A 122,159-nucleotide genomic window follows, 5' to 3' on the forward strand; every position below is an offset into this window, starting at 1 on the left:
CTGGCTCTCCTGGAACTTGCTTTGTAGATCAAGCTGGCCTCAAACTCACAGAGATATGCCTGCCTCTGCTTTCCAAGTGCTGGGTCTTTTTCTCTCTTAAAGAGCACCAGCAGAGCTTGCAATTTTGCTGAGTTTGAAAGTGCACCCAGACTGCCTGTGTGGGTTCTGCTCTGAAGGTCTTGTACCGGATAGTTCACCAACTCTAACTGGACAACACTGCCCTCTTCTGTTCAAACTCCATCAGGGATTCGGATAGGTACTGCCTGTTTTGTTTGTTTGTTTGTTTTTTGTCTCGTTTTCTCCTCTTTGTTTCAAAATGATGGCCAGGTAGTCTTGGTGGATGGGGTGTGTGTATTCTTTGTTTGTTTGGTTTATTTTAAAAAGCACGACTGTTAAGCATGAGTAAACCTCACTTTTCACACTGAAACCATCCTAATTGATGTCTGTTTTACACATACAGTGCTTTTCCATCCAAATGTGAGAGGTGACATGCACCAGCGCTTGTTCTTACAAGTTTAAAACATTACAATGATTTACAGGAGGGAGGTGTGTGTGTGTGGGGGGGAGAGGATGTTCATGCTTTGAAAGTGGATAGAACCAAAAAGACAAACTCTGTCCCTTTTCACACCTGACTCAAGGTTTCACCAAGTCAACCTTCAGTTATCCCAAAGTGACACATACCCACTGTAAGACACTCATTTGGAGCTAACGAAACCTCCAGCATAACACATACTGGATTTTTTTTTTTTTAAATGTTTGAATGTTCTGCCTGCATGTATGCCTGCACACCAGAAGAGGGCACCAGATCCCATTATAGATGGTTGCGAGCCACTACACGGATGCTGGAAATTGAACTCAGGACCTCTGGAAGAGCAGCCAGTGCTCTTAACTGCTGAGCCATCTCTCCAACTCCTCCCCCCTTTTAAAGAGCAATGTGGGTTCATAGAAAAGTTAACCGGAATTCAGAGTTTCGATGTACAAGTTATTCCTTGTAGTCTTCACTGTCAAAATCCTTCCCAAAGTGGCCCCTTCATTTTGGATCTATGATGGAGCCTCACTACATATCAACACTCAAGAGAGTGCAGTGTATGGGTTTAGTCCTGGTGGTGTACAGTCTACGGATTTTGACAAATGTCAGGGGTGTGTATCTTGATAATATAATTAGTATCAGAAAGTATTATCCCTAACACTCCCCTTATTACCTATTCATTCTTCCTTAGCCAATCCCCTGTCATAACAGTTATGAGTTAGAGTTATGAATGAAGCTGAAACCAGTGCCGGAGTGTAGGGGTGTGTGTGTGTGTGTGTGTGTGTGTGTGTGTGTGTGTGTGTGTGTGTGTGTACTGCAGCTTCCCACTCATCTTTGTGAGTGCCAAGGATCCTGACTGCAGCCTCACAGGATAACAGTATGGTTAGTATTGTAATAAATGCCAAACTGTGCCCCCAAGTCACTATAGGGGCTCTCTCTATGTCACCATTTTTGAAGTTCTTGTGTCTTCTAAGGCAGTTAGAGGCTCTGCCTTCAACCTCTAAGACTACATGTCTAACGTGGCTATAGGGAAGAAGTGGCCCAGAAACATACCAACACTTAGTTGTTGTTGGTTTTTTTTTTTTTTTTTTTTTTTTTTTTGGTTTTGGGGAGGGGTTCGAGACAGAGTTTCTCTGTGTAGTTTTAGAGCCTGTCCTGGAACTCACTCTGTAGACCAGGCTGGTCTCGAACTTACAGAGACCCTCCTTACCTCCGCCTCCCAAGTGCTGCGATCAAAAGGCGTGCGCCACCACCGCCCGGCTTACAGTTGGTTTTTATAAAGAAAGTGCTTGCACCCAAGCCACACCCACACCCTGTGGCCATTAATCTGAGGGTTAAATGTAGGTGGTACACAGAGCAGGGACTGTACTAGGGCCGGAGGGGCGAAGCCCCCACACGTGATCCTAGAATCTTCTGGTGTGGGGGGAGGGGCTGGCCTTGGTCACCTGGCAGACAGTGCCCCGCCTCTGTGACGTGGGTAGCCGTCCCCAGGGGTGCCCCTCTCCACCGGGGTGGCCGGAGACCGCCCCGCGGCCGGTTGGTGTCCCGCGATGGGGCAGCCGCGAGAAGCTAGCCGGGCCACGCGGGCCCCTGTCCCCGGCCACCCGCCACCATGCCCTGGTGGAGTAACTTCTGCTGTAAGTAGCGACCCCCACCCCCACCCCCACCCCCACCCCCACCCCCGGGAAGTAAGTAGCGCTGGGAAAGGCGACCCCTCCAGATGGTGGGTGAGGGTCACAGCAGGGCAGGACAGAGCAAGCGCATTGCTTTCCAACCCTGAGCTCCCTGCCCTTGAAGTGGACTTAGCCTTGGAGAGCGGGGCGAGCCAAGCCTCCACGAAGGTCATTTGCTGCACATGCTAAACCCTCCTCAGTCTAACCGGGAGATGAGAGCATCACAGATTTTTTTTTTTTTTTTGGGAGGGGGGTCGAGACACGGTGTCCCTGTGTAGCTTTGCACCTTTCCTGGAGCTCGCTCTGTAGTCCAGGCTGGCCTCGAACTCACAGAGATCCGCCTGCCTGTGCCTCCTGAGTGCTGGGATTAAAGGCGTGCACCACCACCGCCAGGCAGCATCATAGATTTTTAACACGGGGCAATACTTAGAGAGCAGATATCACTTGCCAGACAGAGGGCACAGTCTTCATTCAATGCCCTAGCTTGGAAAAGGGACAGAAGTGGCTGTCGAAGGGGGGATAGAAAATAATCCAAGACTGGAGAAGTCATTGTACCCCTTCCTTCCCAGTCTGGAGAGGGCAAGCACAGAGCGTGGAGGGAGGCGGATGGAGTCTGTTTGCGTGGGCTGCTGCATCGCTGTGTCCGCTCGCGGCCAAGAAACAGAGTCCAGGCATCGCCGAGGGTTCAAGCGCATGACGTGGGGGCAGGATGTAGGCTGTGTAAACGCGCGTGTGCGCCACCGGGGTGCGCGAGGACAGTTCTGGATCCTGCTGGAACCTGATTTAAACGGCCTTGGGGCCTGGTAGTTGCGAAGAATAAGCCCAAGGCCCCCGGGCCACCAGATGTTTGATAGCTTGGCTATGCAGTAGAGGCCGAATTTTTTGGAAGTAGAACCTCCCTGTAAGTTCTGTACAGATTGGGGTCCGGGTTGAGGCAGGAGGCAAGTGGAGGCCGAGACCCACAAAACTGTGAGTGTCCAACATTGCAGGCAAATGGGGGGGGGGGGCGGGTAAGAAATGGATGCCATGCTGATGAGCTACGGTGGTCGTATCCGGAAGATTGTTCTGACAATAGGGTCTAAGATTTTACCTACAAGGGTATTGTAGACTAGTTAAGACTTGCACTTACCTGTTGCTTAGCCGTTCTTTATCTGTCAGGAAGCTGTTTGGAAGGCAGCTGTGCTCACCACTGTACCACCAACGCAATGTCCTGCCTGGCTCCAGAGTGAGTTCCAGGAAAGGCTCCAAAGCTACACAGAGAAACCCTGTCTCAAACAAGCAAACAAACAAACAAACAAACAAAAACATACACAAAAAAGAAGCTGTTTGGTCCTGCTAGTTTTCTGGTGGTATCTGTTTTGTTATCCCTTGGGTCAACTCTAAAACATTCCAGTGGAGAATTAAAAGGGCGAAAGGGATGAGGCCAGGAGGCTCTGTGATTAAAAACACTTGTTCTTGAGGAAGACCTGTGTTCAGTTTCCAGCACCCATGTGGTGGCTCACGACCATCCCCCTCTCTCCTGACCTTCCGGGAGTCGTGGACATGTGTCCATAACAGGCAGGCAAAATATTCATACAGGTAAAAACTAAAAAACCCAGAGGAGGCAGTGGGTGAGTGAGTCTTGGGCTTGTGGCAGGAGACTCAATTTAGGGCTGGCGAGATGGCTCAGAGGTCCAGAGTATCAGCAGCTCTTCTAGAGGTCCTGAGTTCAATTCCCAGCAACCACATGGTGGCTCACAGCCATCTGTGATGAGATATAGTGCCCTCTTCCTGTGTGCAGAAATATATGCAGACAGAGCACTATATACATAATAAATACACAAATCTTAAAAAAAAAAAAAAAAAAGATACTCAGTTTATACTTTTACTGATTACTGGTAAAATTTGTTAGTTTGTCATTGATTGGATCCCCCCACCACCACCACCACCCACACGTGCACGTAATACAGTCCACAAGTCCACAATAAAACCTCCCCCTTCAAAAAATAAAAGAAGATCACATCTATTCTTGTATTAGAATATTTTTGAACATTGGGCAAGAGGGCTTGCTTAGTCCAGGGTTCAATCCTTGGCACCTCATTAACGGGCTTAGTGGTGCATTTCTGTAACCCCAGTCAGAAGTTCAAGGTTATCCTAAGATCTCCACCTTGTGTGTGTGTGTGTGGGGGGGACTGGAGAGATGGCTCAGAGGTTAAGAGCACTGCCTGCTCTTCCAGAGGCCCTGAGTTCAACTCCCAGCAACCACATGGTGGCTCACAACCATCTCTAGGGGGATCTAATGCCCTCTTTGGGCATAAAGTTGTACATGCAGATAAAGCACTCATACATAAATAAATAATAAAATCTTAAAAAAAAAAATCTCCAGCTGGATGCCAGCCTGGGTTATGTGAAACCTTGTCTCAAATGAATCAAAGGGAAGAAAAGAAATAGTTGATGGAAATGCTCCAAGCACCCAGTGGGAACTTAACCCAATTTCCTTATTTCAAATGTTTTTAAAAATCGAAGGCTTGCGCCACCACCACCACCTAGCTAACTTTATATTTTCACTAAGGAAATAATAATTGTGTGTATTTCTGGAGTATGGTACTGTTTCATCAAGGTTCAGTTTTTGTCCCCCTCCCCTTTTTTCATGTTTCTTATTTTTTTTATAAACAGTTTTATTTATTTATTTACTTTTTATGATTTATTTAGTTATTACATATACAGTGCTCTGTCTGCATGTATGCCTGCAGGCCAGAAGAGGGCACCAGATCTCATTACAGACGGTTGTGAGCCACCATGTGGTTGCTGGGAATTGAACTCAGGACCTCTGGAAGAGCAGCGAGTGCTCTTAACCTCTGAGCCATCTCTCCAGCCCCTCTTTTTCATGTTTTAAGTGGTAAACAGGAATTTATTTGGCACATAGTTCTGGAGGCTAAGAACTCCAAGATCTTGGCTCCATGTACAAATTATGTATTCAGTCAAGCTAATTAACATAACTATTATGTTACTGTGTTATTGTAACAGCACTAAAAATCTTTTTTAGCAATTTTGAAATATGCATGTATTAACTATGATCCCCTTGTACTGCCACGGGCCACTGGAGCTTGTCATAGATAGTAGACAAAACTATTCCAGTTCCCCAGCACCCTCGTCCCTTATCATTAGTCCTAAATGTGGAACACAGGGCCTTTGCATACTACCACTGGGCTGCATCCCAAGCCTTGATATTATGTTGAGTCTTACTATGTAGCCCACACTGGCACTGAACTTCCAATCCACCTACCCTTGCCTCCCAAGTAGCTAAATTTTGTGCCAGTTTTAACTGACCTTTTTAATCTATTAGATAAAGAAGTACGTGTCATGTAGAGGAAATTAGACTCAGGCAAACAAAGCTATAAAACATGTTACATACCTAATCCTTCCCCGTGATGATGATATATGAAAGACAGGACAGGGGATTTAGGCTAAAATGAAGTTATTTGTTTGATCAAGAGAAGTCTGCACTCTTAGCAGAAATAAACCCCAACTAATCTGAAGTCATTCTCACTGCCCGCCCCCCAAGACCCCAAAATATCCTTTCAGTGGCTCTTCCCACTGAGTGTCTGTCTGATTAGAAGCAGGGGAGCGGGATCTCTGGTTGCTATGTTCCTAATTCTCCCAGTTACTGCAGTTACCCACCCACCCCCAGCTTCATTACATCGTGTTGTCTTGCTTTTTACACTCAATGATTTTTTTTAATGCCAACTTAAAAACAAAGAAAACATGAGCATCTATAGTGTACCACACTTTCTCCCTCTTCTCCAACCGTTTGAAGCTTCTTTCTTCCTTTTTTCTTCTTTCTTTCTTTCTTTCTTTCTTTCTTTCTTTCTTTCTTTCTTTCTTTCTTTCTTTTTTTCTTTTTTTCAAGACAGGGCTCCACTGTGTAGTCCTGGCTGTTCTGGAATTCACTCTGTAAACCAGGCTGGCCTCGAACTCACAGAGATCCACCTACCTCTGCCTCCCGAGTACTGTCCTGGAACTCATTATGTAGACTAGGCTAGCCTGGAACTCACAGAAATCTACCTGCTTCTGCCTCCCCCAAGTGCTAGAGGTCTCACCACATAGCCCTCAAGCTTGCAATCCTTTCCACCTTAGTTTCCCAAATAACAAACCTCCTAGTCCCCTAGACCTTTTTATTTGGTTTGGAACTCAAACTCCATAGCCTGGAGTGTGCTAGGCAAGTGTACTACCACAGAGCTACATTCCCTGCCTAACTTAATAATGCATTATTTATATATTGTGATTGTCTTAGGGGTTTCTATTGCTGAGATGAAACAATATGACCAGAAAGCAAATTGGGGAGGAAAGGGCTTATTTGGCTTACACTTCCATATCACTGTTCATCATCATAGGATATCAGGGCAGGAACTCAAACAGAGCAGGATCCTGGAGGCAGGAGCTGGTGCAGAGGCCATGGAGGGGTACTGCTTCCTGGCTTGCTCATCATGGCTTTCTCAGCCTGCTTTCTTATAGAACCCAGGGCCACCATCCCAGGGACGGCCCCACCCACAATAGACTGAGCCCTCCCCGTCACTAATTAATCACTTAATCTTAATCACTAATTAAGAAAATGCCCTACAGCCAGATCTTATGGAAGCATTTTCTTCTCTGAGATGAATATGTTATGTCAAGTTGACCTCAAATTAGCCAGCACAAGCCTGGCAGTAGTGGCGCACGCCTTTAATCCCAGCACTCGGGAGGCAGAGCCAGGTGGATCTCTGAGTTCGAGGCCAGCCTCATCTACAGAGCAAGCTCCAGGCAGGACAGGCACCAAAGCTACACAGAGAATCCTTGTCTCAAAGGGGAAAAAAATTAGCCAGCACAGTGATATAACCCCCAAATTATTTTTTTTAGGTTTATTATTTTATGTGAGTGTTTTACCTGCATATATGTATGTGTACCCTATACCATGCCAGGGGCCTGAGGAGATCAGGTCTCTTGGAGCTGGAGTTACAGGTGGTTGTGAGCCATCATGTAGGTGCTGGGACCCGAACCTGTTACTCTGCAAGAGTAACAGCACTCTTAACCCCAGAGCCATCTTTCCAGCCCCACTCCTTCTAAAATTCTAAAGAGAGACATAAGCATGGTGGCACATGCTTGTCATTCCAGCACCTGGCGGCAGAGTCGGGAGAACAGACATTCAAGGTCATTCTTGGCTACATAGTAAATTCAAGGCCAGCCTGGGCTAAGTGAGGTCTATCTGCAAAGTAGCTAAGGAACTAAAGAGAATGACTTCATGGATCAAACTGGAAAGTTTTGTCTGTTTATCAACTTTTTTTCCTCTATAAGACATATTTCTTGAGGCTAGTGTAGTGCGCCCACCACAAAAGCATGGGGACCTGAGTTCCGTTCCCAGAACCCTCAGAAAAAACCAAGGAAGTGGAAGCAGGAGGAGTCTCGGAATTTGCTAGCCATCTAGTCTAGACAAGTTGGTGGCCTCCTGGTGCCGTGAGAGACCGTCAGATGGATCCGAGGGCAAAGGTGCTTATGTCGTGTGAGGAACTGAGTTCAACCACTGGAACTCACATGGTAGGAATAGAGGGCCATCTCCCGCCTCTTCTGACCTCCAAATGTGCTTTGAGGCAGGACCTCCACAACCAACACCAAGTAAACACATGAAAAATAAATAAAATGAGAGACTGAGGAAGACCTCAGTACCATCCCGCAGGCAGGCACATAGACATGTACACAGGTAACACCACATGCACATACATGCACAGGTAACACCACATGCACATACATTGTCTTTCGGCTGTGTTTTGTTTGGCGATGGCGTCTCCCTATGAAGCCCCTAGCTGGCTTTGAACTCACTCTCCAGGCCACACTGGCCTTGAACTCATACGTACCTGCTGCTTCTGCCTCCCAGGTGCTGGGATTAAAGTCACGTGTCACCATGCCGAGCCTGACTTTCTTTTTGATTAACTTTTATTTTGTGTGCACTGGTGATTTGTCCGCATGTATGTCTGTGTGAGGGTGTCTGACCCACTGGAACTGGAGTGACAGACACTTGTGAGCTGCTATCTTGACCACTTAGCCGTTTCTCCAGCCCCACCTTCCACCCCCTTTTTGAAATAGTACTCCTTGGTCCCCATGTATTGGGTTTTGTTTGTTTTTGTATTACTGCTCACATATTGGGGTGTTTGTTTGCCTTTTTTTTTTTTTTAAAGATTTATTTATTTATTATGTATACAGCATGTATGTCTGCAGGCCAGAAGAGGGCACCAGATCTCACTACAGATGGTTGTGAGCCACCATGTGGTTGCTGGGAATTGAACTCAACACCTCTGGAACAGCAGTCAGTGCTCTTCACCTCTGAGCCATCTCTCCAGCCCGTTCATTTGCTTTTTGAGATTTCTTTTTACTTCTATGCCTGTGCACAACGTGGGTTCTGTGCCCACAGAGGCCAGAAGAGGGAGTCACACCCAGCTACCGTGTGGTTGCTTGGAATAGAGTTCAGGTCCCCCACAAAAACTGCTAGTGTTGTTAACCACTGAGCCATCTCTCCAGCCCATGTAACTAATTTCTTGATAACCGAGGAAGGGCAAAGAGCAAGTGTGGAGAACCTTTGAAGTTTTGATGGCCCTTTGAAAAGAGCAGCCATTGCCCATGTGTTAAACATTTGCAATACCCACACAGTCTCGACACTACCTCAGTATTAATGAGAGTTCCCCTCTCCTTTCTCTTTTGTTAAATAGTTGGACAGAGAGAGTCAGAAGATGTGAGAGAAAAAGACCGAGCTAAAGACATGGCCGCCAACTCCGCAGTTGTTGAAGACATCACAAAGGACGGGCAGGAGGAAGCACCTGAGATCATCGAACAGATCCCTGCTCCAGAAAGCAACGCGGAGGAGATGGCCCAGCCCGCTGAGTCCCAGGCTAATGATGTCGGCTTTAAGAAGGTATTTAAGTTTGTTGGCTTTAAATTCACCGTGAAAAAGGATAAAAATGAGAAGTCTGATACTGTCCAGCTACTCACTGTCAAAAAGGATGAAGGGGAAGGGCCGGAAGCCACAGTTGGAGCGGGTGACCACCAGGAGCCCGCCGCGGAGACCGGAGAGTCAGCGTCCAAAGAAAGCGAGCTGAAGCAGTCCATAGAGAAGCCGGAAGGCGCCCCGAAGCAAGCACAGAGCAGCACAGAAGAAATTCCCCTCCAGGCTGAATCTGGCCAAGTGACCGAGGAAGAAGCCAAGGATGAAGGAGAAGAGAAACGTGAGAAAGAACCCACGAAGTCCGCAGAGTCTCCAACCAGCCCGGCCAGCGGCGAGACAACCTCTTCCTTCAAGAAATTCTTCACTCACGGTTGGGCCGGCTGGCGCAAAAAGACCAGCTTCAAGAAGCCAAAGGAGGATGAGCTGGAAGCGTCCGAGAAGAAAAAGGAGCAAGAGGCAGAAAAAGTCAACGAAGAAGGAAAAGAAAAGACAGAAGAAAGTCCTTCTGAGCAAGCCCCAGCCGCCTCCGAGCAGCAGGAGCCCGCCGAAGGCATGAACGAGGCCAGGTTGTCCGCAGACTATGAGAAGGTGGAGCTGCCCTTGGAAGATCAGGTCGGTGGCCTGGAGGGATCATCAGAGGAGAAGTGTGCCCCGTTGGCCACGGAAGTGTTTGATGAGAAAATAGAAGCCCACCAAGAAGTGGTTGCAGAAGTCCACGTGAGCACCGTGAGCACCGTAGAGAAGACGGCAGAGGAGCAGGAAGTGGGGGAGGAGACCAAAGGGGACGTGGAAGAAACGGGAGAATCCCTGTCCCCTGGAAAACCAGCGGAGACCAAGGAGGATCCCCAGGAGGCCCAGGCTGCAGAGGAGCTGGTGAAGAGCAAAGAAGTGTGTGTCTCTGGAGGTGACCATACGCAGCTGACGGATCTAAGTCCCGACGAGAAGATGATGCCCAAGCACCCGGAAGGCATTGTCAGTGAGGCGGAGATGCTGTCCTCTCAGGAGAGGATGAAGGTCCAGGGGAGCCCTCTGAAGAAGCTCTTCAGTAGCTCGGGCTTGAAGAAGCTCTCTGGGAAGAAGCAGAAGGGAAAACGACGGGGCGGGGGAGATGAAGAGCCGGGAGAGCCACAGGTTCAAACCGAGTCCCCGGAGAGCGCGGATGAGCAGAAGGGAGACAGCTCAGCATCCTCCCCAGAAGAGCCCGAGGAGATCACGTCCCTGGAGAGGGGGCTGTCGGAAGCACGCCAGGAAGGGGAAGCCGAGGAGGGAGCTACTTCTGATGGCGAGAAAAAAAGGGAAGGGATCACCCCCTGGGCATCATTCAAAAAGATGGTGACACCCAAGAAACGGGTCCGAAGACCTTCCGAGAGCGACAAGGAAGAAGACGCGGACAAGGGCAAGAGCGCCACGCTGTCGTCCACGGAGAGCACCATGTCAGAAATGCAAGAAGAAGCCAAAACGGTTGGAGACGAGCAGAAGCCCGAAGAACCGAAGCGCAAGGTGGATACTTCCGTGTCTTGGGAGGCGTTGATTTGCGTGGGATCCTCCAAGAAGAGAGCTAGGAAGGCATCCTCTTCGGATGACGAAGGAGGGCCGAGAACATCGGGAGAGGATGGCCACAGAGCGGAGGACGCCGTCGTCAAAGAAGCTGGAACAACAGAAGCCGCCCCTGCCGGCACCCAGGAACCAGATCAGGCGCAGGGAAGTTCCTCACCCGAGCCAGCCGGAAGCCCTTCTGAAGGGGAAGGTGTCTCCACCTGGGAGTCGTTTAAAAGATTGGTCACTCCAAGAAAAAAATCCAAGTCAAAGATGGAAGAGAAAGCCGAAGAGTCCGGTATAGAGCCGTTGGCTTCAGATGTCGAACCGAGTAAAGAAGAATCTTGGGTTTCCATCAAGAAATTTATTCCCGGACGACGGAAGAAGAGGGCAGACGGGAAGCAAGAACAAGCCGCCGCTGAAGAGGCGGGCCCGACGGAAATCAATGAAGATGACCCGGATGTTCCAGCTGTTGTGCCTCTGTCCGAGTACGATGCTGTAGAAAGGGAGAAGCTGGAAGTGCAGCAAGCTCAGGAGAGGGAGGAGAGACCCCAGCTTCAGGGGCCTGTGTATGTGTCGGAGGAGCTTAGTAAGACCCTGGTTCACACCGTGAACGTGGCTGTCATTGACGGGACCCGGGCCGTCACCACTGCCGAAGAGCGGTCCCCTTCCTGGATCTCCGCTTCCGTGACAGAGCCTCTTGAACTTGCCCGAGACGAAGCCACGGTGTCCACCGTGGAGGTCATTGCAAAAGACACCCCAGCGGTCGCCCCGACCCTGCCAGAGGGCAGAGATGCCCAGGACGACACAGTGACCAGCGAGGTGGAAGTCACCTCGGAAGCCGTGACGGCTGCAGAAACCACAGAGGCTCTCCAGGCTGAAGAAGTCACCGAGGCATCAGGGGCCGAGGAGACCACAGACATGGTGTCGGCAGTGTCCCAACTAACCGACTCCCTCGACACCACAGAGGAAGCCACCCCTGTCCAGGAGGTAGAGGGGGGGGTGCCAGATAGAGAAGAGCAGGAGCGGCAGACACAAGCCGTCCTCCAGGCAGTTGCAGAAAAGGTCAAAGGGGAGTCCAAGGCGCCCGCCACCCAGGCTGTTCAGAAAGCAGGAGCGCTGGAGAAGGTAGAGGAGGTAGAAGAGGATTCCGAAGCGCCAGCTGCGGAGAAAGAGAGGGATGCCGTGCTGGAAGAACCCGTGCAGGGAGCTGAAGCTGGGCGTTCTGCACAGAGCCCTGGGATTGTACAGAGCCCTCCAGAGAGCCTCAGAGAAGTTCCCGAAGTCACCGCGGGGTGGAGTTGAAAGAGCGGGTCACCCCGTGCCAGGCTGCAGAGCCCCAGCAGCTGATGGAACAAGCTGGAGCCCCCGACTCATCCGAAACCTTGACAGACAGCGAGACGAACGGAAGCACCCCCCTCGCGGATTCAGACACCCCAGATGTGACACAGCAAGACGAGGCCGTTGAAAGCCAGGACAGTAAAGCCCCTGCCTCGGACAGGCAGTCCCAGGCCACGGAGGTAGAGGCAGCTCCCGCTCAGGAGGAGGGACCTTCGATACCACCTAATTTGCCACCCCAGGAAGGACATGGGGAGAAACCAGGAAGAGATGCTCCAGAAGCCATGCAGCAAGAACTTTCTGTGGGAACAGTGCCCCTTCTGGCAGAGACCGAGGTGGGTCACCAGGCTGGCCACTCGGATGGTGAAAAAGTCAAAGACGAACCGTGTGTTGAAGGACTGGAGGCGTCTGTGCACACCGATGGCACCGAAGGCCAAGAAAAGATTGCCGAGGTCGCACGTGATGGTGAAGGGATGGGGGCGCCGGAAGGTCAAGAAGATGAGAGTCCAGGAGTGCAGGGTCTTAGCCCGGAGGAGAGAGAGACAGGAACTGATGCCGAGAAGGAGAAAATAGAAACAAAGCCAGAGGAAGTGAGTGAAGAACATGAGCAGCCGACGGCCTCTCCTGAGCCGGAAGAAGCCCACCCGCAGCTCATCCAGACAGCTGGCATGTCCGACTCAGAGAGGGGGAAGGCGGCGAGCAGCCTTGACGGGAGCTCTTCTCTCCCAGACCAAGACAAAGCAGGCTGCGCAGAGGTTCAAGTTCAAAGCTCAGAGCCACCAGCTACTCAAACAGCCGGACCTGTGAGCGAGGTTGCCGACACTGTCAAGATTTCAGAAACCGATGAAAGTCCAGAGTGTGCGGGTGCACCCTTCACACCAGCAGAAGAGTCCTCTGAAAAGGGCGACTACTGGACTCTGCAGCATGGAGCGGACACTGTGCCCTTGGGACCCGCGGCTCAGGCAGAGTCGGCCCCGGGAATAACGACGTCACCCGCTCTCGAGGGCACCCTGTGTTCTGACCCGCGAGGAGAGAGAAGCGCATCCCGGGAGCAGAGATCAGATGAAGATGACGACGGGCCGGTCGGTGGTCCTGACGGCAGGGAGAGCGCAGGAAGGGAGGAAGGCCTCGGGGCTGAGTCTGAGCTCCTGCACCTGGAGAGTGAGAGCAGCAAGCTTGTCCAGAACGTCATCCAGACAGCCGTTGACCGGTTCGCCCGTACGGAAACGGCGCCCCAAGCCTGCGCCTCCGGTTTACAGGCAGAGGTTCCCGTGGTGCAGGCTGACAGCCAGGGAGCCCAGCAGATGCTGGGCAACGAAGAGAGCCGCCATCACGTCTCTGCCCAAGATGACGAAACACCGGCGGCTGGGGCCGAAGAGGGCTTTGCCCTTCCTGATATTTCCAAAGGCAGGAGCGAGGCGTCGTCAGAAGAGATCCACGTGTTTGCAGTTGACAGTGCCAGTGTCAAAGACCGGCAGTGTGAGGAGGTAATTGTCCCACTCGAGGCCAAGGGCGATGGAGACGGAGCCAAACCCGCGCCAGCTGATGAGTGTGCCAAATTAGGAGAAAACGTCGAGAAGCTGCCGTCTGAATCCAAAGATCAAAGGGGGCACGCTGCCGATGGCCCCCAGCACCAAAGCTCGGCCCAGGCAGAGGCCAACGCCTCGGGAAATGTAACCAAAGAGTCTCCAGACACCAATGGACCAAAGCTCACAGAGGAGGGAGATGCCTGGGAAGTCGGGGTTCAGGAAGGAAAAATGCCGACCGAGTCGGTCAAAGAGATCAAGCCCCAGACAGAAGAAGACCTACAGGAGCCAGAGGGAGACTTGGAAGAATCCTAAGATGTTGGGTAGGTAAACTTCCTTCTGGAAGGTTGGTTCTCTGCCCCACACTTACACAATTACATGGCAGATAATTGATTTTATACAGAACCTTCTGTTGGAAATAATTGGTAACTACAGTAAGATCTTTTTCTTTCTTTTTTTTTTTTTTTTTTTTGTTTAAGTTTATTTTTATGTGCATTGATGTTTTTCCTGCGAGAGGGTGTCAGATCCTCTAGAACTGGAGTTACAGACAGTTGTGAGCTGCCATGTTGGTGGCAATTGAACCCGGGTCCTCTGGAAGACCACTCAGCGAGTGCTCTTAACCACTGAGCCATCTCTCCAGCCCCCATGTTTTTTGTTTTTGTTTCTCATCAAAATCCCACTAAATCTTACAGATGTCATGGAAACAATAGCTTTGTTTTACTCTTTTTTTTTTTTTTTTTTCTGTTGAGACAGGGTCTCACTATGTAGTCCTGGCTGTCCTAGAACTCACCATGTAGACCAGGCTGGCCTCTGTCCCTCTCCCTCCCATGCTGGGATTAAAGGAGTATGCCACCATACCCAGCTCAGCCAAACTTTTAACATTTTAGTTTTAGGGCCTTGGAGAGGTGCCTTGGTGGTTAAGAATGTGTACCTGCCCTTGAGAGGAAAAGAGTTTGATTCCCAACACCCGTGGCAGGTAATGGGCTTTCTGTACCCCAATAATAGGTTTCTCCACTGCCGCAGTAAACCAGATCAAGCCAATTTAAAAGTAAAAGGTGGAGCTGGAGAGATGGCTCAGAGGTTAAGAGCACTCGCTGTTCTTCCAGCGGTCCTGAGTTCAATTCCCAGCAACCACATGGTGGCTCACAGCCATCTGTAATGAGATCTGGTGCCCTCTTCTGGCATGCAAGCATACTTGGAGGCAGAATGTTGTATATATGATTGATAGATAGATAGATAGATATCTAGATAGATAGATAGATAGATAGATAGATAGATAGATAGATAGATAGATAAAAAGGTATATTTGAGCCAAGCACTCCCGGTGACTCTCTAACCCCCAGAGATGAGGCAAGAGGACAGGGAGAAATCACATGGTGCTTCTAAAGGAGGGGTCTTAAATACCCTGTAGGCACGGGGTGATGACGCTTCTTCCACAAGCTGGGTTTGTGCCCACTTGTAACGCTTTGGGTGGGGGTTGGGGAGCTGGCAGCTTCAGGGGAGGATGCACCACAGAGTGCTGTGCAGAACTGGACTCCCTGTGGCTTTTCTGAGAGGGTGGGGTTTGGAGAGAGAGAACTAATGCCAAGCTGGAGAGTCCCCCCGAACCACAGGCAGCCCACAACCACCTGTAACTCCAGCTCTAAGGCAACTCAACCTTCTCCTGGCCCCCCAGCACCTCCGTGAGCGCAGAGTATACTCACACACAGACACATAGATAAAAATCTTTTTTTCAAAACTAGTTTATAGCTAGTTTATAGCTGTTTGGGAAAGACGTGGACCCCCTTCCCCCCAGCAGCATTGACAAGCATTTTTTGACTTTGCAGTGCACCTGACCCTGGGAGGAGGCATCTCTGCTGGTTAGTCTTGCAGTAGTGGAGCACAATATGGGCCATGCTGTCTTTTGGTTTAGCCCAAGGTAGCCTTGAGCTTGCTATGTAGCTAAGGATGAGAAGGATAACCTTGAATTCCTGATGTTCCACTTTTTTTGTTGTTGTTGTTGTTTTGTTTTGTTTTTCGAGACAGGGTTTCTCTGTGTAGTTTTGGTACCTTTCCTGGAACTCGCTCTGTAGACCAGGCTGGCCTCGAACTCACAGAGATCTGCCTGGCTCTGCCTCCCGAGTGCTGGGATTAAAGGTGTGCGCCGCCACCGCCTGTTTTTTAGAGACGGGGTCTCGCTGTGTAGCCCAGGCTGAACTTGAACTCCGGGTAATTGTTCTATCTTCAGTCTCCCCTGTCAGCAGATTACAGGCATGAGCCACCACATCTGGCTCTGGTAAGATGCATGTCTCTCTGTGTGTGGTCTTGAGGTTGGAATGAATCCTTTTCATGGAGTTCGGTTCCGGTGTCCCAGGCACCCCATTCCCACCGAGCTCTTACGCAGTCCCTCTGTTGTCGGTGAATTGCAGGAGGAAAAGAGATGTTTCATTTCTCCTCTTTCTCCCTCCTGCAGTATACGCATTGTATATTTGCAAGACCGGAATGTGAAGACAAGCCACGGAACAAAACGCTGCTGTCGGGACCTGGAGACCAAGATTGCCTGAGCCCTTGAGATGGGAGCGTGGGCCGCCCAACTGACTTCAACCTTGGAGAGCACCCCTGACAACCCTGAGACTTCACCAGGAGCTAGAGCCAGCTAACATTCCCTTGTTTCAAGACTGCCTTTGAGTTTGCCCTCGATAGTATCCACTTCTGATTTAAGGTCCTACCGTTCCCAACCTGGAAACCAGTGTCGGCAATACCTAGTTCTACTTCTCAAACTGGAGCGACCTCCTTTATGTATTTATATGTATGTTTTATGTAGTCCTCCTCCTGTACCTATTGTATATTTTTTCCTACCGTTTAAGCACATGCCTTTTGTATTATGCAATATATAACGGGTGTGCAGCCATATTGAAGCTTTGAGAAGCTCCAAGCCTCAACCATAGCCTGTGGCAAACAGATAACATTCCTGGGAGGAAGGTACAAGTCTTTTCAAAGTTCACTGAGGCTTAGGTTCGTGGGTTAGTCGTCCTCTGAAAGTGGCCATTTTCCTATGCACAGCAAGCTCAGAAATAAAATGCCATTTTGAAACATCCAGAATGTCCCAATATTACTGTGACGTGTTTCTTTCTAATCCAGTCCAGGTTGGAAAGAAGTCTCCTTAGTGGCAGATTAAGCCCCTTCTCTTAATGACACGGACAGATGAGTGTGCCGAAGGCCGTGAGGTGTTTTCCATCTTATGCAGAAGGAAATCTGTTGTACTTTTTTGATTGTACTCTTATATGCTGGATCGAATTCATACGCAGAACGAAGTGAGTCCCGTTCTTTATAAATGGTATTTTGATAGATACTGGAGTGTGTCTGTGTTATATCTGTGCCCCTTTTAAGAACAATGTTGCATTATGTTCATTTGGATAAATTGCGATTTGACAACTGATTTAAATAAAATATTTGCTTCACTTAGATTCACTGGTTTTCATTAAGTGCTGAGGGGCCTGGGTCCCTTACTTGAATGCTTGGTCCCTAGTTGGTGGGACTTGGGAAGGATAAGAAGATATGCCTCGGTGGAGGTGTGTCACTGAAGGGGTGGACTTCGAGGCTTCAAAACCTTGTGCTGTTCCCAGTTAGCTCTCTGCACTGTGTAAGAATAAAATACTGCCAAGGAGAAGACGGTGGGAGAGAAGCTGGAACTTTGTTACCAGTCACTCCGTGAAGACGACGCCACCTTTCACTGGTTTGGCACATAGAGGAAGCATGATGGAGATGGGTTTTGTTGAAGGAAACCAGTGGAACCAGGTGTTGTGACACATCCCTGTCACCCAGCACTCAGAAGGCTGAGGCAAGAGAATTGAGGAAGTTCCAGACTAGCTAAGAATGACTGAGACTTTATTTTTTTAAAAAAATAGTTTTTTATTTAAAAAAAATTAAGGGTTGGCAAGATGGCTCAGATAGCGTCTTAGCTAAGGCTTTATTGCTGTGAGGAGACAGCATGACCATGGCAGCTCGTATGAAGGAAAACATTTAACGGAGGCTGGCTTACAGTTTCAGAGGGTTCGTCCATTATTGTAATGGCGGCATGCAGGCAGACATGGTGCTGGAGGAGGAGCTGAGAGTTCCACGTCTTGATCCACAGGTGACAGGAGACTGTGCGCCACACTGGGCATAGCTTGAGCGTATATGAGACCTCAAAGCCCGCCCCCACAGTGACACACTTCCTCCACAAGGCCACACCTCCAAACAGTGCCATTCAAACACCAGTCTATGGAGGCCATACCTATTGAAACCATCACAAATAGTAGAGGTACTTGCCTTGCAATTCTGATGAACTAAGTTCTACTATGTGTAGATAGTAACACATGTAAACACAGTTTTGATGTAGTTTCTGGATAGTCAGTGTGGACTTCCCTTGACATACAAACTGTGGTATTTTGAATAAGCATGGCCCACTCTAGGCTCATATATTTGTATGCTTGGTGTTGGTTACGCTGCAGCGTTCGTGGCTGGCTGCTGCCCGCGGCGGCCATGCCAGCGGAGGAGAGTGCTGATCGGAAGAATCACAAGCCATGGTTACCTTTCTAGAGCTTTATTGGGGCGAGGAGGGGTACGGAGAGAGAGAGAAACAGAGAGACGGTGTGGAGGGAAGAGAACGGAAGGAGAGAGTGCGGAAAGGAAGAGAAAGCACAGAGGGCACACCCGCTTTTTAGGCTGGGACGCCGTCATAGGCTGGTGACGTAATTAAGGGCATAATCCTTACACTTGGTCCCTAGTTGGTGGGGCTTGGGAAGGGTAAGGAGATGTGGCTTTGGTGGAGGTGTGTTACTGAGAGGGTAGACTTTGAGGTTTCAAAAACCCATGGCATTCCCAGTCAGCTCTCAGACTTTTGGTTGTGTCTCAAGATGTAAGCTCTCAGCTACTGCCCCACGCCTGCCTACCTGCCTGCTGCTGCGGTCCATGGTCATGGAGTCACCCTCTGAAAACTGTAAGCACCAATGAACTCTTCCATTAAATTGCCTTGGTCACGGTGTCTCTTCACAGCAATAGGAAAGTAACTAAAACACCAACTAATAACCAGACAAGAATTAGAGGGGCTGGAGAGATGGCTCAGAGGTTAAGAGCACACGGGCTGATCTTCCAGAGGTGCAGTGTTCAACCCAACAACCACATGGTGATGGCCCAGAACCATCTATAAGGAGATCTGGTGCCCCCTTCTGGCGTGAAGGTGTACACGCAGGCAGAATACTGTATACATAATAAATCTCAAAAAAAAAAAAAAAATTAGATCCCCTTTCTCCAATTCTGATGGGACATGCCTCTGACCCTAGCATTTCAGGAGCAGGGGCAGGAAAATGTGGGACAGGCTGGACTACCCAGCAAGTTCCAGGTCCGTCTAGTGAGAGCATTTCTCTTGCCCAATCTCACCTCCTGGGGATCCTGGAAATGAGTGTCCCCCAGCACTGCATACTCATGGGAATCTGTCACCTCCTGCCTATTGTCACTGGAATTAGTATAATCTATACCTTTTGTGCCTGAGAAAGTTGAGAGAAGGGACAACACAGGTGTAGGCTAAGGTGACCATAGGATGAGAGACTTGGGAAAGGGAGATGGAAGATTTATAACGGTCCTTTTTTTTTTTTTTTTTTTTTTTTTTTTTTTTTTTAGTATAGTTTTGTTTTGTTTTTTGTTTTTCAAGGCAGGGTTTGTCTGTGTAACAGTCTTGGCTGTCCTGGAACTCACTCTGTAGACCAGGTTGGCCTCCAACTCACAGAGATCTGCCTGCCTCTACCTGCCGAGTGCTGGGATTAAAGGCGTGCACCACCACCGCCCAGCTAAATGGTGACTTTGGGGGATTTAAGTATATATTTTTTCTTTGAAAATTTCATGCATGTATTTCAGTTACATCTACCCACCATTCCCCTGCATACTACCAACACATGCTTCTCCCAACTTCAGGTCATATTCCACCCCCTCCCCTCCCCTCTCCTCTGTTCTACTCTGCTCTCCTTATAACTAAGTCCAGTCAGTACTGCCAGTGTGCGCGTGGGTGTGGGGCTATCCACAAGAGCTTGAGCAACATACCAGCGGCCACACTTCCAAAGAAAAAGGACCCTTTAAAGTTCTCCTCCGAGGCTGGAGAGATGGCTCAGCAGTTAAGAGCACTTACTGTTCTCTCAGCAGACTTATGTGTGGTTCCCAGCACCCACAAAGGGCAACTCACGACCACCTGGAACTCCAGTTCCAAAGGATCCAATGCTCTTTTCTAGACTCTGTGGGTATGGCATGTGTGCTAGTTTGAATGTAATTGGCCCCTGCACTGGCTGGTTTTGTGTGTCAACTTGACACAAGCTAGAGAATTCAGAGGAAGGAGCTTCAGTTGAGGAAACAAAGCCTCCATGAGATCCAGCTGTAAGGCATTTGCTCAATTAGTGATCAATGGGGGAGGACCCCACCCACAGTGGGTGGTGCCATTGTTGGTCCTGGGTTCTATAAGAAGGTGGACTGAGCAAGCCATGAGGAGCAAGCCAGTAAGCAGCACCCCTCCATAGCCTCTGCATCAGCACCTGCCTCCAGGTTCCTGCCCTGTGTGAGTTCCTGTCCTGACTTCCTTCAATGATGAACACTAATGCTGAAGTGTAAGTCAAATAAACCCTTTCCTCCCCAACCTGCCTTTTGGTCATGGTGTTTTGTCACAGCCATAGAAACCCTAACTAAGACACCCCATAAGTTCATAGAGAATGGCACTATTAGGAGGTGTGGCCTTATCGGAGGATGTGTGTCACTATGGGGGCGGGCTTTGAGGTCTCTTTTACTCAAGCTCCCCTCAATGTGACTTTCAGACCATTACCTGTTGCCTGCAAGATGTAGGACTCTCAGCTACTTCACCAGCACCACATCTGCCTGCACATCACGATGATCCCCACCATGATGATAGCTGCACCTCTGAACTGTAAGTGAGCCACACCAACTTTATAGGAGTTGCCCCATGATGTCTCCTCACAGCAACAGAAACCCCAACTAAGACCACATGCAAATGGCGCACAGATATACATACAGGAAACCATCCCTACACATAAACATCTTTTTTGAAAGAATCACTTGGAGAATCGGGCAGGAGAGGTGGCTCAGCAGTTAAGACTGTTTGCTGCTCTTGCAGAGGACCAGGGTTCAGTTCTCATCATCCACATTGGGTGACAACCATCTGGAACTTTCAGAGGAAGTTTTTTAACCCATTATTTCATTAAATATTTATGTAATTTGTTTCTTGAGACAGGGTTTCTCTGTAGTCCTGGTTGTCCTGGAACTCACTCTGTAGACCAGGCTGGCTTCAAACTTGGAGATCTGCCTGCCTCTGCCTCCCAGGTGCTAGGACTAAAGGCCTGCGCACCGCTACCACCCAGCTCTTTTAAATATTTATAGAAAAATTGTGAAGGATGGAAGATTGTGAAGCTTTTTCCAGCAGCGATCTGAATCTGGGTGGTCTCTGATGCTATCTATGCTTTTCTTTGTCTTGAGACTGGCCTGGAACTTGCTGTGTAGATCAGGCTGCCCTCAAGCTCCTAGAGAATCACCTGTTTCTGCCTCCAGAGGGCTGGCGTGTGCCATCACACCTGGTCCTGCTGCTGTTTGATTCCCCCGCTGACCCGTGTAAAGGGTAGGGCAACTTGCTTCTTGGAAACTTTAGTGCATCTATTACTTTGCCTTCTCTCTTTTTCCTCTTCCTCTTCCTCCTCCTCCTTCCCTACCCCTTCTCTTTAAGCAAGGTCCCAGTTTACTGCAGACTAACCTGGAACTCGCGCTGTAGCTCAGGCACAGCCGGAACACATAAGGACCCTCCTACCTCAGCCCCTGAAGTGCCTGGCCTTTGGTTTTGTTTCCTGACAGTTTGACTATCTAGTTCTGGCTGGGCTGTAACTCATGGTAATCCTCCTGTCTCTGCTTCCCAAGCACCGGCATCCCAGGCATGCGCCATTCCTCCCAGCTCTTTGACAACATTCTTGGGGTACAAGCACATCTGAAGTGAGGACAGGAAGTTCAGAACAAGAACCCTAGGGGCTTCCAGATCTTCCCATTCTGAGAAGCCAACAGAAGGGAAGACAGGACGGTCCTTCTCCAGCAGAGATGACCGGGACACCTGTGCTTCTCTGAGTGGGATCAGCATCAGCATCAGCACCATCCGGGGACTTCTTAGAAACTAGCGGGCTCCAGGCTGAGGTGCCATTCAGTTAGTAGGATGCTCGTCCCGTGCTGCATTCCATCGCTAGCACCGCATAACCCGGGTGTGGTGGCATTTGCCTGCAATCCCAGCACTCGGAAGGGGTAGACTGGAGGAATCGGGAGTTTGAGGTCACCCTCAGCTACATACGGAGTATGAGGCCAGCCTGGCTTTACAGGACACCTCCAAAACAACAAAAGAAACTCCTGAGTCCATCCTCTTTTTTTTTTTTTTTTTTTCTCGAGACAGGGTTTCTCTGTGTAGCTTTGCGCCTTACCCGGATCTCACTCTGTAGCCCAGGCTGGCCTCGAACTCAGAGAGATCCACCCAGCTCTGCCTCCCAAGTGCTGGGATTAAAGGTGTGCGCCACCACCGCCTGGTTTCATCCACATCCTTCTAAGAGTAGGGCCAACAATCTTTTGGCTCAAGCCTTCTGGAGAGTTGTGTGACACACAAAGTTGGGGGCCTCTGTGGTAATGTAAAACTTTAAAATACTTTGAAAGGCAGGGCATGGTTGAACATGCTGCACGCCTTTAATCCCAGCACTCGGGAGGCAGAGGCAGGCCGATCTCTGACACAGAAAAACTCTGTTGACAGTCCCATCATATCAGAGACATCACGAACGGGCCCTTAGGAAGGGTCGTCTATAAAACCCAGAGAGAAGAGGGAGAGCTTAAAGAATAAGAGAGCTGTCACAGGTAGAGTGATGGGGGGCGGGGCCCTGAAGAGGAGCCTTTAGAGCAGCGGTTCTCAACCTGTGGGTCGAGACCCATTTAGTAAACCTCCATCTTCAAAAATATTGACATTATGATTCATAACCGCAGCAAAATTGCCTGGTCTACAGTGTGAGATCCAGGACAGCCAGGGCTACACACAAAGGAACCCTGTCTCGAAAAAAACAAACAAGCAAACAAAAAATAAACAACAACAACAAAAAAAAAACACAGTAGCAAAATACAGTTATGGAATAGCAACTAAAATAAATTTATGGTTGGGGGTGATTACAATACGAGGCACTGTATTAAAGGGTCATAGCATTAGGAAGGTTGAGAACCGCGGCTCTAGAGAAATGCCTCTGAGCAAAGGGAAGCATCTGACGGATTTTCTATCCTTTCAGGGGTGGGCAGAGGGAAGTTGGACAGCAGGTAATTCAGTTCAGTATCATCTGTGACAAGGAGCACGGAGGAGCCAGGTACTACGTAGGACCATAAATAAAAAGGTGTGAAAAACCCACAGCACAGCACAGCTTTTTAACGCACAACCCTTCCCAAGGCTGTTTTATTTCCATAGAGATTCAAATATAACTAAAAGGATGGGATGGGATAGCCTCCTCGGTGTTGAGGAATCTAGCTAGCTAGGTTCATCTTGTGCTTGTGTTATTGTTAGGTAGTACCTCCTGATCTCTTTGTAAAGACAGTGGATTGGACATCTACCCGCACGGTCAACCTTAAGCCTGCTCCTGGCATCTTCTGGAGCTCACAGGAGTCTCACACATTCATGACCCAGTGTAATCATAAACTTCTCTACTTCATTGGTGTGAACAATGGCACCACGTTTGGGGGAACTTCCCGAGGTCTATCAGACTGGCGTACATCCAGCTAGAATGACTCAGTTTTTGTTTTTCTGAGACAAGCTTTCTCTATTTAACAGTCCTGGCTGTCCTGGAACTTGCTCTGTAGACCAGGCTGGACTTGAACTCAGAGATCTGCCTGCCTCTGCCTTCTGAGCGCGGGAATTAAAGGCGTGCACCACCACTACCTGGCCTTAAAATGACTCTTGATGCAAGGCTTCCACATGCCCCCTTTCTGTGTTCTTTGGGTAGGCAAATACACAAGAGAAAAATCACATGCCCATTTAATTAAATGTTTATTCAATGAAAGGATGTATAAAAACTTACAAATCTGAAACTCAACTATACATAGAGGAGGAGGATGGGATGTTCAGTTTCTAACATACACGTACGGTATAGCTAGGCACTAGCCCCGCCCCTTGCCCCTCAGACCTCACTTCTGGCTCCTGTTGCATCCTGTGAGACCGTTTTCTTATTGGCTCAAGGAAAGATTAATGAACAACTTTTAATGTTGCTAGGCCAGTGGGGGAAATTCCAGGTGTTAAAAAAACACTGGAGGATAACACATCAAAATCAATTGTTTTTCCTCCAAGAAGAAATTAGATTATTATTATTTTTGTCACCCTGATTTCTCTTTGTTATTTTTGATGCTTTAGTAGATGTCACCAGTGAACTATGGGCATTGCATTTTAACAAGGTGTCTCTACGTAGCCCAGGCTGGCCTCAAACTCCCAATTCTCCTGCGTTCACTCCCCACCCTCCTCCCCTAGCACTGGGGTTATAGGTGGGCACCACCAAACCGGGCAGCATCGACTTTTACACTCATTAAAGCCACACTTTCTGCTCACAGCTTTCCCTGTAAGATGCGTACTTCTATAGTCCCGTCCTGGCAGCGCACACACTGGTTTTACAGGCAGCTGGCTGGATGACACACGCTCACCACTGGCCACTGCTAGGAAATGGCATGTCACTGCTGTTCAGAAAGACTTTCTATAGAACCGTGTTTTAAAGCCGATTTTAAAACAAGCGTGTCGGAAACCAAAACCCGGCATCTTCTTGTTCATCCTGGGAAGAGGCCAGCATCGATCGGGTAAAGCGCTGTGCATCAATTCTCCCGTGTGTAGCAAGTATCCGTGTGTTCGCTCACATACAAACTCACAGCCCGTCAGGTTTGATCCAAAAATGAAGATTGCCATCACATTATTACTCTTTTTGCATTTTGTTAAAGTCGACTTCATAACTAGTGATTTTCCTTAACTGGACATAATCTCAAAGGATACATTCCGAAATCAGACACCTAGAGGGCTAATATTAAAAACATCTGCTTGGGTTTCAAGTTTCCCCACACCTTCTAGATTTGCATAGCAGAGCCCAGCTTTATCTCTAAGACGCGTGCTGTATTTTCTGACTTTGTTTCTTTGAGAAGGAAGACTTATTACCCAGGGACAGTCATAATTTTAGCTTACCAAATTATATTCTAGTTGTTTTATTATATACTCTTAATTATTTCCAAGTAGGTTTTTAAAATAATCTAAAACTTCTCAAAACCTATTTCTTTATGAGTACTACTGACCATTATCCTTCCAATATCCCCTGAATTAAAGTAAATATAGTCCAGGTTTCTAATGCACAAAGCCTTGCGGAGATGGGGCTGGGAGAATAAGGGGCCAGGGAAGGAGTGGGGCCCGTTTGTATCATGCCATGGTGAAACTGTCCCGAATTGGGGTGGGGGTGGGGGTGGGGGTGGGGGTGGGGGAGAAGGTTCTTTGTAAAAATGACAGTTTTTAAAAAGACAAGTAACATTCAGTCTAGTAACACAGTTTCCTGTTCCTTTTTGATGGACGCTAACACGGGATGGTCAGATTCAGTTACTTCCGAGTCCCCACCGCCCAGGAGGACTGACCGGCCCTCGTCCAGGGCGAACACGTCCGAGTTCTGGTTCTGGCAGGAGTGTTTGACCACCTCGTTGGGGGTGGAGAACGTCTTGTCGCAGAGGTTGCACTTGTAGGGCTTATTGGCCTGCACCAGCATGTTGTCCATCTGGCTGCCCTCCTCGAAGGTGCAGAGCTCCAGCGTCTGCTTGTCCACCATGGTGTAGGTGTCGATGCTCTGGTTGAGGCACACGTGGCGCGCGGCCTGGTTGGCCCTGCAGAAGCTCTTGTCGCAGGTGCTGCACTTGAAGGGCTTGCCCGTGTGGATGTACATGTGCTCGCGCCAGTGGCTCTTCTGGATGAACTTGCGGCCGCAGATGGTGCACTCGTACTTGCGCCTCTTCACCTCCCTCTCCTGGTCCGCCTGCTCCAGGTTGTCAATGTCCGCGATGTCCGAGGGCGGCGGTGTCTCCGACTGTTGCTGCCCGTCGATGATGGGGGAGTCAGAGATGTGCTGCAGCTCGCTGTCGCTGATCATCCCCGCCTCGGGCACTTCCAGAGCATCCTTGCCCAGGTCGGCCGCGTTGCTGCAAAGCGACAGGGGCCCACGGCCCTCCCCGGGAGGGCCGGCCGTGAAGGGCACCCCGGTGTGGATCTGCAGGTGCTCGCGCAGGCTGCTGCGCAGCGTGAAGCGCCGGCCGCACAGGTGGCAGGCATAGTACTTGGGGAAGCTCCCGTTCCTCTTCATGATGCTTGGCTTCACGTGGGCGATGGTGAGGGACGACGGCTGCTCGTCCGAGGAGGAGGCCTCCAGGTTGGTCTCCTCCCCAGGAGGAGGGGGCGGGACAGGCGTGGAGACAAGTTCGGGTGACAGTGAGGTCTGCAGGGGGTCGGCGGGAGCCATGTTTGTCCGATTCACCTGTGCCAGGTTGGCAGTCAGCTGCGAGAGCTGCGAGGTCTCGGGCACCGGCTCCTGGTTCATCCTGGGCGCCTGGGGCCGCGGCTCCCGCCCCAGTTTCTCAGGCCCTATGTTCATCTTGGTGGCTTGTCTCAGCTGGTGGTCTGCGATCTGAATGCCGTACAAAGACGAGGCCAGCGGGAAGACTTGCTCGGGATGGGAAAAGGTGCCTTGGCTGGCGAGGCTGGCTTCCTGGATGAGGGGGTACGCGTGCAGGAATTTGATCCCTTGCTCCAAGCGCACGGGGTCGATCAGCTGTGGGGCCATCTTCCCGGTGTACATCAGGTGGAGCAGGTAGCTGAATATGTCAGGCTGTATGTCAGTGGGTTTCAGACGAACACATTCACTGAAAAACAGCAGAAAGCCATGAAGAAACACCAGCCTCTGACGAAATGGAAACAAAGCCTGAAGAACAACTAAGACCCTTGGAAGAACACTTCCGTGGAGTCACTGATCAGGCCTACCCAGCCTCAGTACCGACCCAGTTCAGAGCTCAGCAGCCCGTGGGAGGTAAGCAAAAGAATTTCATCTCCTTAGAAAGCCTCGAGAGCTGTAGGTTGACGCATGCGTGGTTGCTAGCAGAACACCACACAGGAGCAGGGCACTCAAACTGTCGGAGGGACTCGGCTCGCTGAGGGCGCGACCTCTCCAGCAAGGGGACACGGCCACCTCCTCAGTGTCACCAGGTGGCAGTGGAACGCGGTGCCGACAACAGTCTTCACCAATGTCAGCGTCCCAGGGGTCCTGTGGTGGCCTTTACAGCCCTTCTACAACTGCCCACAGTCCTTCCTTTACAGGTGCCAAGGAGGCCCAGGGGCAGCACTCCGCTCACCTCAGGGCTGGTGAGTGGCAGGGCTGGGACGTGAACCTAGGCCTACTTAATTCCAAAGCCCCACGGAGAGCAATAAAACATCTCTCAGATGCTGGGTTTCACTAGTCCCATCTGAGTGGTGGCAAGCCACCCAGTCTACCTTTCAGACTGACATCACAAACAGCACCCTCCCCCACAAACAGCAATAGTGAAGAGGTGGGGACTCTCTTCAGACCATCGCTCCTGAAGTTCTCATGTATGCTGAGTCCAATGAGATACACGTCTCTGTAGTACAGGAGGCATACAGTATCATCCACGGAGTGAGTATATTCTATGCATTTTCAGAAAGAGTTTCCTTGAATGCCTTGGAATTTACAGTAATTTTGATTATATAAACTCTTGACATTAAAGATCTTTTTTGCAGATTTAGCGATTACAATTATGTTCATTGTTTAAATCATTATCTTACCATTCTAAAATTTTTACAGTATACTCAATCTTCTAAATTTACCATTTTATTTTTTTTAAAATAAAAACAGATGGGCTAGGCATGATGTATAATCCCAGCACACAGGAGAATGAGGCAGGAGGATTATCTGAACTTCAAGGCTAGCCTAGCTACAGTGTGAGACACTGTCTAAGGAAGAAGAAGTAGTGAAAGAAAAGAGGAAAAGCTAATGTGGTTTTTAGACGGACTTCTGACAGGACATATATGAATAATTACTGGGCAGGTATCCAGGTGTATTTCATGAAGACTTAAGACTCCATGCACTGGTCACATTTAACTACAAAACACCAAAGTCAAACAGCACAAGGCAGACACAACTGAGCATCCACCTACAGCACAGGAGCGGGAATTCCAGCCTGATAGTGTGTTCTTAAAAAATAAAAAAATAAAAAAAGAGAGAGAGACACAGATTGCTAGATTGTTCATATCTTTAGTCTGTCCCTCTAAGACAAGGTTTTCCTGTGCATCCTATGTAGATCAGGCTAGCCTGGAACCTACAGAGATCCACCTCCTACCTCCTGGTGTTGGAACTAAAAGTGTGTGCCACCCCCCACGGGCATGATCAGGCAGAGACCCAGGGAACTCAGAAACGTAGGGAAATACAGGCGGGGCTTCCTTTCAGCACTCACAAAGGTCTGCCCAGCTGAGCCCCTTCCCACAAGGGCTTTGTAGTTGCTCACTGTGGTTGGACAGGTCACTCACTCTGTTGATTGCTTGGAAGTGGTTACAGAGAGTAAGAAGCCTCTCCAGTTCTAAACCAGTTCCTGATGGCAAGAACAGGACAGAACTGGGGAGTCAACACTCTCCACTTCAACCAGGCCTGGAGGGAGTGCTGGGAATCGGCCCCCCTCCCAGAGGAAGCTGGGAGTCCCTGGGGTGCCCACATATGCTTGCAGTCCCTTCCCTGACGTTCCAGCTACTGAAATCCTGTGCTCCTTTTATTCAGGACTTGTTGGACCGTCCACTCGGCATGACTGTCGCTTCCCCATCTTCTACAATACACACAAGGAACTCCACCTAAGCTTTGAGGGACAGACATCTGCCAGGTCGCTCACTTCTGTGCGGGAGAAGGGCAGGGGAGTGTTAGTACAGCCACAGACACCGCTGCACAGCTGCTCCAAGCAATTCCATGTTCAGTCTCTCCTTCGCTAGGATTTTAGAATAACAGCTTTAAATAATGCTTAACTCATTTATTTTTGAGACAGGGTCTCAGTATATAGACCAGGATGGTCTTGAACTCACAGAGATCCACCTGCCACTGCCTCTGAAGTGCTGGATTAAAGGCACATGCCTCCATACTCAGCAGGTTAATCTTAGCATGAAATTTTATTTTTTCTCTCGGTCTACAGAGAAAAGATAGAGACACCTAGTGGTAACTATAGGACATGAAATGTTCTAAAGCTGAAAAGATCCAGTCATGGGCTTAGTCTGTGGCTATTGGAACAAGTGCCTCTCCAGGAGGCAGGAAGTGCTGGTTAAAAGCAGGCTGGTCTCTGCTCTGTGACAGTGAATTTGAATTCTGCATCTAGGGGTGTACAAGGATAGCCATCAGGTGGGTGCTTTCAGACACAAAGTATAATGTTCAAAAAAAAAAAAAAAAAAAAAAAAAAAGAGCCGGGCGGTGGTGGCGCAGGCCTTTAATCTCAGTGTTTGGGAGGCAGAGCCAGGTGGATCTCTGAGTTCGAGGCCAGCCTGGGCTACAGTGTGAGTTCCAGGACAGGCACCAAAACTACACAGAGAAAACCCTGTCTCGAAAAACAAAAAAAAAAAAAAAAAAAAAAAAAAAAAGGCAAGGCAAAGTGGGCACCTTTCGGTGGGTCCTGCCAAGGCGTGCCACTAAGCAAACATGCCATGCACAACAGAGTTGGTGCAGGAGGTTTCCTGGGGGAGGGGGAGGGCGGCAGTGAAAGAGCGAAAGCCATGTTGGAGTGGGGACGTGAGAGAGGCAGGAGGACAGACAGAACAGGGAAGAGACAAGAGGAAGAAGAGAGGCGAGAGAGCGAGCGAGCGAGCGAGGAGCAGGAGGCAGGAGAGCGAGCTGTGCTGGCGGGCACTTTTAAGGGGTGCGCATGTGCACAGCTGACTGCGGAGGCAGGCTGCTGCCTCGGCAGAAACTGACACAAAGATCACTTCCCTTCCCTAGACATTTCTTTTTCAAGGTCATTCAATTCACTGTGTTGAGATTTTTTTTCCCCCTTGAGACAGAGTTTCTCCGTGTAGCTTTGGTGCCTTTCCTGGAACTCACTCTGTAGCCCAGGCTGGCCTCCAACTCAGAGATCCGCCTGCCTCTGCCTCTGCCTCCTGCATGCTAGGATTAAAGTCGTGTGCCACCACCGCCCAGCTACTGTGTTGAGATTAATGGCTGCAAATAACATCTTTAACATAATGATGTTAAAGGATAAAGGATGTCCAGTATATAAGCCGATTTATTTTCAGGTAGGGTCTTGGCTGGTCTAGACCAGACAACTTCCTCGCCTCAGCCTCCAACTGCTAAGATTACAGGAACGCATCGCTCATGCCTTGCTTGGAAGAAATGTTCTCAGCGCTAGAAGACCGTAGTCTTCCTCACAGCTAAGTCACCTCCTCCTGGCCCCTCTGCTCCTCCCAATGTTTATCAAGTGGCTATTAGAAGCACACACCTCAGACGTACCCCGTCTGTCCCAGGACATCTGTAAAACTCACTGCTCAGCCACTCCCTACGAGTGTGTGGGGGTGGGGTGGGGGGTGAGTGACAGCAATTTACAAGTGGGGGAGGGGTGAGCAGCAGCGTAGAGGAAAGGCTGCTGTAAGCAGCACAACACAGTCATCCTTGAAGCTTTTGTCTACTTAACTAAGAAGAAGGCAGGGATTATCAGGGAGGGGACTGGACACTCAGTCTGGTTCAGGTTAGGGAGCCACAATCAGGCAGGTCAAAGAGAAGATGATGGTGTCCCAGAGATGCTCAGGTGATCAGGGTCAGTCACTCTTTAAGTGAGAGTCTCACTTCCAGGAGCCTGACTAAGGAGCTTAGACACCCGCCTTGCTGAGCACAGGGATCTGCTCAGTTTGCCCTTGCCTGAGTTCTGGTCAAAGGCATGCCTCACCCCGGCAGTCTGTAGGAATATTAATCTGACAGTGATGTGAGAAATGAATAGTTACAAGGTAGGAAAGACAGAGCGCATGGGACATGTATTGAAGAGATACGACCTGGAGAGCGAAACGATATGATCTGAACTAGATCTGAAGCTTGGGCTACTTGAAGACAGAACACAGGCAAGCCAGGGCTCTTCTGGGGGAGAGCCTTTGTTCAGCTCTATCCATGACCAATGAGAAAAACAGAGCGGGGGGGGGGGGGGGGGCAGCCAGGGCAGGGCACTTAGGAACAGGGTTCTGCAGACAGAGAGATGGAGGCTGGAGCTGAAACTTGAAAGTTTCCACCGGAGAAGGCAAAGTCTGAGAAGATGAGCCACCCACCACAGTCAGCATGCAAGGCCAGCAGGGGCCCAGGAGGCCCAAGGAGCAGCGCAGAGGAGAAGAATCAAGGACATTTGGTCACAGGTGAGGACCGCAGGAGAACAGAGGGATGGCAGTGTTCGGGTGGAGAGGTGCCCTTTGGGACGTGACTGCAGCGGAGACAGGAAACCACAGTGCAAATGGACAGGAAGAGTGTGGGATGAGCAGACCCGCAGAGTGCAGGTGGCCCTTTTTAAGAAGGTTCAAGGAACAGAGAACAGGGCTGTATTCCAGGGGCTGGCAAGGTCAAGGAAGGTCTCCTGCCCAGACCAGGCAGGCAGGGAGGGGTGGGGGAGAGAAGAGAAATGAACAGAATAAAATGGAGAGATGGGAGGGAAGGAGGAGTGGAGGGAGGAGGAGAGTGAGGAGGGAGGGTGGGGGAGATTGTTTTCTTTACACACCCAGAGATTTTTCTCTCTAAGAATCTCATTTAGGAGAAATCAAAGGAAAACAAAACAAAACAAAAAAACCAGGAGCGCCAAGACAGATTTTTACATTAGAAAAGAGGGAAATGGAATTTGTGCCCTCCAGCTTCTCATTTGAAACTAAGTATTCAAAGTCAGGTATTCAGGGGCCTGGGCCTGGAGGGCTTACTTACTGATGGGGGCCAGGTTGTAACTGCCATTTAAAGGTGATATTCACACCATAGCAGCTTGGAAGGGGAGGGGCTGCCTGGAGCCAGGTAGGTAGGAGACTCTCAAGTACAAAGGAAAGAATTAATAACCAAGAAAGACAGGGAACAGGGGGCTAACGAGGGAGTGGGGTGGGCACCTAGACCCTAGGGAGAGGCAGAGACCCATGGTCTGGATGAAGGCCAAGAGTGTGCTCGGTGGGAAGAGGGACCCAGAGTCAGGAGGTCTACAGCCATTAGATTATTATCAACCGCTTTAGTTACCTGGTCTGATGGACAAACAACATCTTAAAGTAATTGGAGAATGAAGCAAGAACTGATTTGTGTGCCTTGAAGTACACATCGCCGATGGCAACCGTGCAGTCACACAGGAACCCAAACTCTCGCTGAGCGTTTAACTGCTGCAGTAGAATAAGTCCATGGTTGGTCAAATCCATTTTTTACAAAATCTGCAAAGTAAACAATTTTGTTTTTAAGAAAGGTGTTCCACAAATGAGAACGTGTCCTAACGTCATAGTCATGTTCACAGCTCCCACGTCATCAAGGCTAGCGGGTCAGGCACTGTTCGACATGATACATACATCAACTCATTTCGTCCACAACAATCCTGGGAATAGGACTGGCCAGCACTCAGGTTTTCAGATGATGTCATCTAGGGTAACTCAGAGTGACTTGCTGAGGCTGGGGAATGAACCCGAGTAGTGGACCTCCAGGCATCAGTCCTAGGAAGATACATGTGGACCACCAAGTCCTTTAAAGATCCCCAACACAAACACTATGATTCATGAGAACTGACCAGTCTTCCACCGAGACAGAACCGTTTTAGTGCTGGGAGGAGTCACAGCAAGGCTCCTCCCCACCACAGCCAGAGCCACAAAGGCTTGCATATCCATCAGCAATGGAGCCGGGCCTCCCTTTTGTGGAGGAGGAAATGGATTTTGAGATTTGTAAATAAGAAGGCAGAGGAGTCGAAATTTAAATGTGAATGCACCTACTTCAAATCCTGTGCTTTCTATTATTCAGTCAGCCAACCGCGTCCTTGGGGCCCCATCTGTTTACAGGGAGAAGCTGCTGGAACCTACCAGGTTCATGAAAGCCCTAGGTGGCTTTTCCATAAGCACACCAGGAAAGCTCACCCCAGGGGTCAGCATTGCTTTCTGAGACAGGAGCAAGGCCAAGAAGTGCGCCTTTCCCTCCAGCAGCACCCAGAGTGCGAGGCAGACAACCAAAACAAGACGGAAATGAAAGTCTACAGCCAGGACGAGAGGAAGCGAGAGGAAGTGAACCTGTAACGGAGAGTATCCAGGAATTCATTCAACAGCTTCTATAACTAATAAAGGAATTTAGTAAGGTGTAAAATGTATCAAAAACCAAAACCCCAAATTCTAACTAATTGTACTTCCATATATGAGGAATGAACATAGAAATGAAACACAGAACCATTACAATCCAAATGAAATACACAGGTAAATCTCACAGAATGTGTAGGGGTTACATGCGGAAAAATACATACTGCTGAATCCCAAAGCCTCAGCAAGATTTCTTTCTATAGACAAGACTTTTTGAAAATGTGTGGAAGACAGAAAGAGTAGACTAAGGCTTTGGAAAAGGACGCAAAGGTGGGGAAATGGGTCCCTCCACTCAAGCCCAGATGTAAGCAGCACAGAATTCAAGACTGCTGTCAGAAGAGAGCCTGGGACTGGAGCTCAAACACTGAGAGGAGCAGGGTGGATGCTCCAAGGGCAGCAGAGGCGCAGCAGCAGACAGCCGGACCTCCAGAGACCAGCCTCGCACTTTCAGGCACAAACTAAAACTGCACCACAGGCTGAAGTATAAAGCACACAACTATAAGAATTTTAGAAAAAAAAAAAAAAAAACCACAAAAATCCCAAGGGGTGTGCAAAAGGAGAAAGTGGTATGTCGGACTTGTGAAATTCCAAGCGTTGGCTCCAGGAACAGTCCACTAAGAGGATGGGCAGGCAGCTAAGGACTAGGAGAAAACATCGGAAACTTCCCAACTCCTCAGAGGGTCTGTACTTGCAACGTAAAGGACTCTGAAATCAGTCAACAGTACAAAATAGACTGCAAAGTGAGACAGACTTGAAGAGGTCTCCAAATGGGAAAGACAGATGGTAAGTGGACAGACAGTGGTCAGTATCGCCAGCCCCCAGGGGAACAGACACAGTGTCAGCACACACTCATGGGGGGGTGTGTGTGAGGGCAAAGAGGAACTGGCTTATGCTGCTGGTGAGCTCGTGAGATGGTACAGATGGCCTGGAGACTACATACAACCCAATGGCTGCTTAGATACACTTATTCCAATAAATAAAAATGCACGTTTACCCAAAACTGTACATTAATGTCTGTAGTGGTTTGACCAGAAATGACCCAGCTATGGTTTGGTTGTTGAAGTTAGGCTGTGGTAGGCACCACGTAGTCATTGGAAGAGATGAGTGAGCCACTGCCGGCTTTGGTGGCAAATGCACTAATCCCAACCCTTCAAAGGCTGGGATGGGAGAACTGTGAGTGTGAGGCCAGCCTGGGCTACAGTGAGACTTTTCCAGGACGAAAACAAAACAGAACAAAGGAACTATTGTAGACGGAAGATACAAGAGTGAATTATGCTCAGTGAAAGCAGCAACCCACCAAAGTTTTATGCTGTTTGAGTCCTTAATATACCCAGGAAATTTAGAGAAATGGAGAACAGACTTGACGTGGGAAGGTGAAGGGAAGCAGATGATATTGCTCCACAAAGGGAACCTGACGGATACCTGTGGTGACGGAAATGTCCCCAGGGGACGCGTCAAAGTCAGTATTTTAGTGGGGATACAGCCCAGCCCATACAGCGTCACCTAACTGATTGTAAAGGGCATGAAGAACAGCGGCGACAAGGCATTTCTCAACAGAGCAGCCAAAGCTGGTTACATTAGACATGTGGGAGATCTGAGGTGCTGTGTGGCCCAGCTTCGCTGCAGCCCTGCTCTGGATTCATAGCACGAGCTCGCTGCACAGCCGATGGAGCCTTTGGAGGGTTGGGATTAGTGTGTTTGCCACCAAGGCCGGCAGTGACCACGTGGTTCATTCAAAATCTAAAGGGTAGCTTTATAACCACTCCATGTTATAAACTGCTTTTTTTGAGATGCACACGATTTCTGCTTTCACAGAAACACAGTGGTTTAATCAAGGAAAACATGATTTAGAGTGTTTTCCTGCCAGGCAGAGGTGGCGAACACCTTCAATCTCAGCACTCAGGAGGCAGAGGCCGGCAGATTTCTTGAGTTTGAGGCCAGCCTGGTCTACAATGCGAGTTCCAGAAGAGCCAGGGCTGCACAGAGAAACCCTGTCCCAGGAGAAAAAACAAAAATGTCACACTGGAGTAGATGTACTGATCAACTAAAACTTTTTATTTTTGGAGACTAAAACATTTTCTCAGACAGAAAAAAAAAAGACAAAATACCTAGAGCATTCCACAGGGGGTTCACCCGAGACGAGTGTGAGGGGTGGCAGAGGGCCCTAGGGTCTCAAAAGAGCAGTTTTGGGTGCCCTGCCCAAGGGACAGAAGGGCCTTCTCTCTGCTGCACCCCCTCTCCTCCCCAGGGTACCCACATTATTCCATGAAGCTGAACTGACACAAATGACACCCACCCTGTGGGTGTAAGGCCACCCCTCCTTTAGAGGAAGGCCTGTTCTTCTTCCCACCACAGCCAGCCCCTGCCATCTGCGAGCCAAAACGGCTTAGCAAGGTCCTGAGAAGCCGCCCTTGGCAGTGAGGACTCAGGAGCCCGTGTGGTGCCTGGTGCCCTCTCAGTGCCCACCCTTCTTCCTCTGGAAATGGCTGGTTGTGTCCCACTCGGCTCCTGTGTCTTCCCCCTCTGGCGCTGCTCTGAAGCCGGTCCACAGCCAGCGTCCTGTGTGTGGTGGGTGTCCCTGTGGGGAGTCAGTCACTTCTGCCCTTAAACTCCAACCTATGTACCACCCACCACCTACAACCCGAACTTGGAGCAAGGCACCACTCTCCATCCACCCTTCAGCCAGCCAGCGCTCTCTCCTCAGCCTCGGCCTTCCCAGCCTCACTCTAGCTCTCTCTTCCCAGTCATTTCTGGTCTCCCTTCCCACTCACCATAGGACAGAGATCCCTCCAGAGGGCAAGCGTGACGGTTCTCGGTCCCTGGGCCACTCACGCCGCACTTGTACTTTGATGCTGATCCAGACTTTCTGACTGCGCACTTACTAAAATATAAACCTGGACATGTGATGGTCCAGAGGCATAAGCTAATCCCAGCCCCCACAAAGATGGGGTTTCCCCATGTATATATGTAGAAAGGACACAACCCCAGGATCCCTGCCAGAGGAGGGACAGGAGGGACACAGAGTCACTCCATCAGTGGGTCTCAACCTGTGAGTCCAGGACCCCTTTGGGGTCGCTTAAGACCCCCAGGAAACATATTTACATTATCATTCATAACTGGCAAAATTACAGCTATAAAGTAGCAAGGAAAATAATCTTATGGTTGGGGTCACCACAACACGAGGAACTGCATTAAAGGTATGGATGCAGCGTTAGGAAGGTCAAGAACCACTGCACTAGATGGAAAGTGATCTTTTCTTCTTTTCATTTTTTTTTCTTTTTTTGAGATAGGGTCTCATGTAACCTAGACTGGTCTTGAACTCTGGATTCTCTGATCTCTACTTTTTTTTTTTTTTTTTTTTTTTTTTAAATACAGGGTTTCTCTATGTAGCTAGTCCTGGTTATCCTGGAACTTGCTTTGTAGACCAGGCTGGCTTCAAACTCACAGAGATCCATCTGCCTCTACCTCCCAAATGCTGAGATTAAAGGTGTGTGCCACTACCTGATAGTCTCTACTTCTTAAGTGATTGGACTATAGGTATGCTATTGGACTATAATTTATCTAATGTAAAAATGCATAACATAATTTTATGACATCAAATGTCTACCTAATTTTTAAATTTTATTTATTTCTCAGACAGGTTCTTATGTAGTCCACACAGCCCTTGAAGCTGTGATATTCACCTAAGTATGGCATTACTGGCATGTGACAATCACACATGATATAAAACTGTCAGTTTGGTGATCTTTACAAAGTGTCTAGCCTGTTCTAAAAATCCAAGCATTATCAAAAATCCTGTTTCATACACCCATTATTTTCACATTTGGGATGCTGAGTCAGGAACATTCTGTAATCAAGGCCGGCTTGGATTGCATAGCAAGATCCTATTTCTTTTTTCTTTTTAACCAATAAAGAGATGTTTATTCTAAAATCTACATATGATCAGAATAAAGAAGACTGCTAGGGTTGGGGATTTAGCTCAGTGGTAGAGCGCATGTAAGGCCCTGGGTTTGGTCCTCAGCTCCAAAAAAAAAAAAAAAAAGACTGCTTGGCTGGGAGGTGGTGGCGCACGCCTTTAATCCCAGCACCCGGGAGGCGGAGGCAGGCAGATCTCTGTGAGTTCAAGGCCAGCCTGGGTGGGCTACCAAGTGAGATCCAGGACAGGCACCAAAACTACACAGAGAAACCCTGTCTCGAAAAACAAAACAACAACAACAACAAAAACAAACAAAAAATAAAAAACTGCTGCTGCTTCTGCTTCTTCTTGCAAGATCCTATTTCTGAAAACAATTAGAGAACCATCTTGTTTCATCTTGGGTCAGTGAGACAAGAAGTTTCACTTGGAAACTTGGGGATGAGCTGCTGAGGAAAGGTAGCCTTTCCCCAGGTCCTTGGTGCTAGGGCTTCTGAGAGAGTGCAGGGCTCCCTGCCCGGGCCCTATTCTTCAAGCTCCACACCGGGCTGCCTCATCTCTGGTCAGCAAGGTCAGGAGGCTGGTGGACCGACAGCTTTGAACCTTTGCTCTGGACCTTTGCAAATGCTTCTTTCAGAGGAGCTGTCCACTGGCACGTGTACTCAAGTCATACTTGTGTGAATTCACACACGTGTGCTCCAGTTCTGCATCCACCTGGTGCTTCCTGAAAGCTTCAGCTAGCTGCCTAGGAGGTTGTCTGGCAGAGGGTTTTCCACTTGCTAAACTACTAACTAGGTGTTCAGACAAGGGGAGAGTACTCAGCTCCAGCCATGCTTTGGCCCCGACTACCCTGAAGATTTGGGAGAAAAATGTAGCTTCTTTTTATCTAAAAAATCCCATCAATTTACTGTGTGCTACATTTTGGAAGATTTTCCTCAATGTAAAAATATCAGGTGAGGTTTCCCCAAGGGTAAGTGGTGGCTAATGCTTTGGAGTTTACTAGCAGCCCAGAGGAATGATAGACTAGGAGACATGATACAAGTGCTTAGGATGCCGCCTGAGGTGCCATGAGGGACTTCAGTTCTGATCTTAGGAACCATAGGAAGGCTCCCAGGGGACACAATGGGATGACTATAAGGTAAAGGGAGGCCTTCCAGTCTCTAGAGTAGAGAAGGGCTGAGGGTGGGGACAGAGAGAGGACAGATTAGAAAGACATCTAGAGGGGTCAAGACCGCAGCATGGTTTGGTGGGGAGAACACGTTGCATTTGAGAGGCCGCTGCATTGGGGCCTCTAGGACGAGATGGACGGGCTATAGAGCTCTGGACATAGTGGTCTGGGCCTAGAACCGGTGATCAATGTCTGAGGTCTTCCAAGAAGCCAGACTACCTGACCTAAGAGCCAGTGCCCTTAAATCATGTCAGTGTGTAGTCATGGCGCTGTATGGGAGGGGTCCAAAGGGCCAAGAGTTGGGCAACTGAAGCCTGTTGCCTTCTGGGTATGTGGTTTATGTTCTGTGTGTGAGCCTGCCTTGCTCTATAGAACATTCCTAAGAGTTCTTACTGATGCTAGTCACAAGGTCAGCAATGAGACCGGGCACTGAAGACCTTTTAGAGAATCCTTAGCCGGCCTTGGGATACCACTCGGGTGGCAGAGTTCTTGCCTAGAATGCACAAAGCTTTGGGTTTGATCCCTAGCATCGCATAAACTGAATGTAGGTAATACATGCCTGTAATTCCAGCACTAGGGAGGTAAAGGATGCTCTGAAGTTCAAGGTCAGTCTCCAATATACAATTCATGGTAAGTTTGGAATCCTGGAGACTTTTTCTCAAAAGCAAAAAAAAAAAAAAAAAAAAACCAAAACACCAAACTCCCAATCACCTGACACAGTGAAACAGAACTTTTAGAAGAAAAAGAAGCTACTTGAGAAAAGTCACTTATTGGGGTCTTCTGGGTTCTGCAGGCACCAGAATACATGTGGTGCACATGAACTTATGAAGTGAACATTCACATTTTAAAAAAGTCATCATTTTTCCTAAATTAGGATAATGAATGGTGAGGAACTGAAGACAAAGAGTACCCCCCCCACCTCCCTTGACAGGGTCTCACTACGGGGGCCCTTGCTGGTCTGGAATTCACTAGGTGGACCAAGCTAGTCTTAAACTTACAGAGATCCACCCACCTTACCTCCTGTGTGCTGGGATTAAAGTGTGCATGCACATCACACCTGGTGGAGACAGTGTTTCTGTCAAAGGATTTTATAGACTATTTTATCTATGTACTTTCTATGTACACAATATTCTCTAAGTGAGTCCAGAGATTGTAAGATAGATTCATGTCAAAAGTAAAAACGAAAACAAACATTTCCCAGAACCAGTTAGAATAATCACTTTCCTCTATTCAATGATCTGGTTTTTATCTTGACCCTGTCTCCCACTTTGACACACTGAAGATCTAGTTGTCAAGTGCACTCGGATTCCCCAGGCAGCGCAGTCTTTGGAGGGGACACACGAGAAGACTGCATAATCATGATGGACTTTGTCAATCTAAGTTCCTCCTTCATTTGAGTATAAAAACTGAGGAACAATAGCTTTTGGGAATAGATGATTCCCTTTCTAAAGATAATAGCTCTTAGAACTCACTAAACACCACTTAGACTTGGAGTTTCAAGGGCCCTAAAAGGGTCCTCTGAAGCCCTCCATTTATTTACGCCAAGAAAAATGAACGCTGTGATGCAAGGGACATCAGTAACTGAAGAAGTATCATTCGGAATCAGATGGGCTCTGTTGAGTAGTTCAGACCACTTACCAGGAGAAAAACTGCCTTTTCAATTAGTACTATTAAAAATTAATGCGGGTGGGTGGGCAGGAACTAAACCTCAATAATGCTGGTCATTTGAATTTCAATATATTTTAGAACTTCAGTGCAGAGGTAGGAAATGCATCTTTTTTCCCCCCCTTTACTGAATCCTCTTCCATAGTAATTACAGAAGGAAAGGCATAAACCATCTAATAGCACTTTCCTACTGGAAAATGCATCATTTGTAAAAGATTTGTCTTCCCCATTATATTTTTCTTACATTTAATTTACATTTAAGTTAGTTTTAATCTGAAGGTGGCAATTCGGAGAAGTCAAGAAGATAGAGACAATTCTAAAAGTTAGGCTACAATCAACTTTAAAGACACAAAGGACCACAGCAGTAAATGTAGAAACTTCATCTCCCAACCAAAGCAGAGCCTGCCTACCTGCCTGCATTTTCACACCACCCACAGGTCTGGTTCAGGTTGACTCGTGGGGCGCCTTGTCAAACTCAGACTTCTCTACTTTAACTGTAATGAATGTCTAAAAGTCAATGCGCTCCAGGACATCTTCACACACATAGGCCACCACCAGAAGTTGCTAATATTTGTTCCCTTACCTCCTTCACCCACCTCTCCCCCCTTCCCTTCCTTGATGGGTCTTTCTCCACACAAACAGTCCCCCTTCTGCTTTCAAGTCACACATTGTGTGTGTGTGTGTACGTGTGTGTGCATCTTTGTGAATGTTTGGGGATACTTTCAAAGGAACTCGGTTCTCTGCTCCCACCATGTGGGTTCCAGGGCTGAGACTAAGATTAGCAGTTCCTTTACTGTGCAGTTTTACTCCTGCACACTTTAAAAAAAAAAAAATCATTATCCAGTGGTCATTTGGAAAATAGTGACTCACTGGATTATGATATTTTCCCAACATTAGCACACTGGAAAGACAATAAGATCAGTATTATTCTGAAAATTGTTTCAACCATACAGAAGCCTGACAGACCTGTGGGCTTCACAAGGACTGTAGATCCTCTGATGCCCACTGTGTATAACCATGCTAGGGATGGAGAGCATCTCGGTCACCAGCCAGTCTGGCCCAGCACTCTCACAAGTATTTTGAGATGGTTCTATATGTTCCCTGGTGCAGACTCAGCACCATGCACATAATTTAAAGGAACAGTACATAGAAATTTTTATTACAGATGTGTGACACCACCATGTTTCGTTTTTGCTTTTTTGCAACAGGGTCACTCTACATAGCCCTGACTTTCCTGTAACTTATTACTATCAGGTTGACTAGGCTGGCCTTGAACTCACAAGAGATCCATCTGTCTCTGGCTCCCAAGAGCTGTGACTAAAGGTGTGCAATGCTAAGCTTGGCAATTTTTTTTTTTTTTTTTGGAAAAATTAAAAAGTTTAAGTACTTAGCCAGATATATTAAAGTCCTTCATGAATTCCTAACTTTGTAGCGTGAACTTTTCCTTTCTTCCTGTTATTTTTGGGAGAGGGTCTTGCTAGTTAGCCCAGGCCAGTCTTGAACTGGCAGCACAACAATCTTCCTGTGTCAGCCTCACCAGCGCTAGAGTTACAGATGTGTGACACCATGTCAGGCTTGAGTTTTCTTGAAGAGTCACAGATATATCTCTCATACACCATACATGTGGTCCTGAACCAGGAAAGAAAAATCCTGTAAGGCTCGAGCTACCGTTTTTTTCTTTTTCTTCTTTTTTCGGTTTTTCCAGACAGGGTTTCTCCATGTAGTTTTGGTGCCTGTCCTGGATCTCACGCTGCAGACCAGGCTGGCCTCGAACTCACAGAGATCTGCCTGGCTCTGTCTCCCAAGTGCTAGGACTAAAGGTGTGTACCACCACGCCCAGCTGCCATTTCTTTTAGGTAAGGGGAGGGTTCTGTGACTATTGATGCTTGCTCTCCTGTTCCTCATGCCCCCCCCCATTTCTCCCAGGTCTCATGTAGTCTAAGCTGACCTCAAATTCTGTTGTTGAGAATGGTGACCTTGAATTCCTGATCCTCAAGCCTCCGATTTGGGAGTGCTGGAATACTAATGTGCCACCGTGCTTGTCACGATTCGATTCTACATCTTAATAATTGTCTTAGCATTGTAAAAATATGGAATCTCATTTAGTGTCAATCTGTAATGCTAGTTTGTAATTTGCTAAGAGGATGTCCTCAATCTAATGCTTAGAAATTGGCAATTCAAATATTCAGTTCCCTGTTAGGGTCTCAGCATCCTGTTCAGAGAATCAAGGAAGACAGATAAGGAAGCAGGAAGTGATGGGTGCCCTTTGGCCATAGACCAGCTGTTCTTCAGCTGTACTTTCCACTACATTCTTCGCCATATTTCTGGTCTAACGTCTTTCATTTCCTACAGGGAAAGGGGATCGGATCTAGGGATGAAGAACCCAGGGACACTGAGAGAAGACAAGAGAAGGCAAGAGTCCCCCACTCTAAAGTTGATTCCAAGCTGTTTCCTTCACTGCCTACCTGGTATAGGAATTCTCAGCCAGGAACCCCGCCAGTGGGTAGTTGAAATCACAGGGTGACAAGGAATAGCTCCTGAGAGGATGCTGGGGTAAAGTGTTTTATAAGGCTGTCTTAGGGAGGAGACACCATGACCACAGCAACCCTTATAAGTGAAAGCATTCAATCATGGGCTTGTTTACAGTTTCAGAGGGTTAGAGCATTGTCAGCATTGTGGGAAGCTTGGTGGCCTGAGGGCAGGTGGTGCCAGAGTAGAGAGCTACATCCTGATCCACAGGCAGTGAGAGCCTGGGCCTGGCCTGGGCTTTTAAAATCTCAAAGCCCTGCCCTGCCCCCACTCGCACTTCCTCCAACAAGGCCACACCTCTTCACCGTTCTAATCCTTTCAAATAGTGCCACTCCCTGGTGACTAAACATTCAAACATACCAACCTATCACAAAGATCTTGTAAAATGAAAAATTTAGAAGTCAGTGTAAAGTTTATAGTCATCTTTAACATAAAAAAAAAACTTGACCAGATTTTGTTCTGAGATTAAGACATGTCTAGCATCAACTCCGCTGGAGTATTTTGGTGGAAGTTTTGCACCCATTTACATATACAATTCTTTGAAGCTTAAAACTGGGCAAGGAGCCCGGCGTGGCGCACACCTTTAATCCCAGCACTCGGGAGACGACAGAGACAGGCGGATCTCTGTGAGTTCGAGGCCAGCCTGGTCTACAGAGCGAGACCCAGGACAGGCACCAAAACTACACAGAGAACCCTGTCTCGAAAAAAACAAACAAACAAAAAACAAACAAATGAAAATAACTATGTAAGGAAGCAGGACAAACATGACAAAGTTTTCTATTACTCACTAGTGCAGTCATCTACTTTATTTTTTTTTTAAATTTTAAATATGATGGTCTCAACAACAGGTCAATTCCTTAGCTACGAAAAACGAAACAAAACAAACAAAAAACCACACATGGAATCCTAAGCTTACTAAATGAGAAACTGAATACCACCTTTAAAAGTTTTAGGGATAAAATTACTTTCTTCTTAAAAAATTATCAAGTTATTGGGAGTGGAGGGTGGCACATGCCTTTTATCCCAGCACTCAGAGGCAGGTGGAGCTGAGTTTGAGGCCTGGTCTATAGAGCAGAATTCCAAGACAGCCAGGGCTACACAGAGAAACCCTGCCTCTAAATAAACAAACACACAAATAAATAAATAGAAGAGAAAAAAAGACATGATCAAGTTTACAAATATCCTGGGCAGTCAGGCAGTGGTGGCACGCCTTTAATCCTGGCACTTGGGAGGCAGAGGAAGGCGGATCTCTGTGAGTTGAGGTCAGCCTGGTCTACAAAGTGAGTTCCAAGACAGCCAGGGCTATATAAAGAAACCCTATTTCAAAACAAAACAACACACACACACACACACACACACACACACACACACACACAACCCAAACAAATATCCTGGGCAAAGTAAAGATGTTACTCTGAATGTCCCTCCTCCCAAATTTAATTTTTTAGTTTGAGAAACCATAGTCATGAGGATAAAATGTCTTCGTTCTAACTTGGTATACTTTCACGCCTCTCAGAATAAGATGTTGGTTGTGCACGCCTTGGTCTGGGTGGTCAGGGTTTATAGTATAGACGCTGTATAGGTATCATCAACCAGGAAGGACACAACAGCCCGTTTAGACACGTCCAGATCAGCCCGGAGTTATGGAGCCAAGTCCATTTCCTTTATGCCGTATTTTACTAAAACAAGACACCGTCAAAATGAGTCGAATCTACGCTCTCACACTAAGTGGATCAAATGCATTGTAGGATGGCGGTGGGAAGGAACAATGCGGACTGGCGGGGAGAGGGGGCCAAAAGCTTGAGTCGCCTCCCCGAGGTCTAATTAGTTCGAGGAGTTGGGGTGGAAGTTCTCGCAGTAAACGGCCTGTCAGACACACGGCGGGGGGTTGGGGGGGGCTTCCACACTCTTCCTGCTGGGCTTCACGAGCTTACTTGCAGGAGAGCCTTTACAATCCACTCCCAGCTAAAAGCAACACAAAGCTTGCCTCCTAGGCAGCTTCTACTTGTGCATGCATCCTGTCCTGAGAAACCATGGTCTGGGGGCTTGCTCCAGTGGGGTACCATGCCTAACCCCTCGGCGGCCCTGCTCAGATAGATAGATAGATGGATTGCTCACAGCGCAGCGCAACGCAGCGCGCGCGGCGTGCAGAAAAAGAAGAGGGCGCGGCTGCCCAAGGCGGCCTGGCCCCGCCCAGGAGGCCTTGGCCCCGCCCCCAGGGGCCGAGGGGAGGGGTGTGTGTGTCTTTGGGGGGCGGGGGAGCAACGCACTCAGGTCCGCGCCGCTCGCTCACCCCGCCCCGTGAGCCCCGCGCGCGCGCGCGCCCCGAGTCCCGCGGCGCCGGACACAATGCCGACGCCGACGCCGCGCTCGCGCTCGCGCTGGCGCAGGCGCGCGCGCGCGGGGGCCGCCCCGGCCGGCGCCACGGCCCCGGGCGCCAGGGCCGGGCGGACGGGAGAGCGGGCGGGGACGGGGGAAGGGAGGAGGGAGGAGGGAGGAGGGAGGAGGAGAGGAGAGGGGGGGAGGGGCGCAGCGCGCGCGAGAGCCGCAGACAGCGCGAGACCCGGGGCCGGAAGCGCGCGTGCGCGCCCCCGCCCGCGAGCGGGGAGGCGGAGCCGGAGCCGTCGCGGCAGCAGCTGTAGGAGCCGCTGCAGCTGGGAGACGCGCCAGAGAGGCCGGGCCTGCTCCGGTCCGACCGGATCCCTCCCCTCCCCCTCCCCTGGCTCCCTCCCTCCCCTCCCCCCCCAAACCCACTTCCGCAGCCCGCGGCCCAGGGCCGCCGAGCCGGCGGCGGCGGCGGCAGCGGCGGCGACCGCGAGCAGGAGGCGACGGCGGAGTACGCACCTGACGGGCCCACCTTGGAGGGGCTCCGGCGCGGGACCGCTCACCGGCCGGCCGCCGCCCCCGCTCCGGACGCCCTTGGCCGCGGCGGGCAGGCAGGGACCGGCGACTGGGACCGGAACGCGGAGCGCCCCTCCCCTTGCGCCCGCCCTCTCGGCTTCCGTCCCCTCCCCTCGCGCGAAGCCCCGGATGGAGCGGCCGGGACTCGCCGCCGCCTGGCTGCCGGGATGGTTTTGTCAGGCGGCCAGAGAGCCCCGGCGCCAGGCGCAGTCGCCGCCTCCCCCACCCCCCACCCCACGATCGCCCGCCCGCCCGTCCGCCCCGCGGGTCCCCCCCGCCCTCCCCTCCTCTCCATCCCTCCCTCCTCCCTCCCCCCAAACTCGCCCCGCCTCCGCCCCGGCGCCCCGCGCGCTCGGGCACGCCGCCTGCCTTTCGCCCGGAGCCTCGGACCGGGAGTCATTCGTCGCCTTTGTTGCCACGGCCGCTGCCGGAACCGTTTGCGAGCTCCGGCGGCTCCCGCCCCTCCCTGCGCCGCCCCGGAGCCCGGGCCGGGGCGGCACGTGGGCCCCGGGACGCGGTGGCGGTGCGCGCTTACCTGTCGCCGGTGCGGCCGCGGCGGGGCGTGAGGGGGAGAGGCAGAGCCGGGCGGCCGAGCCTAACTGTCCCCGCCACCGCCGCCGCCGCCGCCGCCTCTGCCCCGCGTTGTTGCTGCTGCTGCTGCTGTTGCTGCTGCTGCCGCTGCCGCCGCGGTCGGTGTCTCCGGCGCGGCGGCGGGCGGCGGCGGCGGGGCTTTTCCTGTCCGGTTACGTTAAGGTCACATGACCGAGAGAGCGGAGCGACTAGTGCAAAGAGGCTGAGAGCGGCTCCCGCCGGGGGGAGAGGCGGCGAGAGAGCAGTGGCGGCAAGAGCCCCTCCGCCCCCCCCCCGCAGCCGCTCCCCTCCCCCCTGCCCGCCTCCGCCTCCTGCTGCTCTGCCGCCGCCGCCACCGCCGCCGCCGCCGCCTGCAGCTCGGCGCTGCGGCGGCTCCCACCCAGCCTGGGCTCGCGGCTCCAGCCAAAGTTCTGCAAGCCATGTGCAGCCGAGGCGAGAGGAAACTTCTCCGCAGCGGTCGGGCCCCGGGAGGCTGGCGGCCCGACCCCCTTGTTTACAGAGCGCTTAGGTAGGACCAGTCCTGCAGATGCAGGTGGTCATTTCGGGGTGCACAGGGAGATGCATGCCCGTCCTGCTGTCAAGGGATGCCTGACATCTCTTGGCTCTGCCTTGGTACCCGGACTGCTCCGTGTTAGCTTTTCGTCCTAAGATGTGAACTTGAGCGGGCTGCTGTCAGTCACTGATGGTGATGCCACCGGTGGTGGCTGAAAGTCGTGCAGAAGTAGATGTCGCTGTGTGTCCTGTGTGGCGAGGTCGAGGTGCTGCCTCACATAGGCGTCTGTGGGCTAAGATGTTTTTAGGATTGAATGGGGATGGGATGCTTGTTCCCTTATGTTGAGCTTTAGTTTATGACGCTCTGCAGGGTGTTGTGTGTATTTGTGCGGGACACCACTCTGGTTGGCTTTTGGCATCTGAGGATCTGGTGGAGTGGATTCAGAGTTGCCATCCTGTTAGTTGTAACGGGGAGATCCTGAAACATGGTAACATGGTAGGGGAGTTGGAATTCCCTGATGAGCCTTCTTAAGGTTTTTAGTTTACTTCTTATGTTGCCATTTTGCTAGGAGTTCTGTCAAGGAAGTTCGATTTTATCCCTTTTGAAGACTCGAGTTAATGGTTTGTTTTACATATCTTAGATTTTAAGCTTGGCTCCTAAGTAAATGGAGGCAGCAGTTTCCAGATCACACTAGTTTATAGCACAGTAGTACCTGTAAGGACCTCGATGCCAGACCCACTTGGTTTTCACAGAGGCAGACCCCTAGCACAATGCCTGGCACGTTGGCAGTGTTTATCTTGGAAGTCTTGACTTTGATTTAGCAATCCAGTTGTGTGTACAGCTACTGATGACTAATTTCTTTGAAGACAAACTAAGCGTCTGTGTAGCTGGTGTGGCCCCAGAGTGAATAATAGATCCCGTGGATACCTGCCTTGAACTTTCTTAGACTTTGATCAGCTAGATGAACGACTTGTGGAGTCCTTACATGTTTGCCTCCACAAACAAATTCTGACCCTGACCTAGGGCACTATGGGGCCACGGCTTGCCTGGTTCATTGGAGTGATGGGTCTGTTTCCTTTTAGTAAGTGGCTGAAATGCATCTGATTTGTTGTGTAGAGTCATGATTAAGATCCTTAGATTCTTCGTTCTTTTAAATTGTGCTTGTGGAGTCATCTGTTAAGGTGGACTGATCAAAGAACATCCTTGTGTTTTCTGAGACAGAGTCTCAAAAGTTACGCAGCTTTTGGCTTGCCTGGACCTTACCACAATCATCCCTCTTCCCCTGCAATGCTAGGATTATAGGGGTGCACCACATATCGCCTGTCTTTGAGTCTTAAGAATAGTTTGCCAGGACTTGGTATAGTTGTGCAGGAACAAACCAGTGGTAAGCTCTCTATGGTTCCTAAGGCATTTGGTGAGGGCATGTGTCCTTGAGCCTTCAGAAGCTGCTGCCACCAGTGTGCTTAGAAGTTGCTGCTCAAACTAGAGCCTGACTGTTTTGCTGCTAGTTCTCAAGGCACAGGCAGGCCTGCTCGACTTGTGTGGAGTGTGCAGCTTATTTTGGTTTTCGGTCCCCATCAGGGGTTGGTAGGTAGCTTTAGAGGCTGTGTGGGCTCTGCTTTCTCCCAGCTTGTGGTAAGTGGATCCAGCCTTTGTATGGAGAGGCTGGGAGAAACAGCAGCCCTTGCAGAGAAGGGCTAGTGTAGCTCAGGGCAGTGCTAAGGGCACCTGTCACACCTCTGATTCACAGAAGAGACACACCTGTTCACGTTGAATAAGTAGTCAATTTTATTACTGATTAGTTTTGGGACTTTGAAAATAAATCTAGCAAATTGGGAATTCAAAGAAAACAGTGCTGACAATCTGAGTGGATTCACACACACACCCCCCCATGAGTAAATATCCTGTGAAGTTTTGTATTGATGAGAGATTTGGTTTGTGTTCTGAGGTACAGCCATAAAAGTAGGCATTTATTTGTATGTTTTGAAGAAGATAGTTCCAATGTGACATTGACAGTGGACAAAGTAATAGTTCTGAACTTATCCTTTCACCCCCATAGTTTCAGTGAAAGTTGTGAGCTGTGTGTGCTCCGGTTGAAGGTGGAATTTCCTTTAAACATTGGTGAGAAAGTTAACAGGAAGAGCTTGGTCATAAATGTGATCAGAATCCAATGCTCTTTCACTATATATTATGAAGGATGTCCTGTTGAGTAACTTGTTAAATTAGGACAATGGCCTGCTTTTACATGTTGGACTTCAGAGTGTGTGTGGTGATACCATGTCCTCTGGTGTTCTGAGACAGGGTCTTACCATAGTCCTGAATGGCGGAGAACTCATGTGGACCAGGCTGGACTTGAACTCACAGATCCATCTGCCTCCGCCTCCTGAGTGCTAAGATTATAAGGCATTTGCCAGCATGCCTGCCTCATACCCTCTGTTACATAATGAGCTTAACGTGTAAGTAAGACAAGATGTATTTTAGCCCACTGTGTCACGTCCCTGTAATCTCAGCTGTCAGGAGCTTGAGGCAGCAGGATTGCTGTGAGTTTGAGGCCAGTCAGTGTTACAGAGTGAGACCCAATCTTAAAACAAACCCAGCAAACCCCATAAACAAAGCAGAATGAAAACCCAATTTATTTTGAAGACTCGTATTTATTTCATTGGCTGTATCATAAGAGTTTTCATGACTGGTTGTTACTTAGATCACAGTCCCTAGAGATGAATTCCTGTGCTTCAGTGAGCTGCTGTGGTCAAGGACATGCAAATCTGTGAGAATTCACTAACTGATGCTAATGAACGCCTTTTAAAAATGCCGTGTGCATAGGCATGTGGGTGTGTGTTATAGCCCAAGAGTGGAGGTCAGAGGAATACTTTGGGTCCCTCCACATTTACATGGGTTCTGGGGATCAAACTCAAGTCTTTAGGCTTGCACAGCAGACCCTGACCTGCTGAGCCACATTTTAAATTGAGTGTGTGTTGCTTGTATGTGCTCACTGAAGTCTGAGGGGTCACATCCCTGGAGCTGAAGTTAGGTAGTACTTAGCCACTTGCTGTGGGTGCTGGGAACTGAGTTGTCCTTTGCGAGAGCAGCTTATGCTCTTACCTGAGCCATCTTTCCACCCCTTTTGGTTACTTTTTAAGAAGGCTCTCATGTGCCCATGCCATGTTCCCTGGAATTTTGAATTCTCCTGCCTTTATTTTCCCAGTGCCAGAGTTAAAGGTGTATGTACCTGTAAAATTGATTGAACTGTTTTACATTTATTTCATAATCCCAAACAAAGTTGGGCTCACAGTATGAGGAAACACTGGTTTTGTCTTTCTGCTATAGCCAGCCCACCATTAAGACCGTATGTATGTCACATAGTTTTTGTGGGTCACAGGTGTCAGGCAGTGGTGGAGCTGAGAGGCCCTGTGTCAGGGTCTTTCAGGAATTTCAGTCAAGTTACTGTAGCTTCCAGGGTGGTTCACTGCCGGCCAGTAGTGTTGGCCGCAGCCCCCAGTTCTTCATTGGATTGCTAAGTGTCCTTACGGCTGGCATGGATGGCTTCCCCAGAGCAAGCGGTCCCCCACGGTGAAGGAAGGAGCAGCTGTGCACCGGCACTTGTACTGCCTTCTAGAGGCAGTGCCAGCACAGGTCACCTAGTCCGACGATAGGCGGGAAGTAATCTCTCTTCCTCACTGGCCAGTCGGTAGCTGGCTCAGTTGAGCGGTTTTCCAGTTCCTAGAGGAGTTAGGATGGAATCAGACCTCACTAAAGTCCATCTGTGAGTAACTGACTAAGTCAGTTTTTCTTTCCTCTAAGGGCATCTACTTACTCTGCTCAGCCTTAACTGTGAAAGGAGGCTCAGAGAAGTTAAGGAATTATCTGGCCTAAGGCCTGATTCAGTCTTTGAAAACTAATATTTTCCCTGACCTTTATCATGAATAATTTGTTTGCTGATGAGAAAATTGGTAATTGCTTTTTAATCTTTTTTAAGGAAGTTACTGTGTAGATCTGTTGTCTAGTCTTACAGTTTGCAGGCCTCTGATATGTTTAGCTGTGTGTGTGTGTGTGTGTGTGTGTGTGTGTATTTTAAAAGGACTTCTGCATAGTCCTTTTCAGTTATTTATGTGTATGTGTGTTTGCCTGAGTTTATGTGCAGTACATGGGTGTCCCGTGCTTCTGTAGGCCAGAAGGCAGCATTGGATTGGGTGCTGGGACCTTGCACCACTGAGCCATCCCTCCTGTCCCTGGAGATACTAAAGAAGGCTTTATTTTTAATTATATGTGTATGTGTTAGTTACTTTCCTGTTGCTGTGCTACGATACCATGACCAGAACCCACTTAGGAAGTTTATTTTGGTGTATGGTTCCCGAGGTAGAGTCCCTGATGTCAGGAGAGGTGTGGCCACAAGAGGAGAACAGGAGGCTGAGAGGTCGCATCTCAGCCTCACATAGAAGCAGGGAAAAGAGCTGAAGGGGAGGGAGGCTGCAAACTCAAAGTCTGTCCCCATGATTATTTAGCAAGATCTATCTTGAAGGATTCCAAACTTTCCCCAACAGCACCACCAGTATGACCAACTATTGAATTAATAGGCTGTGGGGAACAACACCACAGTATGTGTGTTTGGGTGTGCCATCATGTGCAGGTGCCCTCAGTCTAGAAGAGAGAGATGAAATGTGAAGAAAGCTACAGTATTTTATGCTGTGAAATTATTTATTGGTACTGGGGATTGAATCTAGTGCTGTGTGCGTGCACTGAACTGAGTCCCTAGTCCTTTTACTTTTCATTTTGAGATGGGGTCTTGCTAAATTGCTCAGGTTGGCCTTCAGCTTGGCATGTACAGCCCCAGTCTCAGGTAGCTGGGATTATATTACATGATTTAGGTTACCATCCCAGCTTTATGTGCTGTGAAATTTTCATGGAAACTTTTTTAAAATTATTATTAAATTATTATTATTATTATTATTATTATTATTATTTTGGTTTTTTGAGACAGGGTTTCTCTGTGTAATTTTGCACCTTTCCTGGAACTCAATTTGTAGACCAGGCTGGCCTCGAACTCACAGAGATCCTCTTGCCTCTGCCTCCTGAGTGCAGCTTGCTTGCTTCCTTGCTTCCTTCCTTCCTTCCTTCTTCCTTCTCTCTTCCTTCCTTCCTTCCTTCCCTTCCTTCCCTCCTTCCCTTCCCTTCCCTCCCTTCCTTCCCTTCCTTCCTTCCTTCCCTTCCTTCCTCCCTTCCTTTCATGGAAACTTTTTTTGAGACAGTGTCTGTCTCATCATGTAACTCTTGCTGTCTCTGCCTCCCATGTGCTGAGATTAAAGGAGTGGACCACATGCCATTGGAAATCCTAGACTAGTGTAAATAATAGATAGGACAACATAGGTTATTTTATACTTGTACTATTACAGGTGGAGAATGACAAGCTTTTTTCTTAAAACATTTTGCTTAACACACACCCCCCCTTTTATAATGAGATGGTCTCACTTGGTAGCCTAGGCTAGCCTGGGACTTCCTGTATGGTCTTATCCTTGTTCTGGAGTATTGGGATTGCTGTTATGAACTGTCTTACCTTGCAACCTTTGTGGTTCCTGTTCCCATGTACTAGACCATTGTGATATGGTTCTGGGGGTCTGAGCAGGCATTGGTTGCCAGAGATAACCTTGAACTTTGAACCTGCTGACCCTGCTTCCATCTCCCAGGTGCCTGCGGTACAGGTTGTGCACCACCACCACTCCCAGTTTATAGTGTGCTAGAGATCTAATCCAGGGCTTCCTCTGTGCTGGACAAACACCCCTACCTGTTGGTTACATTGTTGTATATGTTTTTATTGTTTAACCTTTACCCCACTGTAAGCTTGAGTAATTGTGAGCTGCTGGTGCTTATGTGCTCACTTTGTGCAGTGGATTTGTAGTTGAAGGGTTAAGGCTAATGGGCTTGATGATTTTTCTCACTAGCACTGCATGGAAAAGTGATTGTTGTAGAAAGCATCTAGGTACAGGGGTAGATGTGTGTGTGTGTGTGTGTGTGTGTGTGTGTGTGTGTGTGTGTGTGTGAGAGAGAGAGAGAGAGAGAGAGAGAGAGAGAGAGAGAGAGAGAATATCTTTGGCCTGCTCTTAAAGGTACAGTGGGGAGGGACACAATGAGATAATGTAATATACATTTGTTTCCACTCTACAGATGAAGTTGGTATAGAAACTGACTCTGGAGCTTTGGAGAGGAAATGTACAAAAAGTAGTTTTAGTTGGGTGACATCTACCTTGAATTGTTCTTTGATTGGTGGTAAGTTGCCATCATAAATTACTCGTTCTTCTAGAATGTCTATTTCTCTAGATCTGCTTGGTCCAGTCTAGTAACTAAGTCACACCTGGTACAGGTGCCAGCACAGAGAGCAGAGAGCATTTTTACCGCAGTGGAATTCCTCCCGGACGGTGCTGCTGTGACGTCGTGTTCCGCTTACCTGTGTGTGTGTGTGTTACCTGTGTTAGCTGGGAATGGAACAAAGGAGCTGTGGGGGGAGCTGTGGCTGATGCTGATGAACAGCGGAGCCAGTACTGTGTATCGTGGTTGAGAAGATAGGCTTTGGGCTGGGAGGTGACTCGCAGGTAAAGTGCTGTGCAGGCAGGAGGACCACCTCAGAGTTGTAACTGGTGCGTCACACCACGCCAGCCACAATAAAGCGGCGGCGGTGGTCAGATGGCTCAGCACGTAAAGGTGCCCGCTGAGCAGGCCGAGTCCAGTTCCTGGAGCCCAAGTAAAGGTGGGAAAAGATAACTGGCCCCACAAAGTTGTCTCTGACCTCCTCTACACGTATGCTGTTACGTGGCATGCGCGTGCATGCATGCATCCCCCCCATCCCCCACATACAATAGAATGGTGGTGACAGCTCCCAACCTCAGGGACACAGGAAAGATCTGGTCTGGAGTTGTATTACATCTAACACATTGTGTGATCTCTTAACCTTTGTTTTTATTAGGGTTGTGTAAAATAAGTTAGTGCAATGTAGAGGGTTCTTACCTAGCATAGAATCTCAGTAAATGATGGTGTTCATTAATACACTTCTGAAATGGATGACTTCTATGTGAATAACTTCAAATTATACATACAATAAAGTTGATTTTCTTTCCATGTGCAGTCCTGTTAATTTCAGCTCTATATGTATCACTGCCAAGGATTCAGGACAGGTCTATCACATCAAGTCTCCATTGGTTTTCTCTGTTACAGGTTTACCCTCTTCCCACCCCTAACCCTGTTGGCTGTACTGCAGTTTTAAATTTTCCAGCATTTTATGTAAATAGAGTCATAAAAATTGTAGCCATTTCAGAGTACGTGCTTTAATTTGGCTAAAGTGAGATACACATCCAAGTTAGAACTGAATTTAGGGGGGAGAGGTGGGTGGTCTCATTTACCTTAGTCTAGTCTCAAACTTATAACCTTTAACTTTAAAACAAAGATTTATTTTTATTGTGTGTATAAATGTTTCCTTGTATGTATGTACACCCAGAGTGTACTTGTGCCCAGAGGCCAGAAGAGGGTGTCATATTCCCTGGAACTGGAGCTAGAGACTTGTGAGCTGCCTTGTGGGTGCTAGGAACTGAATCTGGGTCCTCTCAAAGAGCAGCAAATGTTAACCCTGGATCCATCTCTCCCGCTTCATTGAGCTTCTGTTAGCTCTGCTTCACTTTTCAAGTGTTGGGACTAAATGCTTATAAAACCTTTATGTAGGCTGGAGAGATGGCTCAGAGGTTAAGAGCACTGGCTGCCCTTCCAGAGGTCCTGAGTTAAAATTCCCAGTGACCACATGGTGGCTCACAACCATCTAAAATGAGATCTGGTGCCCTCTTCTGGCATGCTGACATACATGCAGGCAGAACACTGCATAATAAACCTTAAAAAAAGAAAAAACAAAAACTGCCACACACTGAAGAGTTCAAAAAAAATTTTTTTTAAATTATCTTTCTGAACCTAGAGACTTAACCCAGAGTTGAAAGTCCATTGCTGCTGGCCAAGAGGAAGATAAAGGGAGAGGAGCGGCCCTACACGTGGACAGAGGACCCTGTCCACTCCTCCAGGGTTTTGGCACCAAGATAATAGGTTTTCTGGATCACGATAATAGGTTTTTCTGACACAATAAGTCAGATCAAGCCGAACTGAAAAAGTAAAAATAAAGAAGCTGGGTGGTGTTGCACGCCTTTAATCCCAGCACTCAGGAGGCAGAGGCATCTCTGAGTTTTAGGCTACCCTGGTCTACAGAGTGAGATCCAGGACAGGTTCCAAAGCTACACAGAGAAACCCTGTCTTGAACCGCCCTTCCCCCCCCCCCCCCAATTAAAAGAACAGGTTTATTTGAGCAAAGCAACTTCCAGGTGAGTTCTCCAGCTCCAGAGATGGAGGCAGGAGAAGTCACAAGCACATACTAAAGCAGGGAGGTTATACTGCTTGTAGGCCAGGGGTGATGACATGTCCACCACAAGCTGGGTTTGTGCCCAAGTATGGTCAAAAGCTGGACTGCTTGGGTGGGACTTGGGCTGCTGGCAACTTCAGGGGAGAAGCTACCAATACCCGCCAAGAATGCAGAACTCGGCTTTTTGGTGCCTTCCCTTTGTTCAGAGATTGTGTGAGAGGTCACAGTTTGGAGAGAGACAGGACTGGGGCTTTCAGTGTCAAGCAGGAGTGAGCTGGAGGTGCCAACCAAACAGGTTAATTTATGTGCATGAATGTGTGGCTTGTGTGTATGTATGGGCACCATGTGTGCATGGTGCCCTTCAGGGTCAGAAGAGCATTGGGTGTTTGGATTTGAAGTTGGGTCCTCTGCATGAGCAACAAGTGCTTTTTAACTGCTGGGCTATTTTTCCAATCCTGTAGATTTAAACTGTATGTGTATGAGAGTCTTGCATGCATGTATATATGTGCTGTGGGATGGTCTGTATGCCAAATGCTCTGATTGGCCAATAAATAAAACACCGATTGGCCAGTGGCCAGGCAGGAAGTATAGGAGGGACTAACAGAAGAGAAGAGAGAACAGGAAGGTGGGAGGAGGCACTGCCAGCTGCCACCATGACAAGCAGCATGTGAAGACATAAGCCACGAGCCATGTGGCAAGGTATAGATTTATAGAAATGGATGAATTTAAGATATAAGAACAGATAGCAAGAAGCCTGCCACGGCCATTCAGTTTGTAAGCAATATGAGTCTCTGTGTTACTTGGTTGGGTCTGAGCAGCTGTGGGTTTGGCGGGTGACAGAGATTTGTCCTGACTGTGGGCAAGGCAGGAAAACTCTAGCTACATATATGTGTACCACAAGTGTGCCTGGTGCCCCAAATCAGAACTGGAGTTGTGGATGGTTCTGAACTGATTTGCAGGTGCTGGGAACTTGCAGCAAGTGCTCTTAACTGCTGAGGCATCTCTTTAGGCCCCTGTGGGACCCCCACCCCCCTTTGAGACAGGGTCTGATGGCCCAGGCTGGCCTAGAGTTTACTTTGTAGCCTAGGATAATCTTGAACTATCCCCACTTCCCAAGTGCTGGGATTATAGTGTGGACCACCATGCCCCACTAAAGTACTATTCTAGTTATTCAAGTCCCATTTGACTCAGGATTTTGTTATTTTTTCAAGACGGGGTGTCACTATGTAGCTTTGGCTGTCCTGGAACTCACTGTGTAGACCAGGCTGGCCTCAAACAGATCCAACTGCCTCTGCCTCCAGAGTGCAGGGATTGAAGGTGTATGTCACTAAGCCTGGCAATGACTCAGGTTTTTTTTTTTTTTTTTTCTTGAGACGTTTCTCCGTGTAGCTTTGGCACCTTTACTGGAACTCACTGTAGCCCAGGCTGGCCTGGAACTCACAGAGATCCACCTGGCTCTGCCTCCCGAGTGCTGGGATTAAAGGCTTGCGCCACCACTGCCTGGCTGACTCAAGGGTTTTAAATGATGAAATTTATAAGGAAAATTGCCACGTTTTCAGCTTAGTTGTTTGTCTTGTTTTCTGACTCTTCTGTAGCTCAAGCTTGTCTTCAACTTACGAAGTAGACAGAATGACTTGAGCATCTGCCTCCATCTAAGTGCAGAGATTCCAGGCATTAGGACAGGGCTGTTTGAGGTGGTGCTGTTGCTTGTACTAAGCAAGCACTCTGCACTGCCTTATCCTCAGCCCCACAATCGATGTTTTGACTTTCAAAGTCTCCTTGAGGATGCAGATGCGCTCTAGTCTGATTCTCCTGAGTGAGCTGCAGCTCCCAGTTGGTGGTAACATCCGCTAACTGGCACTGTTGGGAACTCTGGTGTTTGGCAGGTGAGATAAATTAAATGCATTTCATTCATATTTTCCACTTGCAGCTTTTTTGGGGGGTGGTGGTGGTTTTGAGCACCACAGTAAACTGAGAAGAATCTGTACTTCCTCTGGCTGATGTTTTTGTGACAACAGCCCCTGGTGGCAGAAGAGGCAGCAGTTGGGGCTCCATAGCACTGCAGCCCAGCTGTGAGATGAAAGGTAGCTTTCCACCCAGCATCAGTGCCTAAGAGGTCTGAAGATGGGTGGGTCAGTTCTTGCCAAATTTGCACACTCTCGGTCAGAAAGTAGCTGCTCTGGGAAACGTTCACTTTCAGGAAGACCCAGGATGGTGGGTCATGCTATGCAAAGAGGGTCACAAAGGGATTGTTAGAGGATTCTAACAAGCTTAAATGGAAGCCATCAGGTGCCTGATTGTCTTGTGTGCCTAGAAGTAAAGCTCTGGGTGACCAGAACCCAACACACATGGCTTTAGTTCAAGATCAGCCCTGGGGCAGGAGTGGTAGATCTGAATGGGAGCACTTGGCTAATTTTTCTTAGTTTGTGCCCGCTAGAAGCCTTTAGTTGATAAACACCAGCCAGCCCAATATTAAAAACATGGTTACTGTATAAGCAAATACCAAGTCTCTTGTATGGAAGCAAAGTTAAAAGTTTTAAATCTCTTCTGTTCCAAGTTGTTTTAAAATTCAACGGTGACATCTAAGTCTGCAGTCAACTTTGAGTTCCTGTCCCTAAAGCAGATGACTTTTGGTTTCCTCCTGCCTTCAGTGCCAGTAAGCTTTGCAGAGCAGGGGCGGCTCTTAGCTGCGCCATGGTATCTTGGAGTTCAGAGTAATATGTAAGAATTCGGAATACTGCTGAACTGGACGAAGAGTGGCCACTGGAGTAGGTATACAATGCTGTGTGGTTACCAAGTGAAACACCGGGGCAAGGCATGACTACGGAATGGAATACCTTAGTAAGTGTCCACCATGATCCATTGGAAATACAGGAGAACTATTCAATCTGCATTATTCCTTTCTTTGGCTACTGCTTTTGTATTACATTTTCCCCATAAAACTTTATCCAATAAATATTTGTGAAGAAACTGGTTTTGTTTTGTTTTGTGTGACATAATTTTTTCAGAGCTATCAGGCAACATAGTTTTACTAGTGTATTGAAATTGCACTTGTCATCCACTGGAATTTGGTTTTTTAAGATGTATTTATTTATTATGTATGTATACAATGTTCTGCATGCCAGAAGAGGGCATCAGATTTCATGATAGATGGTTGTGAGCCACCATGTGATTGCTGGGAATTGAACTCAGGACCTCTGGAAGAGCAGTCAGTGCTCTCAACCTCTGAGCCATCTCTCCAGCCCCGACATGGCGTCTCTTAACAGAGGTAGTAATCTTAATGGCCTTGGCTCAAAAAGGCTATACTAACCAGTTTGTCCTTTCATGTGGTTTAAGAAGCAGACCAACTAGTGTGGCTGAGATGCTACTGTTTGTGAAGTCATGGCAGGCTCATGACAGCAGGTTTATGAACTCTCCATGCTACCTGCTCCTTGGAAAACTTGGAGTACCCTTGGGTACAGACAGGGATCTCAGCTGGACACAGCTCCTACATCTCTGCAGTGTGCCCGAAAGAAAGCCCAGGTACTCGGCAGTAGTAACAGACATTGCATCAGCAAGTACCAGTGAACTTGTGTTGTCTGGGTACACAGTTAACCAAGGAACAAATGAACATTCCATTCTAGTCCAAAGTAATACTGGGTGAGCACACGTGTGAAAATTGTGATCTTGGTAGACTAGAGCATGCTGAAAAGGCCATGAAGGTAAGCATCTTCCAAGTTTTTTTTTTTTTTTAATTTTATGTGTTTGTGGTGTGGGTAGTGCATTGAGTCATGCACATAATAAAGTGTGTCTGTAGGAAGATTGGCTTTCTTGATGTTATAGGACAAAGGGCTGATTGTTGAGATGCAGTGTGCCTATGAACAGTCAAATTAGGCCACTAAAACTGATGAAACAGTTTCCTTTTGAACTTTCAGGATGTTGACCCAAACATCATATTCATAGTTTTTATTTGGACAACAAAACAAAAGGTCATTATGATTTGTTTTGAGACAGAGTCCTGCTGTGTTACAGTTGGCTTCAAACTTGGGGCAGTCCTCTGCCTCTGCTTTCCAAGTGTTGAGACTGGTGTGCAACACCACAGTCAGCTCCCCTCAGCTGGGTTTCCTGTGCAGTGCAAGGCTGGAAGGCATCTGCCTGCTTCAGCTTTCAGAGTTCTGGGATTACAGGTGTGTGTCCCATGCCCACTGACAGTTGATTTAAAGCATTAAATACCTATTGTGAAGAATTCACCAGAAGTGAATGCTGATTTTTTTTCAGTTGCAGAACTTGAATTATCTCTTCCAGTAATGTTCTTCTCATTTTCACAAGATCAGAAAAACACTCTTCCCAGCTCAAACATTACCTTAGGAGAATAAAGAAGTTAGAGTTACTAATTTCGTGCTGAAACACCTGAATTTCATTCCCTAAGAAAAGAAGGGTTTTTCTGAGGCTCACAAATCCCTGGTGGTTCTACCTGATGTCAAGTTGACAGAACTCACCACCACAGCAGCTAAGGTGACTTCCAAGACTGCTGTGATGAGAAGTGTCCCTGGAAGAAGCACTGCCTTTCTCACATGGCAGGTGATCTGATCTTAGGCTGTGTGTGATAAATTCACAGCTAAACTAGTGAATGGCTCTTTAGTCAGTGCATCTTAACTAGTTATTTGAGACTGTGTCTCCGGACTAGAACTCAGCTGCTGACCTCGATGGTGATGAGGATGACGATCATCCACTCCAGGCGGAGTGCCCTCTTCTCATTCAGGTGATTCCGCATTAGGTCTGTTAGTTCCATGCAGTGTTGAAGTTTTTCATTCATGACCTGCAAGAAAAATTTCAGCATCATGCATTTATTTTTAAAGAACACAAATTTAGATATAGTTTATCAAATTCTTGCTGTTCAGTCCTCAAAGACAACTAGCTATTAGCAAGCGGTGGTTAGTGACTCCATCTACAAAATGGCAGCACAGTTTTGCTTACTGTGTGTGTTTCTGAACGTACATGTGTGCAGGTGCCTGTGGGGGGCCAGAAGGATCAAGAACCACTTGGGCTCATGTTAAGCATTTGTGAACTACATGGGTGCTGGGACCTTAACTCTGGTACTAATTCAGAAAGCACTCAAACCACCAAAGCCATCTCTTCAGCCCTTAGCTATTCTGTAACCTAGTGTGGCCTGTAGTCTTCCACCTCCGAGTTCTGGTGTTCTACAAATCACCACATCTCTCTATGCAGTTCTGGGGACTGAACTTAGGGTTTCATGCTTGATAGGCAAACACCACCAAATTAGTTATAGTCCCTGGTCCTTTTGTATTGCAGTTTCAACTTTTTTTTCTTTTTGGCATACTGATCCTTGTAAGACTGATGGAGCTTTTAAACCTTTTCTTTCTTTCTCTTTCTTTTTTTTTAAGACAGAGTTTCTCTGTGTAGTTTTGGTGCCTGTCCTAGATCTTGTTCTGTAGACCAGGCTGGCCTCGAAATCGCAGAGATCCACCTGCCTCTGCTTCCCGAGTGCTGGGATTAAAGGCATATGCCACCAGCGCCCGGCTTTTTTACTTTTTTTTTTTCATTTTGTGTGCATTGCTGTTTTGCTTATGTGTATGTCTGTGTGATGGTGTCTTCTGAGCTACCGTGTGGGTGCTGGGATTTGAACCTGGGTCCTCTGGAAGAGTAGCCAATGCATTTAACTGCTGAGCCATCTCTCCAGCCCTAAACCTTTTCTTAAAAAAAAAAAAATTTTTATTTTTGTGCATTGGTGTTTCGCCTGCATGTCTATCTGTGTGAAGGTGTTGGATTCCCTGGAACTGGAGTTACAGACATTTGTGAGCTGGCATGTTGGGTGCTGGAAATTGAACCCAGGTACTATGTAAGAGCAGCCAGTGTGAGTGCTCTTAATTGCTGAGCCAACTTTCCAACCCCTGATGGAAGTTTAAAAAATAGGGTTTTCTAGCATTTTGTAGGGGAACTGGAAACTTTATTAAGCACGTGGCACGGACTACTTGGCACAGGGGCCATGCTAATCCCCAAGATTGGAGTTCTACTATGTGAGCTGAAGTGAGCAAAGGTACCTTTCTCCTGAAATGCATAGTGCGTGTAACCTGAAACTCACCACTAGATGGCACCACTACTAGCCGAACTGGCAGAGGCTCTGGGCTATGACACTTTGGACAAACTGGTTGGCGTGGGAGTGTGGATGGGTGTCACACAAAAGAGAATCTGATTTTAAAACCTGGGCAAGAGTACTAGGACTAGGTAGTTACACACCTGTTTAGTACTTTACATTCCTCTGAAAGCTGTAAAGTTGGGGGACACAGTTGGTGCAGGTTTGGCCAGGATGGGCTGGAGTATAGGTGTGGACTGAAACATATGTCATACTCAGGGTCCTTCTATACAGCATTCAACTGCTTTACTAGTGAGGGACAGCACACACAACTTCCCGGATGGTAGGCCCACCTTGTAGTTTCTAACTGGAAATGTCTGGGGCACGTTGTTTGATCTGTCTACTGACTGCTTCATCTTGACCTCTAATGTGTCCATCCTTAAGCTTGCTTCTCTTCAAACTGTGGACAGACCTCCATTTCAGCTGTGACCACAGAACAGAACACGTTCTCCCCCAAAAATTGCTCACAATGAACAAAACAAAACAAAAACCCAAAATAATCTGTGCAGTGTTAAGTCTCCTGGGGACCAGAGAGGTCTCAGCAGTAGTAAGAGTGCTTATTGCTCCTGCAAAGGACAACTTAGGCCTTCCCTGGTATTCATGTCAGGCTGCTTACAACTGCCTGTAACTTCAGTTCTAGGGGTTCTGATACCCTCTTCTGGACTCTGGGGACCTGCATGCATGTATTGCAGGAAGTTCACACAGACTAACATAAAAACATAAATAAATAAATCTTAAGGAACTTCCTTGCAGAGAATGGTGATGAATTACCATTGAATCTCAGTACCTGAGATGTCTTGAGTTCAAGGCCAGCCAGAGCTACTTAGATTCTTTTAAAGATAAGTCTCCTGATTAAAATACGTTTTCTTGGTTCAAAGCTGGATTAACCTAAGCACTTGACACAGGCCAAAGCAGTTTCAAAATCAGGAGACTATAATTCGTTTCCTTTTGAAATCGAATTGCCTGTTTATCTACAAATACAGATGTCATGAGTTTACACACTAGTGGGGAGTAACAGTTGGTTTAGGGGATGCCTAAGAATGTTAGTGTGGAGGGCCTGAGGTCACCGGGGAGACACACGAAGGGAAATGTGGCTAGTGCTTGTGGTGCGGACAGCCCCGAGCTCATGGCTGTTTCCTAATCAAGTTCATTAAGCTTGAGCGGAAACATGCTGGTTCCAAGCAGGAAAGAAGCCTACATCTTGGTGATAGTCATCACATCTCATCCTAACGATTACACTCAAAATCTGCACATGGAGAGAGACCTCAAAAGAGGGAAATTGGAATATTTAAAAATTTCTCACAATAAATACAGCTGCACCCAAAAAAAATACGAGGCTTATTTTCAAATCAATGGAGACAATTTACATAACACACCCATTCTAAGCATCAGATTTTAACAAACATCACCTATGTAACTACATTTCTGCTACCACAGTTCACTTTGAAGTGTGTTACCCCCACCTGCCAACCACCATACTCCCTAGTCTTAAGAGAATCAGTGTTGTACTCTTCTTTTGAGACAGGGTGTCACGTAGCCCAGGCTGGCTTCCAACTCACTGTAGTCAAGGATGACCTTGAATTCCTGATTCCCTCTCCATAAATGCTGGGATTATAGGCAAGCACCACCGCTCCCAGTGTATAGATGATGGACATAGAACTCAGGGTTCATCCATGCATACCAGAAAGTTCTTCACTAACTAACCTATGTCTTCAGCATCTGAAGTAGTTTGTCTTCACCCTGTAGGGTATTTGTCTTTCCAGAATTTATTTTTTTAGGTTTATTTATCTTATGCATATGAATGTGTGCCTGCTGAGTGTCTGTAAATTATTGACAGGTATGTGGTACCATGTAGGTGCTGAATCATTAACTGGTAGTGTGAGGATGATGTAGGTCACCGTTCACAAAGTAGCCTTCTAAAACAAACTTTTCTCAAAACCATTCTGACAGGTGACTTCTAAGATACCATCTAGACGTTTCTGACCTGCTGCTCACTGTCATTACCTCCTCTTGGAGTATGCGTGGGCATCTGACTTGTCTTAAACAGAGCAGTGCAGAAAAGACAGTTACCTAGGACTGGAATTAGGCTGTAAGATACTGCCTCCTGTTTTGCTGACTCTAGGACTCTCTCACCATGTGTGTGATAGATACTCTCACAGAAGCCTCTGTGGCGAGGAACTGAGAGACCTTAGTCCAAAGCCTCGAGGGACTGAATCTAGCAACCACATGAAAAGACAGGAAGTGGATCCAGAGATGCCTGCAGCCTTGAGAGAGGCTCTCACCCATAAAACTAGGAGAAAGAGCTGCTTTAAGCGGCTAGTTTTGGAGAAATTGACCACACAGCAGCGGTTAGCCAATGCTAGCCCTGGAGAGCTTCATTTGCATAGACCTTTAGCATCCCCTCATATCCCTGTCTTCAGCCTGTGCATCAGGAAAGCCAATCTTCCTTCCTGTGTTGTGTCCAGACAACCTGGGCTGTCGGATGTCTCACATCTGTTATCAAACTACACCGAGTCTCCTGGAGCAACTCTGCCAACCCCACTCACCAGTCCTCCCAAGCCAGCTAGGGTGATGTGGCCTGGATGGCTGTCTCTGCCTGAAATTTGGCAAGTATCTCCATCCCTGCATTATAGAAGACGCAAAGGAACTCCAAGATGAGTGACAAATCATGGACACCTTTGATGGGATGATTATGCAAAGGACAAGTGTCTGGGTTGGAGAAACGGATATAGTCTAGAACTGCATAGCAGCCAATGAATTTAGAGGTTTTTTTTTAAAATTATGTAATTTACTTGATGGGACATAGGTGACTGGGAAGTGACTGGAAGTAATATTGTAAAGAGTGTAGACCAGGAACAGCTAAACACACTGTTCTGGGCAACAGAAGAAATGAGGACTTTAGAGGCTGTTTGAGAGAATGAAAGTGGGAAACAAAGGAACTCTGAGGATGGTAAGATGGCTCAGTGGGTAGAGGTGCTTGCTGCTAAGCCTAAGTTCAATCCCCGGCACCCACCCGGTGGAAGGAAAGACCCGGGTCCTAATAGTTGCCCTCTGACTTCCTCATGCGTACCACAGCACCCACACAACCCCTACCTCCCAGAGTAAGTGTAAACCAGTACTGTGCCTGGCCATTAGAAACAGACTCCCCCTCGGCAGAACACAGTGCGTGGTGGCTCTGCTGGTAAGGTGTTTCTAATACAAGCACAAGGACCCGGTTTCAGATCACTAGCACCCACATAAAAAGTCCAGGCACAGGGCCTACAAGATGGCTCAGCAGGTAAAGCCACTTGCCACTAAGCCTGCCCACCCGAGTTCAAACACCAGAACCTAAGTGGTGGAAGGAGAAATCAAGTTTCCTAATCCACAAGCACACTGGCATATATGCACACACAAATAAGTAGACGTAATTAAAAATAAATGGGCACAGAAGCAAATGCCCATAATCCCAGATCTGGGGAGGAGGGAAGAGGAGGATCCTTGAGGCCTCTGCTGGCCAGCAGTCTGAATGAACCAGTGAGGTCCAGTGCGAGAGCCTGTTTGAAGCCTGATGGGGGGTGGGGGGGAGAGAGCTGACTTAACAGTGAGGGGTACTTGCTGCTCTTCCAGGGGATCAGTTCAGAGTGTGGTTCCCAGCAACCACACTGGGAGGCTTCAATCAACTGCCTGTTAGTCTAACTCCAAAGGATCTACAGCCGCCTTCTACACACATGTACTCCTTGAATACACACAGACACATAGATACATATAAATAGCAATCTTTTTTATAAAGGTGGACAGCTGTAGAGGATGGCTGAAGTCACACTTTAGCCTCCACATGTACGTGCACATCTACATGTGTATATACATATGAACACAAGGATATACTACGCACATCACATGTAATACAAAGATAAACATGTTTACTACTTGGAAGGCTGAGGCAGGAGGATTCCCAAGTTCAAGGCCAGCCTGAGCAATGTAGTGAGATTTCCCACCTCAAAAACAAGGAAACATTAAAACAAAGAACATGGGAATCTTAGAACTGAACCTTTGACCCAGAAAGCTGAGAAGTGGAGCCAAATGCTGTGGCTCATGTTTGTGATCCCGGGACTAGGGCTAAGGCAAGAGCATCACTGGGAATTTGAGGCCAGCCTACGCTACAATGTGATACTTTGTATCTAAAAACTCCTCTTATAACAATTTGAGGCCAGCCTGGGCTACAGTGTGATACTTTGTATCTAAAACCACATCTTCTAACCATTATACTCTATACCTTCCTTCAGGTGGTCATGGCTGAAACAGTATCTCTGTAGTTCACACTGCTCTTGAGCTCAAAAGCAATCCTCCTGTCTCAGTCTCCTGAGAAAAAAACTGTAAACCGACTGCAGTGAGGACAAGAGGCGGAAGTGGGAATCTGAGGAGACATGACCAGAAGTCAAACAGTATTTCTCCAAATGCAATTAAACAGACTTGGCTGAAAATTTCAGCAATAAAATTATAGCAGAGAATCTCTGTCTCTTTTGTCTCTCCCGTTTTTCCAGACAGGGTTTCTCTTTGTAGTACTGGCTATCTTTGAACTCAGAGATCCACCTGCCTCCGCCTCCCAAGTGCTGGGATTAAAGGTGTGCGCCACCACTGCTCTGGATGTCTTTTTGTCTCTAAAAAGACATACCTTAACTCTTCGAGTGATGCTGAGAAATTGGCAGGTCTTATCATAAAGCTCCTCCAGGTTTGCTCTGTCCCAGTAGAAGTCAGGAGTCATCAAGAAATCTGAACTCAAGTTTATACGGTGCCTTAAATCAGAAAGTACAGTTTAGCCTTTTATTTATGGTAAAATAAAAACCAGTTCCTATTATATTCCCTATTTTCATGGTGCAATTTGAGAATAGTTTTAAGTGTCCCTCTTCGGAAAATACTTGGATTGAGAAGTGTACCCCCCCCACACACACACACCTGTGCACCCTCTAAAGGAAAGCCAGGAAGAAAAGGTAAGGACGGGTAAACCTTCCTGTTCTGATCCCGGAAGCTCTCCCTTCCCGGCTCTGGGCTCACTGGCCACTTTCGAGATTCCTCTATAACCTTCCAGCCACTGTGCAAACACAAGACAGGCAGCAGCATGCAGTCTCTTCCTTTTCAACAGGGCTGCGCAGGCTAGCCTGGCCAGGAACTGACTATGTAGCTCAGGCTAGCTTGGCTTTGAGTAAGCCTTAGTGTCTAGTGTACTAAGACTTCAAAGGGGTGTGCGCCACACTGGTGCTCTCTTAGTTTCACTCGTATTTTGGTATCAGAAGTGTGAGCTTACTTTAAAAATATTTAATTTAATGGAAATTCATGTTGCATAGTAAAATACAAACAGCTGTTTAACTCTAAGATGTATGTTGGAGAGGAAAGCAGAAACACAGTGGTCAGCTTGGTTAGCCTACCAAACAATGCAAAATCCTTTACTCCTTAATGACAGAGCAGACCTGTGAACACTTTCACAGGACTACCTGTACATTTCTCCGTGAACAGACTTGTGTATATGCACAGGTCAAGACAAATACAAATATTTTTACTATGCAAATGAAATAATACCACATATATAATTTGCAACTTGATTTTTTGTTTTGTTTTTGTATTTCAACAAGATCTCACTGTTACCTTGGCTGATCTGGAACTCACTGCATACACTAGCCTGATCTTATAATCACAAAGACTTGCTTCTGTCCATCTCCACAGCAATGGCATTAAAGGCATGCACCATATCTTGTAATTTTTATTTTTATTTTTTTTCTTTTTTGGTTTTTCGAGACAGGGTTTCTCTGTGTAGCTTTGTGCCTTTCCTGGAACTCACTTGGTAGCCCAGGTTGGCCTCGAACTCACAGAGATCCGCCTGCCTCTGCCTCCCGAGGTAATTTTTTTTTTTAAGACAAGGTCTCAGCCAGGTGTACTAGGCACACCTTTAATCCCAGCGCTTGGGAGGCAAAGGCTGGCGGACCTGAGTTCAAGGCCAGTCTGGTCTACAGAACAAGTTCCAGAACATCTAGGGCTACACAGAGAAGCTCTGTCTTGGAAAAGAATAAAATTAAATAAAGACAAGGTCTCATGTAGTGTACCCTGGCCTCAAACTCCTTGACTAGCTTGAGAATCACCTTGAACTTTTGATTCTCTTATTTCCACGGTTTCCTGCAGTGCTGGGGATCAAAGCCAGGCCTTGTGCGTGCGAGGCGGACACTACCAACTGAGCTACACCTGCAGCCCCATGACTTCACTTCTCACCTAACACCCTTAGCTATGAGTCTTCACACATCACTACATCTCTTTAAAAAAAGATTGATTTTGATTTATGTGCACATGTGTCTGTATGTACATGGAGTAAGTCTCCAGGTTCAGGAAGAAAATTAAAAAAAAAAACAAAACAATTTTGAACTATCGAGAGTGTGTGGCAAAGCATGTAGCAGTCAGAGGACAGCTTTGTGGGTCGCCTGTCTCTCCAGTCCTTTACTTGGGGTTGCCAGGCCTGCTCAACAGCAAGCGAGCCAGCTACCTGCTGGCCCATTACTTCCGTTGTAGTACCAGACACACTTCCACTGTAGAGACGAAAACGGGGGAAGGAAAGTCAGGCTTTTAGAAACTACTCTCAAGTGAAATTCATTTAGTCCAAACTTTTGAGTTTGGGTATTACAATTTATGGGTTCTGCCTGTATTAGCTAGAGAATAGGGGAAAACAATCTCCCCTGCTTCTCAGGGAACACCAGTCTGTTGCTGGATGCTCTCAGGAATGTGAACGAGCATCCCTGCCGTCTGGGAAACACAGGCACTGAAAGCCTGGACCACTCTTCTGCGGGCTGATCTAAGGTGGTGAGGAGACGTCTGAGGAAACTGGATGACTGGCCCAGTGAGACCACCGCAACCAGGCCTGTCACTCCACAAAGATGGGAAATCACCAGTGAGGAGACAGGCTCCTCCTCATCTGGACCACTGTCCAGTGTCAGACTCAGTAAATGAGGGGAAAACTTCCCGGAACAATGACACCCAGTAACTAAGTATACAAAGTCACACTCCGCCTTGTGTGCACTGCCCTGTTTTCCTGGGGGTCGTGACATGTGACATGCTTAATGAAGAGGAGCTTTGCTCTCTGTATTCATCTGATTTCCTGACAGTCCTAATGGAGCCTTCCTGCTTCTCGTGGGGAAGAGTTTTTACTGCTTAGAGTTAAATGGATTGTCTTAAAGGAAATCCTTCATTTACAAGAGGACATTTTACCTGAGGGCAAAGAGCTCACCCATTTTCTGCATAACTTCTTTATGAGACAGTCTGACCTTCTTCCCAGCTTTTAGTGCCTGTTTGTAAGGAAAACAAAAACAGGAAACATAAACAATGGGCCTTTGTCTGTGGGGTCTCCATAGTGGCTCCAATGAACCCCATTCAGAAAATACTAAAAACTGCACCTTTATCGATCAGGTACACTCTTTTTGTTTGTTATTCTACACACATCACAGCAAACATTGACATTTTAGGCAAAGATGACCTGCACAGATTTTGGTACCTTGGGCAGGAAGAACTCTTTTTTTTTTGTGATTATATTTTTTATTTTACAATATCAGTTCATATCAGCATTCTTGTAGTATTCCACTCCTCAGGACAGTGAACTGTGATACTTGGTAGACTCAGTCAGTTTCTAGATAGCATTCCTCCTCCAGTTAGACAGAACTCATCATGACAGATTTATTAGTCTTTCTATGTTCTATTAGAGGTATGTGAGTCTTTGTTATTTATGTTTTTTTTTTTTTTTTTTTTTATTTTTTTTTTCTTTTTTTATATCTTTTTTTTTTTTGATTTTTTTTTTTATTTAGAATACCAATTAGTATCATTGTCTTTCTGGGTTTGGGTTACCTCACTCAGGATGGGGAAGAACTCTTGTAACAGTCAATCCTCCTGACAGACACTGGGGAGCACTGCATGTACATCTTTCTAATAAGTATTAGGTCTGTGTAGCAAGTTCTCAAGGAACACTTCATTTTATCTAAATGAACGATTTAGATAACTGTTGCCCATTGGAATGTCCTAACTCATATCAAGAGTTCAGAATTTTACACTCAGGCTTTCCTTCCCTTCTGCTATAGTCTGGTTCCTAAATGGCCCATATAGGCTGTCCGTCCAAGGCTTCATCATCAGCTTGCGTTATTGGAAAGTGGGTAAAACCTTTAGAGGTGTAGCCTTCTGGGAAGAAGTTAGGCTACTTCTTACATGGCCTTGAAGGGGCTGCTGGGACCCTGGCCCTTTTCCCACCTGGCTGCCGTGAGGTGAGCAGCTTGCCCCACCACGGGCTTCCTGCCACAAGGTGCTGCCTCCCAAGGCCTAAACCAATGCACCCGACCAGCTGCACAAGCTGGGCAAATAAGCCTTTCCTACTAAAACACTGGTTACCCCAGGCTTATGTTTACATAGGAGAAATCCAATTAATGTATCCTTTTCAGTCTTTTCGATGATAAACATTCCTTGTCGCTCATTTTAAAGAGATTTGCTTTTATTTTATGTGTATGAGTGCTTGCCTGCATGTTGGTTTTGGCATCACATGAGTGACTAATACCAGAGAACACGAGAAGTGAGTATTGGATCCCCTGGAACTGGAGTTATAAGCAGTTGTGAGCTGACATGTGAGTGCTGGGAACCAAACCCAGGTCATCTGCAAGTGCTCTTAATCACATACCCATCTCTGCAGCCCAGACCCATCCCCCCCAAGAATAATGAGTCATATTATTCTGTTATAGTAAAGACCTAGGACCCTGTGAATGCTGGACAATCACACCGCCACTGGGCCACACCCAGCACGGTTTGCCTTTCCCTGAGTCACACTGCTAACACTGCACTCACAGCACAGTCATCTCAAGTCTTCAATGTGGGGTTCCTTAGCTGACTTCATCATTGTCTGTGTAACTGAATGTGTTTCCACGACAGTTTCTGCAGCTTTTCTAGTTATCAGTACTTTATAGTCAAATGTGCGTATCATTATGTTGAGCAACTGGTACTCTCCCTGCAAGAAGCCAATTCTTGATAAAAAAAAAAAAAAAAAAAAAAAAAAAAAAAAAAAAAAGCATAGAGCTGATCTAATTACCTCTGGAATGGACTGAATAGACTCAATAAATTTGTCCAGCGTTGCTTCCCAAATAGCCAGCTTCACTGGGAAAAGAAAAGGGAACGTTTCTTTATCATCATGGGCATCTACACAGAATGCAGAATGGCATGGCGCCTCTGATGCCACTTCCTAAGAAGCAGATGTACAGCTGGGCGTGGTGGTGCATACCTGTAACCCCAGCGCTGAGGAGTCGGAGGCCGATTTGGGACATAAAAAAGATGTTTTCACTTTTTAAGTATGACCCAGAGACAAGAAGGGAATGTCACATGACATTGTATTTATTCAATTAATTACTTTATTTATTTAGTTGTTGTTGTTATTATTATTATTATTATTTTTTGAGACAGTTTCTCTGTGTAGCCCTGGCTGTTCTTGAACTCAGAGTGCGGGAGTTACAAGTGTGCACCACCACCACCTGGCTTAGTAATTATTTTTGAGATAGTTCTCACTTTTCGGCCCCAGTCAGCCTAGAACTTGCTATGTAGACCAGGCTGGCCTTGAACTCACAGAGATCCACCTGCCTTTGCCACCTGGGTGCTCAGATTAAAGTTATGTGCCAGTCTGGCCCAACAATGGAATTTTTAATAATCCCAATACAAAAACAACAGAAAAAGCCAAAGTACTAAAACTTCAAAAATAAAGAAGATAAAAATAGTGCTGAATAAAAGAGAGGGAAGTAGACTTCAGCTTTCTGAGTCTGTTGGCAGAACACAGGTTACCTCCTGTTCCAGACTTTTGCTCACATCTCAGGAACCCAGATCACACCTAGCCCCTATAAGTAGTGTTGTAGATGAGGCAGGGGTGAGACTTCCATGGCCTTCCCTATCCTCCTCAGGACTGAGCAAATGAGAGTAACCTGAGAGGCTTTCTACAGGGTACATACTGTCCCCGCAGCCTGATGCACAGCAGGATAAAGGAAACCCTTACGGAGCACCTATGCTTTTACCAGGGGCCGTGATCTCAGTGCTGTGACTCGCTCCCACTCACACAGGGCTGGGCTATCTCTGGATTAGAGGCTACAGAGTACAGCAGTCATGGAGAAGAGAGAGCAAAGGCCGTGCTAGTAATGTGAGTCCGTTTCAGAGAAGTGAAGCTTCATCAATACAGTTCACAAGGCAGGAACAACCAGTGGATGATATGGTTTATACATTTTCAAAGAGAAAAAAGATTAAGGCTGTACTGAGTGTTATGAAAACAATCCAAAATCATAACCCAATTTCCTCCTGCCCCCGTGGTTTTTCAAGACAGGGTTTTTCTGTGCAACCTTGGCTGTCCTGGAACTCAGGTCTGCCTGCCTCCCCAAGTGCTAGGATTAAAGTCTTGCACCCCCCACCACCCAGCTATCATGACCCGATGTTTAATAAAGCTATGTAATATGCCCTCTGCACAAAGCAGAGTCACTGACCTGAGAGGCACAGAGCGTTGGAGAAAGCAAACTTTTCTAGAATGGAGTCATCCATGTCCAGCCCCGAGTTTAGCCTGATCTCCCCTCGGTGCAGCTTGGACTGCCCCCTGCGAAAAGAAGAGGAAAAGTCGTCCCTCGGACTTTAAAAGCAGCCGCACTTCTGAAAAACCCTGTCTTCCTAGACGCCACTCGACAACTGATGGCATTTTATAAATGCTCTCCTACTCTTCGATCTGATTAATTCCATTCCTAGGAACTAACCCACAAAAATAACCGGATAAAGCTTGTGTACCATGAACATTTTTACTGTATTTTGGGGACACAGTGTCACACTATAGCCTATGCTAGTTCAAACTCATGGCAATTCTCCTGTCTCAGCTCCTAAGTGCTGGGGATTACAGGTTTGAGCTACCATACCTAGTCAATAAACTGCTGTTAATTCACCACGTGGGTGCTGGGAACCAAACTTGGTCCTCTGCAAGAGCAGCGAGTGAGTGCTCCTAACCTCTGAGCCATGGCTCCAGCCCCGCAGTACACTTTTTACTGTCAAATGTTCAAAAGACTCAATAGACAGATATACTAGATTAGTCATTCCGCAGAACAAAGGGGCTGATGGCCTGAGCCTGTGGTCACAGCACGGAGGAGCCGGGGAGGCTCCTAGGCCGCTGCTCGCCCACATGTCCTCACCTGAGGATGCCTGTCAGGCCCTCACACCTCTCAAAGTGTCTCCTGGATCACCTCCTGAGCACACATCTGTCATATTCAAACTCAACTGGAAAAACAAAAAAACAAAAAACCATGGATTTACTGGGAAGTAAATCCTGACTGGAATAACCTCATAAACTCATCCTGCTGAGGGTGTGCTCCCATTAATTTAGGTTGATAACGTGAGACTGTAAATACAAATCCTGTTCTTTGCTGTGGGCACTGGCTCTGACCAGTAACTTAAGAATCTCCATACAGTCACAGTGATCTCCTCCAAGCTTCTCGGCGCTCTCCCCGCCCTCTTCACGCATGTGCTGAGACATGCTTACTCTGTTTTCATGTAGTTCAGCTCTTCATTCTCCCAGTGAACCAGAGCCACTTCGTAGGGCTGGGTTTCGTGTCTCTCCAGAACCTGCATCACGTGCTTCACCTAGGAGAGAAGGAGGTCCGTTACACCGACTCCCGACCAGCCACACGGGCTCATCTGCTCACGACAGCTCTCCATACTCTGCATACTTTAGTAGCGTCTTTTCCGAGTCTCAGTAGGAAAAGGCAAGCTCACCGTGACAGTAAACTAACCAAATGGCATGTCCATTATTTTGACATTTGGAAAGTACAGATGAGCATTAAAAAAGAAGAAAAAATTACCATTATCCAGCATCCAAAGAAAATCACTACTAACATTATGGTTTGTTGAGTCTCAAAAAAAAAAAAAAAAAGGAAGGAAACATTGTACAGGCAAATTACTTGTAAAAATTAAAGCAACAGGCAACGGGCCAGACAGATGGCTCAGCGGTTAGAGCCTCTGTTGCAGGAGTCCTGGGTTCAGTCCTCAGCACCCACGTGGTGGCTCACAATGGCCTGCTAATCCATGCCAGGGGATCTGATGCCCTCTCTTCTGACTTCCTCAGGCACCCAGCACTCACACGGTGCACACACATGAACGCAGGCGAAACATCCACACACATAAGATGAATTTTTAAAAAGCTAAAGCAACATAATGGTGTAGACAGTGCTCCCGAGTCCTGATCCCGAGTTAGCCACGACTAAACTAGTGAATAGCCTTTGTCCCTGCAGGGCGAAGGGCAGATCCCACAAGCGTCTACGTGCTTTCTATGCGCCTGTGTGCCATTGTTTTCTATGTGAGTGGGATGACACTCCACATGTGGACATCTTCCCTGCTGTTCTTAAAGGAGGGTGTGCAACTAATTTATCCGCCCCGACTGTCCATCCCTGGGGGTGATCTACTCTCGTCCCTCTCAGGGCACTGTCCCGCGGCACCACCTTCCTGCCGTGAGGTAGTTCTAGAAGAACTGCTGAGAGGCTCTCCGGCAGAGGCCTAGCATGCTCAAGTGTGACTACTGTCAGCCCCGCAAAGAAGGGGTAGGGAAGAGGACACAGGCATTCATGCTTACAGTTCTGCTAAACTGTTCTCCCAAACAGCTTTTCCTTTTTGGATCGAAATATTCATGAGTGCTCATAGAAGCGAGGCCTGTCATCAGCCTTTCCTGTCTTTACAACAGTCGGACAGGTACTTTGGTGCATTTGCTTTGACCCCCGCCCCTTTCCTTCCCTAAGATGTGTGTGGCTCCTTCCTTTCAGTGACCCTGAAAACACACAGAAGGATATGTATGCACTGAGATTATTCATGGTTACCTCTGAGGAGTAGATTTCGGGTGAGAAAGGATTTCAGCAGACAAGGGGTATGGTTTGGGGCAGGCTTATTTTTTTTTCTTTTCTTTTTCTTTTTCTTTCTTTTTTTTCTTTTTTTTGAGACAGGGTTTCTCTGTGTGGCTTTGCGCCTGTCCTGGAACTCGCTTTGGAGACCAGGCTGGCCTCGAACTCACAGAGATCCATCTGCCTCTGCCTCCCGAGTGCTGGGATTAAAGGCGTGCACCACCACCGCCCGGCCGTATTTTTTTTTTTTCTTTAAAGACATGGTTTCATGTAACCAGGAGACTGGCCTCCCATTGTAACCCATCTCCGGCCTTCATTACCCAAGTGCTGTGATTATAAGCATGTGTAACCATGCCCAGATTTTTCTCTTTTCTTTTTGGAGGCAGGTTTTGTGGCTTAGGTACTGTCCTCTATCTCACAATCCTCCTGCCTCCAACGCATGAGTTCTGGGATGACAGATATGTACATGGCTTACAACGTACTTGACCAAGCACCTATAGTACACTGGTTGTACTTGGAGCTACTTTTTTAATTCAACTGTATCATGTGTAGAAAATTTATAAATAATTGAAAGTCATTATATTTTGGAAGATGAAAGTGATGGGATAAACACTGTGTGACGCCCAGAAAAGCAACTGTGGATGACAGCATGTCCCTGCACCCCAGTTTTCAGATTGCTGAGTACGAGTGACAAATTATTCTCAGAAACTAGAGCTCTACATGCTTATGCTGTACCTTACACTGTACTGTACTTACAGTCTTGTCTTTCACATTCCAGAACACAGTAGCTCCTTCCCTGATTCAAAGAACACGAGAGTCAACCTCGGCAAAGGGAGAACACATTCTTTTTAGATTTAGTATTTTACTTTGCCTCCATGTGTGTATGCACTGTGGGGTGCCCGGTGCCCACAGACATGAGGGTGACAGATTCCCTGCAACTGGAGGTGCAGACGGTTGTGAACCACCAAGTTATGTGCTGAGAACTGAACCCGGGTCCTCCACAAGAACAGCAAGTGCTTTTAACTGCTGAGCCACTTCCCTGGCCCTGAGAAAACATTCTTCAGCAACCTACCGAAAGCCATGTTTAGGTCGCCCGTAGAGCAGTGGTTCTCAACCTTCCTAACGCTGCAACCCTTTCATACAGTTCCTCATGTTGCGGTGACCCCCAACCATGAAATTATTTTCATTTCTCCCTCATAATTCGTACTACTGTTATGTATCATAACTACCTGTGTTTTCTGATGATCTTAGGTGACCCCCGTGAAAGGGTTGACCCGAGGGGGTCACAGCCTACAGTTTGAGAACCACTGCTCTAGAGCACACTGAGAATGCAGGGGAAGAAAATATTTGTTGGTTAGTAAGACGGCTGGCTTGAGTATCTGGAGCTACAGACACGAGCCACCATGTGTGAGCCACCTGCAGTTTAGCATTTTTACTGTTCACTCCGCAGCCCAGGCCGCCTCAGCCTCCAGGCTGCCGGGATTATGGCTGTGAACCACCATATCGGGCTTAGTTTACAGTCTTCTGGACGTCCACCCTTCTGTTCCGTCACTTACTTGTCCTGACTATGGGTCATTCCCAGTGCACCTGACCCTCCTTTTCTTGGCTGTAAGGGGACAGCAGGTATTTCACATGGCTGCTAGCCCCACTGTCCTGTCTTTCTACTCTTTAAAAGGCTAAGACTGTGTGAACCCGGGCCCTTCTCTGAGGTATCTGGCATGGCCAAGGCTGGCTAAAATCTCAGCTGAAATGCTATGGAAGGCAAGCGAAGGCCCGCAGGTGTGGAGTGTCACAGGGACGGTGACGGGGCTGCTGTACCCCGCTTGCATATTCAGTGAAAGACAGGTCGGGCAACGATGATTTACTTGTATTAACAATTTTCATTTTAGCTGGGTAGTGGTGGTACACGCCTTTACTCCCAGCACTTGGGAGGCAGAGCCAGGCGGATCTCTGTGAGTTCAAGGCCAGCCTGGTCTACAAAGTGAGTTCCAGGATAGCCAGAGATACACAGAGAAACCCTGTCTCAAAAAAAAAAAAAAAAAAAAAAATGTTTTTCATTTTATAAGTTGCTCTTCCAGGGCTGGAGAGAGTTCAGTTGTTAAGAGAACTTATTGCTCTTCCAGAGGACCCACATTCAATCCTAGCACCCAAACGTCAACTTACAACCAGATGTAACTCTAGTTGCAGGGGATCCAATACCCTCTTCTAGCCTCCTCAGGCAGGCATGCACATGGTATACAGATACATATGGAGGCAAAAACTCATACACACAAAATAAAATAAATACATATTTAAAAAAAAGATGACCTACCAGGAGATTTAACCCCGACAAACTCTCCAAGATGCAGTCAGAATCAGATGGCAGATTCAAATGCACTGGCCCAGGAAGATCCCAGGGGAGGCAGGCCCACCCAAGACTCCAGTCATCTGGGCACAGCCCTCTTCCCAAAGCCATGTCCATCCTGTCTTACCTGAACAGGAATATTGTCCCGGGGTCACCTTCCTTTGCAGCGTTCTCCACACCCATCACCAAAATATTTGCTGCATCTGTGATTGAAAACGTCAGTCAAGGCTGTGTCTCCAGGTGACATAAACTGCCTGCTGAGAGCAGCCTGTAGATGTAATCTGTTCTTAGATCACTTCACAATCCAGAATGCTCCACAGCACAATTATCAACTTCCCACTGAAGACTGAAGAAGGGGTTTAAGATGCGAAAATGGGCTGAGCAGTGGTGGCGCACGCCTCTAGTCCCAGCCTTGGGAGGAAGAGGCAGGCGGATTTCTGAGTTCGAGGCCAGCCTGGGCTACAGAGTGAGATCCAGGACAGCCAGGGCTACAGAGAGAACCAACCAACCAACCAACCAACCACCTAAACCAAAATAGGGGCTCGAGAGACTGCTCAGTGGTAAGGAGCGTTTGCTCTTCTTGCAGAGGACCTGAGTTCTGTTCCCAAAACCCACTCTGGGTGGCTCCTAACCACCTGTAACTTCATTTCCAGGTGCTCAAATGCCCTCTTATGGCACACACATGTGCATGCACACAAAGACACATATATAATAAACATAAATCTTAGAGGGCTGGAGAGGTGGCTCAGAGGTTAAGAGCCCTGCTATTCCTGCAGAGGATCCAGGTTCAGTTCTGAGCACCCACACAGTGGCTCACAGCCAACTGTACCTCAGTTTCAGGGGACCCAGCACCTCTCTGGACTCTGTAGGATACCAGGCATGCACATGATGTACAGACAGACATACAAGCAAAACACCCATACAAATAATGAAAATTTTAAAAAAGTCTTAGAAAACGAAATGAAGGTAAGAAATGTCCCTAGAACATTCTACAACCTGTAATATTGGCAATGTTATCTACAACTGCTCATTCACACTGATTTTTGATTCAGTAGCCAGTAGTCCAGTTAGATGAATATTACAATTTTAGGTTCTATACAACTATGTCAGGAATTAAATGTCTTTCTACAAAGTTAATTTTAAAATGTATAAATTAATGTTATTTCTTTAAATGCCTCTTAAAATTCTTATACTTATTTAGACAAGGTTTCACACACTTCAGGTTGGCTCCAACTCAGTATGGAACTAATGACAACCTTGAACATCTTTCTGGTGTCTCTGCCCCAAACCTCCTGGGGTTGTATGTGCGCAGCAGCACGCTTGGGTTTTAGTGATGCTGGTGATCAAAGCCAGGGCTGTGTGTATGCAAACACTAACAACTGATCTACACCCCCCCACCCCATGAATTTTAAATTAAATTGTGTAAAGTCTGGACAATAGATAATGTACAATGAAAAAGTGTGACAATTTAAAAATTTAGCTAATTTCAAGGTTAGTCATGAAAACTACCATTATAATTACTTATCCATAACATTTTTAATCTTTTAAATACTGTTGAATGTATCAATATTCATCATTATTTGTTTTACATATTAGTATAGTAATAGTTCTTATATGCATATCTTCTATAATGCAAATTTTAAACAATATATCCCAATTAAGACATTGTTACTAATTTGTACAGCTATTTACAATTTCTTCTTTTTTAATCTTTATGTGTTTGAGACCATGTCTTGCCATAACCCAGCGTGGTTTTCCACTCGTCCTCCTCACCCTCTCGAGTGCTGACATGACACGAACAAGTCCCCACACTGGGTTTCTAACATCAGGATCCTCAAAGCTTCAGGATTCCTGGCAGGATTTCGACGGCCACAAAACCCCTAAACAACCGTTTGAAGCGTACTCCCAAGCCCCTGAGAACTGTGTACTAACAGGGCAGTTTACCTGTGTAGCCCAGAGTGCCCTAAAGGACATGGAAAGCCGCAGAGCCACACCAGTGGCAGTCTTCAGCGTCAGTCATGGCTGCCCCCACCAATTTTTCATCTCAGGGGTTCAGGACAGAGCTTTGTTCTCTTTTTTTGGTTTTTGAGACAGGGTTTCTCTGTGTACTCCTGGCTGGCCTTGAACTCAGAGATCCACCTGTCTCTGCCTCCTGAGTGCTGAGTGTGTGTCTCCACCGACCACTGAGCTTTGTTCTTCTCAATCAACTTGTGCCATCAAATACAGTCTGTTCGTACAATAAACTATGAAAACGCATGGCATTTCGACCCCTTATGGGACCAGCGAGTCTTGTTTTTTTGGTTTTTGAGTCATGGTCTCTATGTAGCCCTGGCTGTCCAGAAACTCTACATAGACAGACACTGACCTTGAACTCCCAGAGAGTCGACCTCCTCGGCCTCTTGACTGTAGGATCAATGGTGTCACCGCCACCCCCGGCTGGGGCCAGGTGAATCTGAGTCCTTCCCACCTTCCTAAAATACTAAGTCAGTTTTCTTTCTTATAATTATGTGTTCAACTTTTGCTTTAATCTTGTTAATTTAAAAGTATTAGGCTAATAATTTCTTTTAAAGCCTCTCCCAGGTCCTGTCAATATCATGGCTTTCTAAATAGCTTTAAAAAAATTTTTTTTAAATCAATTATTGTCACTGTTATTTGTGAGGTCCATGTGTGTAAAATATTTTTCACCAAGACATTTTCTCTGGGTAGCCCTGGCTGTCCTTGACTTGCACCGTAGACCAGGTGGGCCTCGAACTCATAGATCTGCCTACCCCTGCCTCACAAGTGCTGGGTTAAGGGCGTGTGCACCCAGCAGTGGCTGGAATAGCTTTCTAATGTGACAGTAAAGCAGCAGTGTGGAGCGGTGGTTTGGCCTGAGTGTTAAAGGATCGGTCCCGGCTCACCATGCTGGGAGGAGGCACTGCAGCTTTTAAAGGGGCGGCCTACTGAGGGAAGACAGCTCATAGGATGTGCACCCTTGAAAAGGACCCTCATCACTGTGTGGAGCAGCTTCCCTGCCACGTGTTCTGTACCAGGACGTGCTGCTCAACACAGACCCTCACACGATGGGGAACGGACTGTGACTGAACTCGCCTGACGGGAGTTCCCATCACCCTTTCCTGTTTGACGTCACAGTTACTGCAGGCATTTAACACAGCAACAGGAAGCTAACACACACATCCTCTCATCTTCTCGAATGGCAGTGAGTCCCTAAAGAGAAGTAAAGCATATTCATTTTAATCCACAAACTCGGCCTGGAGAGATGGCTCAGTGGTTAAGAGCACCGACTGCTCTTCCAGAGGTCCTGAGTTCAATTCCCAGCAACCACATGGTGGCTCACAACCATCTGTAATGAGATCTGGTGCCCTCTTCTGGCCTGCAGGTACACATGCAGGCAGAATACTATATACATAATAAATAAATAAATAAATAAAAATAAATAAATAAATCTTAATCCACAAACTCTCTACAGGTATGTTTAACTGTATCCCTTGACTACAGACCTCTGAGACCACTTTCATAATGCACACCACTGGAAAATGGATGGAGCGGGAACAAATGTACACTCGGACCACCACCACAGGAGAGTCACTTTCTAGCACACAGCATAAACACTCGGTCCTGGGTTAGGGCAGCAGTACCTCTGGGCAGGCTCGTCACTTCCACATAGCCACAGGAGGTCAGCTCTTGCGACAGGCTTCCCAGGTGATACTCATCTGCTGTTGCAAACGCTGTGCACTGCATCAGGTCCTGTTTAGGGAGGAGCAGAGGACTGAGGTCACCAGAGGCCTCAAGCACCTGCAGCGGCAGCAGGATTCCGCGGGGGAACTCTACCCTGCAAACACAGCCCTCCAGAGTGTGCTGCGGAACCTCAGTGGTGCACAAGGAGTTCAGCGAGCACAAAGAGGAATGAGTTACACGGAGGCAAATTTCCGCTCGAGTCAGAAAAGAGCCTGCTTCTGCTAGTCAAAAAAGCCGACAGGGCAACCCTGAAAGTGAAACTCCACTCCCTCCTCTTCCTCCTCTTCTTCTTTTTAAGACAAGATCTCTCTATATAGCCCTGGCCATCTTGGAACTCTATGTAGACCAGGCTGGCCTCCAACTCCAAGATCTTCCTGCCTCTGCTTCACGAGTGCCGGGAGTTAAAGGTGTACGCCACTACACCCAGCTCTAACTGTAGCATTTCTGTAACCCAGGCTGGCCTCAAACTCAGAGATCCGCCTGGCTGTGCCTCTCACATGCTGGGATTACAGGCACGGGGCACCATCGCCGGCTTGTAGCATTTCTAAAATGTGACCTGTCAACACAAATGGAGGGACTCCACAGACTCCCTAGCATCCCTGACCACAGGCAAGACCTGGGCATGCCCGGCGAGGGTGGATGTCTCTAGGTGAGGCGGTCCCTACCTCTTCTGCCTGCTTTGTTTATGTGCGGGGCCTGTCCCCTCTGTGATAAAATGCAATCCGCTCAAAGGATGAGGTGCAGCAAGTTACTCCATCACCATTTCCATGAGAAAATGTACTCTAAGCTTAGATGAAGAATGTCTCAGACATAAGGCGTTACTTAGGCTAAGCCTTTGCTGTAAGCTGTCCTCCCCTATGCTGGCGAGCCTGTTTCCCCGGTCCTTACCCACGCTTCTCTCAGAACACTTGGTTCAGGCTAACGTGGCCTGCCTGGACTCCTGTATGTACAGCTGTGGACTGCTTCTATTAATATACACCTCGCAAGCTTTCTTGCTTTTTCTTTTCTTTTTGTTTTTGGTGACAGCACCAGTTCCAGGACCTATCCTGGAACTAGCTCAGTAGACCAGGTTAGACTCAAACTCAATCCACTTGCCTCTGTTTCCCAAGGCTGGGATTAAGGGTGTGTGTATTACCTCAGAAGTTTTATAAATAGACTCTTTCTGACATCTTGTTTTGGTATTGTTTCACTTAAGCTCACTTAGAAGGGTAAAGAGATTCATGAAGTAGGCTGTCTTTGGTTGTTGTTTTGTTTTTGTTTTTTGGCTTATTAAAGGTAACACTACTTTGTAAGCAGCTTTCATTTTCATACAGTCCTTTCTAGCTTTTCACAGCTTATCTTATTTATTTTAAAGTGTTAGTTAAACTTACCTATGTTGAAGCATAATTCAGGTTTGGGGATGGGAACTTGTTCCTAAATAGGTAACCAAAGCTGTCTAAAGCAGTTACTGGATTAGGCCTCTCACTCACATCTATTTTAAAATGTAAAACAAGACAAACAAATGCCGTCTACTTCAACACGTTTTGTTTCTTTGGCTCTGGAAGCCGCTCGCTCCAGCAGATGGGGCTAGCAATCCTGATCCCTCTTTGGAGGGCCTCACTCCTGCAGCATGACCAGTGTGCAGCGGGATGGTGCTTCTCTTTCACTGACCCTGGGGCAGGGGAAACCTGTAGTCGGCCTTCATCCTTAGCTCCCAGGAGAGCTGAAGCCAGTGCCTTTCCCGGTGACACGGGACACTGGAGCATCACTTGAGTCCCTGCCTTCTTGTTCCTGGCACACATCCCACATCCTCTGCAAATTTTAGCGGGAAAGGAATGCTGTGTTTACTCTACTGAGGTAACTCTTGGGCTCTGGCTGGATTCATGATAGGGACTGGATGCTGGGAACACAAACTCGGACTCGAGGTCTGCAACCTTCAGCTCCACCTCTCTGGAGGAATGAAAAAGGCTGGCGGGTGAGTTAACTCGCAGAGCACCCCAGGGCTCGGGGAGGAGGCCTCTTCTGCTGACACCTCCATCTGTCACAGTCTGGGAAGAGGCATTGTGAGGAGGGAAGCCAAACCAGGACCCAACACAAGCCTTTCATCAAGTCCCGCCACTGCCCAGCGACCATGTCCACCCTTGGCACGGCTCTTCTTTCTTCCCTTTTTTAGAGACAAGGTCTTGCTATTTAGCCTTGGCTGGGAGGGAACCTACTACATATACCAGGCTGGACTTGAACTCAGAGATCTGACTGCCTTAGTCTCCTGAGTGCTGAGATTAAAGTCATGGCCTTGGCTTGTACTTTCTTTTTCTTTTGAAACTGGGTCTCACTACATAGCCCAGGCTGGCCTCAAACTTGATCCTCCTGTCTCAGCCTTCTGAGCCCTGGGGTGCTACCACGCCTGTCAAAGTTTGTCTTTTCAAAATCTGTCAGCAGCTCAGTGAAAACAAGCCCCGTCAAAATGAATCATGCCCCGGGTCCACCCTCTCAAGTCTGAGGACAGACAGACATTCTGGCTGTTCTGTAGATTTAGGAGGCCAACCAAGGTTTGAACACATACATTCTTTTCTTTGTAAACAGGATATTGCTAAAGCGTCCAGGCTGGCCTCTGATGCCTAGGCTCAGATGATCCAGCTGTTCCAGCCTCCTCAGCTGCATCCACTATGGGTATGCGCACCACCATGCACAAAACGCTATAGACATCGAAGACCTCTCTGCCTCTTTTTTTCGATTTAGTACACAGGTAAGTACAAGGCATGGCTGAAGATATCATTCAAGATACAAAGTTAACTAACGCCTCAGCTCTGACCCTAAACTGTTTATAGCTTGGTGGACAATGCCAACTGCATCTGAAAAAAAAAAAAAAAATCCCAGAAACCCCTTAACAGTGACTAAAAATCAAAACAAAGAAATGCTTGTACTTGCAGAGGGTAAAACAGCAAAAGCCATCACTGCTTCCTTCCTGCCTTGCGGCATCCTCTCTCTACCCTTAAGCAGTCACCACAGGCTAGGAACAAACACCTGCTGGTTGGCAGGTGGATCTTTTTAACTTCCGGTGCATTTCTGGTTCAATTTTTTAAAAAAATAAACTAGCAACAACAGCAACGAAAACCAGCTCTTTTCCTCAGTTGTATCCCTGGCTGGCCTGGCTGGAGGCTTCTTTTCTAGTTCTCCCTGGCCTAACTAACCCTCCCACACCATGACTGGGGCCTTTAGTGCCACACTTGATACGGGCAACTAACGGTTGCGCGGTCCTGTTGTTGGTTTGGCTGTGTTAGGCTTCAAAGGTCTAGTACGGCATTCTAAGCTGGCTGCCCAGTTCTCCTACGTTAGCAGGAGGGTATGGTGCAACACATGCGGGTTCAGAGGGCACACAAGGACCGACGCACTCGGGGGTCACAGGACTACTGGGCTTTACCTCATTCACAGATAGGTCTGGAAGGTTGGTCCTGGATGGCTGACGCGTCCGGGATGCCTTCAGGGGCCTCTTGATCTGTGGAAGGTCTTTTGGAACAAGTGTTTCAGTTGATATAGAGTAATGCCTTTTTACTGTTTTTATAAACCACTTAGAACATAACAGATCTGGTTTATGGGTCTCTATCCTGGGAGTCCCAAAGGGGCGCATGGTTGGTAGGTGTGCTTTTCCATCCCGACAATGGACAGCAGTTAATGGAAAGGGTCTGCTTGCGTTTGAGATCATCCGGCTTATTTCCAGGATCTTCGGCTTGTTCAAACTCTCAGCTGGTACACTAGGAAAGAATGAACCTAAATGTCGCTGTATTTTCAGGGTGTTGTGGCATGCTGTATGTTCAGATTCCGTAAGCGGTTTTAAAGGAAGCTGAGAAAGTCTCTTGCACCGACGTGCCTTGGATGATGCACTGTGTAGAGAGGCCAGGGTTTGGAGAAGTCTGGCTGGCATGACCACATCTCAGGCTGAAATCAAAAGAGTTAAAAAGTCAGGTTGGGTTTAAAAAATGTTTATAATACACATATATTTCCTTAGGAAACACATATTTCTGTTAAAGATTTATACAGCATGGGCTAGAGTGACTGCTAAGCAGTTAAGAGCATGTGTTCTTTCTTTTTTAAATGATTTGTTTTATGTGCATTGGTGTTTTGCCTACATGTGTTCTGTGTGAGGGTTGTTAGACTTCTTGGAACTGCAGTTACAGACGGTTGTGAGCCACCATGTGGTTGCTGGGAATGGAACCCAGGTCCTCTGGAAGAGCAGCCAGTGCTCTTAACCGCTGGGCCATCTCTCCAGCCCTGAACATGTGTTCTTTTCTGTTTGTTTTCTGAGACAGGATCTCATAATATGCAGTCCTGACTGGCCTGGAACTCACTATGTAGACCAGACTGGCCTCAGACACATAAAGATCTGCTGGCCTCTGCCTCCTGAGTGCTGGGACTAAAGCCTTGTGCCACCTACACCAGGTCCAGCACTTGGTCTTTCGGAGAACACATACACACATATGTACATATATGGCTAAGGCCAGTTTGGTGGTAGAGTACTTATTTATAATAAATGAAGCCCTGGTTTTCTCAGTCTTGCAAAAGACTCTCTCTCTCTCTCTCTCTCTCTCTCTCTCTCTCTCTCTCTCTCTTTCTCTCTCTAGTCATTATTTGGCCTCTTTCTGGAAGATTATAAAAGTATAAATCGGGGCTGAAGAGATGGCTCAGCGGTTAAGGCCACTGACTGCTCTTCCAGAGGATCTGGGTTCAATTCCCAGCACCCACATGGCAGCTCACAACTGTCTGTAACTCCAGTTCCAGGGGATCTGACACCTTCACACCAATGCACATAAAATAAAGTTAAATAAAAAAAATAAATAAATAACATTATAAATCTACTCTCAATAACAAAGATGTTAAAAGAGAAAAAGTTATGGAAACTTTTCATCATTTTGTATTATCAAATATTTAAAAACAGTTGGTGCATGTCTTTAGTCCCAGTACTTGGGAGGCAGAGGCAGGTGAGTTCAAGGCTAGCCTGCTCTACATAGTTGAGTTCCAAGCCAGTCAAGCGATACATATGGAGACCCTCTCTTAAAAACAAAACCAACCAAAAAAAAAAAAAAACCCAAACAAAACCAACATCCCCAACCCCACATATATGCGCGTGCGCACACACACACACCAATCCATACTTACACATTCCTTTTTTCAACCTTATAATTAAAACATCAACTAGTCAGGAGGCAGAGGCAGGAGGATCTCTGTGAGTTTGAGGCCAGCTTGGTCTACAGACTGAGTTCCAAAAACCAAACCAAACCAAACCAAACCAACAAAACATAAACTAGCCGAGGCCACGGGTGCATACAAGGCCAAGAACCCCTGCCAACATATTCTAGCCCTTGGAGAAGACGGGTATTTTTTTCCTTTCCTTTCCTTTCTTTCTTTCTTTTAAAGATTTACTTATTTATTCTATGTATATGAGTGCTCTATCTGCATGTATGACTTTATGCCAGAAGAGGACACCAGACCTCATTACAGGTGGTTGTGAGTCACCATGTGGTTGCTGGGAATTGAACTCAGGACCTCTGGAAGAACAAGCAGCCAGTGCTCTTAACCTCTGAGCCGTCTCTCCAGTCCGAATTTTTTCCTTTTCATCACAATGCCATGAAGAGCCCAAACCATGGAGTTGGGTCCAAAACACCGAGCAAACAGAAAGAGCTCACTCAGTTCTACAGGAAAAGCTCCCAGAAAGACTGAAATGGCTTCCATCTTTTAAGGGGGAAGGTGCTATTCATTCCGGGGCTGGACAGAAGAAGTGGGGTCAGGCATATCAGACAGGCACGCACACAGCCCGAAGGAAATGGGCTGTTAGGTGTGATTCCCCCGCATCTCCTACAATATAAAATAGCACCTTCTTTTACAAGCAAACCTACAGTAAGTGATAACAACATTTTTAAAAATTAGGTGCCAAGGAAGAAACAAAGTGCTAAAGAGACCTACAGAAATCCACAAAGATACCCCCACAAAAGACTGATGGCAATTGCCGAGAGACAGCCGGGACTGACCTACTCTGGTGATGGGATGGCCAAACACCTTACTAGTTGTGCCAGAAACCCCATCCAAGGACTGAGGAATCTGGATGCAGACATCTACGGCTAGGCCCCTGGTGGAGCGCTGGGAGTCTAATTAGCGAGAAAGAGGAGGGATTATATGAGCGAGAATTGTTGAACCAAGGTTGGATAAAGCACAAGGACAAATAGCCAAACGAATGGAAACACATGAACTATGAACCAAAGACCGAGGGGCCCCCAACTGGATCAGGCCCTCTGAATAGGTGAGATAGTCGATTGGCTTGATCTGTTTGAGAGGCATCTCAGCAGTGGTACCGGGTCCTGTGCTCATTGCATGAGTTGGCTGTTTGAAACCTGGGACTTATGCAGGGACGCTTGGCTCAATCTGGGAGGAGGGGACTGGACCTGCCTAGACTGAGTCTATCAGGTCGATCTCAGTCCTGAGGGAGACCTTGATCTGGAGGAGGTGGGAATGGGGAGTGGGCTGTGGGGAAGGGGAGGGGGGCAGGAAGGGAGAGAACAAGGGAATCTGTGGCTGTTATGTGGTACTGAATAGTATTGTAAAATAAAATAAAATAAAAATTAAAAAAAAAAAGAAAACGAAAAAAAAAATTAGGTGCCAAAGATACAAGCATCGATGTCATCGAGACTTTATAACTCACAGTCCAGCCAAGGTGATAAACTATGACAGACCACAGAATGCTATGTGGTCTCGACAAGGGAGGCCCTGGAGTGAGGAGGGTGCCAGACTCAGGGGTGATATTTGCAATGGTTCACGAAAAGGGAGAGAGATCAGCAAGGCAAACAGGCCAGGTACACAGTATTATTTATCTGACAAACAGGCTATGACTTCAGCTGAGGGAGAAGTGGGCTGAGGTAAGGATGAAAAAGTGGCCAGATACGAAATGTCACATTAAATGGTCCTACAGGTTCCACAGGTGGGGGAGCCCGGGCTTTGAAATAAGAGAATCATGTGATCAGGTATGTGATTCAGAAACATGTCTGCTAATGGGTGAAGGAAGAATAGTGAAAAACTCAGACAGGATGTTCCAGTGCCCTCTCCATCCTAAATGCTCTGTTTTTCCTCACAGTAGCCCAGGAGGACATTTCCCACACGGGGACACTGAAGTCTAGAGGCTAAAGGACATGCCAGGGCAAACTTCAGTGGTTCAGTGGGTAGACATGCCTGCTGTTAAGCCTGATGGCCCAAGTTCAATCCCCAAAACCCACAGGGTAAGAGAGAATTGGATCCTGCGGGGTTGCCCTCCGACTGACCTCCACATGCTGTGCGGCATGCCTGTGAATTCCCCCTCCCCCATCTCTAAATGAAGACAAAAGTCACCCAGGCTCTCCTTATTTCAAGAACCATCTTCTTACTGCTACCTTAGTTACCTATAAAACCCCTGTAAGAAGGGGTTATGTTATTAAAGCTAATTTTTCTCTTATCAATGCAGAGTCTAAAAAGCTTATGATCTCACCTTGAATTTTCAGGGCTCCTCCTAGTTTCTCATTCTCAATGATGACCTCACTTCCTCTTTCACTAACAAAATAGAAATCAAAACATCTACAAGATGTCAGCCATCATCAGCCTGTAATCCATTGCTGCTGTGCCCATTGATCAATTCACCCTCTTTGAAATTTTTTATTTTATGGGTATTAAGTGTTTGCCTGCATGTATCTGTGCATTACGTGCACACCTGGTGGCGGCATTGGATCCCCTGGAACTCACTCCCTAATCCTTGAAGCACCTTTTCATTTGGCTTCTAGAATATCACATTGACTGGTTTCCTCTCCTCGATCTCTTTTGCTGGTTCCTCATCCATTCAAGAACGTGATACATCAGGACTCAGTCTCTGGGCCACTCACTTTTCTTCCTAGTCAGTCTCTTGGTGTCCTTGGCCAACCCCATGGTTTTATACGCCATCACAGATGAGTAGCACATATTGATCTCTAAATCACTCTGAGCACTAAAAATGTAACGTGGTCAAAAACAGAGCATCCAATCCGGACTCTTCCCCAAAACCATTCAAACCACACACTTCCCCATTCATGTGCCAATCATATCTTCATCGCTGCTAAGCCGGAAACCTGGAATTTCCTTTAACTTCTCAGTCTCCATGCTCAATCTGTCAGTAAATCCCACTGGCCTCTTTTGACCGGTACTCCGCACTAATTCTTCTACCATCTGGCCCAAGTTTCTGTCTTTCCCACCCATCCTTATAATCGCCCTTTACCTGTTTATGATGGGTGAGGTGACGAGATTCAGAATCCCCACAGGGGCACACCCTTGACTAAGTCTGTGAGACTTTGTAGAGTAGGTTAACCGAGGCAAGAAGACCTACGCCAGCTTTGATTACTCTGCTTTCTAGCTGCCAAGGAATGTGACCAGCTCCTGCCACCATGCCTCATCTGCCACGATGGACTGAAACCGAGTAGCAAGCCCTTTCTCCCTTGAGCTGTGTTCTCTTTTTTTTTTTTTTTTTTTTTTTTTTTTTCCTGGAGCTGAGGACCGAACCCAGGGCCTTGCGCTTGCTAGGCAAGCTCTCTACCACAGGAGCTGTTTTCTCTTCAGGCAGCTTTTCACAAGGAAGGCAACGGCACACCGGTCCTCCGGCTTCCATTCTCGGACTCCTATAGATGATTCTCAATGGACGCTAGCAAAATTCTGGGCCTTAACTAGAACCACGTCTTTTTCCAGGGTCAAATCTGAAGACAGCTTTACATTAACAATAAAAGCCTGTGGCCCCAAGACAGCCTGCAGAGCTTGTATTCCCAGCCCTTTGCAACACTGTGAAATTCCCTTATAGCTAGTCCCTTTTCTTGCTGATTCCGCTCTAGGCCCCCTGGGCATCTCTGGGTCTTCACACTTACCTGTCCTCAGACTCTCCTCCCAAAGATTTGCAAGGGTCCCTCCCTAGCCTCCTTCAGATCTTTGCTTCAAAGTCCTCAATGGCTTCACTTAATACACCTAACACCCACCCATTCCCTCTCCATTTTCTACTTTCTCATGGCATTTAACATCACTTACGTACCTTGTGTTTTTATTAATTCACACAACAGTTATGAACTGGGTTCTTACGAGATGCCAGGCATTATGCTAGCTCCTAATACAGCTGAAAATGGGCAAATATCCCTCTACTGGGAATGGCAAACAGTAAATGTGGCAAACCAATGTAATGCATATTAGATAACAATGATATCAGAAGGCAATAAAGGAGATTTTTGTCTCTCCTTGAAACAGGTTTCTGTGTTTGTACCTTGTGTTCAGTGATAGTGTCCTTAGGGCACAGGTGTCAACTACATTTTTAAAATGAAACACAAGGCAGCTACCGTTATTGGGCACTTTAAGAATTATCTGCCCGTGTGCCTAAGGGCAGCACTAATTGGGCTCAGTGTTTTATATAAAAGCCATTTAATTGGGAGGGGGACACGGGAGAGGCGTGGGCCTAGGAATTCGAGGGGACGACTGGGGGTGGTGGTGGACATGATCAAAACACATTGCACACATGTATGAGATCCAGCATACTATCAATTACGAAAGCGGTTGCGTCCCCGTTCGATTCCATGGGCAAAGTGGTGCTGACCTTTGCGAGCCACGTCTTCCAATTCCCAAGCTCAGGGGTGACTTCATGCATCTTGGCCGCTACCACTAACGCCCCGACTCCAACCAGGCAGGGGTCAGGAGTGTTTTGTCCTGGGTGCTGCGACGACCCGGCTAACACCTGCGGGCCCCGGCCGAAGCCCACACCTCCTCCCCGGCCTCCCGGGCTGGGGAAGCGCGAAGCACTGACCTGTGCGCGGAGAGGAAGACCGCAGAGCCCCGCGCGCACGCGGCCGCCGCAGGAGCCTTTGCCCCGCCCCGCCCCGCTGCGGCGCAGGCGCACTGGGAACCAGCCCCCCCCCGGGCCGGACGGCCGGGCCACGTGACTGCCAGAACACGTGACCTTTCCGTGCTTCCCCCTCTTCCGCTGAGCCGGCTGGCGCCTCCGGTCCTCTCGGGCTTCCGCTCGCGTAGCCGGAAGGCTCTTGCGTCCCGTGCTTTGTCCCTGGCCGGGCAGCAAATAAAGTTTTTGAATTCAAAAGCGCTTTTTTAAATTTTTTTATTTTTAAAGCCCCAACGCTCCTTTTCTGGGCCCGGCGGCGTCGACTGTTGAACCCCCGGTGACGCCGGCGATGGCCGAGCCCCCGGCGTTTCTCTCCGCTCAGGAAGTAGGGTACGTCTCGCTTGTTTGTTTTTTTTCTCCTCTTCCGCACTTCTGAGGAAAAGCCGGGTTGGGTGGGGAAGCTGTGCTGCTGAGAGTTCGAGTCCCTCCTTGGGGAGGAAGGAGCCGGCACGCTGCCCTCGGCCCAGCGCCAGGACCTGGATCCGCTGTGTTAGCGTCTTCCTTGCTGTCACGTATTGCCAGCGCTTGGGAACCTGAGGCAGGAGGATTGCCGCGAGTTGAGGCCAGCTTGCTCTGCTAGTTGAGTTCAAGGCCACCCTGGGATACCTTAAGGAGAGCCTGTCCCAAACTAAATAGGGGGAAATAGCACTGAGGGTGCTAAAATTAAGGAGTCACCTACTGAGATCTGTGTACCTCTGGTATGGGTCAACAGAATTTTTGAATGCCGTAAGTGTGTATGTGTCTGTGTGTGTGTGTGTGTGTGTGTGTGTGTGTGTGTGTGTGTGTGTGCGTGCGCGCGCTATTATTCGCGATGGCAGTTGATTTTTATTTTTTTTTTTCCTTTCACCTGCAAAGGAGTTCAGGGGATTTAGAACTCAGGCGGCCAGATTTACCAAGTGCCTTTACCCGCTGAACCGTCTTGCCCCCAACATAAATATCAGAAGTAGTTCACTAGAGGAAGCCCGCGATTCTCCTATGTACAGTTTTGTTTTTTCTTATACACCTTAGGAAGCTTTTTTTAGACACCAGAGATGAACAAAAACAGCTAATAGCAAAATTGGAACAATTAAATATGGTGATTAAAGTTACTTAAAACTTATAAATTATTGACTGTTGGAATTTTCACCTTGCAGTGTTTTTTTAAACTAGTCTAGTGCCCCTGGGGAAGCAAACCCGTGGACAAAGGGGAATTGCAGTATCCTTGGCTTTGAGAGCAAAGTTATAAATAAGTGCAAAAATAGTACGATATACATTTGCATTGGTTAAATAGCCATTTTTAAAAAAATGGTTTTCTTCTTGACACTGAACTATTGAATTGTGTAGTAGAGGATAACCTCGAACTCCAGATAATTCTGCTTCCACCTCAAGGGCTGGCATTAGAGGTGAGCCACCATACCAGGCTCAATTCATATTTGAAATATTTGAAATACTTTATTTATTTATTGAATTTTTTTGGTTTCTCGAGATAGGTTTTCTCCGTTTAACAACTCTGGCTGTCCTGAAACTCACTTGGTAGACCAGGCTGGCCTTGAACTCATAGAGGTCCGCCTGCCTCTGCCTCCGCAGTGCCGGGATTAAAGGTGTGCACCACCACTGCCTGGACGAAACACTTTATTTTTAAATACTTTAATCGATTTCATGTGTATGGGGAGGGTGGCACTCACCTTTGACATCACCTAGTAGCGGAGGTCAGAGGACAACTTGTGTACGGAGTCTGCTTTCTCCTACTGTGTGGGTTCCAGGGATCGAACTCAGGTGGTCAGGCTTCGTGGCAAATACGGCCCCACAACTGAGGCATCTCACCAGCTCTTGGAATGGTTTCTTCAAGATGCTTAGGTGTGGCCTTGCTAGGACACAGTAGTTTGCAGCTAGAGGGATGTGCCCATGCCTCCAGAATTAAGCTGGCATTATTTGGGGAATCCTGCCTCTAGGAGCCTCCTGGCTTCATCCAAAGCCAGCTGTCTCACCAGAGGTGAGCAGGACTTGGTGGTGGTGGTGGTGTGGTGTGGTGTGGTGTGTGTGTGTGTGTGTGTGTGTGTGTGTGTGTGTGTGGTGGGGGGGGGCATTGAAAAATAAGGCTTTCCAGTCATCTCAAGAAAGGACTGCCTCTTTTTGTTTCTGCTGCCCTAGAAAATCCAAGTGTTGATCAGGTCATTCCCCATCACCTTTGACAGTATTCCTGATTGCTAAACATCCACTTCTAGTCCTAGGAGTAAGAAGCAGGTTCGAAGCTCTGCAAAGCCTTACAGAGTCCAAATGTGATTTTGCATTTTTTTTTTTTAAATTCTTAAAGGTTCCATAGTTATCATTCGAGGAAGCCTTCTGAAGAAATGCTTAAGCCCAATAGTTTAAAAGCCAGAATAAGGCACGTGAGTTTGCAGAAAATAATAATTTAAGTTCAATGGAGATGATTGGGGCAGAGAAACTGATCAGCTAAGCACTGTACCCTGTTAAATAGTTCATGTTTCAGGAGCTAGGCAGAGGGTTCAGCCCTCAAGAGTGAGTCCTGCTCTTGGGCGGGACCCAGAGGTTTGGTTCCCAGAACCCAGGTCTGGTGGTTCACAACTACCTGTAACTCTAGTTCTAGGCCTCCAGCCCCAGCAGACATGTGTACATAACCCCCTCCACACACACACACACACACAAATAAAAATGACAAAAATGGGATTGCATGTCCTTAAAGAAAAAATTATGTCAATCTTGTGGTTTCTTTAATGTCTGATCAAAATGTCTTTGTATTTTGGTGCAAGACTAGGTTTTCCTCGGGCCCCATCTTGCTTCATTCTCTGGCACTTGGGTAAAGTCTCCACTTCTTCAGCAGAAGGGAGAGACTGGCTGGCGTTTATTTGTTTAGGGTCGGTAATAGTTCTCTGTGTGTAGAGAAGACAGTGTGGGAAACCTTTGGGGGGAAATTAGATAAGAGAGAAACAGATTCTGAGTCCTCTTCGCTGCTCTGCTCTCCCAGCCCGTTAGTACCCAGAGGCACTTCATACCCATTTCCCTTTTCATCTTTCCAAGTAGATGAAATCCCTTACTCATAGACCTGGGAGCAGAGCCTGTTTGATTGCAAGACCAATCCTTTTTTGAACTTACACATTGTTGAAATAGTTTGTGATTTAGGAAAAGGAAAGTGAGTAGAATAGAAAGAAGATGATTAAACAGAGTTCTGGGGCAGAACGTGGTATCATAGTCTGCTTAGCTGCCATGACATTAGAGAGATTTTCAAATTTTCTTGTGTCTTTCTGTCTGTCTGTCTGTCTTTGTACCTGCCTGTCTTCTTTCCCTCCCTCCCTCCTTTTTCTCTCCCTCCCTCCCTCCTTTCCAGACCGGTCTTATGTATTCCAGGATGGCCTTAAACTACTGATCCTCCTGCCTCTAGGGTCCCAGTGATGCGCACGTGTCCTCCTGTGCTAGGCCTTCCGTCATGCATTCATGCAAGATGAGCACTGAGTTACATTCCCAGCCCCATAGCTCTTCACGAAGCAGGTAAAACTGGTTTGCCTTTAATAGTTTATACAAAGAAATTTGAATTCAAGAATTTGAATTTGAGTTCCAGAAACTAAAATTGGGCATGTCTTCTAGTATTAAAGCTGCATAAGTAATTTTGTGATGTTAGTGTCATATGTGACTCTCTCTCCTAGGTCATTTGCATATCTTACAATTAAGGACAGAACACCTCAGATCTTAACCAAGGCTATTGATACATTGCATCGACATAAAAGTGAATTTTTTGAAAAACATGGAGAGGTAAGAATTATGTCTCAGCTTTAGTTTTGTGTTATTTCCTCATAAGAATAACAGTGTTCATGGAAGGTCTCAGCTCTCATGTAAAGATTCATATCTGGCACAAATATTTCCCTGCTTTTCTGTGTGTTGAGGTAGGGCAGCCGCCTCTGGTTTAAACATGCTGTGTGCTAACAGTTTAGTCTCATGGAACCTTAATGGACCTCTTGTTTCCTGTTGTAAATAAAGTTGTTGACTTTTCTGAAGAGCCTGCTTAGATCTCAGACCTATCTGTATTACAGCACTTGCATTTCTAATTTGGGATCTTGAGTCCCACAAGTGCAGAACTCCCAGTGAAGGGCCATGTGAATTATGATTGATTGACACGGCCTGATTAAATGTGTGAAAGATTTGCTGATTGGGAGTAGAATAAGACTATAAAAGTCACCTTGCCTGTCCAATCAGCAGGTGAGGAAAAAACCTAAATAATCACGTTATTGTCAATAAAAGCTTTTAAAGCTAGGGGTCCAATAATCTTTGGATTGTTCAGTATGCTCTAGGAGGCTACGCACACTACACCTGACCACCTTCTTTCCTTCCTTACTTCCTGTCTTTCTCTCTCTCTCTCTTCTCTCTCTCTCTCTCTTCTCTCTCTCTCTCTCTCTCTTTTTGTTTTTTTTCATGACAGGGTTTCTCTGTGTAGCTTTGGAGCCTGTCCTGGATCTCACTTTGTAGACCAGGCTGAACTTGAACTCACAAAGATTCACCTGGCTCTGCCTCCCGAGTGCTGGGATTAAAGGCGTGCGCCACCACCGCTCGGCCTGTCTTTCTCTTTTGAGACAAGGTTCCAAGTATCTAAAGATACTGAAAGTTTGGACTACAAGCCTGGGCCACCACACAGATTACACACTGCTAGAGAGTGAATTGGGGGCCCCTCCCACCTCTCCCTACCCCTCCTTTTCACCCAGGACTTCTGCATGCTAGGCAAATGCTTTACCAACTAAGTTGTATGCCAGGGCCTGCACATTTCTTGAACATGTTGGCAGCAAAGATGTAGAGCGGTGGTTAGTGATTTTTTTTTGTTTTTTTAATTGGCTGGACTGAAATGGAGCAAAACATCACACAGGTATTTTGAGTGCATAGAGTTGTATTTCTTTATTTCTTTTTTAAAAAATCATCTGTTTTATGTGTATGGGTGCTTGGTCTCTTGTATGTCTGTGCACCACATACATGCAGTGGCCATGGAGGTCAGAAGAGGGCATCAGATCCCCAGGAACTGGAGTTACAGATGGTTCCATGTGGGTGAGGGAACCAAACCCAGGTCGTCAGCAAGAGCAGCAAGTGCTCTTGACCCCTGACCCCTGAGCCACTTCCCCAGCCCCAGTGTTGGATTTCTCTCTTGACCCCTGACCCCTGAGCCACCTCCCCAGCCCCAGTGTTGGATTTCTCTCTTGACCCCTGACCCCAAGCCACCTCCCCAGCTCCAGTGTTGGATTTCTCTCTGAACAAATTCTGGAATAATACATGATCATCTTTTGTTTTCTTCTCCCCTCTTCAGACTATTTCATTTAGGCTGACCTTGAACTCGGATCCTTCTGCCTCTGTTTCCTGGCTAGGGTCCAAGGCTTACACCACCATACCCCACTGCCTGTCATTCTTTGTTGCTGACATCCAGCTCATCTTGGACACTGACATTTGGGCAGATGGCTGTTCCCAGTGTTTTATCACATACATGCAACTTTGTTTTGATGGATGTACATATTTACTTAAGCATAAATCAGCCAACTTTGGGTGCTTTGCTTAAACACTGGCTCCTTTATTTAAGCACAAATTACCTGTAAGTCTTTTTTTTTTTTTTTTGGTTTTTCGAGACAGGGTTTCTCTGTGTAGCTTTGCGCTTTCCTGGACTCACTTGGTAGTCCAGCTGCCTGAACTCACAGAGATCCGCCTGCCTCTGCCTCCCGAGTGCTGGGATTAAAGGCGTGCGCCACCACCGCCCGGCACCATAAGTCTTTTATAATTTGAATTTTTTTTACTGGAGTGACTGAAAGTGCAGGAATGGGTCACGGCGTCTTAGTGTTTGGCTTTGGCCTCTGCACTCGTTGTGACCAGGGGGCCACATACGGCTCTGGCTAAGCATGAGGATGCATTATCTGTTGTCACTGCAGCCCTGTCCCATTTTGCTGGACGAGGGCAGGACACTCTTAAAACACTGGCATGAGTAGAGTCAGCCCTTGGTGGCCCCTGTCGCCTCTTCAGGGCTCCCATACTTTTAGACTCTCCTTTGGTTCTCTGAACAATATTACGTTCTCAAGGGAATCATGTCCCTCATTTGATTCTCAAAAGCCCATCCCTCTAGACTGCCTGATTGGGTAGACATTGAGTCTCTTGGAGATGGCCCCAGGCCTTATTTATCTCGAATGCTTGGATTACAGATGTGAGGGGCCATTTGTAGGTGTATTTTTCTGTCCTGCCTGCCAGCTCACAAATAACCACACAGAGACTTATTAATTTTGAAAGATCGGCTGATAGCTTAGGCTTGTTTCTAACTAGCTCTTATAACTTAAATTAGCTCATTTTTATTAGTTTACTGTCTCGTGGCTTTATTACTTTACTCTGTACTGCCCATGATGCTTTCCTGCTTCCCCCATGTCTGACCGGTAACTCTCCACATTTCCTTTTTTTCTTCTCAGTGTTCTCTCTGCCCCCAGAATCCTGTTGCTATTGGCCATTTAGCTTTTTATTAAACCCATCACAGTGACATATTTTCACACAGTGTAAAAAATATTCCACAACAATGATGCTTACAACCCTATGTAAGTCTCAACTGGGGCCCAGGTGTAGTGTTGCATGTCTTTAATCTCAGTACGTGGAAGGCAGAGGCATGTGGATCTCTGTGAGTTCAAAGCTAGTCTGGGCCACATGATGAATTTCAGGTCAGCCAGAGCTACACAATGAGACCCTGTCTCCAAGCAGACAAACAAAATCTCAATAACTTGTCCTTAAATAATGAGTTCAAATTAGTGACTTTAGGGTAGAGACTTGCAGGTGGCAAGTTCCTCTTTAGCATGGGAGGATGTGCTGGAGAGATGGCTTACTGATTAAGAGCACTTGCTCCATAATCGTGAGGACCAGAGTTGATAAAAAAAAAAGATTTGGGGTGTGTGTAGCAGTTGGTTGAGTGCCTGCCAAGCATGCATGGAGCACTGGCTGCCGTTCTGAGCAGAGGGAGGAGGGGATGAGGACAGACTGTCCAGGTGACAGGACTGAAACGATGGAGACCCCCTAATAATGATGTTATAGAAACCCTCAGTTCAGCTTGATGACTTTTTCCTCTTCCTAACCCAGGCCGGCCTCAGACTATACAGCCATGTTGGTCTTGGTCCTTTGATCCTGTGTCTCAGCCTCCTAAGTGCTGGGATTACAGGAGTGCCCTGCTCCCTGCTTCAGCTCCGTCTTGTTTTCCACGAGACATACATCTTGCTGGTGTAGAGTGAGGCACTGTATTGTGAGCCCAACATGTGTCTCCTCTCTGATGTGTCACAGGGTCGAGGCATCGATCTGCCACTGACCTGGACTCAGTAGGGAGTGAGGATAGAGACTGAAGAGCCGCCAGGAGGGGCGCAGGGAGTCCAGGGTTCCCTCCGGCCATGTCAGTGGGAGGGTGTGCAGGTGGGAAAGGTCCAGGGGCTGCTGGTGGTTCCCTTCCCCTGTGCTTGGGTCACAGCCTTCTGAAAACGCAGAGGCCAGGTCTTAGAGACTAAGAGAGGAAGGTTGTGAAGTCACGCCAAGGCTAAGAGCATAGAAAAGGCAAAGTGTAATGTCTGTAAGATCTTATAAAAGGCAAAATGCAGGTCTAAAACACTGAGTTTCTTCACTTTAGGTCTGTAAAGATATGCTCCCCTGAAGGAATATGCATACATGTGTGTACCCACAAAGGCAGCAAAGCTTTTTCTTTGTCCCTTTGTACTTTCACAGGAAGGAGTGGAAGCTGAAAAGAAAGCCATCTCTCTTCTCTCCAAGTTACGGAATGAATTACAGACAGATAAACCAATTATCCCCTTGGTTGATAAACACATCGATACTGACATATGGAACCAGTACCTGGAATATCAGCGGAGTCTTTTAAATGAAGGCGATGGGGAGCCACGCTGGTTCTTCTCGCCCTGGTTGTTTGTAGAGTGCTACATGTATCGGAGGATTCATGAAGCCGTCATCCAGAGGCAAGTGTTTGGTAATGATGATCCTTTTCTAATAGTTCAGCAGGGGCCAGCAAGATAGCTCAGCAGGTAAGGGACCCACGTGGTGCAGGGGAGAACTGACTCCAGAATGTTGTCCTCTGACCTGAGTTCCATATGCATACCATGTCCTGTGTGTACCCTCAAAAAATAAATAAATGTAAAAGAGAATAATTCAGCAAATAGTAACAATACTGTTTGGACATTTCCACAGATGGTGAATAACCTGATCTTACTAAATACGTGTCTGTCTGTCTGTCTGTCTGGGCACACATACCATGCATGCATGTGGAGGTCAGACAGCTTATAGCATTCAGTTCTCTTACACCTTCTCACCCAGCCTTAAATATTCTTACAAAAGACTTCTACAGTAAGAACAAATTGTGCTTACTGAGTAAAAAAAATGTTAATGTGAAATGATTACATCAAATAATTTAAGATGGAGCTGGGTGTTGTGGCGCAAGCCTTTAATCAACACTGCAGAGGCAGAGGCAGGTGGATCTCTGTGAGTTCAAGGTTTACAGAGTGAGTTCCAGGCCAACCAGAGCTACATAGTGGGACTTTTTTTTTTCTTAAATTAAGGTAGAACAAGGAAAGCAAATGCTTTATTTGTAACAATGACATGCTTAGTTACTTCTCTCGTGGCTGAGCTCTTGGCAGGAAACAGCTGAAGAGGAAGGTACCATCTGGCTGCAGTACACAGGGTGCATTCCATCATGGCAGGGAGGGCGTGGTGGCATGAGTGGGCAGTGTGGGCAGCCAGTCAGATCTGCAGCCAGGAGCAGAGGGTTAGGAGAGCTGGAGCTCAGCTCGCTTGTCCGTTTTGTGAAGCCCAGGGGATGGTGCTGCCCACATTTAGGATGGGTCTGCCCAATTCAGTTGACCTGATCTAGATAATCTCTTACAGACCTGTGCAGAGAGTTGCCTCCAAGGTGACTGGAGATCCGGTTAAGTTGACAATCCATATAAACCATTACAAATAATATATCAGAATTTACTCTGTATAAGGAATCAACAGAATGGGGACTCTTGTCACATACTGTCTTAATCTTTGTTCCATTTTTGTTTTAGTTTTAAAGATTTATTTATTTGTGTGTGTTTATATGCACTACTCTGTGTGTGCATGTTTATGTGTGTATATGTGCTACTTGTGTGTGTTATGTATGTATATATGTGTGTGTGTGTTATGTGTGTGTGTACTACTTGCATGTTTGTGTGTGTTTATATGGACTACTTGCATGTGTATATGTGTATATGCACTACATGTGTGTGTCTGTGTGTGTATGCTTGTGTGTATATGTAGTACTTTCATGTGTATGTATGTGTGTATATGCACTACTTAAGTGTATGTGTGTGTGTGCTTACTACTTGTGTGTATATGCACTACTTGAGTGTGTATGCATGTGTACTACTTGCATGTGTATGTGTGTGCACTGCTTGCACGCTGGTGCCAGCAGAGGCTGGAGAGTATCAGATCCCCTTGAACTGGACTGACAGGAAGTTGTAAGTCACCTAATGTTGGTGCTGGGAACAGAGCCTGGGTCCTCTGGAAGAACAGGAAGTGCTCTTAACCACTGCATTTCACTAGTCCTGGTGTTTTGTTTTTAAAGGCTAGATTAGAAAAAAAGTCTAATGCCATATTTTCCAAAAAGTCTTTTCATAGATCGTGTATACTGTTTACTTTTTTTACATCGGTTCACAGTGCAAAAGAGGAGGCAATGTGAATTGTCTTTTTAGTTTTCCAGGTTCCAGAAATCCAGGTTTGATGTGAGAGGAATCCTTTAGTGCCTGCTTCTAAACACAGCATAGGATGATTTAAAGTAATTGATCAAAGTGTAGATGACAGCTCGTGCCTGTAATTGTAGCTCTGGGAACCTGAGGTAAGAATGTATGTCTGAGGACAGTCTGGGTTATATAGATAGTTCCAGGCTATCCTTGACTGGGAAACCTGTTGAAGGAAAGAAAAGTAAAGAGAAAGAAAGGAAGAAATGAATCAAATCAGTACTAATTATAAAATAAAGTTATTTTAGGAAATACTATAACCTTGAGTCTAGGATTTTTTTTCTCTCTTAATTTTTATAGTTTCAAAAATAGGAATTTATTGGTTTTGTCAAACAGATACATTTTAGAACTTTGTTGCATCTTTCAGAGACAACTCTCTGACCTGTGTTAGTTTTGCCTACTTTCAGGCTATTTATTAATTGGTCATATATATATTTTTTTCCCTCCTGAGACATGGCCTCACTGTCCTTGAACATAGTCCAGGCTGGCTTCAAAATCACTGTCCTCCTGTCTCAGCCTCCCAAGTGCTGGGATTACAGGTGTGTGCCACCACACCTGGCTCCTAAATTTTCTTTAAATTAAACACTATGACATATATATTTGACATATATATTTATTGCAGGCTTCTTCCACTGCCTGTTGCATTGGTGGAATTCATCCAGTTTGGGATTTTTATGAAGAACAAAGCTACAAACGTGTGTGTGTGTGTGTGTGTGTGTGTGTGTGTGTGTGTGTGTGTGTGTATAACTTAACTTTATATATATATATTAAATATGTATGTATTTTAAATGTATGTATTTTAAATATGTATATATTTTCAATAATTTGTTTAACTTTATTTTATGTGCATTGGTGTGAAGGTGTCAGATCCCCTGGAACTGGAGTTACAGACAGTTGTGAGCTGCCATGTGGGCGCTGGGAATTGAACCCAGGTCCTCTGGAGAATAGCCAGTGCCCTTAACCGCTGAGCCATCTCTCCAGCCCCCACAATATGTATATATTTTTTAAGATACATTTTATTTTATTTTGGTTGTATGCATGTTTTGTCTGCATATATGTCGGCACCACCTGTGTGGCTAGTTCTAACAGAAGCCACAAGAGGGCCTCAGATTCCCTTGAACTGGAGTTACAGATGGGTGCTCAGAATTGAATCTGAGTTTATTGGGGTACACAATATATCAACCACATTTCCCCTTTTTGTCTAAAATTAAAAAAACTTATAACTAATACAAGAAAAACTATATCCAATAAGTATATAAGGTATACACAGTCAAGAATTACATTAATGATGTCTAGTCCGTTATCATTAGACAGAGTCAGACAAAACCCCACTTCCCTCCCCCTCTCCCTTCCTTTTGTTTTAAGATGGGGTTGGCTGTCCTAGAACTCACTATGAATTCCAGGTTGGCCCCAGATTCAAGGGAATCCTCCTGTCTCTGCCTTCTGAGCACTGGGCTTATGGGTGTAGGCTCTTCTGTCCAGCTGCTTCGCTTGTGCTTAGCTGTTAACCATTTGTGTGTCACACAGTCTCCTGGGATCTGTGGACTTTGGTTAGCTGCCCCGCACATTTGAACTCATGCATCCAAATGGCCTGTGTTCTTTTAAATCACCTTGAGGGACTAACTGATTTCAGTAACATTGGCATTGCTAAAAATATGTTTGAATTCTTTGGAATTTATTTCAGAGCCCATTTCCAGTCTTCAAAAAGGAAAATTCATTTTGTTATTATTTTTTTTTAAAAAAATTTATTTAACTTTATTTTATGTGCATCTGTGTGAGGGTGTCAGAGCTCCTAGAACTGGAGTTACAGACAGCTGTGAGCTGCTATGTGGGTGCTGAGAACTGAACCTGGATCCTCTGGAAGAGTAGCCATTGCTTTTAACCACTGAGCTATCTCTCCAGCCCCATAGTTTTTGTTGTTTTTGAGTCATTCCTCAAGTTTTTTAATCAACGTGTTTTTACTCAGCTTGCTTGTTCTGTTCCTACTGACATTTCTGGGTGACTTTTTTTTTTTTTGAGACAGGGTTTCTCTGTGTAGCCCTGGCCATTCTGGACCTTGCTCTGTAGACAAGGGTTTCTCTGTGCAGCCCTGGGCCGTTCTGGACCTTGCTCTGTAGACCAGGCTGGCCTCAAACTTACAGAGATCCACCTGCCTCTGCTCCTGAATGCTGGGATTAAAGGCGAGCGCCACCACGGCCCGGCCACTGAGTGACTTTTGCCTGTTGCTGAGAGTCAACTGTCGAGAGATGCACGGTCACTGACAGGGTGTTTAATGATGTGCCACAGGTTCTGAAGAAGGTTCCCAGAGAGGAGCTCCAGAGTGCTTTGGCAATGACAGCGCCCTCGGAGTAGAGGTGTGGCTTCCCACACTGCTGCTCAGAAGGAGCGGCCTTCACCTGGTATGTCATTAAAAAAAAAAATCGTGCCTACTACAGTGGCTTATGCCTGTAATCCCAGCACTCTGCAAGTTGAAGCAGGAGGATTACCATGAGTTCTAGGCCAGCCTGGAATATGAGTGGGAACCTGTCTCAAAAATAAAATCAAGTCGGATGGTAGTGGCATACACCTTTAATCCCAGCACTTGAAAGGTAGAGGCAGGTGGATCTCTGTGAGTTTGAGGCCAGCCTGGTCTACAGAGCGAGTTCCAGGACAGCCAGAGCTGTTACACAGAGAAACCCTGTCTCAAAAAAAAACAAACAAAAACCATCCCTCCTCCCCAAAAAAACCCTCAAAATCAGTCAAACAAGCGAAAACCCTCATTCCATAAGCCTATATTGTTTTTAGCCTAATATGGATGGCCTATGAAGAATGTCGCTAACTGCAAACATCAGTTGTTCAGGATGTCTTCAATTCCCTAACGACTCTCATATTAGTACTTATACCTTGTTAGTTATGTGTTCCCATAACTCCCATGAAAACCACAGAGCCACAATACACACTCACCTTAGGTCGGAGGTAACTGCACAGTAAAATTCGACACCCCCCCCCCCCCCCCAGTTTGTGCACAAATGACCCACTTGTTGTTCTTGCAGGTATTTACAAGAGTATTGATTGTGTTTTCCACACGGGCTCTGGCTCGAGATCTCTGGTGATCACTATGTCGTTCAGGGGTTGTGTTTGCTATCAGGAGCCCTGCACATAGGGCATGAAAGGATATTGAACTAACATAGTTACCTTGTGATCTTGTTTCTCAATCCCAATTGTGTCTGCTGGGTACATGATTATGGACCCAGTCACTATAATTGCTAGCTAGTTCTAGTAAAATAGTTTATTTGAATTTGAGTTTTGTTTTATTTTCTTTGAGATAAGGTCTCACTGTGTAACTCTAGTTGGCCTGGATTTTGCTATGCACACCAGGCTAGCCTTGAACTCAGAGCTCCAACTGCCTTTGCCTCTAGTGTACCAGGATGAAAGGTGCGCCACCAGCCCTGAGGTTTGTTTGTGTGACTGAGTTGTCGGCACTGTGTCTAGCGTCTGTCAGTGCTGGTCCCTGAGACGGCAATCCGTTTTTCCTGTTAAGGAACAGCGCTCAGCCAAGCAAGGGGTTTGTTGTTGCTTGTCTTTTAAAAGGTAAGGACTCACATAAATGCTTCTGTTTTTCTCCTCCTTCAGTCCACCAATCCATGACTTCGATGTATTTAAAGAAAGCAAAGATAAGAACTTCTTTGAGTCCCAGGAGTCCATCAATGCTCTGTGTACGCACTTGCAGCAGTTGAAACCAGCCAAAGACCTCAGTGAGAGCCAGCTGAAGGATGAGTTTTTTAAACTTCTGCAGGTATCTGAGTGGGTTCTGTAGTCGGGCTGCAACTATGAGCATTAGTTTATACAAATGTCTATTAGTTTACAGATGTTTATGCATCAGTAACATCAGTATTGCAATCTCTTTTCTGGTTAGTTTTCTTTTTTTCCTTTTATTTCTTTTGTTTCTTTTATTTGACGTTTTGTCTCTCTGAATACTAAAATAAAGAGAACACTGCATGCCAGCTCATTACTCCTTACAGCGCACTCTTTCAGGAAATAGTTCTCTTTCCTATGTCCTTTCACCTGTAAGCAGACTAAACCCTAAAGGAGACAGAGTTAGCCATCTGCTGGTCTGATTTGGCTGTTGGCTATGTTGCCCCTGCTCCCCTTAGAGAAGGCTAGCGTTGTCTTCTCATATTTCCACCATGAGCAAGAGATCGATGTCCCAAGGGAAGCCTGAAGTTGTTCTGGTTCACAGGGAGCAGCGATCTGTTTTCAAAGCTCATAGCTCTGTGACTGTTCACATAAATAATTTTGGACCTCTTATGCCAAGTGCTTTCCTAGACACAGGGTCACAGAAAAAGAAAAAAAAAAATGGCCATCTTTGCTGCCCCAGCAACTGTAATTTTTTTGTGTGTGTGTATATGTGTGTGTGTGTGTGTTTTGAGACAGTCTCACTCCGGAGCCCAGACTGGTCTGTAATTCATCTAGTGCAGACTAGCCTCAAGCTCACAGCAGTCCCCCTGCCTCAGCCCCTCAAGTGCAGAGATTCAGGTGTGTGTCACCACTCTCAACCTGGGGCTTGTGATTCTGAGGGAGTATAACTGGTGACCTGAGATGGGACGAAGGGTGAGTGCAGGGCCCAGGGCCTCCTGGCAGCTGGGGACACTGTCACCGGAGCCACTGGACAGGTGATCCCCACACACTGTAGTAAAGGTGCCGCGGACACGCCATTCACTTTTGATGTTTGTGTTCGCGTCTGGGGCACGTGCTCACCGCAGTGCGCATGTGGGGGTCAGAGAACAAATTGCAGGGCTTGGCTCCCCCACCCTCGGTTCCAGGGACTGAGTCAGGTCACCGGGCTTGGTGGCAAATGCTGTCTGTCACCTCTTGAGCCGTCTCGCCAGCCCCATGTTAGGTTTTATTTTAGCCTATGCCTTAACAAAAGCCCAAAAGTCATCAATTGATCTTTTTTAAAAACAATGTTCTTGGTTGAAATGCATCATCCCAATTTTAGTTTTTCATTTAACTTCATTTAATTAATTAATTAATTAATTAATTAATTAATTAATTGAGACAGGGCCTTCCATGCTGTTCAGGTTGGCTTGGACCCCATAGTGTAGACTTTTTTTTTTTTTTGAGTGTAGACATTAATTTGTTTGAGCCTCCTCTAAAGTAGCTGGGACTATAGCCACAAGCCACCATACCTAGGCATTTTCCTAATTTAAGAAGTATAAAGCTGGGTGGTGGTGACACATGCTTTTAATCCCAGCACTCAGGAGGCAGAGGCAGGCGGAACTCTGTGAGTTCGAGGCCAGCCTGGGCTACAGAGTGAGTTCCAGTACAGGCATCAAAACTACACAGAGAAACCCTGTCTTGAAAAACAAAAAAAGAAAAGAAAGGGAATTATAGTCAAGCATGGTGGTGCACACCTTTAATTCCAGCATTTGGGAGGCAGAGGCAGGAGCTTTGTAGTCCAGCCAGGGCTATATAGTGAAGACATATTTCAGAATGTATATATTCAGAATATATACATACATACACACACACACACACACACATATATATATATTCAGAGAATATATATTCTGGGAATATTTAGAATCTATAAATCTTGTGTGTGTGTGTGTGTGTGTGTGTGTGTGTGTGTGTGTGTGTGTGTGTGTGTGTGTATGAGAGAGTGGAGTCTCTGGATAATATTTATGAGTGAGTGTATATAATACACTATGTTATGCAATAGTGCCAGATTGCTCAGAGCTGGAGTTAGGTATTTTTGGACTCTGGGCTTGTTATACAAGTGCTGGGAATTGAACTTGGGTCCTCATGATTGCACAGCCAGTGCTGTTGTTAGCTGCTGAGCCATTTCTGTAGCCCCTTGGGTAACTTTTTTAAACAAAGTTTTATTAGAACACAGTTAACATTTTCATGTTGTCTGTGGTGGCTTTGCATCTAACCCCTAGAGCTGGTGGTTATTACAGAGACCCTGTGGCACATGTTTTTTTGTGGTTATGCTGGGGTTGAACGCAGGCCCTCAAATGTACCAGGCAAGTTGTAACCCTGAGGTCCACCCTGACCACTTTACTGAATGCTTTTATAGCCAAGACTTTGGTGTACTGTGGCATGCATTACATCAGTCCTCAGCTGGGCAGAGGGCTGTATTCTCACTTCCGTTACAGAATCTGAACCTTAGGGACCTTAATTGCTGCTGTAGTCAAAGTTTGAACACAGGTCGGACTCCGAGCCTGCAGTCCTGGACAGGGGATTTTGTAGCTTAAAAAACACAGGATTACATATCATTTTCTCAAAAATAGCATTGAGCATTACTTCAGTATATAGCTAAATAATAAATAAATGACTACATTGGGCCTATGGTAAACATCACTTCCATAAGGGTTGGGTCTTGAGATGTCTCTGCGTCCAGTTTCCGTTAGCAAATAAACAAAAGAGCTGTGTCTCAGACATGCCCTCCTCCTAAGAGCTCCACTCATTCTCAGACATGCCCTCCTACAGTTGTACAATTAGTACAAAGAAGTAGGACTTTTTGGAGATGTGGAGAATAAAGGTGCTTTGCTTTTTCTCTGGATGTCCAATTATAGAATAAATTCTGACCCTCTTTCTCACAGCATCTGATGGTATTTTAACATCTGTGTATCTTAAGTAATGTGGGTACTAATATTACTTAAAATTTTCATATATTCACTAAAATATCATTGTTTTACTTTATTAAATACAGTATCATATAAATACATTTGTGTCATTGGAGAAAATGTAAATCTGGTGAACATTTAAAGAATTTTGTAGACATATTATGCATAATTTGGGTGCCTTCCTATACGGTGGAGTTTTTGTTGGTTATGTAAAAGAGTAATGGCCTTTTTTCCCTTTCTATTTCAGATCTCTCTCTGGGGGAATAAGTGTGACTTGTCTCTGTCAGGTGGAGAAAGCAGTTCCCAGAAGACCAGTGTAATCGACTCTTTGGAAGGCCTAAAACCATTCATTCTGATAAATGATACAGAATCTCTTTGGACATTGCTCAGTAAATGCAAGAAAACAGCAAAACCACCTGTAGTTAGAGTAGATATTGTTCTGGATAACTCTGGGTTTGAACTTGTTACAGATCTAGTCTTCGCTGACTTCTTGTTATCCTCTGAATTAGCTACTGAGATTCATTTTCACGGAAAAACTATTCCGTGGTTTGTGTCTGACGTTACAGTGCGTGACTTTAATTGGACAGTTGAACATGTGAAGAGTAGTGATCAGGAGTCTACATCCACCTGTGGTGCTGCCTGGGAAAACTATGTTAAGATGGGTAGATGGATTTACCACGATCATATATTTTGGACTCTGCCTCATCCATATTGTGCGATGGCCCAGGTTGCCCCTGACTTGTATGCAGAACTACAAAAGGCATGCCTTGTTTTGTTCAAGGGGGATTTGAATTATAGGAAGTTGACGAGTGACAGAAAGTGGGAGTTTACTGTTCCATTCCATCAGGCCCTGAGTGGCTTCCACCCTGCGCCTCTGTGTAGCATAAGAACATTAAAGGCTGAGCTTCAGGTTGGTCTACAGCCCGGGCAAGCTGAGCAGCTCTCGGCTTCTGATCCCCACTGGCTGACCACTGGCAAGTATGGAGTATTTCAGTTTGATGGTCCACTTTGACTCTGCTCAGGAGTTCCCAGTTAATCTCCTTTCAGCTCCAGAAAAACAGTGCGTGGATCTAGTCCTGCTCCTTAACAGCCGTGGGAACCCCATTTCTCAGCTCCTATTGCTCCCTTACACTGTAGATGACGCTTCCTTGGAACAGTTCCCCATTGCCATGTTTGGGAAGATGGGGTTTTAAGCTAGTTACACTCTGCTGGAATTTTCACCACTATTTCAAGTTAAATGCATACTTGTAAGTGGTTTTAATGAACTCATTCTTAATTGCAAAGAATGAGAAATGAAAGTGAAATCTGCTTTTTAAGTTAGTTAATCCTGCTTTTTTCTTCCTTAAACAGAATGATTATTGAATATCCTAAGAATCCTGCATATTATTTAACTTAGTTTTGGCTCTTGAACTAATGGCCTACTGAGCACATGCCTTGTAACAGCTCTGTAGGGAGGCATGTCCATGATGCTTGAACACACAGAGACAGAATTACCTCAGACCTGAACTACAGCCTGCTCTCTTGCATGCATCTTAAGTTTTAAAAGCCTGTTTTCTTGCCTGACTTTGTATTTGATTGACCTGTGATATGGGTCAAAGCACAAACTGAACATTGTGAAACAAGCTGTGTTTGACAGAGTGCAGATGCGGAGCTTTTCCATTCTCCTTCGATGTCCACGTTGACGTCACCACCACACAGGTGTCCAGACGAACAGCTTCCGTTTGCAGTTCTAGAAGAGTGTCAGATGGAAAAGCTTGTTTTGCGTTGTGTTCGATACTGCCAATCCGAGCTCATTCTTTATATTACACATTGTATTCCTCACCTCAGACATCAAGAGTCTGCAAATCCATGCTACTTTGTTTGGAAGCAAATTGGAAACAAACCTGGAAATGTTTTCTTGTACTGGAATAATAAATGAATTTTACTGAGAAATCTCACTGGCTTTGATAGTCTTTTGGGACAAGTAAAGAGAACATCACAGATGAGATCTGCATTGTCCCTGAATTTTGACGTTTACCCGTAGTTGTGAGATAGTATGATGGAAATGAAGTTAGACTCTGCTCCTGTTCAGGCTTTAGATTCTTTCAAGATATCTAAAGCCATCTGGAATGGGCTGCTTCTTGGTGGTGCACCTGTTTTAAGCATCAAGTCACTGAAGTGCTCGGCAAGTTCTGTGTACAGAATTGACATTCAGAGTGAGGTGTTTGGATGGTTCATGGCGGGGACAGGAGCCATCACATACCACTCTTTGCAAAGCGCTGCTCTGGCGTCCCCTATTTTTGCTTTATTGGTTTATTAAGAATGCACATTGTAGTGTTTGAGAAAGTGGTTCAGCCCCACTGCCTGCAAAGTAAAGCAAAGAAGTCAGAGCAAGGAAAAAAAAAAAAAAAAAAGGCTGTCTGGAAGAAAGTTCAAGATGGAGTTCTTACGGATTCTTAGCAGGAGCAGTGCCTTCCTGTTATTTCTTAATTTTTTGAGACAAGTTCATTCTGTAGCCTAGGGTGGCCTTGAACTCTCTGTGACCCTCCTGCCTCAGCCTCCCAAGTAGTGGTGAGATTACAGACAGGAACTAATGACTGGCCTCTCCCTCCCTCCCACTTTTTAATTTTTACACTATATAGCCAAAGTTGGCCTAGAACTCTGTTTGTTTGGGACAGGGTTTCTCTGTGTAGCCCTAACTGTCCTGGAACTCGCTCTGTAGACCAGGCTGGCCTCGAACTCAAGAGAGGTACCTGCCTCTGCCTCCTAGCTGGAATTAAAGGCATTTCCCACCATGCTTGGCTGCTAGTCTAGAACTCTTATCTGTAGTGCAGGTTGGTTTCAAACTCATCCTCTGGCCTCAGCCTTCCAAGTGCTAAGAGTACAGGTATGTACTAATATGCCCACTTACCACTTGACTTAAAACAGCTTTATTGACGCAATTCAATATGATTTAGTTGAAGTGCACAGTATTAATTAGTACACTCACAAGCTTGTGCAATCATCTTTACAACTGACTTCAGAACATTTGTCACCCCTAAAATAAATCCACTATCATTGATAACTACTAATCTTTTTGCCTCTGTGTATTTACTTACATATTCTGGGCATTTAATATGATAGAACAATAAAATGCATGGCCTTTTGTGATTGGCCTCTTTCAAAGGACCATTCCTTGTAGCATGCCATCAGTACGTCCCCCTCTGACAGCTGAATAGTACTCCATTGTATAGATAAGACCACATTTTACTAGCCTGTCAGCACTCTTTCTCTTTTTCTCCCTTGTTTACTTTATCTTCATATGTTTGTTTTCAGATAGGGTCTCACATTGCCCAAGCTGGCCTTGAACTGGCTGTGCAGCCTCGGCTGTAAGCTAGTGAGTCTCCACCTTCCAAGTGCTGCGATGACAGTTGTGGACTGGCCCAGAGTTTCCATTTCCTCACTCAGGATGCTGTTGCTATGACCACTGATAGACAGATAATGATATTTCAGGTTTTCTGGGTAGATCCTGGGTCATGTAGTGTCTTGAATGTTTTGGTTGACTGCCAGAAGTTTCTCAAATATTGTCAGACTGTAGGAAGCGCCACCCCCTGGGGCTGAGTGCACTGGAGGGGCAAACCAGGAAGCAGTGTTTCTCTCTAGGTTCAGCTTCAGTGCCTGTCTCTAAGATCCTGCCTGTGCTTTTTCTTGATGATGGGCTGTGCTCGCAAGCCAGAGAAACACTTTCCTCTCCAAGCTGGTTTTGGTCAGTGTTTTATCATAGCCTCAGAATAGGCCTTGGGAGCTGTAGACCCAGAGTTATACAGGAGCAGAGATGTCAGGGGCAGGTCCCAGGGCCATTCCCTAGATCAGTTTGAAATAGCTTGAGTGTGAAGGGCAGAAGAAACTGCAGTTGAGCGGGAGCCTGGGGCCAGTGGCAGGAGTCCTTCGCCAGGGTAGCTTTCCTGGATCAGGGCTTGGGACAAGTGATGGTGATTAGTCACTGTGCCTGTCACTGTTGTGGAATATCATTTTAACCAGGCAAAGATGTGTTACATTTATTTATGCTGGGGAATATTACTTTAACTGTGACAGTGTGTTGCATTTGTTTCTGCTGCCTTTGCTGACAATGTAAAGATGTGTTACATTTGTTCAATTATGTAAAGATGTGTTGCATTTGTTTCACTTTGCCCAGGCACCTGATTGGTCTAATAAAAAGCTGAAAGGCCAATAGCTAGGCAGGAGAGAGATTGGCAGGGCTGGTGTACAGAGAGAATAAGTAGGAGGAGAAATCTAGGCACGAGAGAAGAAAGAAGAGAGGAGAGAATCAGGGAGGAAGAGAGGGAGATGCCTGGGGCCAGAAGCCAGGCAGTCATCAGCCAGCCAGACGTGAGAAGCAGTGAAAGTATACAGAAGGAAGAAAGGTAAAAGCCCCATGGCAAAGTGTGGATGAAGGGAAACAGGTTAAGTTATAAGAGCTAGTGACAAGCATAAGATAAGGCTGAGCATTCATAACTAATAAGTCTCTGTGTCATGATTTGGCAGCTGGTTGGTGGCCGAAAAGAAAGCCTGCTGCATGCCACCTTCTACGTAGTCTTCTTACGTAGTCTCAGGTAGGGGGTCCTACTGCTTGTGGAACTGTGACTGAATGGCTTGTGTAATCCCATGCATGGCTAGGCATCCTTGTTTTCTTATCTATTTGTGCCTTCTGCACTGGCAGACAGTGGTTTGTTTGAGCCCTTGAACAAGATGTCCTATGGCTGTTCTTTCCTGGCATTTAGGCTCAAAATGATATGACTCAGGTCAAGACTGTGGCTTCATGAAATGGGATCATTTCAAGCTAAGCATGACCTAGAAACCGATATTACAAATGACAGATACTAAATCAGAGCAGACCGCCTTCTACTTTCACGCAATGTGTAAAGAGCCTGCTCATGACACTGACCGTGATAATTTTGAGTCTGGCTTATTTTGCTCAATGTGATGATCTTCATACTCATTTTCCAACAACCATTTCCTTCTTTTATAAGATTGAATGAAACTCCATTGTATGTTAGCCATGTTTTCTTTATCCATCCTCTGTGGGTACTTACTTTGATGGTATAAGTTGTCTATTGTGAATGTTGAACATTTCCCCTACATAGTTATTAGCCCTCAACTCTTTTTTCCTTCCTTGAGACAGAGTCTTACTATGTAGCTCTGACTGTCCTAGAACTCACTCTGTAGACAGGCTGGCCTTGAATTCACAAAGATCCTCCTGCCTCTGCCTTCTGAGTGCCAGGGTTAAAGTCACGCACAACCACCCACACCCCGCAGCCCTCAACTCCTAATGGCATCCTATTGGCAATTATTTCAACACCCAAATTTTGAAGGAGACATTTAAATCATGATACCATTTCCTATTAATTGTGTGGCTCCAATCATAATCTCAAGAAATACCGTGAACCAGATGTTCTTTCTGGTCTGTCTGGTCTATGTTAAGGCTCAACTCCAGATTATATTAGGGAAGTTATCAACTTGGAAAAATATCCTAGCATTCTGGTATCCACTAATGGTCATCAGAATACTCTGTCAAAGCTGATTTTCCCTTCCTTAGCCACCTACATGCAGGGACCCTCTGTGGCTCTGGATCCTCTGCCCATGCTAAGCAGTCACATCAGAGACCATTCAATCTCTTCTCTTTTCTCTCTGCCTTTGCCTCTCGATACATCATCACACTCCCCTGCTCAATCTTGACTATTGCCTCACCCCATCTTCAGACTTTTCACAAAATAATCAAGGGAACCGGTTCATCCTGAAGATAACCTCTCCCAGGTGAATCGCAGGAGCTGCACATTTCCTGGGCGGCCCAAGGCCTGCGTCTTTGGTGATTTTAGTTCTGCTGGAATTCAATACAAAACTTAGGCACAAGGGGGAGACCCATTAGCACAGTGGAGTGGCTGGATTGCACACAGAGATTTCAGTGAGAAAAGCTAGCAAATCGTGAGTTTCATTTTGACCGCAAGAATCCTTGTGTCTTCACCTTTAACAAGACTACAGTGGAGCTAGCCATCTGCCACGGTGAAGAGGGCAAGCATTGTATGGAGGTGCCTGTCCTTGTCCATTCTTGGGGCTTAATTACTGCATAGATTTCTTTCTTGTGACAACATATTACAATGATTAGTCATTAGGCAGACTGGAAAATAAAATTCAGGAAGAGGGAAAAAATGAGAATTTGTTAATGGGGCAAAATAAAAAGTCACATTATGGAAAGACCTTTCTATGAAAAAGAAATAGCTTCTCATTCTGCCAGCCTTTGCTTGAATGCTACACACAGCAAATTAGAGGAAAAGAATACTGCAGATTTCCCCTAATTAATTAATTAATTTTAGTTTTTTTTTTTTGAGACAGGGTTTCTCTGTGTAGCTTTGGTGCTACCGCTGCCACCACCACCCGGCTCTCCTAATTTATTAATTGTGAATGTAACAAGTGATTTAAAAAAAACAAAACAAAACCCACAATTGAGTGGATTTAAAGGAATAACTTTCTGGGCTATCTTCATTTAAAAAGACACAAATTGAGCTAGGCGGTGGTACACGCCTTTAATCCCAGCACTTAGAAGGCGGAGGCAGGCAGACCTCTGAGTTTGAGGCCAGCCTGGTCTCCATAGGGAGTTCCAGGACAGCCAAGGCTACACAGAGAAACCTTGTCTTGAAAAACCATTTAAAAAAAAAAAAAAAAAAGGACAAAAATTGGGCTTGGTGCATCTCTAATGCTGGGATTCCTACACTGGTGTTCGAGAGAGTCAGTGGGAGCATTTGAATGGGATGGTGTATAGGTGGGGGAGGGGTGGAGGGGTGGGGGTGGGGTCGTCTATATTTCTAATTAAGATGCAGTGTTTCCAGATCTCAGCGCTGTGTGATGTTAGGTGACAGTTACTTCAGCCGTTCCTCAGTGCCGAGTCTCCACCGTGTCCGCTCAGAACCGTGGGGCCATTCTCCAACGGATTTAAAGCGTTTAAACATTTATTTGGAGGAGTCCACATTACTGTACAAAAACAGCTTTAAAAATCCCATTTTTTTTTTCCTTTTCTCTGCACATCTTCCTTTCTTCCCCTTCATGAAGTTGTTGAGTAGGACAGTTGGGCTTGTTTTCATTTTTGTTTATTTATTTGTTTGGGGCGAAGGCTAGACTCCGGGGTCTTTGTGCTCACTCTGAGCACACACTGTGCCATTGAGCACATCCCTGCCCCTCCCACCTCAGGCATCCAGGGCACAGATTAGAGTGTGCTTTACCTTTTTACCTTGAATCTCAATATAAATGCTTTCCTTAATGCTCTCAAATGAATCCTTAAAGTAAATTATTCTTTTCTTTCTTTCTTTTCTTTTTTTGTGTGTATGTGTGTGTTTTGTTTTTTGAGATAGTATTTCTTTCTCTCTGTTGCTCTGGCTGTCCTGGAACTCATTCTGTAGACCAGACTGGCTTCAAACTGGAAGATTTGCCTGCCTCTGCCTCCTTAGTGCTGGGATTAAAGGCGTGTGCCACCACAACCCAGGAAATGAAAGATTCTTATGTGTGCATATAGACTAAGTCATTGATTTTTTTTTGTTGTTGTTGTTTTGTTTTGAGATAGGGTCTTTCTATGTAGTGCTGCGTGACCTGGAAAACTCTATATAGATTAGAATGGCTTTAAGATGGTAACAATCCTCTTGTTTCTATCCCTCAAGTACTGGGATTACAGGTGTGTGCCACTAAGCCTGACATAAATTTTTTGTTTGTTTGTTTTTAAATAAAACTGAGAGTCAAGCATGGTGGTTACATTGCTGTGATCTCCTCATTTGGAAGGCTGAAGCAGAAGGATAATCCTGAGTTCAACCACATAGCACCACATAGCAAGATCTTGTCTCAAACAAAACAAAAGTTGAAACAGAGTCCCAAATAGGGGTGTGTCCCTATAAGCACAGCAGCTGGGAAGGGCAGGCTGGACCATCAGGAGTTGGAGTCTAGTCTGGGCTACATAATTAGTTCCAAGCCAGCCTGGGCTATATGAGACACTGTCTCACAAACGAAATAAATCAGTAACAAACAAACAAACAAATAAATAAAAGCACAAGAAAACTATGGAAAAACCCCAAATGGAATGGTTTTCCTATTTAGGACCTAGAACCAAAGTCCACAAAAGAATATTTCATTCGTTTTTTGACTTTCCCGGCCGGAGGCACATAAAGTGCATCAGGCATATAAAATGTGTGGATACCACATATGAAGCTCTGCATTCCAGGCACAGTATTAAACACTTACTCATGATGTGGTGGAATATGCTAATCCAGCTACCTACAGCTACCACAGGCAAATGCACTTATTACCTTCTGCACACAGACATCAAGGGGCAAGAGTGTTTCTTGCTGCTTTGAGGCCAGCCTTACACCGTAGCTCAGGCTGGCCTAGGACTCATTGTTTAGCCTAGGCTGACATCAAACTTGTAACAATCCTCCTGTATCAGCCTCTAAGGGCTGGGATGATGACCGTGAGTCACCATGCCCAACTGAACACAGGATTTTAAGTTACAAGCCCAATGTTATCCAGTTAGTCAATGAATCAAAATTTAAACTCCAATCTGCTGGAATCCAAAACTCTGTTTATATCTTTATAAATTATTTCATTTCAGCATAATTTATAGCCATGGTGGCTCGAGGCAGGGTTCTGGATGTAAGCCGTACTATGAGTTTCAAATACATCACAGCCTCACAAGTCCCACAATGAAGATCGATGGTGGACAGATGGAGGCTGTTTTTTGGTAACGTTGCAGTTAACATCATTTGGCACAGTCGAATTCTTGGATTTTTACAATGAGCTGAACACCACATGAGATGAAAGCCTTCTCTAAGATCTTCAGTTTAGAGAGCCCCAACATGAACAACTCCCACGATGAGAAGACATGTTTCATGTTTCAACAGGCCACCAGCAGCTGGAAGCCAGTGGGGAAGAAAAAGGAAGTTATTTGGGGGGGGGGCAGATGGAAGCAATTTGACAAAGATGAACTGGTTCACTCTTCTAACCAAAGGGATGCTAATAAAATTTGTTGGTGAAATCCAAAATTTTGCTCATATAAATGATCCCAACTCCAGCCTGGTCTTTGACAACATCACCGACAAATTATTTAAAATTAAATGAGGTACGCTTTTATGTTGAGCTATTCCATGTTTCCACTTCCTTCGATCTCAAACAGAAATCTTGGCTTGAGCTGCTGAAGCCCCGGAAACTGTGGAAAATGAACTTGATCATTGTTAAGATGAGTTCTGACTCAGAGTTGAGCAAGGATTCAAATCCTATTCCAATACTAATTAACAATGCCCTTGCAGATAAAGTATATGGCTTAAGTGCTCAGCTATTTTTGTACTTAATATTCTTTATACATAAACAATAAATTCACTTTTAGCTCTGTCTATAATTTTAGTATCTAATTGCTTGTGTGTGTATATGGTTGTCGTGTTTCCTCCTCTCCCTCCTTCCTCCCTTCCTTCCTTCCTTCCTTCCTTCCTTCCTTCTTTCCTTCCTTCCTTCCTTCCCTTCTTTTTATCTCTTTCTTTTTATTTTATCATGTACCAAACAACATGACCCTATTTACCCCTTTTGCTTGAAAGTTGATACTTACTATAAAAAAAAATTCCAAATCCCTTTTCCCACTAAGTGCTATTTTTCTGCATGGACAACTCCTGTGAGATGATATGATGATTGGTGTTGTCGACTTGTCAGAAATTGTGGGCATGCTGGGGGGGGGCAGTGTTATTGTGATTAAAAAGGTGGGCAGAGCCTTCCACCTGGGGGCTCCTTACTGCTCTAGAAGCGGTGGGACCTGGGAGAATGAAGCCAGTAAATGAGGCAGACTAAAGTCCACGAAATAGCCAATTTTATTCAGAACATCAGACAATTTATATTCTGACGCTTAAGGAGAGTCATGTGAGTAAAGTGTACAATCACAAGGACAAGGCGCATGTGGCAGACAAACTGCACATGGCAAAACCATGTTCTTCCATAGCGGTGTAACAAACAAATAACAATAGCCAGTTGTAACGAATAATCTGAAATAAACTCGCCTGCCTGTGTCTGATATACCTTGGAGGGTCACAAAAGCACAATCCAAGAACAGTGCCGTGTTTTTTGAAGAAGTTGAGGTCAGGAGATTCTTGGTTTCTTGGAGTGCCTTTTCCTACAAGCATGCAGAAATCTCCTCACACAACTCCATTCTTGGACTATGTTCTGACAGTGGAACATTCCTATGGGGGGATCTTGGGCCAGAGAAAAAAGGGAGATAAATAGCGGCATGCATGTGTGAGGTGGCTGCTTCTGACTTCGGATGTACTGAGATCCACTGCTACACACTCCTGTGCCTGGTTGGAGGGGTGGGGGAAACTGAGGCAAAGGCAATAATGTAATATTAGTGTGAACTAAGCAATGGTAGAAAAAAATAGAGCAAGGATACACACACACACACACACACACACATAAATAAGGAAAAATTGAATTTCTTGCCTAAGAGGTTATACAGGTTTAAAATTGTAAATTTATTTACAATTTTAAACCTGTATAACTGGTAGATATACACAAACTGGTAGATAGTAGGGTCAGTCTAAATTATAAGGGAAACTAAGTGTGCCCAGTGTGACTCTTCCTAAGGTACTGTGATTGGTTGATATAACTGTGACTTTTAAACTGTGCTCCCAAGGGCTCCAGGAATTTCCTTACAGTGTTTCCAAGGGGCCAGAACCGAGTGGAAGCCAGATACTCAAGTCCCATTTCAACCATGTTGGCACCCACATTGTCTGCTTTGCTAGTGTGAGTCCCTGTAAAACTTCATCAGGATACAGTGTTACAAAGTGAGAGTGTTATTGCACAACAAACACTTTCCATGGGATGAATGGAGTCTTAGTCCCTCCCACAGACAGAATCTACTCTGGCCTCCTAGCTAGTGAGGAGAGGGTAATGTGGATCTAGGCTTGTAATTTATGAGTGTAACTACACCTAGAATTTTAGTTATACTCATTGTTCAAATGTTTTGTTTTGACTTTTAGAAGTGAAAACGGATTCACAGTAATCTCCCTTCATAAGTCAACATCATTCCCCCAAGAAAATTGAACGCTCTTTCATTTCCATTAGCCCCCCGCCCCCTGTTATTCCTGGAGCCCACCCTCCAATAAACAGACTCTGAAAGCCCATTAAGCTGCTGCCTCCCAGCCAAAAGGATGGAGACATGCCATTGTCTCCTCCCTTAAGACTTAATCCAGGTGGGCAGGTCAATCTCCTGGCCAAGAGATGACCTCTAGGAAACTGGGCTCATCTAACACTATCCTAAAGAGATGGGAGGTATATTTATCTCTTTAATGAGATAGTACTTTTCTCTCCCAGAAGTCCTGGCTCCTGGGTGGTCCCATACGAAACCACAGCCATTCAGCTTCCTAAATCAGCCCTCTTTTCCGAATGAGTCAGGAAAGTGCATAACTTCTCCTCTTCTTCCTCCTCTTTTCTAAGCATGCTCTTTTTAACACTTTTCACATCCTCATGCTTTCAGTAAAAACCATTCCTCCCTCTCTTTTGCCATGAAGCTTACCTCCATTGCCCAACATGCCAACTTAACTCAAAGAGCATGATTTTCTGTCTTCCATCTCCCTCCTGTGGGTAGCTGCTAAGATTTATAGTTTGCATGCCCTGGATTTTTCCTTTGAACTGTAACAAAATTTTCTGTAAGTTTTCTTCTTCTTCTTTTTTAAAAATGAGTCTAAGGGCCCTCAAAGGGGACCTCAATTTCCCTGGTAACATGAGGCAACCCCAACGGGACCCTAAAACATTTCTGGGAACAGGATGTCTGAAATCCGTTCTAAATGCGCTACAGTACACAGCTACCTGTGTGTTTAAACCTGGTAAGATTTAGTTTATAAATTAGGCGCAATATGAGATTAGTACTAATCATAAAGTGAAACAATTGTAGTACTTGGTGATATTCCTCCCTTAAAAGAATTAAGGCCCATGCCAGTTCTTTCAGACTGTGTTGACAAGGACATCTGAAATGTTAGAAAATTCAGCTGCAGATAGTGGAGCTAAGGCACTGAGGTACTTTTTTTTTTTTTTTGCAGGACAGGTTTTCACTGTGCAGCCCTGGCGGTCCGGAAACTCACTGTATAACCAGGCTGTCTTCGAACTCCCAGAGATCCACCTGCCTCTGCCTCCCTACTACTGGTTGGTCATTAAAGGTGTGTGTCACCACCGCCACTGCCACCGCCACCACCAGCTCAGAAGTGCTCTTTTTAAAAAGGTATTATTGTATGTATATAAGTGGTTTTCCTGCAAGTATCTGTGTACCGTGTGTACACTGTGCTGCAGAGGTCAGAAGAGGGCATCAGATCCCCCGGAACTGGATTACAGAAAGTTGTAAGCTGACAGGTGGGTGCTGGGAACTGAGCCCAGGTACACTGCAAGAGCAACCCGTGCTTTTAACTACTGAGCCAACTCCAACCCCTACTATATCTCTACTTTCTTTTCTTTTCTTTCCTCTTTCTTTCTCCCATTCTCTTCCCCTTCTCTTTTTCAAGTAACATTTCTTTCGTGTGTGTGTGTGTGTGTGTGTGTGTGTGTGTGTGTGTGTGTGTGATGCGTGTGCATGTGCACACATGCCATGCATGCTCGAGGAGGTCAGAGGACGATCTGGGGGTGTCATTTCTCTATTTCTCTCCTTTTACCGTGTGAGTTCTGGTGAGGGAACTCAGATCCTTACACTCAGCAACACACACCTTTACCCACTAGCCATCATCTCACAGGTCCCCCATTTTCTTTGTTTCAAACGACAGCACACCTTTCGTTAAGATTGTGCTAGCTGGGATAACAGCCGCAACTCGACAGCTTGGTAGACTAGAAATTATTCTTATGAAGTCCACTTGTCAGGGATATGTGTGTGGAAGCATCCAGCTCTGTGAAGACGGGATGGCGGCTCTGGGCTCCTACAGAAATCAAGATCTATAAAGACTGAAAGAGAGCAGCCACAAGCACAGGTGATTTTTATTTTTTTTCTGGGCTGAACTTGGAAGTCATGTACTTCACTTGTGCTTACATCCCAAAGGTCAGGTTTCAAGGTCACACCTAACTCTGTTTTGTGACCTGCAAAACAGTTGGCCACACTATGGCTGTGGCAGAAAAAAATGAAATGATAAGTTTATGCTTTTGATTGGGGCAAGTTAAGTGGCTTTTTGTGTTTTGTGACTGAGAGGAAATGCATAGGTGTGTAAGGACCAATTCAAAGATCTGTGGGCTCATGGGAGGCCCAAATGGCTGTCCCGAGGCTCCAGCATGTAAGCGAGGGATTAGCTTCTTTCTGTCTGTCTTTGGCAGGTTGAGTAATATCTGCTTCCTGGGGAAGTCATTTTCTAGCCTGTCATCAAACTATTACAGGTAACATAAAAATCAAAATGGCTACAGCATGGTCAAAAAGAGCAAAAATCTCTTTCGAGTCAGTGGTTTTACCAACAGGGCTAAATTGCCACGCAGAGATTATGCTGGGAACTGAATTTGCCAGAGAGAACAATTTTCCAGACTCCGAAAATACCTTGGAAAGTCTAAGAAATACCAGATTGGCACAGTTTGCCTTTTGACCTGGACATTCCAATGCACTTGCAGAATTTATAACCACCCTGATTTGTGCCGAATTTGCCTCCATCCACCTTATGTCCCTCAAAGAATTCTAAACATTGCCTCCCATTTCTCCGAGTTTCCCTTCCTCATGTGAGAAACCTATGTCCGGTTTACTTGAGCGGCACTTTCCATTTGCAAATCTCTTATGCACCCCCCCCCCCGAAAAAATGTCTTCAATTTTTTTTTAAAAGAAAACGTCCTTGATCATATTTTTAAGTCATTTTATTACCTTGAGTTATGCTTTACCATTTAGCAAACTTTGCAATAAGCATATTATGCTTTTTCTTTTCAAAATCTTACCATTTCTTATTAGTCTGAATCCAGGAGGGCAGTGTTAAATACTTGCCGCTCTCTTTAAGTTACCAGTTTCCTGATCAATGCGCGTATTGAGCAGGCTGACTTATCAAATGAAATAAAAGAAGTTGGTGTTCTGAAGTCAGTGCTTTGCACCTGGGATGAAACTTCTAGAGCCGTGTCAAGAAACCCGGGACAGGCTCAGGGGCTTGCTTGTTTTTAAAATGGCCATCTGATGACCCAACTGCCTGTATCTCACTTGCTTTCTCCTCTCTGCTTCCTTCTCTTTCTCTTTGAAAGAGTTTTTATTGGCCAAGTAAATTCATGACTGGTAATGCAACTTTATAAATAGATTTAATTGAGATCAACCCATGAATCAGCAGAAGATAAGGATCTCTTCCAAACAAAAACTTAGACCAGTTTATTATTTGGATGTTTCTGGGAGGGATAAAGGAGAGTCACTTTATAGATATAGGCATGTGGTTAACTAACCGACAATTGCTTATAAAATCTGGTCTCATGTGATTCCGAAAAATCATCAAAAGGGTGTGGAATGCTGCTGTGAAAGCCTTGGCAGGAACTTCAAGTCAGCCCAAGAAGCTGGGGCGAAAGCAGCGTGAGCAGGGATAGTTTCCCTCTTGATTTTTTAAAAAAAACGAGAACTGCTTTTTGTTTGAAAGTTGGCACAATTTTAAAAGCAATCCGGAACATGTCTAAAGCGGGGTCAGGAATATCCCACACTCCTCTCAACCCTACTCAGAGCCATGAGATGTTCCAAAATGATAAGGAATTTTAAAAGATTCAGAAATAGCTGGAGCTTCGGCCTAAGTTTAGAAACCAGCTTGCTTTTGAAAGCTTGATCTTAGCTGAACGTTTGATTCGTTGTCTTCATGTTTTGAGGAACTTTTGACTTCACTCCTTTGAGAACTTTGTGGTGCAAGAAGGGTCCTGGGCTAGGAGGGTGGCTCAGTGAGTAGAGATGCTCTCCTGCACAAATGTGGTGGCCCGGGTTTGATCCTGGGAACTCGAGATGAGAGGAGAGAACTGGCTTCCTAGGATTGTTCTCTGACCCCACACATGCACTGTGGCATGTACACCACACACCACAATGATAATATTATTAATAATAAACCAATCTTAATATTTTCTCATTGCTATCTCAGCATGATCTTGAGTAACTTCAAGTAGGTTGTTGTAAGTCTGCTGTTAACCTCCTGTTCCTGGACAAATTACCTCCAGAATCATTTTACAAATGGACCAGGATTCTAGGGAAGACAAGTTCATGGCTGCACTGTGGCATGCACTCACCCACCCACAGATCACACATGTACACAAACCAGGGCTCTCTTGGATAGGGCTCCATGCCATTAAAATAATAACAACAACAATAATAAATCTAAAGCATAGTGGCAAATTTCAGTAAATGGCATTAAAACTATCATTGGACAATTTCATGCATTTATGTAGTTCCTTTTGACCATATTTACCCCTTATCCCTTTCTTATCCCTCTCATTCTCTGAATCCCTTCTTCTTCCCAACATGCTTTCCTCGGCCTGCCTCTCATCATCTGGCTCTTGCCTTCTTTCCGCCCCCTCTTTGAGATGTTTCCCGGGATGTGGGGAGGATGTGCTACAGCTGTCCAGATTAGGGCTGAGCACTCAACCCTCCACTGTGAGACTCTGTATTAACTCTTGCCCACCGTCAAAGGAAACTTCCTCCACCAAGGCTGAGAGCAGCACGGATCTGTGGTGTGGATCCAGGCACAGTTGAGCATTGTTGAAAGAGAAGTTCTTAGATCTCTCCAGCTCTAGCAGGTTCTGCTTGGTGGCTGTGTTGGGTGAAGACTTGATCTTTCAAAACTAAATGCCAACCCATTATTTTAGATGATGACCAAAGCTGCCGAAGGGACAAGGCATTAGTGATTAAAGTCCACAGCCCTCCCTGTCTCCTGTCCCCATTGTGAAGCCACTTGCCCCCATGTAGACCACATTCTTTCTTTAAATATGATGAGACAGTTAACTAGGTTAAGGTTTTTCTTTGGCTCAGGAAATAGTAGGGTTTTATAAGGCATTCTGCATATCTCTGCTGTGGTTTAAGAAGAGGAGGCCAATAGGTGTGTATTTTTAATTAAAAAAATAGAAACATTGAAATCATTTATTTTCTTGGTGTGTATGTGTGTGTGTGAATGTGGGCTCAAGTCTGCCATGTATAGAGGTCAAAAGGCAACGCTTGGGGGTTGGTTCCTTCTTTCCACTTTGCTGAGAAAGGGCCTCTTGTTTCTGCCACTTTGGGTACTCTGGGCTAGCTGGCCAGCAAGCTTCCGGAGAATC

The 122,159-nt window shown here is 46.5% G+C and overlaps 5 protein-coding genes across 12 annotated transcripts in view; 3 read left to right on the forward strand and 2 right to left on the reverse strand.

Moving 5' to 3' along the window:
• Nucleotides 1–16,997, forward strand: part of Akap12 (A-kinase anchoring protein 12) — a 94,802-nt gene extending 77,805 nt beyond the window's left edge. The window contains 3 exon segments of the mRNA XM_028890204.2: nucleotides 8,919–11,977; nucleotides 11,980–13,874; nucleotides 16,004–16,997. Coding sequence (XP_028746037.2) covers nucleotides 8,919–11,977; nucleotides 11,980–13,866 — 4,946 coding nt within the window. The 3' untranslated portion in view covers nucleotides 13,867–13,874; nucleotides 16,004–16,997.
• Nucleotides 16,998–23,591: 6,594 nt separating this feature from the next.
• Nucleotides 23,592–45,737, reverse strand: Zbtb2 (zinc finger and BTB domain containing 2). Of its 2 annotated transcripts, none has more exons than XM_028890212.2 (3): nucleotides 45,644–45,737; nucleotides 31,848–32,032; nucleotides 23,592–26,487 (listed from the first exon to the last, which is right to left on the reverse strand). In XM_028890212.2, exons 2-3 carry the CDS (start codon nucleotides 32,018–32,020, stop codon nucleotides 25,116–25,118), a joined length of 1,545 nt encoding a protein of 514 aa, XP_028746045.1. In that variant the 5' UTR covers nucleotides 32,021–32,032; nucleotides 45,644–45,737; the 3' UTR covers nucleotides 23,592–25,115. The 2 variants fall into 2 exon arrangements, with proteins under 2 accessions (XP_028746045.1, XP_028746046.1); XM_028890213.2 differs by lacking the exon at nucleotides 45,644–45,737 and adding an exon at nucleotides 45,052–45,141.
• LOC114707475 (transcription initiation factor TFIID subunit 4-like) lies at nucleotides 44,557–45,674 on the forward strand. Its single transcript, XM_028890205.1, has 2 exons — nucleotides 44,557–44,670; nucleotides 44,970–45,674. Exons 1-2 carry the CDS (start codon nucleotides 44,557–44,559, stop codon nucleotides 45,672–45,674), a joined length of 819 nt encoding a protein of 272 aa, XP_028746038.1.
• A 12,733-nt stretch (nucleotides 45,738–58,470) lies between the features above and the next one.
• Nucleotides 58,471–89,555, reverse strand: Rmnd1 (required for meiotic nuclear division 1 homolog). 3 transcript variants are annotated; one of them, XM_028890202.2, is made up of 12 exons: nucleotides 89,474–89,555; nucleotides 83,075–83,589; nucleotides 79,575–79,683; nucleotides 76,064–76,139; nucleotides 74,349–74,388; nucleotides 72,245–72,345; nucleotides 71,211–71,317; nucleotides 69,785–69,849; nucleotides 67,933–68,009; nucleotides 65,360–65,480; nucleotides 59,257–59,373; nucleotides 58,471–58,917 (listed from the first exon to the last, which is right to left on the reverse strand). In XM_028890202.2, exons 2-12 carry the CDS (start codon nucleotides 83,573–83,575, stop codon nucleotides 58,885–58,887), a joined length of 1,347 nt encoding a protein of 448 aa, XP_028746035.1. In that variant the 5' UTR covers nucleotides 83,576–83,589; nucleotides 89,474–89,555; the 3' UTR covers nucleotides 58,471–58,884. The 3 variants fall into 3 exon arrangements, with proteins under 3 accessions (XP_028746035.1, XP_028746034.1, XP_037056346.1); XM_028890201.2 differs by having other exon boundaries at nucleotides 89,267–89,530; XM_037200451.1 differs by lacking the exon at nucleotides 89,474–89,555 and adding an exon at nucleotides 87,161–87,222.
• On the forward strand, nucleotides 86,299–107,849 carry Armt1 (acidic residue methyltransferase 1). 5 transcript variants are annotated; one of them, XM_028890207.2, is made up of 6 exons: nucleotides 89,676–89,896; nucleotides 92,892–93,052; nucleotides 93,208–93,313; nucleotides 97,268–97,512; nucleotides 102,922–103,084; nucleotides 106,165–107,849. In XM_028890207.2, the coding sequence occupies exons 2-6, from the start codon at nucleotides 92,991–92,993 to the stop codon at nucleotides 106,927–106,929; spliced, it is 1,341 nt and encodes a 446-aa protein (XP_028746040.1). In that variant the 5' UTR covers nucleotides 89,676–89,896; nucleotides 92,892–92,990; the 3' UTR covers nucleotides 106,930–107,849. The 5 variants fall into 5 exon arrangements, with proteins under 5 accessions (XP_037056347.1, XP_028746042.1, XP_028746040.1 ...); XM_028890208.2 differs by having other exon boundaries at nucleotides 92,946–93,052; XM_037200452.1 differs by lacking the exons at nucleotides 89,676–89,896; nucleotides 92,892–93,052 and adding an exon at nucleotides 86,299–86,915.
• The last annotated feature ends 14,310 nt before the right edge of the window (nucleotides 107,850–122,159 follow it).

This window comes from Peromyscus leucopus, chromosome 8a (genome assembly GCF_004664715.2).
Source record: "Peromyscus leucopus breed LL Stock chromosome 8a, UCI_PerLeu_2.1, whole genome shotgun sequence".
NCBI classification, from domain to species: domain Eukaryota; kingdom Metazoa; phylum Chordata; class Mammalia; order Rodentia; family Cricetidae; genus Peromyscus; species Peromyscus leucopus.

Excerpts from the sequence above, each read along its gene's own strand:
- Zbtb2 (XM_028890212.2), bottom strand. The coding sequence starts at position 32,020 with ATGGATTTGACCAACCATGGACTTATTCTACTGCAGCAGTTAAACGCT. Across the intron at positions 26,488-31,847 it reads TTGTTTGTCCATCAGACCAG|TGAATGTGTTCGTCTGAAAC; the intron begins GTAACTAAAGCG and ends GCTGTTTTTCAG.
- LOC114707475 (XM_028890205.1), top strand. The coding sequence starts at position 44,557 with ATGCCGACGCCGACGCCGCGCTCGCGCTCGCGCTGGCGCAGGCGCGCG. Across the intron at positions 44,671-44,969 it reads CCGGGCGGACGGGAGAGCGG|CCCGCGGCCCAGGGCCGCCG; the intron begins GCGGGGACGGGG and ends CCACTTCCGCAG.
- Rmnd1 (XM_028890202.2), bottom strand. The coding sequence starts at position 83,575 with ATGCCAGCCAGACTTCTCCAAACCCTGGCCTCTCTACACAGTGCATCA. Across the intron at positions 69,850-71,210 it reads CAACGCTCTGTGCCTCTCAG|TGAAGCTGGCTATTTGGGAA; the intron begins GTCAGTGACTCT and ends TTCTTTTCCCAG. Across the intron at positions 58,918-59,256 it reads TCATCCTCATCACCATCGAG|GTAATGTTTGAGCTGGGAAG; the intron begins GTCAGCAGCTGA and ends TATTCTCCTAAG.
- Armt1 (XM_028890207.2), top strand. The coding sequence starts at position 92,991 with ATGCATTCATGCAAGATGAGCACTGAGTTACATTCCCAGCCCCATAGC. Across the intron at positions 93,314-97,267 it reads TTTTTGAAAAACATGGAGAG|GAAGGAGTGGAAGCTGAAAA; the intron begins GTAAGAATTATG and ends GTACTTTCACAG. Across the intron at positions 97,513-102,921 it reads CATGAAGCCGTCATCCAGAG|TCCACCAATCCATGACTTCG; the intron begins GCAAGTGTTTGG and ends CTCCTCCTTCAG.